Source organism: Pan troglodytes, chromosome 21 (genome assembly GCF_028858775.2).
Source record: "Pan troglodytes isolate AG18354 chromosome 21, NHGRI_mPanTro3-v2.0_pri, whole genome shotgun sequence".
NCBI lineage: Eukaryota > Metazoa > Chordata > Mammalia > Primates > Hominidae > Pan > Pan troglodytes.
Window position 1 is genome coordinate 29,022,782 of NC_072419.2, and position 144,179 is coordinate 29,166,960.

At 43.9% G+C, this 144,179-nt stretch overlaps 1 protein-coding gene and 2 long non-coding RNA genes across 5 annotated transcripts; all 3 read right to left on the reverse strand.

Annotated features, from left to right (window-relative positions):
- Positions 1-50,869: 50,869 nt before the first annotated feature.
- LOC100611392 (uncharacterized) lies at positions 50,870-82,191 on the reverse strand. 2 transcript variants are annotated; one of them, XR_129313.7, is made up of 6 exons: positions 81,888-82,191; positions 71,152-71,243; positions 70,043-70,170; positions 64,012-68,463; positions 51,734-52,156; positions 50,870-51,317 (listed from the first exon to the last, which is right to left on the reverse strand). It is a non-coding gene; the product is annotated as an uncharacterized LOC100611392 (long non-coding RNA). The 2 variants fall into 2 exon arrangements; XR_008541196.2 differs by having other exon boundaries at positions 50,870-52,156; positions 81,888-82,083.
- A 2,366-nt stretch (positions 82,192-84,557) lies between these two features.
- Positions 84,558-88,881, reverse strand: FOXA2 (forkhead box A2). Of its 2 annotated transcripts, XM_016937548.3 has the most exons (3): positions 88,665-88,881; positions 87,587-87,656; positions 84,558-86,548 (listed from the first exon to the last, which is right to left on the reverse strand). In XM_016937548.3, exons 2-3 carry the CDS (start codon positions 87,653-87,655, stop codon positions 85,241-85,243), a joined length of 1,377 nt encoding a protein of 458 aa, XP_016793037.1. In that variant the 5' UTR covers position 87,656; positions 88,665-88,881; the 3' UTR covers positions 84,558-85,240. The 2 variants fall into 2 exon arrangements, with proteins under 2 accessions (XP_016793037.1, XP_016793036.1); XM_016937547.4 differs by lacking the exon at positions 88,665-88,881 and having other exon boundaries at positions 87,587-88,002.
- Positions 88,882-90,912: 2,031 nt separating this feature from the next.
- LOC104003540 (uncharacterized) lies at positions 90,913-110,765 on the reverse strand. Its single transcript, XR_676172.2, has 3 exons — positions 110,594-110,765; positions 92,581-92,800; positions 90,913-91,180 (listed from the first exon to the last, which is right to left on the reverse strand). It is a non-coding gene; the product is annotated as an uncharacterized LOC104003540 (long non-coding RNA).
- Between the last annotated feature and the right edge of the window lie 33,414 nt (positions 110,766-144,179).

Sequence of the window (144,179 nt, forward strand, 5' to 3'; positions counted from 1 at the left end):
GAAAGGGGAGTGCACAAGAAGACCGACTGTGAAGAGGCAGGACCAAACTTTCTGGGGTGATAGAAATGCTCTATTGTGACAAGAATTTGGGTTAAACAGGTGTCTACATTTGTCAAAACTCAGCAAATAGTTAATGTAAGGTTAGTGCATTTTGCTGTATGTAAGTTTTAACTTAAAAATGGAAACAAATTTTAACTCTAGTTAATAATAAAGTACATGCTGAATTGTTTAGGGATGACATGCACAGATGTGTACAACTTACTCTGAAATGCATCAGAAAGGAAGATGGATGGGTAGAGGGATGTGTCAGAAAGGAAGTGTGGGGGGATGTTAACGATTATCAGGCTTATGAGTGATCACTGAAGAATTCATTCAACTTTCTTGTGTTTGAAATGTTTCATAATATAGTGCTAGGGAAACATCATTCAAGATAAATTTACCCCTCTTCCAATCCTGAGCTACCCTCTCCCACTTGGTGATCACAGCCCCTGAGTGTTGACGGCCAAAAGACTTCTCTTCCACACAAAGCTCTTTGAAGGCTATTACATAAGTGAAGGGAGAATTTCATGAATATTTTGGTGAAAGGAGAATTTCATGAATATTTTGGAAGTATATAATAAAATGACACTGTTTGGTTTGCACCACAGTCAAGTTTTCCATCTGTTTTGAATGTGCTGTGTTACTCCCTCAACCTCGATTGTTGGGAGACCCAATACAGACAGTGAGGTTCTTCCCTAACATCTGGACACGTAGTGTGTTCACCCCTCTGCTTGCAGTGATGAGAATGCTTAGTGGACTATGTTCTATGTCTGTGTTCCATGATCTGAATAAAACATGGACTATGTTCCATGTTCTGAATTGAAACAATCCTTGTTGTTCTAAATGAGTGGCCAAGAAACTGGCTCATTCTACAGAACAGGCTCTATGGAATGACCTCAAAGTTGCTCACTGTTTAGCCCCAGTGGTAACTTATCGGACATCTCCATTCTTCAGTTCTATGAGATGGTGGTTTGAACACATACTTGACAACAGCTTCCACTGTGGACCAGGGAGTGGAGCCCAGGAGCCAAGGGCCTGGAGAAACAAAGGAACCTGCACGCAGTATCGCAGAACTGGCGCTAGTTCTTTGGTTGCCAGAGATGCTGTAGGAGTAAATTCTGGGGGATACTCATCGGGGCAAGTGATTTTAGAGTAAGATCAGGGCTAGGAATGCCTTAAATACAGATTTATAAAAGCAAAAAGGAAAGAGAAGAGAAAACAGAGATCTCAGCACCTTTGGAAAGCTCAACAGGGAAGAATGGAGAAGAGAGTAATAGCCAGCTATCCCAGCACAATTTATTGAATAGTGAGAGCTTTCCCCATTGCTTGATTTCATTGACTTAGTCAAAGATCAGATGGTTGTAGGTGGAAGTTTTATTTCTGAGTTTTCTGTTCTATTCCATGTGTCTGTCTTTGTACTGGTACCATGCTGTTTTGGTTACCTAGCCTTATAGCACAGTTTGAAGTCCAGTAATGTGATGCCTTCAGTTTTGTTCTTCCGGTTTAGGGTTGCTTTGGTTATCTGGACTATTTTTTTTTTTTGTTTCATATGAATTTTAGAATAGTTTTTTTTTTCCTAATTCTGTGACAAAGAACATCTGTAGTTTGATAGGAATAGTGTTGAATCTGTAAATTGCTTTGGGCAGTATGGCCATTTTAATTATATTGATTCCTCCAACCCATGAGGATGGAATGTTTTTCTATATTTGTGTCATCTAGGATTTCTTTCATCAATGTTTTGTAGTTCTCCTTGTAGAACTAAAACAGAGCTGCCATTCAACCCAGCAATCCCATTACTAGGTATATACCCAAAGGAAAGTAAATTATTCTACCAAAGAGATACATGCATGTGCATATTCATTGCCATACTATTTACAATGGCAAAGACATGGAATTAACCCAGATGCCCACCAATGCTGTACTAGATAAAGAAAACGTAGTAATATACACCATGGAATACTACAAAGCCATAAAAAAGAATGAAATCATGCCCTTTGCAGCAACACGGATGTATATGGAGGCCATAATCCTAAAACATTAATGCAGGAACTGAAAACCAAATACCAAATACCACACGTTCTCACTTATCAGCAGGAGCTAAACATTGGGCACACATAGACATAAATATGGGAGGAAGAGACACTGTGGACTATGAAGTGGGGAAGGTGGGAAGGGAGCAGATTTGAGAAACAACCTATTGGGGGCTATGCTCACTATGTGAGCGATGGGATCTATACCCCAAACCTCAGCAACATCCAATATACCTATGTAACAGACATGCACATGTATCTCCAGGTATCTAAAGTAAAAGTTGAATTAAAAAAAAAATAAGTATATGAAAGTTTCTTGTAAATTATAAAGAAACTTTTAATCTATTCTACGATTTTTAGTTTTTTAATGAACACAGAGTGATGATTCTGTTTAAAATGATAAGGAATGAATATTCTAACCATTGTAATAAAATGAATTCCAAAGAGTGAGGAAAAGAAAGCAAAACTGCAGATAAAAGGAGACTATTGTATTTATTAAGCTCTTATTGGTGCCAAGCACTACTTTACAAACTGTATATTGAATTCTTAATGTTCACAAAAACTCTATAAAATAAGTGTTATGATTGCCTTCATTTGACAGAAACTGAGGCTCACAGAGACTAGAACGGCATCACAGAGCCACCATTGGAGTTGAGAGGAGGGTAAGTCCTCCAGGCCACCCCACACATCAGCTCTGCAGACCTCTCTGAGCCTCAGCCCCTCATCCGGACAGCGGTGCTCATGACAGCAGCTGAACAGGGGTGCTGTGAGGATTCAGTGAGATTAGGTGATGGATGAGAATGTGTTTTGGAAAGTCTCTATTGTCGTTATTTTACCCATCTGTTCTAGAGAAGAGAGATTGCTCTTTCACCAGCTGATAGAGTGTCACCCACACGAGCTGGCAGAAGTGCTCTCTGCCAAAGGGCATGCTGGATGGAGTGGCAGTGCAGCCTCAGAATCTCTCGCTGGCGTGAGCGATGGTTCTACAGGCAGATGGTGCTGGGAATGAATTGCTGAGAGGGTCTGCCAGAAACAGCTGCCTGCAAACACAGTCCCCCTCCCAGCTGGTCTTCTAGACACACATGTTCCCTTAGCTGCAGGAAGTACCAATGATGATGCTTCACAACCTTGCTCATGTTCAGAGTGAGGTCGCTCTGGGTAATGTGATGGGCCACCACCCTCTTGATTACAGCAGCTGCCTCTCCCACTTGCCTCTTTGTCCTCACTTAGAAAGTGGGTGGTGTGCATAGGGACAAGGGACAACACGGGTTGCTTGGGGCACACCTGCTTCAGAGCTTGTTTGCAGACCTCCTCATCCCCACCTCCACCAGGGATCAGGAGTGCTGTGTGCTCAGCAGATGTTTTGCCAATGCCATTTTCACAGGCAATGCTTTTTTCTTTCCTTTTAAAATGTAATATATTGAGGACCCCCAAACAGCTGTCTGATGGGTTCCTTGTCTATTAGAGCACATTTCCTCTGCAAACAACAGCTTGCATCTGGAGCTGCCCTCAGACCTGATACCCTCCCACCATGCCCCATACCTTGATTCCTCCCTTGCCAAAAGTTTTCCCAGAAGAGCAACACAGGAAATAAAGTTGAAGACGCATTGCTGATGGTGACCAAGTTCTGCAGCCTCTTGTAGCACTGGGGCAAACTTCATGAAGCCCTGGCTGACCCAGTGGGGAACCTCTGCTTTTCCCACCACAAAGTGATCCTGGTGCCTGAGCATCATCCTTATGCCACTGAAGGAAAGTGAGAGAAATTCTAGGAAACTGGAGCCACCCTCTGCAGCTCGGATGGCCTTGCTTTAACATCTTTGTCCGGTGCCTATAGTTGTCTTTAATACCCACCACACTCTGCTTGTCTCTCAAGGTTTGGCATGAAAATGTTTCCTCTGCAAGGGGTCAGAGGGGTTAGTAGGGTGAGACAGCACAGGATACCCAGACAGGGAAGAAGAGGAGGACTGTAGAGAAGCTGAGAAGGTATGGAGACAGGATGGCCAGGGGCTCCAAACCATTCACTTCACAATTGGACCAACTCTTTTTATATCATCCATGAAATGGCTTCCATTTGCCTCCTGTGCCATGGAACCTTCTCTCCATTCCCTTTTCAGAGTCTTCTCTCCATCACTAACCATCACACTTGGAGCCTGGACCTCGATGCTCCCTACTTAGGGTCCATCATCCCAAGAGGCTAGGACTCAGGCCCCACCAGCCTTGGCTATTGGCTTGAGCTTGAGGGCTTGGGCTCAAGACAATCAACTCAGTTCAAGGTCAGCTTTCTTTCACTTGCATGAATGCTATCATTTTCTATTTTGCAATGGGAATTGTGAGAAAAATGTGAGCAAGACTGTAATAATGCATGCTCAACAGAGGAAAGCCAATTCCAAGCCCATGCTCTATAAATGGGGAGACTATATTGTTGTTTTAGTATACACCAGACAGAACACAGCAATTGATGTCATGTTTTACCTGGTGGAGCACTGGGCTTTGAGTCAGGACACATTGGTTTGAGTTCCAGCTTTGCTGGCGGCCAACTGTGTATCTTGGGAAAGTCCCTGACCTTTTCTCTTTAACTAAAACATAACAGGCATGATCATCAAGGCCACCTACTTACACATCAAAGTCAATCTTCACAGCAAGCTGGGAAGTAGGTGTCTATGGTTCAGATGTGGAAACCAAGGGCACAAATTCGGGGAGTAGAGGAGTGGGATGTTGAGGGACCTGCCATTCTGAAGGGAAACTTCTGTAGCCACAGCCCCAGAAGAGCTCTGATTTGTCTCCCAATAGAAACCACTTGCTCAGCCACAGGTCATTGACTTCAAGCTGTCTCCTTCCCCAGCAGCCCTCAAGGTGCTCTGCCCATCCAAGGTGCCCCGAGATACATGGCAGTGGCTTGGCATTACTCCCCAGATGCACCCTTGCTCTGTGTGCCATCCTGCTTTACTGGACCCTGCCTCGTGTTCTCACCTCTCCTCCCAGCTCCTCTCAGCAGTGGCCCTGGCCTCCATACCAGCTCTCCTATCTGGGCTCAGCAGTTCTCCTGGTTCAACAAATCTGTGTTGCTTGTGCTGTGTCAGCTTGGTTTACCCAAGAGTTTTATTTCCCAGAATCCCTACCCCTGCAAGAACCTGGGTTAGAGTTGACCAAAAGAAGAATTACTTGAGGTTTGGGCTACAGAGGCAAAGCAGTGTCCATCACCCTCTGAAGGCTGTTGAGTAGTCCTGGCACAAGGATGGATGGACGCAGAAGTGCCTGGTGGGGCTCAACGGGTCCTCGCTGTACTCTGTTCAGTGTCCAGCTCAGTCTCTGCAGGCTCAGCCCAGCTGTCCGGGAACCAGACACCCAGAGCTGCACAGAGGAAATGGCTTCCCGAAGACTTTTGCCAAACTCCCTCACGGCCCCTCTGCCAGGGCAGGTCCTCTCAGATTCACTGGTAGATGACACTTCTCTGATCTTCCAACTCCCCTTTCCAAATCTCCACTCTCCCAGCTATTCCCACAGAGTGGAAGGTCCGATTCCAGTCACACATCCCCGCTCCTGGAGCATTCCCTGGCTCCCTGCTTCCTGCATAGTGGAACATCCCTGGGGGGCCCTCACTGCTGCTTCCCAGAACCAGGAAATGGGAAGCGAGTGAACATCATGGCAGAACGTGGCTACAAAAGATAATGCTGTACTGCCGCAGCATTTTTATCATAGAAATCTTCCTTTGAGTTACCTGTCAATTTTCTTAAATGCAGGAAGAAGCCTTTCCGGAGGCTGGCAGAGACATTTCTTAGCATTTTATTTTCTGAAACCTTCATGGAGATCGACCATGACAAAACAGGGCTGATGGCCGGAGCCTGAGTCAGCAACTCCCAGAGTGGGGTTATGATTTCTCACACCTCTGGGGGGTCCATCTAAAACAGTAATTCTTGTAAAATCACTCTAACCATAAGGAGTTGGGAAGAGAGACGGCCAATGGGAAATGAAGAAAGAGTGGCGGCAAAATCAAATAATGAAACAGCCATCACCCCAGGGAGGTAGGAGTGGAGCTGATGAGAAGAACGGTGGGCCCCTCTCTATAGGTGGAGCTAGTGCAGCGCTCAGGGGCTGGGTGGCCAGCGAGCCCAACCTGCTGCAGCTGTAACAATAGTGTGTCCGGTGACAGATGGCCTCCAGCGCTCCTCGGTGACAGTGACGTTACCTGGAGCACTGGGAAGGACCGGCACTGAGGGGCCTTGAGGAGCGGCAATCAGTGAACAGGAAGGAATTAAAGTGTCTCCTACCAGCAGAGAAGATAAGCATTTTATAGGGGACAGGCTGAACAAGAGGTTTTTTTTATCACTTGTCCCTGAAGAACAAAGAAGTCATTCTTTTCCTTTGTGGTGGGGTGGGTGCGGGTGTGGGGAGAGTGAGGAAATGTCTACTCTATTCAGGACACCTAGGCAGCTTTTGAAATCCCCACTGAAATTAACAACCAACGTTCATCCTGTACCTGCTTTGGGTAATGGCTGGGGAGAGAGACTTACCCGAAAATTCGCCCTGTGTGGCTCATGGGATGGAACCAGAAGTTCCCCATCACAGGTGAGGTGTGAGTGATGCTGAGACCAGACAGGCATCAGCTTTGGAGCTTGCAGGGCCTGCTAAGGAGGTCAGACTTGGTTCCCAGGGGACCGGGCTCCGTTCAGAGCCTGTCCCCGCCATTTACGTGGTCAGGTTTGTGTTAGATGCCGGTTGGCTCTGAAGCAGTGCCACAATTATTTCACCCCAAGTTTAAAGGCACTAAATTGTACCTGAAGAACTCTAGGCCCATTGGAAGTGGCCTGGGAAGCGAAGGTCCAGTCACACACTCTTATGGAATGTCTCTCTCTACAGGGTCTGGCAGATTAGAGGTGATGGAGAGCAGGGGCCAATGCTGGGGAGGGGAAGGTTGCAGACTCAAAGCAACATAGAAATGTCGGCATGCATCAGAGTTCTAGAGTGAGCCAGAGATTGTCTGGGAATTCAGCTTGGGTGAAAAGGTAGGAAATTTACATGTTGGTGACTGTAAAGGTCCAGTGCAGAATCTACTGGGCTGAGGCCTTGGGCCTGCCCTGTAAAGAGAGCCATGTGTCTAGTGCTCCAAGGCCACATGTGGCTAGTGGCTATCATACTGGACAGGCAGGCACAAAATGTTCCATCACACAGAAAGTTCTGCTCAATGGCCTTGCTGCAGACACTGACATTTCCATCATGACAAGCCATATTAAACAAACAAGTGTTTGAAACCACCTCCCCATGCCCCCATTTTCTGTTGTTTTTCAATACGCAGAGATGCAGAAACAGGGAATCCTGGATGCGTTCTGGTATCTAGAAAGCCTCATTAATCAACCAGTTTTATCCCCAGGCCCCCTTACTCTCCCCATCTCTCTTCCTTACCTGGCCCATGTATGTGTGTTCATGGTTTACATGTGCACGTGTGGGTGTGCACACCTGATACAGCAGTGTTGTCTTTCCTGCTGCCTCCTAAGCAGAATGAAACTGTCTCCATTAAACAAGCTAAACATTCTCATAATCTCCAGCGAGGACACCTCACCTAAGCCCTCTGGTGAGAGAGCCGTCCTGGACATGCCACACCGCCACGGTGCACCTAACATTGAATAGCTGATGGTTCTTCCAGGGCTCTCCAGGTATTGTCTTTCCTGAATACAGTCAAGTTGCAGCTTGTGAATTCTAAAGCCGGTACACAGGATACAAGCATGGTTCAGAGTAACCCCTGAAAATCTCTAAAATTTCCCTACAAGGCAATGCTGTATTGTGTCTCAGGACACAACCCTTCCCATTTCTCGGTGGTAGCTGGAAAATGGTTGTTCTTCCCATGAGCAGTGGCATGGTACTTGGCTGAAGTTCCACGATTCATTTGGCCAAAGAAACCCAGTGTAATGACAGTTGATGCAACAAAATGTTCATGCCAGGAGAAACAGGTAGGGATCTGAACAAAACACAGGGCAGAGCTCACAGGTGGTACCTTCCCTAGCGGAGCAACGACCTGGCGCACGCAGGATGGGACCTCTCTCTCTCAGCATGGGTGCTGGAAGTGAAGTGCATGTGAAATGGGCACCACAGGGCTGCAGTGCCAGCCACCTATGCAGAAACACAATCAATCCCACCACCACGTATGCCTGCACTGCGCTCACACATCTGCTTTCCAATGCCAAACCCCAAACAGGCCATAGCTGCCCAACCACTGGGCAGAATTTCCAGAGTCCAGACTGCTGGGCTGTCCAAGTGGGCAACATTTGAACTGCAGAGGCAGAGCCTGACCCGTAACTCCTTCCTGCCCCTTGCCAGGTAGAGAGTATCTCTCTCTGACAAAACGGGCAATGCCACCCACAGTCTAAAAATGACAAGGTGCCCTTCGTCCCAGGTAACTGAAAATAAAAGTGTTATCAGGTAGGCACAGACAGGAAGCAAGGCAGGTATCAACAGTGCCAGGCTGAGTGTTCTGGGGCCAGGCACATGGTTGTGGGCATCCCTGGGTAAGAACGTCCAGCAATGCTATTTGATTTAAAGTTTCATTTTCCTGGTAACATGAGGAAAAGTGAGAGCCCTGGGAAAGATGATGGAGAATGGAGTTACTTCCACACTGATTTGTTGCAGCCTGGGGGCTCATTAGAAATGGATTCACACAGCTACGTTACATGACCCTGAAAAACACGGGAGTTTTTAAAAAGCAGGTCATTTTTCTTTCTTTTTTTTTTTTTTTTTTTTTTTTTTTTTGAGATGGAGTCTCGCTCTGTTGCCCAAGCTGGAGTGCAGTGGCGCAGTCTCGGCTTACTGCAAGCTCCGCCTCCCGGGTTCACGCCATTCTCCTGCCTCAGCCTCCAGAGTAGCTGGGACTACAGGCACCCGCCACCACGCCCGGCTAATTTTTTTGTGTTTTTAGTAGAGACAGGGTTTCACCCCATGTTAGCCAGGATGGTCTCGATCTCCTGACCTCGTGATCCGCCTGCCTCGGCCTCCCAAAGTGCTGGGATTACAAGCGTGAGCCACCGCGCCCGGCCAAAAGCAGGTCATTTTTCTTAATGCTTCCTACTTAACGTGAAGATAAAGTATCAATGTCAAATAAAATATTTTTATATTTTCATCAAGATATTTACTGTCTAGACCAGCTAGTGAGGACAGCTCAGGGGTTTGATAATTTTCTGTTGATCTTGCTTTTCTAACGTGTGTTTTCTGGGCCAGAAAACATTTGCTTAAAATATTGTCTATTATTTTTATATTCTAAAAATAATTTTGAAACTGGTAATACAATCAGCATGCACAGTCCACTAAGCTAGGGCACTCTGCTGACTCCGCCAGGTGGACATCTTGGTGTCAGCCTCCAAATACAACTTCACTCCCTTTTCCCGGACACTGAGGAAGACATCGAGATTCCAGACAGATTGTTCTTAAAAAGGTATCATTTGCAACTGCTCAGCTCTGTGGATCAAAATTTTATCCAGATTGTGCAACCAAAAAACTTTTTTACAAAAAAAATGTGTTGAAGTCGATATGATTTCCAAATTTCTAAGAGCCTCAACTTTTCTCTTTATATAATAAAAGCTATGTTTAGACATTCACCATCGAACCGCCATATTATTCTCTTTGTAGGATAATTAAATGTTATAAATTTAAACTAAGGACAAGTATACTAGCTAGTTATTAAACTAATAAAACATCCCCTTTTGGGTTTTATAGATTCAGGTCTGTGCATAAAAATTTATTTGAAAATAAAATCACTTAAAAATAAAAAAGCTTGAGAGCTTCAGGACCATAAGAACCGTCTACCTCTCCATTTTATAAAAGAAAAATGAGGCCCAAAGAGAGGAATCAGTAAGTCATAGATGAAGATATTAGCAGAGCCACAAGTGTTGAAAGTTCTCTAATACTATTTCTATTTTAGTCTCTGCTCTTCTGCCCTCAGGAAGCTGAGAGACAAGTTGGGATTTTAAAATCAGTTCTCTTGGCCAGGTGTGGTGGCTCACACTTGTAATTCCAGCACTGTGAGAGCCCAAGGCGGTGGAACCTCTTGAGACCAGGAGTTCAAGACCAGCCTGGTTAGTGAGACTTCATCTCCCCAAAAAATAAAATTAGCTGGGCATGACAGTGCATGCCTGTGGTCCCAGCTACTCGGGAGGCTGAGGCAGGAGGATCGCTTGAGGCCAGGAGGTCAAGGCTGCAGTGAGCTGTGCTCATGTCACTGCACTCCAGCCTGGGCAACAGAGCGAGTCCCTGTCTCTAAAATATAAAAATAATAAAAAGTTTAATAATACTAGATAAAATTACTTCTCAAGTAAAAAAATACAGAGAAGCTCTGTGGTATTGCTAACCACAAAATAAATAAATAAATAAAAATATAAACAATTTTAAAGGTCAAGTGAGCTCTTCCGTAGCAGCTCTTCAAATGGCATGTAGATTTCACTGGCCACGGCCCAGCTCCCCCAGCTTAAACCAGGCCCACAGCATACTTGAGCCACCCTGGGGATAGCTGCCCTGAGGGCTCAGAGTAAACAGGTAAACAGCTGTGCCATGCTTTTCAGTGCAAGGGACCTAGGTGAGCAGGCAGAGGTCAATGTCCACACCCCAGTTTCATCAACAACTCACTGGCCACCTAAGGTCACCCAAATGCCTTTTTATCTGAATCTACAAAAAAAAAAAAAAACAAAAGAGGCAGAATAGGCCATGATGGAAAAGGCCATACTCTTTCTGAATAGGAGAGAGAAGTGCCTGGGAATGATACAGGGAGAAGAGAGAGGGAATTGAAATAGCAGTCATGGCTAGTAAAGCTGCATGTACAAATGGTTCTTTGGTATCCTTTTAGAAATCTAGTATCTACTGGCAGCCATCTGCTTCCCCAGCATGTGAGCAGCTGCATGAGGCTCCAGCTCAGGCTAGTGGAGTCAGTAACCCCAGCCTGTGGGCAGCTCTGTGTCTGCAGGGACCTGTGCACCCTCAGCCCTGTGAGAGGCAGGAAGCAAAAACCACCTAAGCAGTAGAAGATACCTTTTAGACCTGTCTTGCTGAATTCCTACAACCACCAGGAGAGGAAAGCAGAACAGAAACTGCTGCGTGCTTTGCAGTTCGGAGAAGTAATGCACCTTACCTAAGGTTGTATAAATAGTAGATGATCAGACAGGGGACCAGCCCCAGCTCTTCCTTGTCCTGGCGTGTTCTTTCCCCTACACCTACCATTTCAAAGAGGAAGCTCTAATTGACAAGGAGCTCTCAGCTTATCAACTTACTTCATTTATCTGTAGGCTAGAGAACTTGGGGACATCTTATCAAACAAGCAAAGAAGCAAAAAAGTCAACAGAATAACTCCACATCCAAGAGGTCAGGTTTTCTCCGCTTTCCTCAACTTCTGTCTCTGTGGCCACCCGAGAGGGCTCCGGGCCCCTCTGGCACCTGCCTCCTTGGGTTTCCTCTGCTCCTGTTTATGGGTTTTATCGAGAAGAGGACAGTGTGACAGTGCTTTGTGGTGCATTAATAAAGATAAGAGAGGCCACAGCTACTAAACAGAGTTTTCAGAACCCCTCCCCTGGTTTCCCTGGCTGCAGGGCTGCATGCACAGACACACAGAACCACTGATGTGGGAACTATTACTGCCCTCCGATTATTGTTATTGTAATGCCTATTCAGCTGCCCCTTTGTAAGTTCCTAGAGGGCAGGGACCATGTCTCGGGCTGCTTTTCATGAATTCATGCCTTCATGCTTCCATTCACTCACCCTACAAACATTTATTGAGTGCTACTGTCACTACGCCCGCCTCAGTGCTGGGGACTCAGAAGATACATCACATCCTATCCCCAGCAGCACAGCCCAACCCTGGCTGCCAGTCTCAATTTGTTCTTTTAGGAATGGAACCCCCCAAATAGGGCACAGGCTGCAACATCTGCATCAGCCAGAAGGTCAGGAGGCAACAAGTGGTATCTTCTTCCTTCTTCATCTTTTTTTCCTCCAAACTCCTACAGCATGATCATATTTATTTCATAACAAAAACATCTAATAAATTCCACATTTTAAATCTATTATTTTAAACCTAAAATTCTTCTTTTCTCAAACTTGGCTTCCCATTTGAATTAGTAGGGGAATGTCAAAATACTGATGCCTGGGTCCCCACACACAGTGGATCTGATTTAGTTGGCTTGGGCGTGGGGATTTTAATAAGCTCAGCAAGTGGCTCGAACTGTGGCCCAGGTTGAGAACCACCATTTCAACCTGAAACAGAGGAGAGGCTCTGGGCTCAGGAGCAGGAATTGCTCCTCCATTTGTTTGCAGATGTGCCAGTATATTCTGGACCCCAAGACTCTGAAGCTCCCTGGTCTAAGTCTATGTTGTCCACCTGCCTTCTGTACCGGAGATCTCACTTCACTCCTTGCCTTCCTGCCCACTCTTGGCCTTGGGTTGTGTCTCTTTGCCTGTGCACACAGAACACACCTCTGTGCTATGGTCCTGTTTAGGCTTCAGGACTCTGGCCCATCACAGGGCCTTTTGCCTAGAAAAGTGCTCTTTCTTCTAACTTCCCAGAGCCTGGTTGTCTCCACACCCTGGGCTCCAATGATCCTGCTCCTTCTCTGCCTGCAGTTGAGTCTTCTTTTCTTTTCCCTTCACTATGGGGTACACACCACCCCTCCTTCCTGGCCTGTTTGGCCTGGTGACAGCGATGCTTCTTAGGAAGGGGGACCTACTGAGGCACCCGCACCTGTGGCCATGAGGTAGCTTCTAGGAGATGCCAGAGGGGACTGTGGAAGGACCCACAAATCATTCTCAACCAACACCAGAGGGTGCATATCCTTGTCCTTGAAGTTCAATTCAAAGGACATGTGGACAAAGATGACTCTTGGAAAATGCAAATAAACACCACAATGACACAACATTTCACATCCACTAGGATGACCGTGAGTTCATTGCTGTTGTTGTTTTAAGGGATATAAGTGTTGACAAGGATGCGGAGAAGCTGAAACCCTTTTACACTGGCTGGTAGGAAAGTAAAATGGTGCAGCTGTTGTGGGGAACGGCTTGGCAATACCTCAAAAAAATTGACATAGGATTACCATATGACCTAGAGATTTCACTCCTAGGTATACGCCCTAAAGAACTGAAAACAGAGACTCCAACAAATACATGCACATGCTGTTCATAGCAGCATTATTCACAAGTCAAAAGGCCAAAACAACTCAAATATAAAACTGAAGGAAATATTCATGAACATACACTGTATTCATATAACATGTATTTAATGTTAGAATACCTTACAAAACATATAACATACACCAAAATTGGAATTAAAGGATGAGATTAGAAACATGAAGAAACGTGTCTTTCCTAGAATCCCCAGTAGTGACCACCAATCTGCTCGAATGCTCCCACAGTGACTTCCCTTTGCCTGGAAATTTCAAGAGTTACAATCTGAAGAGATTCTTCCACTCCCACCTTTGCTTTAATTCCTGGCTTGAAAGAAAATTTAAATTTAAGGACACACTTTCTTGTGCTGCTGTTTTTAAGGTGACCGTTTTGTTTCCCAAATTTCCTCTGGAAAAAGAACATTCCTTCAACAAGGTCTCTCTTTTCTAAAGAGAAAAGGATCAAATACAGACCCTCAAACCGAGGCTCTGGTGCTAGTTCGGGGAAACAGACACATGCACGGTAACCATTTCTAAACACAGAGCTGTTTTCAGCTTCATATTCCACAGATCTTGAAGTATTCACACATCTTATGCAGTATTTCCTTTTGGTTAAGCTTAGCCCCTTGGAAAGATTAAGAAAGTCGTGTCCTAAGAGTCCCGGGGAGGCCGAGATAACATAGTGAGTGGCGTCCAGCCTGAGGTCTCCTGTCTGCTAGGCAGGGATTTCAGGGTGAGTTTCAAGGACAGCTTCCAAGGCTGAGTGGATTCTTGTGGTCACCATTGCGAAGGTGTATCTGAGGTAATTGAAATTACGTTAGCATGGTGACATATAGAAAAAGAATATGGGGACATTTTACTCCTGAGCATGAGGGAGAATCGCTCAGAGCCAGGCAAGGTGAAGAAGAAAAAGAGAAATAATAAATTCTCGGCTGGGCGCAGTGGCTCACGCCTGTAATCCCAGCACTTTGGGAGGCCAAGGCGGGCAGATCACGAGGTCAGGAAATCGAGACCATCCTGGCTAACACGGTGAAACCCTGTCTCTACTAAAAATACAAAAAATTAGCCGGGCATGGTGGCGGGCGCCTGTAGTCCCAGCTACTCGGGAGGCCGAGGTAGGAGAATGGCGTGAACCTGGGAGGTGGAGCTTGCAGTGAGCCGAGATCGCGCCACTGCACTCCAGCCTGGGCGACAGAGGGAGACTCCATCTCAAAATAAATAAATAAATAAATAAATAAATAAATTCTCAAAGGAGACTTTCTTTTTTTAATAAAAACCATGTATTGGATCAGTTATCTTCTCAAACCTCTAGTCTAAAATAATGTGGGCAGTTTTACAAGGAAATATATATATTGGACCATATGAAATGAACTGTCAATATTTGTTATAAATCAATGAAAACATTAAGTTCAAATGGTTTCGTCTAACACCTATGTAATATAATCAGTAAATTCCAGGTACTGTGCGATTTAGGCAGAATATATGTGTGTATATGTGTGTGTGTGTGTATGTACGTACATGCACGTGTGTATATATTTTGTAGAGTCCAGGGTCTCCTGTCAAACTCCTGGGCTCAAGCGATCCTTCTGCCTCAGCCTCCCAAAGTGCTAAGATTACAGTTGTGAGCCACTGCACCCGACATACGCAGAAAATATCTTACTGCAGTATAAAACATATATCTGAGAGGAAAAGAACAAGAGAGAGAGGTTTCTAACTTAAACACAGCTAACCAAGGAAAAAATAAAGTCAACATTTGAATGAATATTGAAATTCTCTTAAAAAAAGACAAATGAGGGGGAAATCAAATAAGCAAGTAAGGTTTCACACACATGGTGCTCTAGAAACTAATCAGTGGACAGATTCAGAATCCATATCTCCCTTTCCAAAATGTTCTCTGGCAGAAGTCATTCTGTAGGACAAACTGGAATCAAAAGAGTTATGAAAATTGTACAATGGGATGAAGGGGCTTCCCTTGTTGGGGAGTAGATAGCTGACATGCTGGATGGGGCCAGGGTTCAAACAAAGGCCCCTGTTGAGTGGGAGCAGGTACAAGACAGATGGTTTGTTAAACATTGCCAGCATGCTTGCGCAGTGCCGTGCGGCGGTCAGAGCCTGGATAATGGTCACCAGGGCATTGTGTAGCAGCGCATTGGCTAATTTCAGCCCAGCTAAAGCTATTGCTTATCTTTGTTGGTTTTGCAAAGATTAAGGCAGTTTCTCTGCTTTGAATGCACCACAGCTGCCCAGCAAAGCATTCCTGAAGTTTTGTCTGAATTCCCACTGCTAAGAGGGGCCAAGCAAAAGGTGGCTCGTGCAAGGACTTGTTTTAAGCTCATATGTGAAGTTGCTTCTCCTCAACTAATCTGGACCACTCTTGACTCTTACTTCTGGGCAAAACCCTCTAGAGTTACAGGGGCCTTCTTTCTCAGTGAGTCCTTTCCTGTGTGGTTCGAAATGCATCTGCTGGGGATTTATATTTCCTAGATTTATATTTCCTATTGGGATTGATTCATTTGCTACTTTTGTGGAAAAAGGTAAACACCATTATAAATTCCATCCGGTGAATCATGGGGAGGCGGTGGTTCCAATTAAACGTGTTTGCTTTCGGAAGGGGGCCCTTGGCTTCTTATCTTTATGTACAGAAGAAAATAGAGCTCAACCGGGCCTCTGCAGCCAATGGAAACGCACCTGGCCCAGTCAGCTGCTAGGCTGAGTCTCTGCTGCTCTGGGCTCCAACTCGCTCCTCTTGGTTGTTTGCAGACAAAGGGAGAGTAGCTGCGGGTCATGCAGAGGGGACAGTCCCCTTGGCTCTGCCTATAGGCCCAAAGCAAAGCAGGGGGTGCAGCTACTATCTGGGTATGTTAGGAAAGGGTGATGCCTGATCGGTTTAGTATTTCCAGCAGTTCAAATGTCTTTATCTTCTTTTAAAGGTAGTGCATATCTATCCCCACCTAATTGAACCAGTGCTGTATTTACTTCAGGCAGCCCCCTCTGCCTAAATTAGATCATTTCTAGCTATAAAATCAAGAAAGTGTGCCCAGCAGATTAAGCCCTGAAAGTGGACTTGTTAACTACATCTACAGAAGCAAAGAGACCAAGAGAATTTTTATATACTCTCCCTCTCTCCCACTCTCTCTCCCTCTCTCTCTCCCTCTCTCTCTTTTCTCTCTCTCTCTCCCTCTCTCCCTTTCTCCCTCTCTCCCTCTCTCTCTGCCTCTCTCCCTCTCTCCCTCTCTCTCTCCCTCCCTCTCTCCCTCTCTCTCCTTCTCTCCCTCGTTTCTCTCTCTCTCCCTCTCTCCCTCTTGTTTCTCTCTCTCTCTCTCTCTCATGCATGCACCACACACCCCTACCTTTAGAACTAGGAAACTAATTCGCCTTCCTGGCTCCAGGCCTCAGCATCTCTGCTTAGCATCAGGCATTTGTCATATAGATCTCAAATCAGGAGGCTTTAGTGAGCAGCTAAGGGCTGACAATGTGTCCCAGGGAAAAGAAACCCATAAAGGAGAAAAGCAAAGGTCTGAGAGGTTCACCTGCAAATTCTGGGCATTGAAAGCAACTGTACGTCTCCTCAGGTGCAAATAATTGAAATAATACTACTACTCAGGCCATGGTGCAGTGTGCTCACCCAAGACCCTTCTTGTTTTATTTTATTTTACTACTTTCCCCTGGATTCCCTGTGTATTCTGGCTCCCAAATCACTCACTCACTTAGGAACCTCCTGGAACGGGTTTCCTAGTTTGGGTTTGGAACCTGTCTAGAAGCTTCTATTGGGAGAGAGAGTGCTGTTTGTGACTCCATGTCGGCAGCTTTCCTTTGATTCCTCTAGTCCAAGGCTGCTATTTTTCCTAAGCCGTTGTCCATCTGGGTCTAAATGTATTGGCGTGTAGAGTTTCACAGACACTTTTGCCATCTCATTTTTCAAAGAATCACATTTTAATGGGGATTTCTGGCAATTTCATTGATTTTTTTAAACTCACTTTATATCTTTTTCTTTGCTTTGGTTTTATTCTGTCATTTTTCTTTTTCTTTTTCTAATATGTTTAGTTATGTCCTTAGGTATTTGGTCTTTCGGTGTCTTGTTTGCTATTTGTGTATTCAAAATTATGTAAAACTTTAAGTGCAACTTGAGAGTTATGGGTCATAAAGTTTGACATTTGACACTTTTGTTCTTATCCAGTTCCAAGTATTTTGTAATATCTTTTAAATTTCCTCTAAACCCCAATGGTTATATACCATACATTATAATGTTTTATGTGTCCAAGAGATGGTCGAAGTGGTTTTATTGCCATTACTGATTTTTTAACTTTATTTCATTATAATCAACACATTGTGTATGTATTGATTACTTGGCATTTACAAAAGTTTTCTTTGTTCCATGGGAATTAAAATGAATATTATCTGTGGGTGTAAGTTATGTACATCTATTAGATCAGTGTTGTCCAAAAGAAATATAATGCCAGCCACATATATAATTTTATATTTTCTAGGAGCCATGTTAAAAAGTGAAAATGCACAGGTGAAATTAATTTTAATAATATTATTTAAGACAATATATACAAAACAACAATTTGAACATATAATCAATATAAAAATATTAACAAGATGCTTTACATTATTTTTCTGTATTGAGTGTTAGAAACCTGGGGTGAATTTAGCTCTTTCAGTGCATTTCAATACAAATACTAAAATTGGATACACTTGATCTGTATTTAGATTTCAATTTACAATTGAAAGAGCAGATTGTTCTAAACATACTTAAAAGTTTTTCAATACCTGAATTAAGTATTAGGCTTTAAAATTTAAATTAATTAAAATTAAATAAAATCTTAAAATTTTCTTGCATTAGCTACACTTCAAGTGCTCAAGCGTTATGTAGCTATCGGCTACTGTATTGGACAATATAACATTAAGTAACTGTTACAATGCTTCTCAAATATTCCAAATTATTGGTAATTTTTGTCTCCTTTGTCAGTGTTTTTTTAAAAGATTTATTGACATCTCTCCTACTATTATTATATCTATAAGACCTTACATTCTGAAATTGTGTGTGTGTTTCACCCCGTTTATTTTTTTCCTCTTTCTGGGACTCCTGTTATAGGGAGCCATGTTCTTAACTATTACTTTCCATCTCGATCTCTTCATCTTCCTGAGTTCTTCCTGATTTGTTCTTCCACTGAATCCACCCTACTATTCAGTCCCTCAATTATGCTCTTTATTCCAACAATTAAAGTCTGTTTGTGGCTGTGTGTACCTGTTTTGTTTTTCCTGATCTGTTTGAGAATATTTATTAAGCTTCCTTTAATTCATGCCCTGCCTGAACTCCCCTACCATCTTATCTAGTGTGTGTGGCTCAGTTATTGGGCTGGCCCTGACCCTTTCATATCCTCCTGAGCCCACATGCATGTGGAAACACCAGCTGCCTTGGCTGGTCTGACATCCCTGGGAGAAGGAGCAAAGGCCCAGGTGCAGGCCTTGCCTGCCTCGTGGTGAGGATGAGCCTGGGGGATGACATCGGGGTGCATGGCTTCCATGTTTATTGTGGGCTGGACCTCCCCTGAGTGACCCACCCTCTGTGCCAGGTGACAGAGGAGCTCTGGAGAGCTCCCAGAGCCCTACTCTTTTTCTACAGCTGCCTGCCTTAAAATCATCCCCACCTTGCTTAGGTGGGAGCTCGGGAGGAGAGTGCTTTAGGGCTGCCAGAGTACCAGCTGGTTCAACACCGGGGGACTGATGCTTTGCTGAGGTGATGGGGAAGCTCTTATTTTCTTGAGGGAAGTGCAGGGAAGGAAAAGCACATAACTCCACAACCCCAGCCAGCCTCCCTTTTGGTACCTGGCCCTCCTGACCCTAGGCTATCATTTCCCAGATTCTTTTTCAAGAATCAGCAACCTTCTACCTTCCATCTGTGGCTCACCACATTTGGGTTTAATAAAAGAATCCAACATCTCCATTTTGTTAGTTCATCTTGCCAGGAAAAGCAAACCTCATAAAGTGCCATTTTAAGAATGAAATCATGTCTTTTGCAGCAGCATGAATGGAGCTGGAGACCATTATTCTGAGTTAAATAACTCAGAAACAGGAAATCAAATACTGCATGTCCTCACTTGTAAGTGAGAGCTAAACAATGGGCCCACATGGACATAGAGATGGGAAAAAATAGACACTGGGAACCCAAAAGCCAGGAGAGCAGAAGGAAGGTGAAAACTGAAAAATTATCTGTCAGATACAACGGTCACTGTTTGAGTGAAGGGTTCACTAGAAGCCCAAAACTTACCATTATGCAATATATCCACGTAACAAACCTGCACACGTGCCTCTTAAATCTAAAATAATAATAAAAGTTTTTTTTGTAAAAAAAAAAAAAAAAAGAAAGAAAGAAAAAGAAAATACCATTTTATTTTCATTTACTTTTTTTTTTTTTTTTTTTTTTTTGATACAGAGTCTCACTCTGTCTCCCAGGCTGGAGTGCAGTGGCACGATCTTGGCTCACTGCAAACTCTGCCTCCCGGTTTCAAGCGATTCTCATGCCTCGGCCTTCCGAGTACCTGGTATTAAAGTGTGCACGGCCACACCAAGCTATTTTTTTATATTTTTAGTAGAAACATGGTTTCACCATGTTGGCCAGGCTGGTCACAAACTCCTGGCCTCAAGTGATCCACCAGCCTCAGCTTCCCAAAGTGCTGGGGTTACAGGCATGAGCCACCACCCCTGGCCAGAAAATGACATTTTAAAACACGTAAAAATGTTGGTGAAAATGCTCAATTCCATATTACTGTATCATTCCAGTCTATTTCCTTTCATCATGTTTTAACCTTCCCAAACTGTGTCAGTGAAATTGGGACAATCAAGGTCTCTCCCTCTTAGAGCTTGGGACAAGTCAATAAAATAAAACACAATGGGCCCCAGCACACAGTAAATCTTCACTTAAAAAGTCACAAGGTCTCTGATCCTCAGACTCCTTGGCCCACACTGACTTACTGAAGGGATTAAAGAGATGCCTCACTCCACGAGCTCCATAAATGCTTCTCTGAAAAAAAAAAAAAAGTCTTAAGTAATCAATGCATCAAGTTCTTAAAGCTACTGATAACACATAACCTCTCACAGTTCACAGTTCAGCTATGTTGCTCACAATGTGTCAATGAGATGTAAATGTGGAAAAACAGTATAATTGCTTGACCCAAGGCTATCGGGCAATTTTCTCTAGGTTCACACCAGCAGCCCTTAATCGATGCACATCCACAAATGGGTGGGAGGGAAGAGTCATCAGGGAATGGCTTCTCCTCATATCACTTCTCAACTTTAGAAATCATGGTGCCTGGGGAACAGGGTGTCTGACCTAGGTAGATGCTTTTTTGTGCAAAAAATAATGAAGTAGCCTCAGCTCTGCTAACTCAGCCCTACAGCAGGCTGGACTCTGGTGATATATCCAATAGATATCAAGCTTACAACAATGCTTAGATGTGACTGAGATTTAACAGTCAGAGTTAGGAGTCATTAATGGAATTTATATTGGCTAACCTAAAAAGTAACTCATTTAAAGCAGTAGAATTTAGGATATATTTCCAATAACTCATTTACTACAAAGACAAGCAAACAAAGCCAATCTTCCACCCAAGAACTTTTCCTAAAATGGGAATTGCTTTGATCTGCGCTGTCTAATATGGTAGCACAAATGGCTAATGAGCAGGTGGAAGGTGTTTGGTCCAAATTGAGATGTGCCTTTTAGTGTAAAATACACACTACATTGTGATGACTTAATATATAACATAATGTAAAATAGGTCATTGATAGTTTTATATTGATTACACACTGACATAATTTTTGGAATTATTAGGTTAAATAAAATATTATTAAAATAAATTTTGCCTTTTGTCATTTTTTAATATTAATTATATTTCTAGACTTTGGCTATATAAATCACTCTATACTTTTCAAATATTATTTGTTCAATGGAAAGGTGATCTTAACCAGGAGTTTAACAAAAGGCCACATTTCTGAGGCATGTTTCTGAGGCATATCTTTCGTAAACCATTGTTGTTGTTTTTTTTAAGACTGAATCTCGCTGTGTTGCCCAGGCTGGAGTGCAGTGGCACGATCTTGGCTCACTGCAACCTCCACCTCCTGGGTTCAAGTAATTATCCTGCCTCAGCCTCCCCAGTAGCTGGGACTACAGGCACCTGCCACCACACCTGGCTCATTTTTGTATTTTTAGTAGAGACAGGGTTTTGCCATGTTGGCCAGGCTGATCTTGAACTCCTGATCTCAAGTGATCTGCTGGCCTCGGCCTCCCAAAGTACTGGGATTATAGCTGTGAGCCACCGTGCCCAGCCGCAAACCATTCTCAGACACATAAGGTGACTCCACAGTCAAAGAAGTTGTACCCATTTTTCCATTTATCCCTTAGTAAAGCTACTGAGCACCTTTTGTGTGTCAGACTGTTCCCAGCACTTGCCAGTTTCCAGCAAATGGGAGGCTTGTCTTTGCATGCACAGAGGCAGCCAATAAGAAATAAAAGTAGGAAATAAGTGAATTTTAGAGTATGCTCAAAGCCAATGAGTGCTATGGAAAAATAAAAAGTGGGGAATGACGGAGGTGTGGGCAGGTGATTCCAACTGTAGCTCTGGTTTTCATTAAGAAAGTGGCATTGAAGCACAGACATGGAGCAGGTGAGGTGTTAAGCATGCTGAGGCTGAGGGGAGAGTATTCTGGGTGGGCTGGAGGCTGGGGATGAAGTTGAGGAGCAGGGAGAGGGTGGTAGATGATCTCAGCGGGGGAGTAGGATGAAGACACAGGAAGTATTACTGGATCTCAGTGAAATGGGGATGACATTGGGTGCTGAGGTGGGGCGTGGCTCAAACCTCCTTACATTTTTAAAAGATGACTACCTCCTTTGTTGAAAATAGAGTATAGGGGCCGGTGTGGTGGCTCAACGCCTGTAATCCCAGCACTTTGGGAGGCCGAGGCAGGCAGATCACGAGGTCAGAAGATCGAGACCATCCTGGCCAACAAGGTGAAACCCCGTCTCTACTAAAATACAAAAAATTAGTTGGGCCTGGTGGTGTGTTCCTCTAGTCCCAGATACTCGGGAGGCTGAGGCAGAGGAATTGCTTGAACCGGGGAGGCAGAGGTTGCAGTGAGCCAAGATCGTACCACTGCACTGCAGCCTGGCAACAGAGCAAGACTCCGTCTCAAAGAAAAAAAAAAAAAAGAAAGAAAATAGAGTATAGGTTGGTGAGGGTGAAAACGAAGTAAGCAGCAGGAGGCTCCTGTAATAATCTAGGCATGAGATGGGCGTGGATCCCATTGGTAACATGGGGTTGTGGAAAGTGGCAGGATTCTAGATGGACTTTAAAGACAGAACTAGCAGATGTCTTGATGGACTGAATGTGTGAGGTGTAAAGGAAAGCAAGTGTCTGGATGACTCCAGTTTTGGCCTAAGGACCTGGAAGGATGTTACTATTGGGTACCCACTTTTTGTGCCAGTCAACATTTATGCAGGAACTACAGAAATCCACACAGTAAGAAATGCTCCCTGCACCGAAGGAGTTCACAGCAAAGTGGCAAAGACACATGAGTGAGAATATGCTGCACCAGATATGACAGTACCTGTGCACAGAGACAGGGGAAAGATCCGTCTAACTTGTCTGTGGGGGGCAGGCAAGGGACGTTTCAATTAGGTTGTTTGGGGATGTTACAAATTCATCAGACCAAAAAAAAGAAGTGAAAAACATTCTAAGGTCAAGGAATAGCATGTTCATGTGCAAAGCCCAGTGTTGACAAAGGTAGACTATTGTTTGGGGACTTGCAAGTAGAGGGTGGGTGGTGGGTTGCCAGTGGGTGAAGGTCCGGCCTGGAAAGACTTAAAGCAGGACCTGCTCATGAGGATCTGTGCAGAGCTAGGGAGGTTGGGCCTTCTCCTGGAGGCAGGGGAGAGCTATCAGAAGGTTTCGGGCAAGGCAATATGTGATCAAAGTTGTGTTTTCCAAAGATAAGTCATGTGGCTCTATGAGGAATAGACTGGAGAGAGGATACATTAAAGATATATAAAGGAGTTAGGGAACGATTACAATTGTCCAAGGTTTTGTTGAGCTTTAGCTAGAGAGAAATGAGAGTGAGAGAAGTACTAATCAAAGAGACTTTTTTAGGTGTAATTCTTACAAATTGATGTCCACTTGAAAGATGGGCTTTCAAATACGGAAGAAAGAGTACGAAACATAATCTCTCTCATTTCTGGTCTAGAAGCTGTCAGGGGTGCTATCATTAACTGAGATGGGAAAACAGGAGGGAGAGGCACATGCTTCAAGAATGCTGAGTTTGAGGTATCTTAGTTTGAAGCCCCCCAGATGACGACCCTGAAAGAAAGATTCCCTTATAAGGAGTTTGTTTGAAACACTGTGAGGAAGAAGGGAAGCAGGGCAAAGAAGGGCAGGTGCCCCACGAGATTGTGGAGCTTACCGCAGTGGCCCCTGGAGCTCAGTTCTGCTGTGGCTTCTGAGAGATGGATGCAGGGAACAGGCATCAGCACCACTTGCCCAGGGGAGATGGAGCTCTCACCGGCTCTCAGGGAGGCACTGACTTCTGACTTTCTTGGAGGCAGGATGCCTGGGAAATCCTCAGGCAGAAAGGAAGGTGCTGCCAGGAGGAAACTGGTGCAGCAGCATGTGTGTGGAAGGCAAGTGCCAAGGGGCTGTGTCAAGGGCACTGAGGACATCGGCTGAAGGGGCCTTTGAGATGTATCTGCAGGTTGAGATGCTGAAACAAGCAGAAGAGAATTCACATACGACGTTCCAGTGAGAAGTCAAGCAGGAGGCCATAATTCTGGGACACTAGCATGTTTGGCTAAGGTTAGCATAAGCTTTTCAAAATAATTTCCTTTCTAAATATCCCTTGCTGTGAAGATATCCCCTCTGCAACAGTAACTGGTGTGCGCTCCTCTGCCTCTCCCCAGCAGCAGTGACCTCGTTGAGGCTGAATTGAATTTCTGGACCAACACTTCTCCCTCAACAAAATTTCACTGTGATGGGCAAGAAACCATGGAGTATTACTTCTACCTTTTCTGAGAGCATTATTTCTAAGATTTTCTTTCTTTCTTTCTTTTTTTTTTTTTTTTTTTTTTTTTTTGAGACCAAGTCTCACTCTTGTCGCCCAGGCTGGAGTGCAATGGTGTGATCTCAGCTCACCACAACCTCTGCCTCCTGGGTTCAAGCGATTCTCCTGCCTCAGCCTCCCAAGTAGCTGGGATTACAGGCGCCTGCCACCACACCCGGCTAATTTTTGTATTTTTAGTAGAGACGGGGTTTCACCATGTTGGCCAGGCTGGTCTCGAATTCCTAACCAAGGGTGATCTGCCCACCTTGGCCTCCCAAAGTGCTGGGATTAAAGGCATGAGCCATTGTGCCCAGCTGGGGTTGCTTTTAAGAAATAAAATTGGCCGGACTTGGTGGCTCACGCCTGTAATCCAACCACTTTGGGAGGCCGAGGCAGGCAGATCGCCTGAGATCAGAAGTTTGAGACCAGCCTGTCCAATGTGATGAAACCCCATCTCTACTAAAAATACAAAAATTAGCCAATTGTGGTGGCAGGCGCCTGTAATCCTAGCTACTCAGGATGCTGAGGCAGGAGAATCGCTTGAACACGGGAGGCAGATGGAGGTTGCAGTAAGCCAAGATTGCGCCATTGCACTCCAGCCTGAGCAAGAAAAGCAAAATTATGTCTCGGGAAAAAAAAAAAAAAAAAAAAAAGCAACCCCGCTCTATTAAACAGGTAGAGTCCAGCTTTCTCACAAGTGAAGAATAAATTTTGTCATAGGCTGGGTGGGGTGACTCACATCTGTAATCCCAGTACTTTGAGAGGACAAGGCAGGAGGATTACTTAAGCCCATGAGTTCGAGGCCAGCCTGGCAACATAGGGAGACCCCATCTCTACAAAAAAATAAATTTTAGAAATTAGCCAGATGTGGTGGCATGTGCCTGTGGTCCCAGCTACTTGTGAGGCTGAGGTGGGAGGATCGCTTGCACCCTGGAGCACTCTAGCCTTGGCAACAGTGAGACTCTGTCTCAAAAAAAAAAAAAAATCTGTCATGGACTAGCCTTAGAAACATTCTTACATTCATCCCCCCCCTCCCCACCCCCGGGCTCTGTTGCCAAGGCTACAGTGCCGTGGCACCATCTCCACTCACTGCAACCTCTGTCTCCTGGGTTCAAGTGATTCTCCTGCCTCAGCCTCCCGAGTAGCTGGGGTTACAGGTATGTGCCACCACACGCAGCTAATTTTTGTATTTTTAGTAGAGACGAGCTTTTGCCATGTTGGCCAGGCTGGTCTCGAACTCCTGACCTCAGGCGATCCGCGTGCCTCGGCCTCCCAAAGTGCTGGGATTACAGGCATGAGCCACTGTGCCTGGCCTAGAAACATTCTTGAACTGGAGTTGGAATTTTTGCTTTAGAAGGAAAGCTCCAGAGACTTTATTAAAACAAAAACCAAAAGATAAAGAAAGTTGAGAAGATCCTATGTCCTTCATGGCAGGGGCCAGTGCTATCAGGGATTTGGAAATGGAGTATACAGTGGAAGTAAGCACTCCTGTGTTTTCCTTTGGGCAAAGGCATAAATTCTCAGTCTGTCTTCTATATTTATGAGCCCATCAGCCTAAGAACAATATCAAGACTATGTATGCATAGAGCTTTGGAAGTATCTGAGGCTCTGGGTAAGTTCTAATATCCTCTCCATGCAGTTGACAGTGTGCCCTGGGATGGGTCATTTGATCTTTCAGGATCTCAACTTCCATATCTGTGCAGTGGTGAACAAGACCCATCTCACAAATATGTCAAGGTAGGATGGGATAGGAAATGGGAAACTGTCACAGATGCGATAAGGCTCTTGACAGTGGAGAAGATGTGGTTTAGAATGCCTTTCACTGTTTTCTCAACCCTAGGTCATTCTTAACCTTCCTAAGGCTCTGGTTGCAAAGTGCAGGCAATGACCCTAACCCTATGAAATGCAGGCCGTTCACTCCTGGGGTCCCATGGCATGTGGCTCAGAGTGACTCAGAAATGCTAGAGGGCTCAGTGGAGTCTTTCTTTCTAGAAAAGCCTTGGATCTTGGAGAGGCCCTGATCTCTGGTTCCACTTGGACCTTCCACAAGTGTGTAGTCCTAGGTGGGTTATATCACCCCTCTGTGCTTCACTTACTGCATCTGCTTCACTTACTTCTCTGATTCTATGCTTAAGAATCCGGACTTGGCTACTTCATCCTCTTCGTTACTCTGGTTGACTCAGGAACAGGTGCTAGAAGCTTTATGAGCCATGTGCTCCTAATGAGCGCTCACTGCCCGCCCTCAGAGTTTGCCAGCAATCCCAGCCCCAAGCAGCTGACCCTACACCCTAATCTCACCTTCAGCTTTCAGTTCTCCTGTTGGCGAGCCCTGGAGCAGGTGGAAGAAACAGCCACCTTATTGGGTGCTACTTCCCAATGTCAATCGGATCTCCTTTAAACTCAGCTATGGTCTGCTTCATTTTGAACTTAGGGTAAAATTCAAGACAGTTCAGCAAAGAAAATGGATGAAGGACGCAACCCCTCAATTCAGTTCACAACCCCTGAGGGTGGACAGTGGCCAGCCACATGCTGGCCCCTGGAAGGAGTGAAGGAAGTCGAACACTGTCTAGCAAAACAAAGCACATTTGGAAAATAAATGTCATTTAGGATCTACCTACCAGGTGCACACTTCTCTTTATGTTTCAGTTCACTCTGCCTTGTACTTTAAGACACGTTTCCTCCGCTACATTGACCCACCTCCCACCTCGGCCGAGGAAAGCAGATGCCACGTAGAATGACGGTGATTCCTGCAAGCTCTATGAGTCAGGGACATATGGTGTCCCCACGTTCCATGTTTACTCTTGTACCTGGAGAGATTAGTCAGCCAGAAGCACAGAATCAGCCTGAATGCCATCTGGCCCTTCCCTGGAGCAGGCTGAAGGTGAAAAGTCAGCCCTGCATACCTTGATAGCTAGGTGAGGGCTGTCACCAATGGGGGTGGAAGTATCATCTCATGTTGTACCCACTGGCAGACTCATTTCTTCTGAGCAAGGGAGAACTGCATTCTGGAGAAAGGACACTAGCCATTCAGGCTGCAATTTGGGTTCCCCAGCCCTCCTGTGCCATCCTCTTCCCAGCCCTGAGACACCCGCTCCTGAAGATCCCCTTTCCCGTGGTCAGCCGGAGGCCCGGGAATGAGTCTAAGAGTCATTGGTATTCTGTGTTTTAGCTGGTGCTTTGTCAATGAAAACATTCTGGACTTTGGCCCCACATCTGCCTGCTTTTCAGCTCTGGTCCTGAGGTCTTGGGTAACCTTCCCAACCTCCCTAAATCTCCCTTTCTTTGTCTGTTAAATGACAATCCTCATAGGGTTGTTGCCTAGGATTAACTTATCTGAGATAATCTATGTAAAGCACCTGGATTTAGGAGAAATGCAATAAAAGTTAGTTCCCTTCCCCCTTGCCTTGGATTACATGGTTTTATTCTCTTCTGCCAGAGATTCCTTGGGGAAAGGAAAGCGATTGTGTAATTTGCTGTAATCCTAAGTGATGAAGTAAAGTTCTTATCAAAATAATTTTGATGTCCCATTGGCATGTCTGGGCCACGGACATAATGACATGATGAAAATTAAGTTGACGCTATTGGCTGACAGAAAGAGCTTAGCTAGTCAGTACAAAGATAGCTAGACTGGCACCCAAGGAGCCCGGGATCTTCCCAACAAGGAGAAAAATTACACCCAGCTCTCTGGGGAGGCACTGGACTTTTGTAGGCCTACAAGTTCTCTTGAGTCACCAGCATTCCAGGTTCACTCCCTGGGGGCTCTCTAATCTGTGAGACCTGGCTATGGTTCTTAGCCCACCAGCCCCAGGAGAAAGACAGTTTGGCAGTGGATTTTATAACCAATCCCATATATGGAGCTTTTCCATAATTTATCTTGGGGCAATATATTAAGCCACAAGTTACGAAGTTCCAAATTATGAAACTGTCTCTACTGAATTTCCACCAGCCCAATGGGTGTCATTGTAGGATTTATATTTATTTCTGGGAAGAATCATGTTGTCTTTAAAAAAAAAAAAAAAAAGAAAGCCTCTGCTTCGAATAGCTATCTCTCTTGCAGCCGTGCACTGCTGGCTGCACAAGGTCCTGGGTGCTGTTCTCTGGGTCAACTTCCCTGAGTCTGTTTGGAGAAATTGTGACATCTAACCAACTTCAGAGAAATCAATGAGGGCTGGAAGGGTGGACTTTGTTCCCCTGTGGTGTTCTAATGAATATTTTCAGGCTTAAGTAACTGTCCAAAAATCAAAATCATTGATTTTTCCAAAGGGCAGATACAAGCAGATGGCACCATCATAAAGGTACTTCCAATGGTTTTCCAGCACTCACTCTTTATTCTTCATGTTGAACAACTGCAATTCTGGAGACTGAAGAATGGAAAGGAAGAGGCTGGGTACAGTGGCTCCCTGCTCTAATCCCAGCTATTTGGGAGGCTGAGGCAGGAGGATCACTTGAACCCAGAAGTTTGAGACCAGCCTAGGCAACATAGAGAGATCTCATCTCTACAATAAATTTAAAAACTAACCAGGTGTGGTGGCACACGCCTGTGGTCCCATCTACTCAGGAGGCTAGGGTGGGAGGATCACTTGAGCCTGAGAGGCAGAGGTTGCAGTGGGCTATGATTGCATCACTGTACTCCAGCCTGGGTGACAGAGCAAGAACCTGTCTCACTACAAAAAATAAAATAAAAATAAAAATAAATAAAAGAAAGAAAGAGGAAGGAAGGAAAAGTCCTGAGGTTGCCTACTGTGGCACATGCAAAGGGCAGAGGGCATCTTTCTGCAGCAAAAGCTGTCCAGTTATAGAAGGCATCTTGGAAGCCTTATTCCCTTGAGTGCAGCCTCCTTGGTGAGTCCCTGAGTCAGGTGGATCCCCATGATCGGACTCTAGGGTTTGGCTTGTGTTTCCACACCAGCAAAGAGTTGCTGTGACCAGGACCGTTATGTGCATGCAGAACAAGAGTGGCGCCAGAGTCCAAAATAAAACCGTGCTGGAGCAGTGCCAGATTGCATAAGCACAGTCTCTCCTTGTAGCCAAAGTGGGAACCACAGCTGGGTAAAGAAAGGGTTTCAGAGTGGAGAAGAGTGGGCTCCAGCCCTGACCAGATCTCTCCTGGATGAGTTCCCATTGTCTTTCTTACTTCAAGGTTCGATTTTTTCATCCATAAAATGGACTGACAATGTCTCTGGGGGCTGTGGAATTTCAGCATATGTTCAACGTGTTATGAGAACAAGGATAGAGGCAGTTTACTTGTTCCTATGGAGAAACAAGGAAAAGGAATTTGGGGCCGGGCATAGTGGCTCACACCTGTAATCCCAGCACTTTGAGAAGCCAAGGCAGGAGAATTGCTCGAGCCCAGGAGTTTGAGACCAGCCTGGGTAACATAGTGAGACCCCATTTGCTACAAAATATAAACATGGGAGAGGTGGGACACTCCTGTAGTCACAACTACTCAGGAGACTGAGGGGAGGATCATTTGTTTGCAGGAGATTGAGGCTGCAGTCAACTATGGCTGTGCCACTGCACTCCAGCCAGGGCAAAGGAGCCAGGCTGTGTTTCTAAAAAAGAGGGAGAAAGAGAGCAGTGGGTGAGGGGGAGAGAGATAGAAAGAGAGAAAGAGAGAGAGAGAGAGAATGAAAAAGGAAGGAAGGGAGTGAGGGAGGGAGGGAGGAAAGGAAGGAAGGAAAGAAGGAAGGAAGGAAGGAAAGAAGGAAGGAAGGAAGGAAGGAGGAAGTTGGGGAAGCACAGCCTGTGAAATTTGGGAAAGATTTTTTGCCTCAAATCCCGGGGCACTTTTCCATGTCGGATGTGAACACCCAGCCCTACTTCTGTTGTGATCCTTAGCATTGAATCCTGCCTCCCCAAGAAGAGAAATTTTTATTTTGAGCCTTGAGCTATTCTAGAGAAACCACTATTAATGACGAAAAATCACATTTGAGCCATGAGCAACATCTTGGGCCTTTGGTAGTCCCAGACATGAGACTTGGGGAAGGTGGTGTTGGGGGTTACTTTTCCAGGGTAAATCCCTTGTCCTCCAGAATTGCCATTCAGACATAATTTATATTCTCCCTGCTTCTTCTTTCCAGAAAAAAAACCCCAACACATGCTTACACTTACTTGTTGGGCCTAATTGTTGTCCAAATTAGTCCTACTTTTTCAGATAAATTGTGTCTTTAGAAAAGTGTTGAAATTGGGTGGAGCTCTTGAGCACCCTTTGTGGCCGGTCTTTCACCCTGACATTGGCATGTGTGGTACCGGCCACCCATGACACATCTCCTGCCCTCCTGCCCTGAAAAGGTTCAAAGTCACAGACACACTGAATCAGAGCGCTAAAAGGGCTATAGAAAACCTGCAATAGGCTGGGCACAGTGGCTTATGACTGTAATCCCAACACTTTGGGAGGCCGAGGCGGGTGGATCACTTGAGGTCAGGAGTTTGACACCAGCCTGGCCAACGTGGTAAAACCCTGTCTCTACTAAAAATACAAAAATTAGCCGGGTGTGGTGGCGTGTATAATCCCAGCTACTCGGGAGGCTGGGGCAGGAGAATTGCTTGAACCCTGGAGGTGAAGTTTGCAGTGAGCTGAGATCACGCCATTGCACTCCAGCCTGGACAACAGAGCAAGACTCTGTCAAAAAAAAAAAAAAAAAAGAAATGAAAACCCACAATAAGTGGGGATGTGATGATGTAGGTTCAGGTTTTCTCACAGGACAGTCGACTTTGTTAAGGGGAGAGGAAAAGGGGAGATATTTCTGTAAAAGTGTGGTTCAGCTGAGAGCTTCCCACAGTTAATGCAGCGCCACCTCTTTTGCTGTGTAAACTTACACAGGCCCCCTAACCTCTCTGGTCACTGTTTCATCACCTATAAATATACAAATAATATCTGATAACGCCTGCCTTGTCTATAACTTGAAGATGAGGATCAAGCAAGAAAACAGATCTGAAGACATTTTGAAAAATATGAAAACTATAACATATTATAATAATAAATTACCATGTTTATTATGTCTACTATGCCCAAGCTGAAAAATGATACACTTAAAAAAAAATTTTCTTTGAAACTGTCCACAGAGCCAGGGATGACACACATTTCTCTACTAGTTTTCTGGTCCTCATTTCACACATACATTTGAGCTCCAAAGTCATCCTGAATTATTATATGAGTGTGCATTATAAAATCCTGTCAACTGCTCTGTGTGTTTGAAATTTTTCTTTTCTTTTTTTTTTTTTTTTTGAAATAGAGTCTTGCTCTGTCACCCAGGCTGGAGTGCAGTGGCGTGATCTCGGCTCACTGCAAGCTCTGCCTCCCAGGTTCAAGCGCGTCTCCTGCCTCAGCCTCCTGAGTAGCTGGGACTACAGGCGCCCGCCACCAACCCGGGCTAATTTTTTTGTATTTTTTTTTTTTTAGTAGAGACAGGGTTTCACCGTGTTAGCCAAGATGGTCTCGATCTCCTGACCTCATGATCCGCCCGCCTTGGCCTCCCAAAGTGCTGGGATTACAGGCATGAGCCGCTGCGCCTGGCCCAAAAATTTTCATAATAAAATATTGGAAGGAAAAATCACCTTAACTGAAAAGTGCAGTCTTGCACATGTCTGGTGGCAATACATCTAGTTGGGGTCTCCGTTTTGGAAAATAAATAAGTAAATAAAGGTAGCATCACTAAAATGCAAAACCAAACCAAAAAAAAAAAGATAAAAAAATCTGACCCAGTAAAACATGTTATAGTCCAGTGATGTTTGTTACAGTGTAATTTTAATAGGGCACCACTCTCCAAAAACAGAAGAATGTTAATTTGTTAAGGCACATTGCCTTGAGGAGATACTCTCCAGTCATTAAAAAATAGGTGGAAAGATGATGTAGCAATCTTATGCCTATTAAAATGCTCCGTAAAAAAAAGCAACGAAGAGACAAGTTCTTATGTACTGGTTACAGAAGTGTTAAATCCTAAGGAAAACAGAAAGAGTAGAAGTACCCAAAAGAGCTGATTGGATCAGGGACTGGGATTACAGGAAGATTTTTTACTTTCTCTTATGTAAATTTTTCCTTTGATGTGGATATACACTATATTTACTTTTTAAATTTAACAAAAGCAAAAACAAAGGATTTTACTCTTTTTACTTAGTGTCATGGAAGGCTTTATACCCAGGGCCCTCAGCTCTGCAATGCTGGCAAGAACAGCTCAGCTGAGAACACTGACCTGACTGGGTTGCCAAATGCATTGTTCCATTGCGCCTGCAGCAATGACTTTGAACACAATAGTTGCCAGGTTAAAGAGTGCCCGCTGGGCAGTCCCTACCCAGCCCTGCCTAAAGCCTATTGTTGCCTCCAGCACTTCTGCAAGGTGCTCACATGGCCAAGCTTTGAAGTTGGGTTCACAGAGCCTGTTTCCTCAGAGCATGAAGTTTATGTTGGAGACCACAGACTTGTGGGGGTGGGAGAGGGGAAGAGAATCGGATGTTTCAGAATGAACCCGAATCAAAATGATCCGCCAGAAATGTGTCAGGAAGAGCTAAAGACCACTTGCTGAGGGCTGGATGTTAGAGATAAGGAAACCGAGGCAGAGTCGGGGCATTTATTTTAGAAATCGAGCCAGTGGCCAGGTCCCCCAGCCTTTGATGAACTAACCCCTTTCTTCCACCTAAACTGCTTCACACAACAGAGCCGTAAATTGCCCTGTGTTCCCAGAGTCAGGGTCACATCCAGATGATCACAGCGAAAACTCCTGGCTTCTCAACTGGAGCTGGGCAAGACGGCAGAGCCATAATTCAAGGGCAGTCGTGTGCTGTGAACTTTGTCAAGGTTGCCACCCTGAAATTTTGCCTCTGCCTGCTCCAGGGTTGCCAATGACCTCAAATTCCCATTTCTGGCTCAGGCCACAGACTTCTTGGGGAGAAGTCTCGGTACTCATTTGAATTTTGGAAAACCTTAGATTCTTCCAGGGTACTTAACTCAAAGATTTAGCAACAATATTTCTTGAAGTCCTTTTATGGACGAGGAGCTGAGGTGGTAAACATAAATAAGACACATTCTGACCCAACAGGAATTCATGGAGACAGAAGCCCTGTAGATATGCAATACTACTGCTAATCAGCATTTGTTAGGCACTTCCTACTTGCCAAGCTCTATTCTATGAGCTTTTTCTAAAGTAACTCATTTAATCCCCCACAAAAGCTCTATGACACAGGCACTATTATTATGATGTGTATTTCTCAGATAAGGAAATGGAGTCACACAGAAGCCAGCACAGGCAGCTGGCTCTAGACCCTGGGATCCTAACCACTACTCCTCACTACAGACTTTTTCTTAATGGAAGAGAAAACCTCTTCCTGTAATCCCAGTGCCTTAAGCCAATCACAGTGATGTTTTGGGTGCTTTTTCCTGTATCTTTTTTGCACATCTTTAACAGTTGTAATATTAAAACATAATAATTTTCCTTCTTTTTGTTTGTGTCACTGAGATTTATAGCAAGAACAACTTTTCTATATCACCTTTATAATCTTCACTTTCTAGTGAGCATTAAATAAGGAACTTAATCATTATCCTAATTTTGAGAAAATGTTTCTTTATAAAAAACATTGTAATGAACATCTCTGGCTCTAAAGAATGTTTCTTATATTCGATTTTTCTCAAGCCTGAATTCTCAGAGGTAAATTTACAGAGACAAAATGTAGGAACTTTTTTTTTTCTTGTTAATTGTTGGTATATACTGCAAATTTTTCCCCAAACGGTACTACAAGGCTGAATGTTTTGTCACCATTTAATCACTTATCAAGCAGAGTTTTGAAGAATGAATAAAGTATGTGAGTGAACAAAAATATAAGAAGAGTCCATGCTGATGGAAGGGAGATTATAAACAGAATGGCAAGTTCATGGAACCCCTGGAAAATGAGCAGGGAGGTCTGGGATGTGAAGCTGGAAGAAGCAGAGATGAGATCTTGCAGGGGCTTCCTCGCACTCCATGTTGAAGAACAGGGACTAGATTCTGGAGATAAGGGGGAACCCTCCCAAAGGTGCCAAAGAGAGCCTGTAAGGTCAGGTTTGCCAGTGAGGACAGATCTCTGTGGAAGGATGAGTTGGGAGACTGGGCTGGTGGGTGGTGGTGAGAAGGCAGTGCCCCACAGGAAACAGACCAGCAGCCACTGAGGAGTCTATAAGGAATGAGGGCAGCGGAGATGGGAATGGAGAAGCTGCGTCCGGGCCAGCATGGTGGGGGATGGTTTAAACGAGGATGGAACTGACTAGGAGGGAAGAATTCAGCATGTCTCCCACATTCCTGCACTGGATGTCACCCAGCTCAGAAACGGCACCCACATGAAAGGGAAGGCTTACAGATGGGTGTGGGAGGGTGGTTAGCTGAGCTTGAACTCGGGGCACTGGGAGAGTCCCTCAGTAGGAATACCTGATGAGAAGTAGGGCTAACTGAGGACCTGGAGCCAAGAGAGGGCCTAGGAAAAGGGCTTGACTAGAAAGCTACCACTGTTCCGGGGTGAGCTGAAGCTCTGAGAGGAACATGGTGACCCAGGGAGAATGCGCCAGAGTGGGCAGAAGGTGGACAGAAATGCACCCATTTGCCAACAGGATAGGCGAGGATATGTGAGGGGAATTCGGCAAAAAAGGATGAGCAGGAGAAGTGGCCTCCAGATGACACCGTGGAACCAGGTTGCAGAAAAAAATATTTTTTTAATTACTGAAAAATGTATTCTGTGATCACAGGAGCGAGAAAGAGAGGAAGAGAGGTGAATGAAGAAGGGAGGGAGGGAGGAGAGAGAAAAGGAGGAAGGGAGGGAGAAGGGAGGGAGGAAAGAAGACAAAAAGAAGTGGCCAATCACATCAAATAAGGCGGAGATTGGCCACCATCCCAAGATGAACAATATTTGACAATGATTTCACAACTCCCTGACTCTTAGTTTTCTTATCTATATAGTAGAAACTGTTACTCTGTCTTGACCAAATTTTTGTGGGGTTTGATTGAAAAGAAAACTACAAGAGGGAAAATTTCCTGTAAGCCAGTATTTTCAAAAGTGTATTTTATGAAATATTCCTTAGGGTGTTGTTGTTACATGAATGAGAGTTTCTGTGGCCTCATAAAATTAGGATGTGTGTTAGGTAGATTTCTTTGCTGCATTTCCTCTGGGCCTTTAAGGGACTCATATGCAAAGTCAGTTTCCAAGAGGGGCATCCAGTGTTTCCCAAACACATTGAGCTGTGGAACCTTTTTTTCATGGAGCACCTTGAGGAATCAGTGTCTGGAAAACCCACTCTGGGAAAGACAGTACAATGGGTTTAATGATGCCCACCTTATCATGGGAGGATTGGAGGACATAAGCAAAGTCCCTGGTAAAGGATTGGCAGTCAGTGAATATTCATTTCTTCCTTATATCAAACAATGAAAGCAGGGGAATCATTCTAGAAAACCAAAGCTAAAATGCACAAAAATCTTAGGAGATAATCTTTGACCCTACATTCTGTAGCCTCTTCTGAGAAGCAGCTGTAATATGGGTTCAGATATTTAGTCTGCAACTTACTAGCTGTGTGAACTGGCAGGAGTTAGTTGATCTCTCTGAAAAATGATGCGGGAATAAAATCCAATAACCTAGTGTGTGCCATCAGTTACTTCTTGCTGTGTAACACATCACTCCACCTCTCAGTGGCTTGATTAACATACATTTACGTCACAGTTTCTGTTGCAAAGCAGGCCTGGCTTAGCCAGATCCTCTGCTCCATGGTGTCTCATATCAAGATGATGGCCAAAGGTCTCCTCTGAAAGCTCAACTGGGAAACAATCTGTACCCAAGCTCACTGACGTGGTTGTTGGTAAGAGTCAGTTTCTCAAGGCCTCAGTCCCTTACAGGCTATGAACTGGAAATTGCCCCAGTCTCTCCCTGCCCTCTCTTCTCTAACATGGCAGCTTGCTTCATTAAACAGTGAGAGAGAGAGATAGAGAGAGAGAGAATGCACTAGCAAGACTGAAGTCTTGTGTAACCTAATCATAGACACCCCCTCAATGTTCCCATATTCTCTTTTTCAGAAGTAAGTTACTCAAAAGGAGGATACTACCCACGGCTGTCAATACCAGGAAGTAGAGATCATTGGTGGCCATTTTGCAGACTGCATGTCACATAGTGAGAAACATTTTTGCATGGTAAGTCCCTATAGAGTGGCTGGCTATTCTTATTCTTTTGAAAATCCTATCAAAATTGGTTAGTCAGTAGTATTTGCTAATTTATCACCCTAGAGAGACAAAACATCCAGGAAAATGCCAGTGGGGGAAGAAAAAACAGAAAACAGAGTAGGGGATTTGTCATTGGTGGCCTGTGGTGTACAACTTCTTGAGACAATCTTAGACTGTGACTGCAGGATCCCAGAAGGCCCTTGCTCCACAGCTTTTACCCTCAAGGAGCCATTCTTAGAATTACACCACTAGATATCCTACTTTTGAAAGGCAAAGATAATAACAGCTCATTGTTTTAAGCATTTGACACATATTAACCCATTTAATCCTCAGAGCTGCCTTGGGAGTTAAGCTCTATTATTCCTATTTACAGATGAGGAAACTGAGGCATAAAAAGATCACATGACTAGTGAGCAGTAAAATACACATTCCAATCCAGGCTATGTGATCCCCCAACTTCATCTTAACCTTTAGAGTTTATGGTCTTTCAAGATTTGGAATGCATCGTCTCTGGTCCCTCAATGTGAATTGATTAAGGAAACCAGACTCCAGACACGCCCTAGAGATTTGGGGTGGGAGAAGAATGAGAAGTAAGAGCAGCAGAGCAAAACCCTGATGGCTTTGCCTAGAGGCACTTGCATCCATTCTGCATGTCTGTGGATGGCAGCTGGCCAAGGCTAGCTGGGTTCCTGATAAAAATTATAGGGCGTCAGGGTCCCGGTTACCCCTTTGTGCGCTCAGAGGAATTTCTTGGCCTCTCTGAACCTCACAGTAGAAAAGGAAGTACTTAAAGCTACAAAATCCCTAGGAGCCTTTCTTATGATCCAGAGTCCACAAATAACTGGGGCTGGGTGACCTTCAGAGGTTGAGCTGGGGAGTGAGCTGTGGCCCAGTCTGTAGAGATGACAATGGACCTTTTCACAGACTGAGGGCGTGTGTACGTGCAGCTCACAGCCGGCACACCTGGCAGCATGCGTGCCTGCTCCTGAGCTTAGACAAGCCTGGGCCCTGCCACGTGAGCTTTTAAGGACATGATGAGATAAAATGTCTTCACATGGCATTTGAGGAACCTTGGTTGTCTCCTTACTTTCTCCACCCTTACAGAGAGAGGCAATTTACAGTGCAGAAAACAGAAAAAACTTAAGCTTTTTTTCCAAATGAGTCCTGGTGGTCACAACTCATAGACTATGAAAGCTGTCCCAGCTCTCTCCAGCCCAGTTCTGAAGACAGTGATGTTGATCTTCGTTAACGGGTGAGTTTAGCAAGAGACAGAATTCTGTACATGTGGCTGAAGAAATAATTTGGATGAAGAGCTGAGAATCCAAGACCCCAGCCCAAATTACCCACTTCGTGGCAGAGGAGAGGCCGGCAGAGGAAGCCACCAGGGCTTCTGCCATTGTTGCCTTCACTTTGGGGCTAATTAACCACTGAGCCTAATTAGCTTTGCCAAGAACAAAGGCCAGGGACAGGGAAAGAACAAAGCCTTCTCCAGGGACTTGAAGTTATTCTCCAGGCCTAATGTTTGGAAAGCCAGCCAGAAAGGCCTTGTGTCCTGCAGAACTGGAATCCAGCTCCCATGGGGAGCCATCACATGAGTTGTCCATGGCACTCTTTGAGATGAAGAACATCGTAGCCACACTCTCACTGGTGGCACACACATCACCATAATCATCCTGCTGCCTTGAGACACAGTCCCTCGGTTACCCAACGTTTCTGTGACTTCTGAGAGTGATTCCAGTCACACCCAGGGAGCAGCAGGGTGTCAGTCTGGCATCTGGAATCAAGGAAATTAATAGACTAAATCTTCCTGCTCCAAATAACTTCCCCAGCCCCGAATAGGCAGCCTGAATTTTAAGTCAGTGTCTTCTCTGGTGTTTATATCTCTGAAGGGAAAAGAACAATTTTAAGAAGTTTTCTGACATCAGAAGCTCCTCTCTCTTTTCCTAAACTTGGGAGTCTCAGTTTAATTCCAATTTCCCCATTTCCTATCTCTGTGATCCTAGACTAGATGCTCAACCTCTCTGGGCATCAGTATTATTCTATATAAAGTCAGGATCATCACACAAATTTTACTGGTTTGTTTTGGGCACCAAATCGTATAAAGTATACAGTGTGCCTTGGTTTTGACTGTTTCTGAACCATTTCTGCAATGATTCTCAAAGGCATTGTGGCCTTGCCTTGTCCAGTAAGTTGAGTAAGCGTCCAGGTTTCCCAAGTCTCCCCTTTTCACTATCTGTCTAGTATCCCCCAATGACCCTCACTTTGACTCACTCATGATCACTGGGGATAATTGCCAGCATGGCCCAGCCCCTTACAGTTTTCGCCACTGGCTGGCTTACTCCACGGAGCAAAGCGTGATAACTTGGCTGATTCAGAATAACACTGCTCTACTTGCTCTGTTCAATTTTGAGACCTGTTTTGGAATTTAGACACTTCTGGTAAACCATGTGTGGGGTCTCTGCTCCCCCCATCCATGCCTCCCACACTTGTGCCTGAATGGACCTGTGGCCTCGATTCATGACCCTGCATCTTCCCTCCTGCTCATCTTGCTAGTGTCTGCTTGGCTTCCCCCTCCAGCCTCCCATGCTCAGAGCTGATTCCTGTTGGAGATTTTATAATTGTGACTCAGAGAATTCAGAGGCTTATAGAGGCTTGGACCAGAGAAGGGTCTTGGATTTAGAATTTAAGCCTAAGTCAGTCTAAGATAATTCCGTTTTTACCAGCTATGTGAATTTGAGCAAGTCTTGCGCCCTCTCTGAGCCTCAGTTTACTCAACTGCAAAATATTTTATATTATATGAGATAACATGCTTTGGATGTGTTGTATTAAATGAGATAACATGTTTTGCTCTACACAGCAGCCTTAAATATTGCTCAATACACATATATATGTTTGTATTTCTTTTCTAAGCTAAGCATTTATTTGACTCTATTCCCTCTGTTCTCATTCTCCCCTCCAGCCTCTGCCACCAGCCACCTAACCCCACCAAAGGTGCCAATGGCTCACAATAGTCTGATTCAGTGGCCCTTTCTCAGTTTCTCTCTGGATCTTCTGAAACTGTCCAGCACCCTCCGTTTCTCCTAAAGGTCTCCTCTCTTGGCTTCTGCCTAAAACGTTCTTGAGGTTTCTCCATTCCCTCCTTTCTGGAAGACCCTTCTCTGTATCTGTCTCAGCCACTTTCCCTCAGCCTTTTCTCCATCACCCGTGGTTCCTTCTAGGCCCCTTGTGTCCACTGTCTACCCTTGTTCTTATCACAGTGATGACTGTCAAGGTCATTGAGGACTTACTCTGTGTCAGGCACTGCTCTGAGCACTTTGCATATAGATATCCATTTCACTCACAAATAAGGTCACAGGTCCTTTCACTTTCCTTTTGCAGATAAGGAAACTGAGGCTGAGAAGGGTTAAGTGGTGTGCTTGAAGTCAGTCACTCAGGGAGGCATATATAAACAGGCTGTCTGGCTGCCTCTTAACCAATTGTCTCTGAGTGATCTCATCCCCACTGAAGGCTTTTTCTACCGTGCTTCCAACATCTGCCATGTTGGCCTTGCCAGTTCGACCTTTCAATTAGATTCTAGACCTGAATAGTAGTTTCCTTCAGGACATGTCTACTTGGATGGCTTACAGGTACCTTGAGATGAATCTGAACTCATTTTCTTTCTCTACAAACCAACTCCACCCTGTCTTCTCCCACCTCACCCAAGTCAGACACCTGGAAGTGGCCTGTGCCTCCACCTCTCATCACCTCTGACAGCCAACCAAGCCACTAGTGCTGCCTCTTCAATGTTACTCGCTTCTGCCCTCTATGCTTGGTCCCTCTGTCATTGTCTCACTTCCCACAGGTTCCATTTCTTGCCTTGGTTCCTGCAACTCCCCTAATTGCTCTCCCTGCCTCCTGTAGGACCTCCTGCAATTTATTGTCCTCTTCAGTGCCCAGGTGCTTTTTCTAAAATTCTGTGCTCTTTGCTTAAGACTCTTCTCTGGTTAATCATTACCTTAGAGATAACATCCACATTCCATATGGTGCGATTCAAGCCCATTGATCATCTGGCCCTGCTGTCTCTCAAATCTGATTCTCCACCACCCCTGACCCCACCCTCTGCTCCAGACTAACTGGATTGCTTGAGTTCTGTGGATAAATATAAAATCAACCAGCACTGGGTGCTCACTGGAAGCTACACAAATGGTTCTTTTCATCATTACAACTATCTTTGATGGAGAAATTATTAATGCCTTGCAAGTGAGGCAACTGGAGTCCAAAGAGGTCAACACATTTCTCAGAATCCTTCAAAACCATTCTGTCTAGATTCAAAAACTCACGTTCTTCACCACCACACTCTAGGAAACTGGCTAACTGCTCAATGTGGACCACCTTCTTCATCTTCTTTCGTCCCACTTGGTTCACTGATTTCTTTAAAGCTTAGTTCAAGGCTCAGCCCTCTGGAGAGAAGTGCTTGGCTTTTGGCCTCTGAGTTGACTCATGCCCTTATTAGTCTTGTATTTATCCTACTTCTTTCAGTTGAAAATTCCATCGTTTATAGGATGCATCTTTGACTTAACATCATCTTTGCTGTAAAACAAACAAAAGGCCCACTCTGGTAAATGTATACAGTCTCAATCCATATCTCACCCTATATATATTAATACCATATACATATGTACCCAGGATGACTCCTATGAAAATAACTAAACCCTACATTCAGTCTCTACTCACTTGACTATATTGGTCCAATTTCCAGTTCTATTAGGCTAAGCCTCTAGAGGAATTATTATCTCATGTTGATATCCCCAGTGCTTGATACATAGTAGAAGCCCAGTGATCATTCCCTTGAAACTTGAATGGGTAAATAATAAGTAGCAAGAAAAGCAGCTAGCAGTTTTTGAAGCACATGCAAAGCACCAAGCATTGAGCTAGGTGTTTGCCATAGATCACCTTATTTTAATTGCCGACAATAACAACTTATGAGACAGGGAGTTTTCTTATCTATGTCTTACAGATATGGAAACAAAAATCAGAGAGGTTAAGCAAGTCACTTAACATCCCACAACCAGAGTGATACAGGACTAAAATTTTACACCAGTTTGGCCGACATCAAAGTTTGAGGGGTTTTTTTTTAATTTCTTTCTTTCTTTTTTTTTTTTTTTTTTTTTGAGATGGGCTGTCACTCTGTTACCCAAGCTAGAGTGCAGTGGCAGGATTTTGGCTTGGAATCTGGGCTCAAGTGATTCTCCCACCTCAGCCTGTGGAGCAGCTGGGACTGAAGGTGCCAGCTAATATTTTTATTGCTATTTGTAGACATGGGGTCTCGATACATTGCCCAGGCTGGTCTTGGACTCCTGGGTTCAAGCAATCCTGAAGCCTCAGCCTCCCAAAATGCTGGGATTACAGGCATGAGCCGCTGTGCCTAACCAACACTAAGCTGCCTTTCCAAATAATAAAGCCTCTTTCTTGCTCATCAGAAATGATGGTCAGGTTCTTACTTCCCTAACCTTCCTGCCCTCCACCCTTAGGCCAAACCTACACAGATCATTCTAGTTCTTCTTCTTTTTCTTCTTCTTTTTCTTCTTCTTCTTCCTCTTCTTCTTCTTCTTCTGCTTCTGCTTCTTCTGCTTCTGCTTCTTCTTCTTCTGCTTCTTCTTCTGCTTTTTCTTCTTCTTCTTCTTCTTCTTCTTCTCCTTCTTCTTCTCCCTCTTCTTCTTCCTTTCTTCTTCTTCTTTCTTCTTCTCCTTCTTCTTCTCCTTCTTCTTCTTCTCCCTCTTATTCTTCTTCTTCCTTTCTTCTTCTTTCTTCTTCTTCTTCTTTCTTCTTCTTCTTTTTTTTGTCAGTGTCCCTCTTTTTAAAAAATCACACAAAAACTTGACAGAAATTCAAGCATAGCTTGACCAGTATGAAAAACTGTAGGATTAGTATCTCCTTTGACCGATATGCCACAATCTCAATCTATTCTAACATCTTAGATACGCTGATGGTGTTTAGTGAATGTGGGGGCCACCTTATCCTCTAGGTCTTTCTGATTAAAACTCAGCCAGGGTTCATTAGTCTTCTATTTTTGTACTCCTTTCATTTGAAGTCTCTAGGAAAAAAATAACAGCAAAGAAATTGCCATATATAAACATATGCAACTTCAATCTATACTTCAAACCATACACAAAAAATAAACTCAAAAGAGATAACAAACTGAAATGTAAAATTATAAAACTTCCAGAAGAAAACATAAGAGAAAATCCTTGTGACTTAGACAAATATTTATTAAATATGGCATCAAAAACACATGTAAAAAAAATTGATAAATTGAACTTCACCAAAAGTAAACACTTCTGCTCTTAAAAAAACACTGCCAAGAAAATTTAAAAAAAGAAAAAAAAAAGTGCCATAGACTGGGGATAAGGGCAATATTTGCTAAACACAGATAATGAGCTTACCTAGAATATGTGTTTAAAAACATACAAACAAACCAATTAAAAATTTGAACACTTTACCGAAAAAAATATATGGACAAATAAGTATATAGAAAAAGATGCTTAACATCATTTGTCACTAGGGAAATGTAAATTTTAACCACCATGAAATACCAATATGCCCATAATGGACTGGTTAAAAAAATGTTGACAATACCAAGATATGAAACTATCATGCGTTGCTGGTGGGAGTGCAAACTAGTACAGCCACTTTGGAGAATAGTTTCGCAGTTTCCTAAAACATTAATCATACACCTACCCTATTGCCCAGAAATGTTACTCCTTTTTGCCCAGGAGAAATGAAAACATATCACGTGCAAACTTATATATTCATGTTTATAAAGGTTTTATTCAGAATCACCTCAAACTGAAAACAACACAAATTTCCTTTACATGATGAATGGATGAACGTTCTATAGTACATTCCTACAGCAGAATACTACTCAGGAATAAAAAGGAGCAAGCTAATAATACATGCAATAACATAGATTAACGTCAAATTCACTAAGCAAAAGAAGCCAGGCACAGAAAGGCTACATAAATATAATTTTATTCATATGATACTCTGGAAAAGGCAAAACTAGAAAGATAGAAAATGGCTCAGTGACTACAGGGGCTGGCAGGGGTGGTGGGTGTGCAGGCAGGAGTTTGACCACTAAGGGAAGCCGGGGAAGTTTTGTGGCCAGTGAAATTGTTCTGCAACTTGATTTGGGTGTTGATTACAAGACAATATGCATTGTCAAAACTCATGAAACTGCAATAAAAAAGGAAAACTTTAGTGTGACGTAAATTCCTTCTCAACAAAAATTGCATTCTTCAATAGTTGAACCAGTAGTGGCGGAAAAAACAAGGTAACAATTAGTTGAACGTTTATCTAGAAACAGATAGATTTACCAGTATCTACAACTATTCTATGGATTAACTAGCTGGTTACATTTGACATAGATTTGAAGAGACATCTAAAGTTCAGAAACAATAAAACATGGAGGAATGCCTCTTAGAATCAAGCCTCTTAAATACACAAGTTAATTTTGTGATGCTCAATGCATACTTAAATGTAGCCTTATATAGGTCTGGTTTATGAAGATTTTTTTTGATTCTGAGACCATGTTTGCCAGCTCTTTCCAATCAGCATCCCTGAAAGTCTGGAGAGCATCCCTTCTATTTCTTCCCCTAAGCAGAACGGGAAATTATTAGGGCAGCTCTTGTGGCGGACAGCAGGGTGTCCATCCGAGTGGATGCCTTCCAGCCTTTGTTCTCCTTTGGGAATTTTGCAATGGGTGGAGAACAAATGCAGTGTCAGGGCTTTCGTTTCCCAGGCTGAGGTGAGATGTGGGCCTCCCTTAAGTGTCTCAGGTCCTGGCTTGGCAATGCACTTGGGCACGTTGTGTCCCTGCTGGTCTTCTCACTCTACCAGAAGTGGAGGGTCAGCCCTGTCCAGACAATCTGGGTTAAAAGCACAATCGCTGAGCTCAGGACATACATGTCTTGCTTCATTCCATCGTGAAAAATATCCACTCCCAATATTTCATTCTTAGTGTAGGAAACTCCATAGACATGAACTTGGAAAATAGTTTTCAGAGAATTACACCTTCGAGGGACTTCTTCCTCTTAAGGGTTTTATTGAAGGCAGTGCCTTTTGTGATGAAAACCAACAGCACCAAGGAGGGGAGATGAATATTGTGTTCCCTGAAGTGACACCTTGGGAAGAACATGGTATTGTCTGTGGGTACCTGGCTAGGGAGGCACAACCTGAATCTAACCATGAAGAAACAGAGAACATGAAATACAGAACATGCTGTTTTTAAAAGGACTATATTCTTCAAAACTGTCAATATTATAAAATACAAAGAAAGGGTGTGGAAATGTTTTAGACTAAAATAGACCACAGAGACATGACAATGTGTGCTGAGGGGGCAAAAGGCTGAATTAACACCTAATTGAGCCAAGTTATTGATAAAATCAGAATGCTGATGGTAGGTTAGAAAAAAATATTGTCATTGTTCAGTTTACTGGGATTGACAATTGTGCTATGGTCATGTCAAAATATTGTGATTTTTAGGAAATGTACACTGAAATATTTAGGGATAAAGAACCATGATGTGTGCAACTTACTCTCAAATGGCCCAGGAAAGAAATATTATTTGTTGAGGTTATTATCATTATTATGATTAAGCTGTTATTATTGATTAAATTGTTAAATTATTTCCAAATAAAAAGCTTTTTAAAATGTAATCCTTAAAGAGTGTCCCTGTAAAGATACTTTTAACACTGTGAGCATTGTTTAATTACAGACGATGGGAAGAAGGAAGAAAGAAAAATACGGTTTTCCAAGCCCTGAGAAAAACCTCTATAGACTGGATCCTTATGAAAATGTCAGTTCTAAATATCACTTGACAGATGTTTTTCCCAGGCTTTTATTGGGACGGACATCAGGCCGACTTTCTCCCACAGACAAGGTCTTCTGCGGTGGGGTAAGTCCCCTGCAGACACATGCCTGCCAATCATTTTTAACACAACAATCTCCATTTTCCCCAAGTTCCTTCAAATAAGGACTGAATATTTACTGCATTTGTGTTAACGTTTTCCCTTTTTCACTGATTGGGTTGGCCAAGCCCTTTTTTTCGCTTTTATTTTAGTTTCGGGGTACATGTGCAGGTTTGATATACAGGTAAATTGCCTGTCATGGGGGTTTGGTGTACAGATTATTTCATCACCCAAGTAATCAGCATAGTACCTGATAGGGAGTTTTTTTTTTTCACCCTCCTCCCACCCTCCACCCTCAAGTAGGACCCAGGTTATGTTGTTCCCTTCTTTGTGTCCATATGTACTCAGTGTTTAGTTCCTTCTTATGCTTGAGAACGTGCAGTATTTGGTTTTCTGTTCCTCTGTTAGTTTGCTTAGGATAATAGCTTCCAGCTCCATCCATGTTGCTGCAAAGGTTATGATCTTGTTCTTTTTATGGCTATGTAGTATTTCATGGTGTATATTTACCACATTTTCTTTATCCAGTCTACCGTTTATGGGCATTTAGGTTGATTCCATGTCTTTGCTATTGTGAATAGTGCTACAATGAACATATGCATACATGTGTCGTTATGGTAGAATGATTTATATTCCTTTAGGTGTATACCCAATAAGGGGATTTCTGAGTTGAATGGTAATTCTGTTTTAAGTTATTTGAGAAATCACCAAACTACTTTCCACAATGACTGAACTAATTTACATTCCAACCAACAGTGTATAAGAGTTCCCTTTCTCCAGAACTTTACTGGCATCTGTTATTTTTTCACTTTTTAATGGCGGACATTTTGATTGGTGTGAGATGGTATCTCATTGTGGTTTTGATTTGCATTTCTCTAATGATTAGTGATATTGAGCATTTTTTCATATGCTTGTTGTCGACGTGTATGTCTTCTTTTGAAAAGTTTCTGTTCATGTTCTTTGCCCACTTTATAATGAGGTTGCTTGTTTTTTGCTTGTACATTTGTTAAGGTTCCTAATAGATTCTGGATATTAGACCTTTGTCGGATACATAGCTTGCAAATATTTTCTCTCATTCTATAAATAGTCTCCTTTCCCAGTTGATAGTTTCTTCTGGGCAATCCCTTTTTGAATATAGTCAGACAGCTCATCAATTCATGACCTTGGGAGTCCTAAGATTTTCTTCTCTTTCCCACAGTGACTTGACTGCTCACTAATATGTGGAGTGGAAGGAAGAAGAAATTACCCTAGTCCCTTATTTTTGTAGTCCTAATAGATGTGTTCACACAGGAAGAGAGATATGCTGGTTCAGATGAAGTTTGGGAATATGGATACAATTCCATTCTTGGAGCAATTACCAAACCTCAGGAGATTAACACACTAAAAGTTTAATTATCACACTCACAAAGGTCAGTAATGATTGGGTGGCTCTTCTCTAAGTGATCACTCAGAAATTTAGGTTCCTTGACTTTTGTTTGGGTAATTTTCACTTTCAGTACGTATCCTGCAGTTGCCACTGCATGAGAAGACAGAGTGGGTGATATACGGAGATCCACACATAGGTTCAGAAGTGGCATACATCAGTTTAGCCCACATCATACAATGCAACATCAACACTCCTCCATCAAGATGGGAGCCAGCCAGGCACAGTGGCTCATGACTGTAATCTCAGCACTTTGGGAGGCCAAGGCAGGCAGAGTGATTGGATCCAGGATTTCAAGACCAGTCTGGGGGACATGGTGAAACTCCGTCTCTACAAAAAATACAAAAATTAGACAGGCATGTTGGTGCATGCCTATAGTCCCCAGCTACTTGGGAAGCAGAGATGGGAGGATTGCTTGAGCCCAGGAGGCAGAGGTTACAATGAGCCGAGGTCACACCATAGCACTCCAGCCTGGGTGACAGAGTAAGACCCTGTCTCAAAAAACAAACAAGCAAACAAAAAAAAAAAACAGTCTTCCTTCCCCTAGAACCTGGGTGGGCCTTTACAACTGCCTCAACCAGTAGAACACGGTGGAAGGGACACTGCATTACTTTTGAGGCTAGGTTATAACAGGCAATATGGCTTCACCTTGCCTCACTCTCTGTCTCTGAATGCTCACCCTTGGACCCAAGCCAGCAGCCTGGATCAACTGGTAGACACATAAGTGAATGAGCCTCTGGCCTTTAAACCTTCCAGAGGAAGTCCTAGACGTGATGGAGCAGAAACAAGCCATCCTGCTGTGCCCTGTTAAATTTCTGACCTACACAAGGATAAGAAATAATAAATCATTAACATTGATTTAGGCTAACAAGTTTTGGAACAACTTATTACACAGTAATAGACAAGTAAGACAATGGGCACCTTGCTAATCTCTGCCTCAATTCTGTAGCCTCTCTCCAGAGAGTTGCTCATTAGGATTCCCAGACTCCCGTCTGAGAGAAAAATCATCACCACTGCTACCACCACCACAGTTATCATCAGTCACTGCATCTGTCAGCACCTCAGCAAGAAATGCAGATGATACTCTGAAAAGGGGAAATTGCATAGTGCTTTTGAAAGGATTTAGGGAACTTATTAGTGACACACACTAGGACTGGCAACAAAGGGGAGCTGTTACCACCCTGGGCCAAATGGGCAAGAAGTGGTCACTAGTTTTTTTGCAGGAGCTATAACTATAGGAGAGGGACTAGCTGAAAAGAGCCAAGATTTTTCAAGTGCAAACTGAGTCACAGCAAAGAGAGACCTAGGGAAATAAAAACCCAGACTCTCTTTTCTTTCAATCTCTGACTTTTCGTTGATAGTTTCTATTGGCTATACCCAATAGTAAACCAAAGGGCGCAGGAGGCTGGTTGATACAGTCCATAAGGTTCAGCCTCCCAGCAGACAAACCAGGATGGCAAAGGTGGAGAGTAGACCTGGAGGAGTAATTATGAACATTTTCCACATTCATCATCATCACCATCACCATCAGCATTGTCATTATTATCATTATCATCATCATCACCATCACCATCATTGTCACCATTATCAATATTATCACCATTATCACCATCACCAACATCATCATTGTCACCATTATCACTATCATAATCACCATCACCATCATCATCATCACAATCATCACCATCACCAGCATTATCATCACCACTATCATCATCATCTTATACTACCTCATTATACTACCTCATGTGCTTACTACTTCTGAATTTGCAAAACAATTTCTCATGATTTTTCTGATATCATCCTCAGAAGGTCTTCCTTGCTGTATTCCCTGAGTCTAGATGAGAGTTTGTCACATAAATGGTGCTTAGTTCAATCCCACAAATATCTTTGATTGCCTACTCTATGCAAGGCTTCAGGCTAGAAACATGGGACAGAGAATAAAATTCCAAGATGAATATGTTATGTCTCATAAGATACCAAGTGTTAGGAAGGCTTAATCAGAAAACCCCTCAGAGGTTGTGGTGTTCAAGCTCCCTTTAGATGAGAGGTAGATCTCAACAGGTGTACTTGGGAGAAAATGTTCTTCCATGCCCTAGAAACCATATAAAATAGGTTTAAAAGATGAGGAAAGGCTGGGTGCGTTGACTCACACCTGTAATCCCAGCACTTTGAGAGGCTGAGGCAGGTGGACCACCTGAGGTCAGGAGTTCAAGACCAGCCTGGCCAAAATGGCAAAACCCCATCTCTACTAAAAATACAAAAATTAGCTGAATGTGTTGGTGGGCACCTGTAATCCCAGGTACTTGGGAGGCTGAGGCAGGAGAATCACTTGAACTCAGGAGGTGGAGGTTACAGTGAACTGAGATCGCACCATTGCACTCCAGCCTGGATGACAAGAGTGAAACTCCATCTCAATTAAAAAGAAAAGATGAGGAAATAGGAATTATGTTCTGGGAGCAGAAAATATTTCAGTTTTACTGGAACACAAAACTTACAGAGATAAAATGTAAGTTATGAAATTGAAGAAGCAGTGGGTCATATAAGTCTTGGAAGCCAAGATGAGGCATTTATACTCATCAAATTAGGTACAAGGAAGTCATTGATAGTTTTTGAGCACAGGAAGGAAGTATTCTAACTGTTCTTTCACAATATCAGGTTTACAGTAATAGATAGGATAAATGTGGTGAGCACAGACATGGTGTGGGGGAAATTATTTATAGGACTACTGTTCTAGTTTCAGTAAAAAGAACCTCTAAAGGGTTGTGGGGGGCAGAAATGGAATAAAAGGATGTAGCAACAGGCTGACAGTGTGAGATCGAAGAAAGAACCAAGAAAGATGGTTCTTTCTACAGCCAGTCACTTCTGGGCATGGAGGATGCCACTTGTTCAACATCACAAGGATTTATCATGCAATTGTTTTGTGCCAGGCACTGCTCTTGACTATGTAAACACAGCAGGAAGCAAGACAGCAAAAACACAATCTCTCTTTCCACCCAGGTTCCATAAGAGATGCACAAGCAGGAAATTCAGGACTAAGAGATTGCACACTGGTTTTCCTCTGCCTGAAATATCCTTCCTCTTATCTCCTTTACCTAGAAAATACCTCTTCATCCCTTAAAACCACCCAACTCCCCAACTTAAACATTTGTCCCTGATTCTTTCATTGAACTTTGCTCATTCTTCCGGCACTTCCCTTGAGAGACAACTAGGTTTTTTTGGGTAAGAAAAACTTTTATAATCGTAGTAGCTTGTGAAAGGTCTCTTGGAGGTTGTGTTGAAACTATGAGTTCAAACCATTAGTAAGTCAAAAATCTGTAAAATTTCATCAGTTTATCAGGGTTGAAGCTCATTATTTGTCCTAACAGTTTGGAAACATAGAGGACCCTGCCCACCATCCACCTCCTCATGCTCACCCCAGATAGAATCCCACAGGTATGTTATGCAGCATGATGCCTGTGCATGCAAATCTCTGGGCCTGCTGGGTGATATTTTTCCCTGTCCTTCTGTTCTCACTCACTGGACTAAGGCAGCAGGTGCATGTGGGTCTGGGGCACATGGACAATCAGCACAGCCCTTGGGGTCAAGCTGACTTGAGTTGAAATTGAGGCTTTTCTACCTGAGCCTCAAGGCCTTGGACAAGGATGTCAATGTTGTGGAGCCTCAGCTTTTTTTTTTTTAACCTGTTAAGGAGGAAGAAGAAAGCCTGACTCTCGAGTTCCTAGGAGAATTAAATAGTGTGATGAATACAAAGCTCCTGGCCCATTGCAGGCATTTAACAAGTGGTGTGCTTTTATGTGGGTCAAATAGGATTTTCACGAATAGCAAGGGCATTCTGGAAGTTGAAGAACACTCTGATGACAACAATAACCTGCAGGCTATCAGGTGTATGTGAAAAGGGAAGAAAGTGGTTCCAGTGGGGAAGAGGGCAGTGAAAGGTGGAGAGCCTATGACAGTGCTGGCACCAGCCACCATGGCACTATATCCTGAAAATTTAGTTATGGCCTAGGTAGACTTTTCATTACTTAATGGGCAAAAAATGACAAAATGCGTGTTGAAGTTTCATTCATGCATTGATTCAACAAATATTTATTCAGTGCCTACTATGTGCCAGGCACTATTTACAACAGTGAATAAGACAGAGAAAACCATTGCTCTCTGGAAGATTTCATCCTAGTGATGGGAGACAAATAAGAAGCAAATATAGAAGCAAAATATCAGAGTCGTGAGTGCTTTGAGGAGCAATGAAGCATGGATGCGGTAAGTTGAGTGGAGCCAGGACTGGGCCTCATCTTTCAGCAGGCTCGGGGACCCCCACGACCCTTCTGAACCTGAATGTTCTGGTGGACAGCAGCCACTGCAAAGTCTGGGCCCATCCTGCTTCTTTCCCAGTCGTGGTTTGCAGCTAGCCTTCGGGAATCAGTTCCCAGTCATCACACATACTTTCCCCAAAACTTGCAGCTTTATTAAAGAAAATCTTCATGACAGGAAAATACGTGTGGCTGTGGAGGAGCACAAATAAAAATTTAAAATAAATTAAAAACTGAACAAGTGTATTTGTCCGTGGATTCCAGGGAAAATTCCAGACATGCCCACAGCTGGTGGCAGCATTGATCCTCAGCCCAGGTGGTCAACAAAAGAAGAACTCAGGCACACTTCCCTGGGGCAGGAGTAAAGGAACAGTGTGCACACCTAACAAGAAATGACAGGCAGGTGTGATACAGAAGGTTCCAGAAGTAGAGCAGAGGCAGGACACAAGATGGTCCAAGGCTCAGCCAGAGGGAAGGTTACCTGCTGCATTTGGGTCTACAGTCCTTGGTCCTATAGCTGTCAGCAGAGGTGCTATATTAGTCCATTTTCATGCTGCTGATAAAGACATACCTGAGACTGGGAAGAAATAAAGGTTTAATGGACTTACAGTTCCATGTGTCTGGGGACGCCTCACAATCATGGCAGAAGGTGAACAGCACATCTCACATGGCAGCAGACAAGAAAAGAAAGAGAGTTAGTGCAGGGGAATTCCTCTTATTAAAACCATCAGTTGTCATGAGACTTACTCACTATCACGAGAACAGCACAGGAAAGACTTGCCCCATGATTCAATTGCCTCCCATCGAGTCCCTTCCACAACACGTGGGAATTCAAGATTAAATTTGGGTGGGGACACAGCCAAACCATATCATTCCACCCCGGCCCCTCCCAAATCTTACATCCTTACATTTCAAAACTAATCATACCTTCCCAGCAGTCCCCAAAAGTCTTAACTCATTTCAGCATTAACTTAGAAATCCACAGTCCAAAGTCTCATCTGAGACAAGGCAAGTTCCTTCCACCTATGAACCTGTAAAATCAAAAGCAGATTAGTTACTTCCTAGATACAGTGGGGGTACAGGCATTGGGTAAATACACTGAGGATGCCATGAGGCATCCCCAGCCACATGGAACTATAAGTCCATTAAACCTTTATTTCTTCTTGCAGACTCTCATTACAAATGAGATAAATTGGCCAAAACAAAGGGGCTACAGGCCCCATGCAAGTCTGAAATTCAGCAGGGAGTCAAATCTTAAAGTTCCAAAATGATCTCCTTTGATTTCGTGTCTCACATTCAGGTCACACTGATGCAAGAGGTGGCTTCTCATGGTCTTGGGCAGCTCCACCCCTGTGGTTTTTCAGGTTACAGCCTTGCTCCTGGCTGCTTTCATAGGCTGGCATTGAGTGTCTACAGCTTTTCTGGGTGCACATTGCAAGCTGTGGGTGGATCTACCATTCTGGGGTCTGAAGAACAGTCGTCCTCTTCTCACAGCTCCACTAGGCAGTGCCCCAGTAGAGACTCTGTGTGAGGGCTCCAACCCCACATTTCCCTTCTGCCCTAGCAGAGGTTCTCCATGAGGGCCCCACCCCTGCAGCAAACTTATCCCTGGACATCCAGGCATTTCTATACATCTTCTGAAACCTGGGTGAAGGTTCCCAAACTTCAATTCTTGATTTCTGTGCACCCACAGGCTCAACACCAGGTGGAAGCTGCCAAGGCTTGAGGCTTGCACCCTCTGAAGGCACAGCCTGAGCTCTATGTTGGCCCCTTTCAGCCATGGCTGGGGCAGCTGGGATGCAGGGCACCATGTTCCTAGGCTGCACACAGCACGGGGACCCTGGGCCTGGCCCGCAAAACTACTTTTTCCTCCTAGGCCCCTGGGCTTGTGATGGGAGGGGCTGCTGTGAAGACCTCTGACATGTCCTGGAGACATTTTCCCCATTGTCTTGGGGATTAACATTCGGTTTCTCATTACTTATGCAAATTTCTGCAGGTGACTTGAATTTCTTCTCAGAAAACAGGATTTTCTTCTCTATCACATTGTCAGGTTGCAAATTTTCTGAACTTTAATGCTCTGCTTCTCTTATAAAACTGAATGCTTTTAACAGCACCCAAGTCACATCCTGAATGCTTTGCTGCTTAGAAATTTCTTCTACCAATATCTTAAATTAACTCTTTCAAGTTCAAAGTTCCACAAATCTCTAGGGCAGGGGCAAAATGCCACCAGTCTCTTTGCTAAAACATAACAAGAGTCACCTTTGCTCCAGTTCCTAACAAGCTCCTTATCTCCTTATGAGACCACCTCAGCCTGGACTTTATTGTTCATATCACTCTCAACAGTTTTGTCAAAGCCATTCAACAAGTCTCTTGGAAGTTCCAAACTTTCCCACATTTTTCTATCTTCTTCTGAGCCCTCCAAACTGTTTCAATCTCTGCCTGTTACCTAGTTCTAAAGTTGCTTCCATATTTTTGGGTAACTTTTCAGCAACACCCCACTCTATTGGTACCAATTTGCTGTATTAGTCAGTTTTCATGCTGCTGATAAGACATACCTGAAATTGGGAAGAAAAAAGGTTTAATGGACTTACATTTCCATGGGGCTGGGGACACCTCACAATCATGGCAGAAGGTGAAAGGCATGTCTTACATGGCAGCAGACAGGAGAAGAGAGAGAGCTCGTGTGGGAGATTTCCTCTTTTTAAAACCATCAGATCTCATGAGACTTATTCATTGTCATGAGAACAGCATGGGAAAGACTTGCCCCCACGATTCAATGACCTCCCACTGGGTCTTTCCCACAACATGTGGGAATTCAAGATAAGATTTGGGTGGGGACACAGCCAAACCATATCAGGCACCTCTGAAGGCTTCTTGCAGACCCTCTCTGGAGGAGCACTCAAGACCAAGAAGGGCAGGAGACTATCAGGACCACTTGAGAAGGCTACTGCTTGATTTCCCCGCTCCATGCTAGCGCCCTTCATCCATGCTCCACACAGAAACATTTGCACTCAATACTCCCAGCCTCACACCCTTCACCTTCCCTCCCCCACTGTGCCTACCCTTACCCCTCACCCACTCTGAAGTCAAATTCCTGAGGACAGCCTGTCTCCCTGGCTTTTCCTTCAGCCTGACACTCAGTCCAGGGGATGCTTAAAAGCTGGGCTCTGTCATGTTGCCTTAGGCAAACCATGCAGGCAACTCACACTTCAGCTCCCTCTTCTGTAAAGTGGAAATGCTAATTCCTCTGAGGCATTTGTGAAGAATAAGTAGAAAACTAACATGTAAAGGATTCAGCATAGTGACTGGCACACAGCGAGTGGTGAGCACATGTTTGCTATTAGGGCTGATACTGGAGCTATTGAATTGCTTGGGATCCCTGCATGGTGCTGTCACTCACATACCTGGGCCATGCTCAGTGCCACCCATCACCTGGCAGGGGCTTCATCTTCAGAACTCAAAGGCAAGCTTCCTGGACCCTCCAGCTTCACCTAAATGCTTCCCTTTAGTTATCTCAGGTACCAGATCACCCTTCTAGCACAGCACCGTCCTTTTCAAAATTGACAGTATCTGTTTATATATCTAAACCTTCCCTCCATAATATAAACTCCAGAAGGTGAGGAAATGTGTCTGATCCATCTTGGCATCTCCATTATGGAACAAATTGACTTGTATTGAGGGACACAGAGAGATGGACAGTCAGAGGGAGAGGCAAAGCTAATAAAATTCCCAATTTATTTTCCACCAATACCCCCCTATGCATTGTTAATAAACACACACACACACACACACACACACACGCAGAAACACACACACACAGAATAAATAAAATGTATATATTTCCATCTTGTTCCAAGTAAATCATTCCATATCCTCAGCCATAACATTTTAATAAAGATAAAATTAATTTAAAATATATAATTGAGTTGACTCATGTGCCCAAATACATAGATTTTGCAAGTAGCTATTGTGACAATAGCAGCTAATATTTATTGAAAACGTACTGTGTGCCAGGAAAGATGCTAAGGGCACCATCTTTTTAACTAAATTGGTCATCCCAACAAGCTGCAAGAGGATGTTGATGTCCTGATTTTATACTTTGTGAAATAGATCCAGAGATGTTAAGGAGGTGCTCAAGGTCACACAGCATAGTACAGCACTTGAAATTAGTTTTTTTTCCCTCTCTTTTGTGTTATGAGTTGAAGTGGATCCCTAAAAATGACATAAGCCCCAGTGGTCCAGGCACAGTGCCAGCTTTATCCAGCATAGTGGGCATTGAGTTGGGTTTATTTTCATTTAAAAAATGGACAAGAAGCCTGGGCAACATGGTGAAACCCTGTCTCCACAAAAAATACAAAAATTAGCCCAGCAAGGTGGCCTAGGGCTCTTGTCCTGGCTACGCAGGAGGCTAAGGTGGGAGAATCACTTGAGCCCCGGAGACAGAGGTTACAGTGAGCTGAGGTTGCACCACTGCACTCCAGCCTGGGCAATAAAAAGAGACCCTATCTCAAAAAATGAATAAATAAATAGTTAAAATAAAATAAAATAAGATAAGAGAGGTTGAATGCTGGTTTGAGGCCACATACCTTAGAGGACTGGCTGGTTCACAGACATCTTTTCACTGCATGCCAAGCTAAGTCAAATAAACTAGAGTGACAGTAGAATCCCAATCTATGACTTCCGGTGATCTAGGTCTTGTAACCTAAGCAGGGCTCTGCTAGCCAGCCAGGAGGATGGAAGTGGGAAGGTGCTGAACCTTCAGGGAAGGTGTTGTCAGCGAGGAGGTCGGCATGGGATTTGTGTGATGAGGAATGAGACTAAAACAGTAGTTTGAGATCAAATGGAGGATGGTGGAGAAGTAAGTTTAGAATTTCTTTTTCTTTCTTTCCTTTTCTTCTTTTTTGACAGGATCCTGATGTGCCACCTAGGCTGGAGTGCAGGGACACGATCACAGCTTACTGTAGCCTCAGCCTCCTGAGGAGCTGGGACTACAGACACTTGCCACCATGCTTGGCTATTTTTTTTTTTTTTAAGACAGTGTCTCTCCATGTTTCCCAGGCTGAAGTTTAGAACTTCTTGCTGGGGAAACCTCTTATGCAGGTCAATCAAAGTGCTGAACATGAACGTTTTAGGTAAAGATGGTTAAGGAGACTGACGTGACAGAGCAAATATTACAAAAGGAGAGCTGACAGTACATACGGAACCTTAGTAGATAGAAAGGGGTGGGTGAGGGAAGGATTCATTCTTTAGAGATACTGTGTCTGAGGGGATGATGGGGCCTCCAGGTAGGGAGGTCTGGCGAGCAGCTGAAGAGGGGAGGAAGGCAGGAAATGTGGAGTGCCTCCTACACAGAGCTGAGGACTGCAGAGAGAGCAGAGGAAGTTTGTCTGCTCAAGATGGAGAAGTCAAGAGAAAGAAGAGCATGGGGCTTAATCTGGGCCCAGAGCTGCTCCCCATGCATGGATGGAAGGAGGCTGGGCAGTTCATTAAGGATGTGACTGCAGCTTCTGAAGAAAACCAGCAACCGCAGCATCATGGAAGTGTGGGGGCAAGAGAGCTTCAAGGAGAGGCTGATCAACCATATCCACTACTGCCACAGTCACAGATAATGTCACTAGAGAGATGGCCACTGGGTTTGTCATTCAGAGGTCAACCTTTTTCAGTGCCTTTTGGCAAACAAAATGGTAGAGATTTGAGAAAGGACTCTGGATAGTATCAAGGCAGTAGAAGCATCCTGTACAGAGGACTTCTTCAACCAGGTCAGCAGTCACCAAGAGGAGGGAGATTGAGGAGAGTCTAGAAGAAGAGCATGTGGCCCCAATGGATCAGAAGATGGCCACTCCAGACTCCAGTCTATCTCTAACATTAAACTCCTGAGAGATTTGGGGCAAATATCTTCATGAAGGTGAGCCTCTATTTTCTCATTTGTTTATTTTGGAAAAATTAAAGAGAATAGTATATCACATCACACAGTTCCCACAATACCAGCCCACGCCAATCCTGATTCATCACTACTCAACACGCTTTGTCCTCCCACTGGTTTATTTGCAAGTTCATTCCAGATATGAAATCATTTCTTCCTTAAATAATCTTTTGAATTTTTCTCCAACAGATACAATCATTTAAAAGTATAATTTGGGAGGCTGAGGTGGGTGGATCACGAGGTCAGGAGATTGAGACCACCCTGGCCAAAATGGTGAAACCCCATCTCTGTTAAAAATACAAAAATTAGCTGGGTGTGGTGGTGTGTGCCTGTAATCCCAGCCACTTGGGAGGCTGAGGCAGGAGAATAGCTTGAACCCGGGAGGCAGAGATTGCAGTGAGCAGAGATCATGCCACTGCACTCCAGCCTGGTGACAGAATGAGACTCCATCTCAAAAAAAAAAAAAAAAGTATAGCCACATAGCATTACTACATCTAAAAAGTTAACAGGAATTTCTGAATAGCACATAAGTGTTCAAAGTTCCCCCTTTCTCTCACACTATTTGAGGGTAAGGCAGAGTTGCTTTATTAAAATCAAGATCCAAAGGTCTACACATGATCCACACATGATCTTTGGCTAACATGTGTTTCTCTCTTTTACATCTGTAAGTTTTCTCTCTCTGTGTCTTTCTTCTTGATGCTTATTTGTTGAAGAAACAAGGTAGTATGTCCTGTAGAGTTTCCCACCATGTGGATCTCACTGGTGCCATCCACATGGTGCCATTTAATAGGTTCCTCTGTTCCCTGTATGTTCTGTCAGCTGGAAGTTAGACCTGAGGATTGCTGCAGTCCATATTTGATTTTTGTCGAAAAATGTTGTGTATTTTCTAATGCATCATGTAAGTATGTACAAGTTTCTCATGGTCTCTTTTTTTTGCAATGTTCAGATGGATGTGTGGGTTCAGAGACCATCTACTCAATCAATCCACTGTAAACTCCCAATACTTTTACTATGTTGTCAAGAAATTTTAAGTTCTTACTATCTTACAAACCATCTAATCCATTTTGACCAGCAGAAAATTCAAGACTCTACATTAAGTAGATCAAGACATACAAAATACCAATGTCTTAAATATAAAAAGCATATAATTTCCATGATGAACTATGGTCAATTTTTCAAAAATGAAAGCAATGTTCAGAATGTGGTCTGTCAATGAAATGGAAATAATAAGTATGGAATATCTCAAACAAACAAACAAACAAAAAAACAGATATTCAGCCAGGCATGGCGGCAAGTGCCTATAGTCCCAGCTATTCAGGGGGCCCAAGCTGGAGGATGGCTTGAGTCTCAGAATTGGAGGCTGCAGTGAGCTATGATCACACGACTGTACTTCAGCCTGGGTGACAGAGAGAAATGCTATCTCTGGAAAAAAAAAAAAAGTATGAATGATTGTTGTGGGGGGAGCAGCTTGTACAAACTATCCGTCTAGGAGGATATTAGCAGATCCCTGTAGACACGAACTATTTCTAACAACACAGGAGGTGCTAGAAGCTGATGCTGGAGGTTGCTGACAGTAACTAATGTGGAGATTTTCCTTATCATAAAGGGCCTGCACTAGATGCTGGCAGAGAGAATGGAAAACTAGGTGTATTTTTTTTAGATATTCCATACCTATTATTTCCATTTCATTGACAGACCACATTCTGAACATTGTTTTCATTTTTGAAAAATTGAAGGAAGAACTGAAAGGATTTGGTAAATAATTTTAAAAAGAGAGAGTGGAGATATCACCAATACCTTGACCAACTAACTCTTAAGTAACAAAAGAATGTGAATTGGGGGTTTCATAAAAATATGAAAAATATCCTGCAGATTTAGGCCAATGGACACCCCACCTTGTATTCCTCTACCTTGTGGATAACTAGCATGGTCTGTTATATAACCCCAGAAATTTCCCTAAGCCATCAGAATCCACCCCTCATCTCTAAATATTTTTTATAACACTGCTCATAAATAACAAGTAGAGCCATTGCTTGGAGGTAGTCTATAAAGCAGAGGCATGGGGCAAATGGCATTTTGAAGCAAAACAAAAAGTTTTCAATTTATCCGGAAAGAAAAAAAAAAAAAAAACAAATCAGACCCTGCATAACAAATTGGTTATATAAATACTCTGCGGTTGGGAGAGCTGCCAATACCCCTGCACATACAGAGAATTTTGTAGGAGAAAGTAAAAATTTTGATCAACACCAGCAGAGCCTAATAGGCTGGGAGCCTGAGGCCTGACAAAGAGGCAGGAGGCACACCAGAAAACCCCTCTAACCTTGGAGGTGAGAAAGAAGGCAAAGGGAGGGAGGAGGCGAAACCTAGAAATAAAGATCTCGGAGAAACAACCCAATCTTGGAGCGAGCCCCAAAAATGCTTGTTAGAAGACCCACATTGAACAAAAGATCTAAATCTCATCATTTTGGTCTAAGATTTCAATGGAGAATTCCCCCACCCTCACCCAGTCCCTGCCAACTTGTTGTTACCCATCCAGCAGGACAAGGGGCTTACCGCTGCCAGCTGCCTCTCTAAGAGGAATTTCAACCACAAATGCTGGCATTTGACCAGAGACAGCCCACATGGGCATGCGGAATTAGGTCTTCATTGGAATAACTGAGCAGAAGAGCTGGGGCCTGGAAAGAGACTTCCTGGACATCCCAGGGCCCTTGTAGTGGCCAGGCCACTGTCTTGAGACCTCAGGTTCTGTCCAGGAGGGTATTGTGGTCTGGTGTGGAAGGGGTCAGTATTTCCTATAAAGAAGGAGTGTTTTAAGGGTGATAAGAACTTAGCCATCTCTTCCCTATTTAAGAGGAAGTCGGTGTAAGTCCTTGGGCCCAGAGTTACATGGAAAAAGATATCAGGTCTTGTAAGAAAGTAGGCTTTGCACCACAGAAGGAGGCATTTGCAATGCAGAGACCGGAAAGGAGAAAAGAGGGTGACGTGTGCTCCATAGAGAGCAGCAGGGGAGCAGATCAGGATCCCCACCCCTTCTCCTGAAAGTATTCGAGCCTCACTTGAGACAAATTCTTAAGATAATCATAAAAATCCATAGCAACTTTGTTGATGTTGGGGTTTGCACTGAGATTCCAAATCAAGAGGCTGGGCAAGCGAAACAGGTTCGGATTTCTTTCACACAGCAGGTGAAAGAATGTAAGGACTCCTGGTCAAAGTCAAGAGCCCGGCACTGCCTGCTCTGGTCACATCTATTCTGCCCCACATTTCTATAGCAGGAAATTAGGCCAAAATGCATCTCCAGCATCATTCACTTCCGAAATGCTCTCCATAACAAACTTTTTCACAATGGTCTGTGAAATTGTTTGTTTTGTTTATCCTCCGATGGAGGAGAGAAACTGAGTCCAATAGACGAGTTGGCATTTCCAAGCCTTTCACCCATGTCTGGGGCCATGGGGATGAAAATGCACCCACACCTCAAGTAAATGCTGTATCAGTGTTTCAGCACAAAAAAGAATAAGATGCTTTTGAGAGTGTGTGGCAAGTGATCTGAGTCATGAGGTCTCCAGAACCCTGATTCGAACAGTAAAATGAAGGAAATAGCCAAAGGCCTCTCCTATGCTGCTCCTCCGGTATTGACTGCCTGGACAGCACTACAGCCTTGGGTAGACAGATGCTCACAAGACAATTCTCTCTGCTGGAAACCGGAAGGCTGTGTGTGTGTGTGTGTGCAGCCTCAGACAGGTGACCTCGGAAAGCAGGAGTGAGGCCTTGGGGAAGTCGAGGCTGGCAAGAAGGAAAAGTCAACTCTGGGAAGCATCATTAGGCTGGTCACGGCCACAAGCAGCAGGGGCTCCAGCCAGCCAGCACCCTGTGAGGAGCCAAGTGGAATGCCGGCCAGAAGCATCCCCAGGGGAGCACAGGTGAGGGAAGCACGTACCCCACCCCCAGGGCTTGGGGCTTGCCCTGAGCGTTGACTTTGTGTCACTCTGGCCTGCACACACACACAGGCCAGGCACATGGTGCCTCCCAAGAGCAGAAATCAAAATTCTATGTCAATGCCAAGTGCTTCTTGGCCGAGGGTACCGTTCCCCATGGCCACAGCAGGGATGCCAGGTGAAACTAGAGGAACCTAAGCCTGGGGGGTCCCCAAAGTCGGGTCCCCAAAGTCATCACCCAACAAATCTTTTCTTTCTTCTTAAAAACACATATACTCATCATTCTGGAAGCTGCCCTGACATTCCAAGTTTGGCCTGCACACTCTGTTCTCACACCGGCCCTGCCATCCCTACTACCCTCCATCCTCTTTGCTCCTTCTTGTCTAGCAGAAGGGAGCAGGAGCCTGCCTGCCAGCTGTGTCTCCTAAGGCAGCCCTGGCTGGGCTTCTCTCCCCTCTGCCTGTACGGCCCGATGTCCAGATGTCAAGGGTCTGTCTTTTTATAGAAACAAAGAGCCATGCAGAATCACTGTTTTTGGGATTGCTGTCCTTGCAGCTGTGATGAAAGTCGATGACTTTCCAATCATTTCCTCTAACTTCCAAAGGGCTGGAGTAGCAAATGCCCCTTCCCCTCTTTCGCATGTTTGCAGGATGGGAGTTTCAGATGTTGTTTACCTGCCAGACGTGGAGTGGAGGCTTCCCAAAGCAGCATGATGTACCCACTTCAGGGCCACATGGTAACGGGGACTGAGAGAACAGGGCGTCTTTTCTAAGACGGACCGAGCCAATCTGAGCAGTCTGGCCCTGCCCGCAAAGTCTGTGTGGCCTTAGGAACGTAATTTAACCTCCATGGGCTCCATTTGCTTCTGTTTGAGACCCTCTTCCTAATTGTGCCCGTGGTGCCTAGTTCATAATCAGTTCTCAGTTCATGGTGGCCCCCCTTCATCCCCCAAATGTCAAAGTCTCCAGCTTCCCATTTCCCTTCCATTCCTGACTCTTAAGTCCTTAAATTGGGTGACCATTAATATTACTGCTAGGAGCATTTTCAGAGCACTTTACATTTACAGCGTTTTTTCCTTCCCAAATTGTTCTCGGTCCTTTCTTCGGAATAGGTATTAAAAACACCTCATTGGACAAATTCCTTTCCCTAGAAGATACATCAGGAATATGGTTGGAGAAGGCAGGGTCATAATTCGGAGAATTCAGGGTTGATTTCCCTTACCTTCCTGCTCTTTTGCTGTAAAGCTCGGAGCCCCAGGAAGTGCCGCCAAACTACCCCTTATTTTCCCTCCAAGAGCAGGGCAGAATAAATTGCTATTTTGTTTGGTTTTGTTTCCCATATACAAGGCCTCCCAGGCCCTGGAACCTAGGCTACTGGCATTTTAATTAATGTTAATGACTGGGATGACCCCCTCCCCATTGAATCTGAGTAAGGGAAATAAACAGGCAAACCCAAACAAAGCCATGTGCGGATGTGGTACCCTCTAGAAAAGCTGACCTCTCCGATGGCTGGCTAGGGTCTCTAACCAGGCCCACACTCCTTCCTCATATTCCCCCAATTTTGAATTTTTTTAGTTCAAATAGAAATTGGTTGCAGGGGGAAGCAGGTAGATTTCTTCCTTTAATACATAAATGATTCTGGGTCCTCGGAATCAGAATCCCCACTTTCTTATTACTAGGAGCATTTTTACTCTGAGATCAATACAACCAGAATGTGTCCAACCATAACTTTACAACAACAGAAAAGATACATAGCAAATGCCTTCAAATACCTGGAATCTGGCCTTGAAATCGACCTGGCATTTAAATCGACATGTATAACCCAGTTGGGTCAAAACATAGTCAAGGTTTCCCCCAGAGATACTCTGTTTCATTTTCCTTTTCAAGTAAATTTCTATTTTTCCCCCCAACCTTTACGGCTTAAGCGTTTTATCCAGTTTAAACGATAGGGATTTAAATTGCTATTTTAGTGGAAGAGGCTTGATTAAAACCTGTGTCCTCATCAAATTATTGGACAGTGGTTCTTGGGCTCTGTTTACATTAGTGTCAACCTTAATTTAAATTCCTCATAACTATATTTGCTTCGCTAAATGCATTCACCAGGAACACACCACAAATTACTTTGCATTATGAGCCGAGTCTCTTTGTCTATTGCAAAGTGTTTTGAAATTAGCACCATAAGTAACTAGCTGTAAGTGTCACTCCATCTCCTTAATGCCTCATTAATCAAACTCCGTGGCAGCTGGTGTGATGTCCCAGCCCCTAACATATAAGATCAGTATCATTTGCTCCTTGCATTTGACCACAGTCTTTAAACTTGATTTGTTATTTGTGCATTTGCCCTCACTGGAGCTCTGCTCCTCCCTCAGTGGCCTCCCAACACGTGGGGCTTTGTATGGATACCAGTTGCATGTGTACTCTTTGCAGAAATTGGAAATAAAAACCCATTTCCCATGTTGTGGAAATGCATAGCCTCAAAGTCAGGAAATTCTTTTAATGGAAGAAGAGTTCCACTTATTTCCCTGAGTTATCCACAGTGATTCCCCATGATTTTCAGATTAATGCTAAAATGCCATAATGGAAAAATTTCCCTGGGCAAGTTTTTCTCTATGTCAAGAATTAGAGAAAGGAATTACATTCACCCAGGCAGACTACAATTTCCATCTTGGCCTCAGTTCCCCAAAAAACCAGATACATTTAGTCTAAGCACCTAATCAGGAAAAAAAAATGTATTTTTCCCTTATTATGTGATACGAATTATTCTGTACTAAATACAAAATTTTAGAATTTATGCTTGCAAAGAAATACAGAACAATTTATACTTAATAATTTTATTACATGTACACACAAAATCATAGCAAAATATGATATATTTTATAGGATTTTTTTGTCTTTTCATTATGCCATCGAATATTTGCAAATGCCTAAATGGAACCCTTTCTTCATTCTCCACACAAGTCCAAAAACACAAACACACACGCACACACATATACCTATACACATGCATCCTTTTAACCAAAGGTAATACTCACTGGTGTTAAAACTAACAGCTCTACTGGACAATGGCTTCATGGACATTTTAGAGGCAGTCTTAAGTCTGGTGTGGGCACAGGCATGTCGGATATGATTTCCCTGCAGGGATGCCCTCTCGGTGGCTGTGGGGGATGCTTGCGGCCCCTCGCCTGCCAGCGCTGAGCTCAGCCTCACAGTGAGCCTTGATAAACAGGTGCTCTCTTCTCTGGCGGCGGCACGTGAGGTCGGCTCTTTGCAGAACAGCGTCTCAATGGGAGACATTTAGCTTCACGGCCTTTCCTTCTGACCACCCAGCAGGAAAAATATGCGAAAGCATTTTTTTCTGCCAGTTTTGTCGATGAGACAAAATACAAAAACAAAAAAACACACAGCATTAAAACTTTGTATTTCCCACAGGTGGGCTTCGGAAATGTTTACCACAGTCATAGTAAAACACTAGTTTTCTTCGGAATTAAATTTTTTGCCTTTTCACCTTATAAAACCATTCAGGCTAAATAACCACATTACAATAGAATTAAACATTGAAGCCTGGCTCCCGAAATCAACATCAGTGGGAAAACCCACTGATTCGGAACACACACCCAACAGTGCAAATCTACGTTAGATTTTGACTTTAATATCAACTTAATGTAATTGTAGTTTATATTATTATCACATCTACTTTCTTTTATATTTAAAATAGGCTCTGATTTTAGAAGAGCAAATGTAAAAAATGTTTTGATTATTTGTTGATGACATTTACTCTGATTATAGGTGTAATCTATGGCAATTACAAAAGTACCTTGTATGTCCCATCTCCAGTTCATCCTGCTTTTACCCTGAGTCCAGCAACCTCTATTCATTAGGATTCTGAACAAAATAAGCATGAAAGGGGAAATCCAAAATAATATTCAGAAGTGGCAAATCATAACTGAACATAGTTTTAAACTTGACAATTTAAAACTTTTGCCTCTTTTCATCAGCCAGAAGAAGTCTGGTTATTTTAAATCAAAATCTCTGCCCCAAAACCTCCTTTCCCTGCACTCCATGAACACCTCTCTCCCTTTTCCCCAAAGGCAACATTTTGGCTTGGCAAGCAATACACATCAATGAACCCTTCCATTTAAATGCCCCACAAAGATTGCATCCGATCACAGCTTGCAAGAAAGAAAGAAAGAAAGAAAGAAAGAAAGAAAGAAAGAAAGAAAGAAAGAAAGAAAGAAAGAAAGAAAGAAAGGAAGGAAGGAAGGAAGGAAGGAAGGAAAGAAGAAAGAAAGAAGAAAGAAAGAAAGAAAGAAAGAAAGAAAGAAAGAAAGAAAGAAAGAAAGAAAGAGAAATCAGACATAGGCAGTGTCAAATGTCTTATACGTCCGCCCCCTCTGTTCTTCCATTCTCTCCCTCACCATCCTCTTGTAAAATAAAAGAGAGCCGAGCATAACTTGTTACAGTAAAGGCACCCCGAGATTTAGGGGGATAAGTACGGCCTACTTGTTAGCTGCAATGCTGCAGCTGTGCTCTTATCTGGCCAAAGGAGACAGGGGACAACAAAAGATCCCAAAGAAGGGACAGTGGACGCATGGGAAAACCACTACCCCAGCATTGTGGTGCCCTTCTGCTGAGCAAATAGTTCAAACTGTTCATTCCCATCTTCTATTCTCTCCCTGGTACATTGTTTGTGCCCTTGCATTTCATTCTGCAAGGAAGGTTGCTCTCTGGGCCTATAAGCAAACAGTCCAGAAAAGGGCTAGCCATCCTCTTCTCTTCCCCGGAGAACTAGCATTTTTATTTCGGCTCCAAGCTGTCAAAGATCTGGAGAGTTTATGTCAGTGTCCTGAATTAATTGCTTTAAGCTGGAGCAAGCTCCACGGGCTACCAAATGTCCAAAAGATGTTTATTAATAACATTTCCTCCAGGATCATGGCTCCAAGCTGTCTCTGGGTGGTGGCTTTTCTATGCTGCCACCCTCTCACCCCTGGCCTCTTAATGCTCAGGAGGGGATTGCCTCTTTCAGTCATCATGACAAAATTTAGAATTGCCCGGGATGAAATAAATATCCACCTATGTCACAGGGTGTGCACGGCGGATATCTTTGTCCTGACTCAGAAAGAGTTATAGAAGCCCTGTGTGCAACCTACAAGTGGTCTGGGGGAGAGCAAAAAGCAGCCAGGACCCCCCTCTGTGAAAACTCATTTAGCCAATACAATTAGCAAAAGGAGCAGGAGAAATCGGGGCTTTGGCTTCCCCTCCCTACCTCCTCCTCCAAAAGAAAATTCAGTGAGGCTGACAACACAATGCATTTTGAAGTTTTCCTGGTACCAAAAAAAAGCCTCTTTAAAAGAATGAAATAATAAACCAATTTATATACCGATATAAGACTAGGATCGTGAATGCCATTGTGTAATTTTCCACTTGACTTTTCATTATCTACCTGAACAAAATCAATCTATATGTATGGGATCAACATACAATTCCAGAGATAAAAGCTGAAAATAAATGCGCTTTGCATATCCTGGAGATAAAAGACACAATCCTTGGTACTGCCTTTTCTTCTCCAGCAGATGCATTTATAAAATAAATTGTTGTGTCAAGGAAAAAGTGAGACGTAGCAGTGTATCTTGAGTGTTGACTCCTTTGCTGGAAATATTGATCCTGCAAATGAACAGTGGTTAATAAGTACCCTGCAGACGATATCAGGTCTTTTGCCCTAGTTTACCCAGAGTGCAGTCTGGGTCAATGTTTCTCCCAACCAAAGCTCCTCACCTCCAAAAAAAAAAAAAAGACTTCCCCTATTAGCATGGATTTAAAGCTGAGGACTTCAAGGGCTTTTTAAAGCCACTCTACAGAGACAAAGCACATTGAAAATTCACATTACATTAGAAAACCCCATGCAGCAAACGCCCAGCTTGTGAAGCACACAGTCCTCAAAAGGGAAGGAGAGATGGTTCCATGCACTTTAGGGTTGACATTTATTACTTTAAACAGGTTGGGTTCCATTCCTTGTATGCCTTTCTTTGCTCCAATAATTAGCAATAGCGCTAAAAGTAGTAAAGCTCTCTCCCCATTAGCCATGCCATGGGTCCTCCCTAATTCCCTTTTTTTGGAATGTGTCACTGAATCTGCGTGAATCTGTGTGCCCTGGTGGGCAGATGGTGGGGCATTGTTGAGGGTGCTGTGGCTGTTTGTGTGCCCTGTTGTTTTCAGGGCTCTTAGAGGAAAGTACACCCACTCTGCCCTCCCAGGGTGGGCTCACCTTGGTTGCTATTCACTTTCCTGTAAGGGAGGGGTTCATTTCCAACGTTGTATAGATAGCAAAGAGAGGCCCACAAAGCATGGGACCATCTTTCACCCCAAACAATCACTCTGAGTTTGTGAATATTTTCCGGTCATAGAAAGAGATTTCCAAAAATTAGCTACTCTTCATTGTTTATTCATTGTTAGATTCAGTAACCTCAGGGGAGCTTAAATATCTACCATGGCAGCGTGATTGTCACAGCTTCAGCTCTTAGGGCAGGACAACTCCACACTTGTATATTTTAGAATCTTTGCATTGATAAATGTTAATGGCTGTTGGTCTATTGGTTCAGCAAGATTTTGCAATTCCTGATGTTCACACACCTCCTTCCCTTCTCCTGAGCTCTGTATTCACACACAGCACCCATTTGGACTGGGACCATTGCCTCTTGATTAGCAAATCTGGTGCTGTGCTCCATTCCTCAGTTTATATTTGTTGAAAACTCTGAGGAAAGTGTCCAGGAGCAATCTGATGCAGTGTCATGGCCTTTGGGGAAATGCTTGGGAGGGTCAAAGCTCAGCCTGGGGAGAAGCTCATGTGCTTTTAGTCACAGAAGACTCTTAGGACAATCAGTGTGCTTTATTCATTTCATCTTTTTGTTCCAGTAGCTGTAAATAAGCAAGTCTAGAGAAAGTGTAAGATGTGGTCAAGAAGAGTTATGCAGTCATTAGACTTTTGTTTGAAAAGGGAACACCTTCCTGAAGGCATGTTTTGAAAAGGTCCTATATTTTCATGACAGAAATGATGCCTTGAATGGCTACAGCTTTCAGCCTTGGTGAACCCCAGCCTTATTTGATCCATATTTTAATTACTCTGTGATTCAAATCTGCATCGTAGGGAATCAGTACAGTGACATAAGAGCTTCAACCAGCATAAAGAACATTTTCAGGAGCTTAGTACCCCTTAAGTTCCCTGAGGAAAGACAACACACCAGAACAGGTGTCACTATTTCCACAGAGAAACCTGCTCATGCTGGAAAATGTCTTGCTAAGTGGCCTCAGAACCATCTTCTCAGGCCGGAACAGTGCTCCACCCACATGCAGAATCCTGACACAGTGGAATGCAGCCCATGTTGATGAAATAAATATTTAGTAAACAGGAGAAACTGAGTTTTTCAAAAAGGTATTATTATAATGTTTTTAGTGATCATGTCTTAGTTGAACCATCTTGATGCCATTTCCTAGAGGAAGAAAAATGTACAGTAAGAAGTCCAGTAAATATATGTAGATGCACATGTTTCAATAAATACAATCAGATGGAAAGTTGTCAACTTTTGCTAGCTCTAACATTTTCAAAACTGTACATCAACAGTTCAGATCTTTAAAAAAAATAGATGAAGGGTATAAAACAATTTAAAGTCCAATGCGTCCCTTCACACCAGGCTTGATCGAGAAATGAGAAACCCATTTTACAGGTGAACTAAAATGAGATAGGTATTTCATTTACCCTTTTACAAAGGCCAAATGGGAATGCTTTCCAAAGTTGTTTTTATATTGGAGGTAAAGAGGGGGAACAGGAATTGGGTGAAACATAGTACTGAATCAGAATCTCCTGCAAGTCTTCTAGAAGCATTCACTGGAACTCAGTGACGATAAAATCCCTCCCCATGGTGTTCCGGATTACCAACACAGATATCCATTCAGAAGAGGATGAGATCTCGGAATGGGGCCAGAAGAGGACTTTGCTCTACCCTAAAGACACCGAGATCTCCACAGTACTTAACGTGTCCTTCAAGTGCTCCCTGATCAAGATAGTTGTTTTTTAAAATGAAAAGAAACATGACTGTCATTTATCCATGATGACAACTTGAACAGTGAATTAAAATTTCATTTTGAAAGTATACTGTCACTGTGAAAAAATTCCTGGATTATAACACTACAGAATGCTATGAGAGACGTTTATCATTTATTCTGTCTTACAGTCTATCTCAAATTGTTATAAAATGTTTTAAATGCAGAAAACTAAGTGAAAAATCTCTAAACCTAAATTAACATTTGACTCATAAAGCATTGCTTTTATCACAGGGGACATGCAAGAAGGTGGGTGGCCACTCCTCTCATACATATCCCTGTTTTTCTTGACTTGAAAATGTCTCAAGTATATTTATTAAATATGTCTTCATTATTTAACAATAAGAACTATGTATCTTTTCTGCGTTTCTCCTACCATGTCACAGAACTCAAAAAGCACATGATACCAGGGAGGGAAACAGGTTCGTTTTAGAGAAATATGAAAACAGTTGCTCTGTTACATAACTGGGGTAATAACAGTATTATGGCAATTTCCTTTAAAATAGCATTTGATACACTTCAACAGAGGGAGTGTCAGGCATTCTGTTTTGTACAACTTCCGGCTGCACCAGCACCAGTTGTGTCAAACATGTTGATATAACATGGTGTTTATAAAAGTCGAGTTAGCTGTTCAAATGTACTTTATTTTTCTTTTCCAGAAATTCTACAAGACAGAGATGTGGATTCACAGTCAAACACAGAAAGGATACTTAGTTCTCAATGAAGCCAGCGGGGAGGGGGTAGTTTATGAGAGCTTCCTTCTAAAAGGAGCTGTCTGTTCCCTGAAGAAATGACCATTCCTTGTCCCAAGCATCACTCAAAGTTCAAAAGAAGCATCTGCAGCCCAGCACAAGAAAGTGCTTTGCTACCAACATCCTGATGCCACTTGCACCTTAAAAGTGGTTAATACCTGCTGTGGACTGACTCAGATAAACCAGGAACAGCATCCCAGAATCTCTGCACACTGACCTGTGAATTGATGAAGCCAAAGACCACTGGTGAAGTCCATTTCTCTCCCTTTGCTTTCCTCCAAGAAAAAGAAGAGTAGGAAACACACTGGGAGTTTTTTGTTGTTGTTTTATTTTGTTTTGTCTTTTCTTTGAAAAAAAAAAAAGATAAGCATCCATTTCCAAGTAATTTGAAGCGAGATAATTCTAGTTAGTGAAGAATTTCAATAACGGCTTTCCTAGAAACTCAAGACTGATTCAAACAGCAAATACTGAGATGCGGTTCCATCCCAATTTATGGGGTTTTCTTTTCCTTTTTGAGGAAATAAATAATTTTAAAGAGCCACAAAAGAAGGGAGGCAAATTATTAGATATTTTGCTTGACATCAAAGTGATTTTACATTTATAAAGGCATACTGGCTTTCAAAATTTTTAATGTTCCAGTCCTAGCTAAAATGTCATGTCATGTCCCCCAAAACGAGCCTGAATTGATGCGAGGTTTTATGCAGACTTTAGGTCTGGTGAAGGGAATTTTGTGGAGCTATGCGTCACGGTTTGGGGTGAAATTAAACCCTACGCTTGATTCCAGTGTCCATTTTGAGCTCGTTAGGATTGCATGTGTTTTTCCTGTTTGCACCCGCCTTCTTCAGCCTTCTATGCACATACAGATGGTTACATTCTCATACTGGGTACCCGCAGAAGGTCACATGCTTTGCATCAATGGCAATTAGTTCCCTTTTTAAAATGGAAAATGTCATTAAGTTCTTGAATAATTCAAGAGTAGAGGTCACAATACAGTGTCCCTTTTGGGGGTCTTTATGGTGCAAATGGCAAAACAAGGCGATCCTATCAGTAAGAGTAGATCTAAGGTTTACAATGTAGCTCTATTTAGTGTGACAGGAAAATTAAATTACAGGAGGCACTCACTCATTGTCACCCGTTAACAGGCTTGGGAAAATTGTGAATCCCTGGGGGCAAATCACTGACGACGTGCGAGGGGAATAAAAATATTTCATTTTAATTGGCTGTTGTTTCCTTTGCTTGATTTTGAAAACAACAAACATAAACATGTCCCCCACAGTTCTCCTTGGAAATAGGGTCCCGAGTCTCCCAAACACGACCCCAACTTACAGTCTCTGCCCAGAGGCCGGCGGGTTAACCGCCCTGGGAAGCCTAGGTCTGTTTTCTCAGCGATGGTTGAGCTGGTCTTTATCCAGGGGTTCCTGGGAAGGAAAATATAGGGATAGGTTTCAAATAAAAATGGGCTTCCACTACTCCGCCCCCTGCCCCCATCGGAATCAGCTGGAATGCAGTTATTATGTTTCTGGAAAAAGGGCAGCCCTTCGATTCTATCAGGACTGAGGAGGAGGAAGGGAAACAGAGTGACGCGGAGGCCACCCATTCTTTCTCCTCCCCAGAGGAAAAGGAGTTCGAGCTCCTTTTGAGATACCGGGTCGGAGAAGGTGCAGCTCTGGCTGGAGCAGGGTGGACGAGTGTTCGAAGAGGAGAAAGTGCAGGCTGGGGGAGCGAAACGAAAATCCTGAGGTCACTAAATGAGATAAAAGTGTCTCCAGGGCCGTGCCAGCACATCCTAGCCACCGCTGGTGTCACCAGCATCCCGCCCCCCATTCTAGCCCCCTCTGGTGTCCCCCATTAAGACTGGTGGGCGTGGCTGCCTGGGTCCGGCTCCCACCGCAGCGGGGTCGCGCTCCCAGTCTTGACCCAAGGCCGTCTGCCTGTTCGCCCGGCCCTCCTCTGCGCGGTGCCCAGCGGGCTCATCCGGACGGGGCCGACCTTGGCACCTGCAGGAGAAACCCTGGACTCGCCAGTGTTACCGGAGACGGGAGAGCGATGGGGAGGGCGGGAGAGGAATACAGCTGACAGAGCCCGCGGCGACTGGGGTGGGATAGGCCGGGTCCGGTGTGAACTGGCTGCCTAGGGTCGGTTCCCTGCGCTTTCTAGAATTTGTGGGGGAAAAGCAAGAATGACCGTCCCTCTGCCTCGTGCTCTTTTCGATCTCTCCCCCGACCCCCAGTGACATTTAGCAGGCATTTTCCTTTCGTGGCCTCCTCCACTAAGACCCTTGGAAGTGCTATGTCAGCGAAGTGAGCGTTGGGAGGGGGCGAGAAGAACCCCCCAGAGGGCCAACCCGGGTTCCGCGTTTGGCGCATCTCGGCAGCCGGAGCTCGCCAAACCGGGACAGCTCCACGGACCCGCGGGGACTGGGGGCTCGGCCGGCTGCTCTGACGACCTCGGCGCGCCCGATCGGCCCCGGCTGCCTGGCCCCGGGTACCCGGGCACACGCCGCCTTCCCGGAGCCCGAGCACCCGCTCCGGCTCTCGCAGCCTGAGCCCAAGGAAGGCTGCTCTGCAGGTCCCCGGGCCACTCGCGGGGAGGCCGAGCCAGCCCGCCAGCCAGCGGCTAGGGCCTCACCCAGGAATGAGGAAAGGGAGTGCTGCTTTATTTCGGAAGCAGGTCCGACTCTGTGAACACCTAGATAGAGGGAGGCATTTAATTTTTATATGCACATATATATATTGCAACGTGATTTGTCCTAGGTAGAGTTATTTGTGCCTCAACTTTGATACATTTCATGGTAGAATTAAAGGACAAGGTTCGTGCCTGGGGTGGGGGCGGAAGAGAATAGTGAAGGGGCAGTTTAGATGTTTTTTCTTTTCTAAATGATTCAATTTAAGCAAACACTTGGGGGCTCCAGGCCGCTGTAATTCCAAAGACAATTTTCTCTGGTTTTAATTTGATTTGCATTTTTTCAACGTTGATAATACTCAATTTCATGGCTGAATACACATGTAAACACCGTTAGGTCGTGTTTTTCCCCCCTTGCACCAAACAGAATGTCGCTTGTCTCGGTGCCATGGGAGGTTACACGCCGCGTCCTCAAAATATCTGCAAGTTTCTCCTAAATTATTTTTCAAAACTTGGCCCGGAAATTTGTCTGAGCTTCAGAGGTGACGAACTAAAATATATCTAAACTGAATATATCTACTGAACTAGCCAAGGTGTGGGAAGACCTGCACAGACATTGCAAAAAGGAAGGCAGTAAAGGAAACAAATTGCTATTTGATATAGAATCAATTCTATTTTTACCCGGCATTATTTTTCCATATTGTATTAATAGTTTTAAACAATCCAAAAATAACAAAGAAATTATCTTCTCCCAGAAATGTTTTTAATGTGGATTTCATTGCTAGAAAGACAAGCATTGAGAAATGTATAGATATACCTTTATAAGGAGAGGTTTAATTACCAGTATTGAGCTATTTTATCAAACATAAAGTTTAGAAGAAAATGCAAGGTGAAATTGAGAAATAAGCGTTAGTCATATCAAAACTGATATTCAACAAAATAGCACTGCCAATGCCAATGAAAGTAGGATGGTGTGACCTGCCTGTGAGCAGCTACCACAAAACTGTAAGGCAAGAATATCACACATTGTTTTGCCCTCAGGACACAAACTAGACAGACATTGTGCAAAGAAATGTTTGGCACCTAATAAATTTATCAAAACTCCAAATACATTTTATACTCCATTTACGAAACTGTGCTGGAAAAAGTGAGGACACACTTTTTTGGTTTGTCCAAGAATACCTTATGTAATAAAATGGCTGTCTAATTTCCAGAGCTACCCTTCATTTAGAAATATATATTTATCTGCTTGCTATTGACTAATGTGGAATATTCAATACTGTGAGCAATATTTCTATCTCAAATCTTAAGAATTTACAATGTTTGTTTTATTTTAAAAATCCTTAAAAATGAAAAGGATCCGTGAAAATTCTAAATCCTAAAAAATAAAATAGATCTGTGAGACTTCTTAAAATGCTTTATGCTCCAGGCTGGCTGATAATAGGTAAGTGTATTTTAAATTGAGGTGATCTAATTTGAAAAATATCTTTTATCACATGAAAGGCATTTAGGCAAACAAGAAAAAATTCCATTTGAAAGACAACAGACTTTGAAAGAGAAAGTCGCTTAATTTTTTTAAAAAACACACTCGTGGCAGGCTGACTGTCCAATGTCTGCAAGAAAACTATTCTTCACCATTTGGCTTTTAAAAAAAGAATTATTAAATTTTAAATTATAATTGTTAGGATTTGTACTAAGGTTTTCTATTGTTTTGGAAGACTGGCAATTATGCCTACTTTATTTTACACAAATAGATGGCAGAGTACGCGCGCTCCTCACAATTGCTTCACAGCAAACCCATTCTTAGAGATGGAGCTAATGAAGGGGGCTAATTGTAACACACAGTCTATTCAGAGAATGCAAATGGTGGACAATAGAGTACATCTTTCCCTTTTTCTATTAGTAATTGAGGAGTAAATGGAGATCTTGTTAAGGATCTTAGAAGTTTGATCGTCACTGAGTGAGTTTGCCATTTTAATTTGCTTTCATCCCCAAAACAGATCTGTATTGAGACATGGCTACCTCAGCCAGAAGCAGAGCTGCTGCCCCTCAGACAGAATCTGTTCTCCACCCTCAACTGCATTGAACTGGGTCTGAGCTGCAGCAGGAAACAGGGAGAAGGGCTGGAGTGGGGGAAGGGAGGCAAGGGAGGAATGGTCGGGAAAGTCTCTGGAAAGCATTCTAGACAGGTGGAGACTTCCAGATGTGGCATGGTTGGGGGCTTGGGAACTTGGGAGGGTGTGCACCTTGGGAGAGTCATGAGTCCTAGGAAGAAGTCACAGAACCCACCCCAACCCCTGCAAAACGTCCAGCAGCTGGGAGTGGGGAGGCGCTTAGCAAAGGGTGTTATACAGGGATAGTGATCTGCCTGTTCTTTCATGATGACCAAGAGCCCAGAGGCCTGAGCCTGAGGTAGGGAAGGGGTGTGTGTGTGTGTGTGTGTGTGTGTGTGTGTGTGTGTGTCATGTGGTGTGTGAGACAGAGGAGGCAGGGAAGGAGGAGAGAGATTGTGGAATGCAAGGGAGAAATCATGCAGTTACTTTTAGTTGTTTACGGAGCAAAGGCAAAATCTAAACCACGCTTGCCACAATCAATGAAAGGATCGCCTCAGCTTCCAGAGTTGAGCTCCCTAAATGAGTCTGGCATTCTGATAACTGCAGGTGAGCACCTGAGATCAACTCCTTCCCACTGCTCGATGCTGGGAAGAGATAGGGATGCATTTGTTCCTGAGCTCTGGGAAGGGAGAGGCAAGAGGGGGATTTAATTGTCTGCCTGGGTGAATCGAAATGTCCTTTAAAGCAAAGAAATCAAGAGAGATTGGCCTTTAATTGGTAAACTTTGCTGATTGGGGGAGGTGGTAATTAAAATGGAAGGAGGACAAAATACAGATTGGCTACTGCTTCCCCCGCTGTCTCACCCCCATAAACAGCCCCCAAAATTAGTATTCTCCTCCCCTCTGGCCATCTTTACAAGGCTCAGCACACAATCTGATTGTGGGTAATTGTGTCATTCTTGTGTCCCAACCTTAGTCTAACACTCAGTTGTCCAGTTTGGAGTGAGAATACAATTTTATCTAGAACTCTGTTCACTTCCAAGAGTTGGCCATACACATGCCAACACGTGAGGAGCTGGCCTTAGAATCCAATTGTCTGCCTGTCTCTGAAATGCCGAAATGGAAGATGCTAAGTCTGCAGGGAATCTCACACCACTAAAAATGGACAGGCCAGGGAACTTAGCTTCCCGGATATCGAAAAGTAAAGGAGACCTCCAAGCCAAGCCTGAGCCCTGATTTGAGGAGGGCTAGTGCTCATTTCCACCCTGTGTCCCCGGAGCCTGGCACAAGCTTGGCAACTGTTCACATGCACACTCAGATGCACTCTGCTGGAGTGGTGCTCTTGTACGCGACGGGCCTACTGGGTCCTGGGCAGCATCCTCCCTCCCTGAGGGCTGCAGGTTGATGTGCCTAGGCCAGCATCCTATTCAGGGGCAAACCCCAGAGGTAGGTGTTTATGGAGATCTGCATTGGCATATATGTGAGGGGTCGGAGGGGGAGGCTTGCCGTGGGGGCTGGGGCCAGGGCGTGCTGGGGACCAGCTGTGGGCGGTGTATGCATTCCAGCTATGCTGTCACCTGGGTTGTCAGGCCACCAGGTGCAGGTCAGGGGGAGGTCAGAGGCAAGAGCCTCTTAGGACATTCCTAGCCCTTGCTCCCAGAATCCCTCGGTAGGGAATAAGGCAGACAGGCTGTAGCTCAGAAATGATTTGGCTATGTGGATTGTTTTAAACTTATATGTCAGCCCTTAGTCTCTGCCCCTGACATTTTCTCTCTTCTCTGGCATTTTCTCCTTCTAATCACAATGTAAGAGCCTGCTTGCTGCCTCCTACTTTCCAGCACTGGCTATCTGGCCCTGGAAGCATCAGTGGGGAGAAAAGCGTGGTCCAGGACTGAATGAACTTCTGCCCAACTTCGAGGGACCATGGCCACATAAGAATTCTGACTGTTACCCCAGAAGACAGTATGAGAATCCAGCCTGATCCCAGACATCACCCATCCTCGTCTCTTCTAGGACAGTCCACGGGGTTTGTGCCATCCTTCCAGGGGGTACCAAAGCCTGGCTCTTCTGAGATCTTCCAGTTTCTTTCCAGCCTCCCCCTAACACTTCAGATGTCCCTACTCATTTTCCAGATTCTGGAGTTCTGGTGAAGGCCGGCCTCCTAATTCATTGAAATAGGAATTGTCTGTGCCCCAGAGTCCTGGGAAGCCAGAATAAGTTGAGGGAATATGAGTTGAAAGACTCCAGCTCAAAGCTGCGCTGTGAAATTGGAGCAAGTTACCTAACTTCTCTCAGGCCCAAGACCATTACCTGTAAATTATGATTTCCACCAGCAGGACATGGGGAAGCTTAAAAGAGATCCTGTTCAGGAAGATACCTTGCATGGTTCCTGGCACCTAGGAGAACCCCACTCAATTGTGATTGGATTGATTAGAGTTTCCATTCAAAATAAGAGAGGGCAGGGCGTGGATGGGAGCATGAAGGCCACTGAAAACACTAAAATGGTAAAACAAAGTTTCTGCCTATAAATTGACTAACTTTTCTGAAGGAAAAGTCTCTCTTTTCTGGAGAGGATTTTCTCAACTAGCAGGGGATAGATTTGTTGAAGTTACAACTTCTTTCTGTGTGTGAACTGCCCCGATCAATGTAGCTCAGAATCACAGAACAAATGAAAAATATATAGTGAAATTGATCTCCTTTATTTGAAACTTAAAATGGGTTTGTGGAGGTAAAGCAGGCAAAAAGCTTGATCAGAGCTTTATATTTTATACTGAAGGGTGCACATGTTGACATCTTGACTTTTTTGCTAAAGATGCTTCTGATTTCCATATGAAGCTCTCTATAACCCAGCTCCTGCCCTGGAACCTCACCCTATTCCTTCACAGAAAACGTCATCTAATCGTCATCTGTCCTTTTCGATTATCCAGCTATCTACCTCAGGCCTTAGTGCCTTCCAAGCCCTCTCCTCCAAATACTTCCAAAGATTGTTTTATATTTTCAAATAAAGCACTTTTAACATTCATGAATTCAAGTTAGGAATTATATATATGCTTTCCTTTCAGTAAGCAACAATTTCCCAACAAAATTCAATATATAATTACTTCTGCTTTATAAAAATAGAAGGAATAATAAATTGAGATTATATTTTTCATTAAATACCAAGTCAAAATTCACATGCATGCAATCCTATTTTTATTTGCTCAGATCATTACCAACCCTAGTTCAAAAACATCCCTGCTTATTTTTGGACCTGTGTCTTATTATTTTCAAATCATTGAAACAATGGGAAAGCTGATTTACTCATTAAAAAATAAACTAGGACCCAACCATTTAAAGAAGCAGAGATTGAACCACATAAGCAAGTAGAACTAAAAAACAGTAAACAATTCTCGTCACAAAGTTATAATGCTGCATTACACGCCAGTATTTTTCCCTTACACATACGTTTGTGAGGCTGAAATATTCTCTCTCAATAAATTTAATGATGTTTAAGTCAAGAAAGTATAGTATTGCCAGCATCATCTCCTGACACTGCTGGGAATATTGCTGCCTCTGATTAACAAGAGCGGTTTAAACCCCAGGCACTTGCCCTGGTGGGAAGTGAGACCTCTAGCTTTGCATGAATGAATGTAACTTAATTTGTTGCTTCTTTTAGCACTCCCAGCTATCAGTTGTGTTATCTAACAGTGAAATATCACCCCTTCTTTAGAGAGAGATTGAGGACAAGTAAGTCAATGCTTTTTAATGTGAACCTGCGGGGGGCGGGGGGAGTGGTGACAATGACATCTGACCAGTCCATGTGAATGTTGGCAGTGAGCTCAGAGCTCTGACAAACAGCAACTAACGTAAAAAATAAGCACACTGGTGTGAAGGTATGCTTGTAAAAACTCCCTGTCCTCTCTACCTTTTCATGAGTGGTACTTTAGCACGAGGTGGCAGCTTCTTCTGCAGAGGATACAAATGATCTGTACTAGGCCCCAAGGGTGCAGGGACTGAGGGGGAGGGGAGAATAGGCATCACCTCCAGTCTAGCAAGAGGGACTGCGACGGAATTACAGCTTGTAAAATAAGCCTCCATCAGTCTCCCAGGAGACAGCCGGCCTCAACTTGGGTGTTCCCTGCTTGTTAGCCTCAGTCATAATTGGTCTCTCCTCCCATCCCACGTTGTTGGTTTTCTGTGTGTGGCTTTTGGTGTGAGCGTGTTAGGTCATCAACAAATACAATAGCGGGAGGGGGCAACTGGGGACACACATGATTGTTTTAGAGAAGAAAGGAGAAAAGGGATAAGAGAGTGGGCAGGAAGGCTGTGAACAGAATGGGGAAGATGGCCCAGGATTTAGGCTTCCGAGGCACCCCCTGGAGTGCTCCAGGGTAGGGAACTCCCTGGGAGTTTTGTTAAAGGGAGAAGAGGCCTGCCGGGAGCTGGGGACCCTGCTGAGCTCCGCTGAGGACATTCATCCATTCAACGCTATTTTTGTTTGCTTGTCTCTGGGGGTGCCTGTAACATCCTGCCCACATCCGGTGCCTCCCATCAAAAAAGAATTTTTCAAAAAATCCCAATCAGGGTGATTTGCTCTAGAAAGGCCACGTGTGTGGAGCTGAAGACCTAAAGAACAGCCCAGGACCCTGGTGGGGGTAGGGTGTGGGTCACAGGCCTTCATCCTTTTTCCATCCATTGTTAAAATAGATTCTCACTATCTTGTCTCTCCATCCCCCATCTCCTTTTACCTCTTCCCAGAGGAAAGCTGGGGATAGTGGCTACAGTAAATTTCTGATCTAAAGTTAACCATAAAGCCTAGAGTGGAGATGTCTTCGCATTTAAGGAAGGTTGAAGATACAGTGCATTGTTTTTGCTCAGAAGGGGAAAGATAAAGATAAGATCCCTAGACCCTTGAGTCTTTATTTACTGTAAAAAGAATATTTGACTGCGAAGGAAAGAGCAAGAAGTGTAATTAAGTCAAGTTGCAAATTTTGGGGATTGATTATTTTTTTCTGTTTGTATGTTTCAAAGTTTTACATTTTACTCGACAACCCCTGGCTGGCCTGGTTGCCATGGTGCTGCCTCCAGGGCTGGTGTCCATGCTGTCCCCTACCCAGTAGGATTTCAGGTCTGAAATCTTGTTCTTTTGCTACAGCAGGGACAGCAAACTGGAGCTAATGGCACTAGGGTGTGCGTGGGGGTGGAGGTGGTCTATTCTGTATGGCAGGACTTGATGCCTACGACTTTGCGGACATAAGCCAGAACGGGCTGCTTGCAACTCCAGGTTCATGGTGTTTGGGAGGAAAATGTTTCCTTTCCTGCCCTCTCTTGCAGGGTGAAGGTGCATAGTCAGAAAAGGCCTTGCTGCTCTTTTGAAACATAACTGGTGTCTGCACATTCCAGATCTCATCTCTGCCACCCCTCCCTCCAAGCCAGGGCCACCTCCAGACCCCCGGATGTGTAGAAGCATGCACTGCCCCGAAGAAAACGCGTTGCCCCCAGGTAACTTCAGGTACCTCCTAGGGCTAACGCCTCCTTCTATGCCATATTGAGCCTTATCTCTTGCTTCTTCCCGCCCCCCTCCCACATTAAAAGGCCCCCAAAGCATTGAGGAGCGGCTTCTCTTTATGAAGCTGGGGAGAAGGCGGGCGATAAAGATTGGGCGTTTAAATTGGCCATTTGGAAGATTACATCTCTTCAGCGAGGGTCTTTCTTTCAAAACTCGCACTGAATTAAGGGTCATGGCTACTCCGTACCCGGCTCTCAAAGGCACGGCACCTTTGAATTAGGTCGCGGAGTGGCCTGGGCGAGGGGACCTGGGGCCATCAAAGGCCCGAGGGAAGGCCGTGGGGCGACACCCGTCTAATGACAAGTAATTGAAGGATTCGACGCCGCGCATTACCAGCGGAACGGGAGGCATTAATTATTTAAAAACGATTAGCCTTGCCGTGTGTCCTGCAGGCGTCCCATCATGTTCAGCGAAGATAACCAGCCACCCGAGGCGAGCCGGGGCTCGGAGGGCGGCGGGCGCGCTCCCCAGCAGGCTTCGGGTGCGGTGGACACGGGCGCACAGCCCAAGGCACCAGGGAAGGAGAGGAGGGGCCACCAAGGGTCCCCACACAGGAAGGTGACTACATAACACTGACCCTGCTGAACAACGAAGCAGATTTCTGCCCACTTGGGTTCGAAGTCTGGTGACTGCGGCGCAGATGGGAAAAGCTTTCCGGTCGGGGGTGGTGGGCAATTTCCATGTGCCAGTTCCCTGTCGCATCAGACCAAAGACCCAAAGTAACCCAGCCAGGCACGGGCCTCTCACAGTGCCTGCTACCCAGGCGTTTAAAGTAAAGACCCCAGAGAGAATGTGGATCTGGCGTGGGGGCAGGGAAGGGGGGGGGCGCTGGTAGACACCTGGGGAAATACAACTTTATTATACCCTGCTCTCGAAAACCGAGAGTCCTGAGGTTTCAAGGGGCAGCAGCAGAACTACTATTTTTCCGAGGTCCACGCCTTTCCGCAGGCGGCGGAAAGACGCGGCTGGTTCTGTTGGGTCCTACAAACTCTCTTCCTCCGGAATTCCCGAGGGCAAGCCCGGCACGCGCGAGCGTGCTCCTGCCCGTGGAAGGGGGGAAATCGGCGACTGGGTTGCAGGGAGAATGCGATGATAAATGGCCCTGCGTCTGCTTTCTGACTTTCTCTCCTGGACCCAGCTCGTAACCCCAGAGGCTCCCCAACCTGCCTGCCGCCAAGCACGGCTGTGCGCAAAGGCCACCAGCCGCTTCCTGCAGCCAGAGCTAAGGTTCACTCGCCTCTTAGAAAGGCGCGGCCCCTCCCCTGCTGCTGCTTGATGCCGATCCCCATCGTCTCCTCGGCCTGCCTGTGTCCGAGAAAGAGTTGAGACTGGACTCGAACCCCTGCGCGCCAAGGGAGGGCGTCACCATGCTCGGGCCTCAGCCTCTTCAAACTCCCATGCACCAAGCACATCATTTTCTGCTGACCCCCACACTAGATTCTGGGGCCAAGGGGGTTCCCCACACCCCACCCTCCACTGTTCTCTGGAAACATGCTGCTCTCAGATCGAATCCCCAGACCCGAGCCGCTCGAGGGGCCTGTGTGGCTTCCTCGGGGCCCTACCAAACTCCTCTAACTGAGCTCAGAGCCTAAGCGGTCTGAGTTTGCAACTCTACGACCCCTCATCCTTCCAAGTCATGCACTTTCCGAACCCCCTGCAAAAAAACCCAACGCCTTGAGTCTCAGTTGGCTGAGCTTACCACCAGCCAAGCCCGCCCGGGCGTCCGAGCCCTGGAAGGGAGAAGGACTGGCTGGGGGAGGGGCGGTGAGCGGACAGGAGTGGGGTGCGGACGCTGAGGAGGGGAGCCGGGCGCGGCCCCCGGGTGGGCGCGCTCCCTACCTGCGGCGGCCGGCGGGCCGGCGGGCGGGCGGGCTGCGGAGCGTCCAGCTCGCGGAGGGAGGAGGCCGACTGCTCCGAGCCGAGGCATCCCCGCATTTATTTGAGCTCAAACCAAGCGACTGTTGACTTTAGCACACAAAGCAAAGATTTCACTGCCCGCTAGTTTAAAAATGAATATTTTACCAAGATATCGATCAGCGTTATAAAATTCAGTTAAGTACAATGGGATCCTGGCAAAAAAAAAAAAAGAAAAAAAGAATAATAAAGGAGGGGGGAGGCAATATAATATCTGTGCAAATTTGCTGAAGTGTGACGTGGCATGGAAAGTTTACCCTCCTGGAATTCGGATCTAGAATGTTTTTTTCGGTTGTTTACAGACTTTGTTTATTCACAGATCATGGTTGCTTAAACCGGCGCGCGGAAGGCGTGGGGAAAAAAGGAAAAAAAGGAGGGGGGAGAGTCTCTGCACCCCACAATGAGTAGAGTTGGGGAAAGCGCGCAGTGGCGATTTGTGAGCTCATAAGCTCGGAACCCGGGCTAGGGGAGGGATTTAAGCGGGAGGGGGGCGTGAAAGACACAAGAAGCACAGAAAAGCCTCCGAAAGCGCCTGCTCCCCGACATCCTTTTTATGTATTCGGACAGAACTATATCTTATCGGCCGGGATCAGTGAAGGGGGGCGCGCTAAGTAGTTTAAAACGACCCTCGCACAATGGGCGTGCCATACGAAACATAGCAGGTTAGGGCAGCGCTTTCAGCCTCCATTGTCCCCCACTCGGCCCCCGGCCCTGCCTCTCGGCTCCTTCGCCACGGGAGCCTTTTATGTGATAATGAAACACATTTCAGGCCGGGCTCACGACGTGTGTGTCCTTGCTAGGAGGAGAGACGGCCTGATTGCTGGCTGTGGCCTCCGGATCCCCCCCTCCCCAATTTCTCTTCCTTGTGTTCTTCGGGACAATGTGGCATGTTAAGAAAGGGATTTGGTGGCGGGAGGGGGGCAGTGGCGGGTGGGAGGCGGAGGCGATGCCAAACCCCCCTCAAGCGCGTGGGAAGGCCAGGCTTGTTGGGGAAGGCCGCGGGGTGGGGGATGGTGTGGCAGAGACCCCAGCAAGGTAGCACTCAAAGACAGTCTCCAGGTCTGGGGCATAGCTGGAACACTCCAGGTTAGGATGGTCAAGAAGCCCAAAGATCTAATCTTGAAAAAAGGAGCCTGAGCTTAGAAACCTGAGGCAAAAAGTCCTAGCCTCCAGGCTTTCGGAGCGTTTTTACCTACCGCAAGCCACTGCGCGCGGGAGTGGCTCCCAAGTCTGCCTGACCCGCGACGACACTGATCCTGCCCTCGCCCAGCCAGCAGATGTCCTGGGCAAAACCAACACCAGACTCCCCTTTGCGCTCTCGGCCTTGGTTTTCACTGCCGTTGGCCGTCCTTTTAGGCCAGCGAGGTCGTCTGGGGGGAGAGGCAGCATGGTGTATAAGAATTCACTCTGGGATTTTTCGTTACACTTTTAGAGTCCTTGAAGGCTCACAAAATACCTGCATAACCCCTGGGCCCTGCAAACCTGGATTGCCAACCTCACCTAACTTACAAGAAGATTTGCAAGAGCCTTGAGTTTTGGAGGGAGATGGGGAGCAAATTTGCCGACAGTGGCATCTTCACTACTGTCATTGTCCATTGGCCAGACACCCCTTACCTCCTCCTCACTCCCAAATATACCCTATTTTTAAAAAACAGACTTGGATTGTTACCCTGACTTACCCTTTCAAACCAATTCCAGGAGAAGATCTTCTAAATGTTTCCCTACACCAAGTGTCTCGCCATTTCTGGGTTAGCAAGGTCTTTCTGGGTTAGCAAGGTCTGCCATGGTTGTGCACAATACCTGCTCCAGGGAGAAGGGTGGGAAAGGGTGGCACCCTGTGTACAGAGGAGGCTGGAAGATCCAGGCAGAGTCCCAATTCCACCACTGTTCACAGTGGTGAACAGGCAAAGTGCTGCACCACAAATTTGCAAGTTTGATCCAGGCTCATTGACCTGAAGGGAGGCCCAAGATCAGAAGTACAGCAAAAACATGTGAAATCGAGGCTTCCCCCAAGAGAAGCAAGCTGTGGGGCCCAAGAGACCACAACAACAGGGCACATTCAAACAGCCAAGGTGGAAAATTGTGATATGTGGAGAGTGATCTTCTACTGGCTTTAAAAATAAACCTGCTGGAATGGTCTTCCTGGGATCTGTGTATTTCATTGTGTGTAAAGTTAACCCCCAAATTCAAAAAGTAACCATAAACCGTATGAGTTCCATTTAATAATGTGCTTGCTTTAGTGTTTAGGGGGATGTGTACTGGTATCTGCAAATTTGAAGTGGATTTAGAGAAATAAGATGGATTGACCAGTGGAGATGAAGATAGATGGACAAGTATGTGATAAAGCAAATATAATGAAATGTTAATTGCAGAATCTTGGGAGCAGGTCCCTGTGTGCCTACTGTAAAATTCATTCAATTTTGGTATGTCTGAAAATTTTATTAATAAAATGTTGGGAAAACAGCAACACTCCCTGGGCCAAAATAAAATACAACCTGCAACCAGACAGGGTATCCCTCCCTCCTTCTTGAAATAATTTCCAAGCCTGTATATTTTGTAAGCCAAGTAAAGAAAAGAAAAATCTGGAAGAAAAGATTCAAGGGATAAAACCGGGTATAACACTTTAATATAGATTTGTGGAACTCTGGCCCTTGCAGCCAGAATACACATTTATAAGCCATAAATAAAGCACGCAGAAACCATAAATTAATCAGACCCGAGACCTGGATTTCACCGTGTCAAGATTGGGAATGCTTTTTTTTTTCTTTTTCTTGGTCATTTACAACAGACCCTTACATTATTTTTTTTCCTGTTTTTAAACAATAGTACAACCCTCTGGTTCTGTTAAAACTACATGGTTTTACACCGAGTCACTCACAAAAGTTTTTTTTTTTTTTAAGTAAGACTTCCCTGCAACAACAGCAATGGAGGAGAACAACAACAACAAAAAAATCAGAATCTGCAGGTGCTTGAAGAAGCAGGAGTCTACACAGTAGTGGAAACCGGAGGCTTTTTTTTTTTTTTAACTTTATATTCTTTCCCGTTTTCCTCCTTATATAGAACGTGGGGTATCTGTGTGGTCCTCTGTTTGGGACGGAAGGGCTGCAGCGGGTGAAGGGAGACTGCTGTCTTGGGGGTGTTGGGGTGGGGGTGTTATGGATTTCTTCTCCCTTGCGTCTCTGCAACACCGTCTCCCCAAAGTCTCGACCCCCACTTGCTCTCTCACTTATTCTCGATCCGGGGTGCCAGAGTTAGCCGGGCCTGAAGCCGTCGTCTTCTTAAGAGGAGTTCATAATGGGCCGGGAGTACACCCCCTGGTAGTAGGAGGTATCTGCGGCCAGGGGCGAGGCGTCCAGGCCCGTTTTGTTCGTGACCGGGCCCATGGCCAAGCTGCCAGGCATGGGGGAACCGTAGCCGGGGTAGTGCATCACCTGTTCGTAGGCCTTGAGGTCCATTTTGTGGGGCTGGTGGTGGTGGTGGCTGTGGTGGTGCTGCTGCTCCGAGGACATGAGGTTGTTGATGGAGAACGGGTGGTTGAAGGCGTAGTGGTGTTCCGGCTTCAGGTGGGCCTCAGGCGGCAGGCCCGGGTGGTGGGGCGGGCCCAGCAGGTGGGCCGCGGCCTGCTGCTGCTGCTGCCCGGGAGAGGGCGCCGGCTCTGGGGGGCTCAGCGCCGCAGCCGGCGTCCCCTTCAGCTCTCCCAGGCCCACTCGCTTGTGCTCCTGGCACGGGGAGGCGCTTGAGTGAGGCGACTCGGTGCCCACCGGAGTCTCGGAGGCCGGCCCGGCGGCCTCCCCGAGTTGAGCCTGTGAGGCCTGGGCCCCGGCGGCCGCCTTCTTGCCGCTGCCGGCGGCGCCTGCGGCCTCCTTCAGCGCCAGCTGCTTCTCGCACTTGAAGCGCTTCTGGCGGCGCAGGTAGCAGCCGTTCTCGAACATGTTGCCCGAGTCAGGGTGCAGGGTCCAGAAGGAGCCCTTGCCGGGCTTGTCGGGCGAGCGGGGCACCTTCAGGAAACAGTCGTTGAAGGAGAGCGAGTGGCGGATGGAGTTCTGCCAGCGCTGCTGGTTCTGCCGGTAGAAGGGGAAGAGGTCCATGATCCACTGGTAGATCTCGCTCAGCGTCAGCATCTTGTTGGGGCTCTGCTGGATGGCCATGGTGATGAGCGAGATGTACGAGTAGGGCGGCTTTGCGTGCGTGTAGCTGCGCCTGTAGGTCTTGGGGTCGCGGGCGCGGCTCAGGCCCGCCTGCCCGTACATGGGGCTCATGGAGTTCATGTTGGCGTAGGGGGCCAGGCCGCCCATGGCCCCGGCCGCCTGCCCCCCGAGCGGGCTCAGGCTGGGACTCAAGTGCGGCCCCATGCCCGCCACGCCGGCCGCCCCGGCCGAGCCGCCCATGCCCGCCATGGCGCCCGCGCCGGGGGACATCCCCGCCAGGGACGGGCTCATGCCAGCGCCCACGTACGACGACATGTTCATGGAGCCCGCGCTCATGTTGCCCGAGCCGCTGCCCATGGCGGCCGCCGACATGCTCATGTACGTGTTCATGCCGTTCATCCCCAGGCCGGCGTTCATGTTGCTCACGGAGGAGTAGCCCTGCGGACAGAGCCCCGGGAGGGAGGCGACAGCGTTAGCACCGCGGCTGGAGGGTGCCCAGACCTCCCACCCACCGCCCAGGCCTCCGCGTCCGGGGAGGCCTCCGGGGAGCCCTTTCGTCCCCGATGGCCCAGTCTCCGGACTCCGAGTCTGTTTCATTCAGGGAGAGTCATGATCGATCGCCCTTGGGAAGGTGGCGAGCGGATTGCTGCTTGGGCATGTGGCCCGTTCCTAGCCCTTCTCCACCTCGCCCAGATTCTAGAACAGGGGTCCCATGGAGTACTCCCAAGCCAGCACCCAAAATACATTCCCCTACCCCGGAGTCTCCCCAAACTCTCCCACCAGCATACTGAGCTGGCGCCCGAGGCCCGAAGTCCCCGGACGCCACCTCCGGTCGCAGCAAGCAACCTGCGGGACAACGCGCGGGGCGCCTCGGGCTGCCTCCAGCGAAGACTGTCCCGGGCCCCCTCTGTCCCGTCTCCCTCCAGGGACCCCCTCCCTTGTCCCAGGGAAACTGCAAGGCAGTGCCTGTGCGGAGTGCGGGGGCGGCTGGAGGCACTGAACGGGGCAATAGGGAAAGAACCGAGACCTGAACCACACGCGGCTGAGCTTTGCAGGCACAAACTTTCTTTCTCTTTGTCCACTAGTCTTTGACTCTGCCTCCACTTCAGCCCCCAACTCCTACCCATCTTCTCCTCCTCAGCTCCCCACCCCCTCGCCGGCCGACCTCCCACCCCTCCCCAGCCGCGCGCTGCCAAACATAACTCTGTTAGGATAGTGCGTGGCTCGGCCACGAAGAGGATTTGGAGGCGCCGCAAGTCAATATTTGATCACAAAGTTAATATTATCTCAAGGCTAACAGTGTGTCGTATAAAAAAGAGACCCATTTGATTCCAAGGAGGGCGGAAAAGGCGGCTGCCCAGAAAGGCTGGGGTTGTGGGGCGGGGTGGGGGGGTGCCAGCGAGGGAAGCGGTCCTGAGGTTGGGGAAGGAGCGAGCGCCGCCGCTCCACTTCCCCCTGGAAAAGACGAGCGCTTACCTCGGGCTCTGCATAGTAGCTGCTCCAGTCGGACGGCTCGTGCCCTTCCATCTTCACCGCTCCCAGCATACTGGAAGCCGAGTGCATGGCAGTTTAAAATTTAACAGCCACAACAAACGACCAGCAATCACCCCCCACCCCCACCCTCTTTTAAAAAAAGTCAGCCAAAGCACCGTCCCCTCCTCCCTCCCTCTCTCGCGCTCCCTCTCCCTGGGCTCCACTCCCTCTCTCTCCCTGGGCAGGCCGGAGGCGGTAGTTGGAAGTGGGCGGGAGGTGGGGGGGGGGGGGCGAGGAGCGGAGGAGGCCCAGGCCAGCGCCCCGCGGTAGGGAGCGTCCGCCGCCGCCGCGCTCACGGGCTGCCGGGTGGCGGCTGAGGTTGGCAGTGCCGAGCTGCCCCGAGGCGGCGGGAAGCGCGCGGCGCGGGGGCTGGTGGGGGGGGTGGGGAGGAGGAGGAGGAGGAAGGAGGAGGAGGAGGCGGTGGAGGAGGAGGAGGAGGAGGAGGAGGAGGAGGAGGAGGAGGTGTGGACCGCGGAGCGGACAAGTGCCGCAGTGACGTGGGAGGCTGGTGATATAGCGCGGCGCGCTGGCGCGGGCCTCCAATCCCCAGACCCGGGGCAGCCCATTTGAATAATCAGCTCACACCTAGGTGAGAGGTAGCCGCAGCCGGCGCTCCGCACCTGCCCCTTAGCGCCTGCCGTCCGCCCCACCGCCGCGGCGCCCCGCACTCCTGGGCGGGCCAGTGGAGCGGGCTGGGCGGGCGATCGGGCACGCGGGATCCCTGGTCGAGCCCCCTTTCCTCCCGGGTCCACGGCGAGTCCCCTGAGGAAGGAGGGACCTGGGAGGAAACCACCCTCTGGGGAGGCTCCGGCCTCCAGCCCCCGCCCCGTCCCATCGCGCCGGGCGCCCGGTGCGCCTGTCGGAGGGCGCGTCCGGCCTCAGTGCCCGGCAGATCCCTATGAAAGCCGGATTTATTTATGCCGGGTTTCTTCGCTCTCAGTGCTCATTCTCTGTCAAAACAGCAAGTCCATGACAGCCAATTTGCAAAGCGCTGTCCTATTTAGAAAAACTACGTACACACCTTTAACTCGCCCGCTGCTGCTCCTGCGAGGCCCCTCCCTGTTACAGTTCAGACCCGGAACGGCCTCGGGAGAAGCGCGGGGCACACGGTCTGGCCGCCTCGGCTCTCCGACTCCTCAGACACCGGCCGCCAGGGACCCGCAGTGGGGCGGCCGGCGCCTGGCGCAAGCAGCCCCTCTAGCAGCGGCCGACGTTTGGGAGGCTGAGATTTGTCTCTGATATTCAGGCCGGCGTGTTTCAAGGTTACTTTTCAGTCACAACCGAGGTGCCCACAGCATTTCGTAACTAAAACAAACAGGGCAGGAGGTGGGGAGGGAGGGGTGAGGAGAGAAGAATCCAGGAATCAATGATGGGGCATATGGAGTTGACTTCAAGAGCGTCTCTGTCCTCTCTGTCTTCCAGAGGGACTGCTTAATAGAAATTAGAAACTCCAGCAATCGTATACTTTTATTTCCCCAGCAGCTCTTGGGTTCAAAAATTGTCTTCTGTTCTGGGTTAGCCTGTGAGCCCAGATTTGGAGTGGGGGGATATTGCAGGTGTTTGGATGTGGAGGCTCTTTCTTAGTTCTGAAAACCTGGCTGGACCTTGGGGATCCAGCCCTGTACCCACCCCCTCAGACACAGAGAATGCATAGGAACTAGTGGGCATCCAGCCCACCTGTCCAAAATTGGGGGCGATGGTGGCAGAAGACAGGCGAGATGGCAGACACGGAGCTTCGCATTGAAGCTTGAGTAAGGGTGAGGCTGGAAGGCAAGCGAGGAGGGAGCAGTAGGCACAGGGGAACCACTTCCCTAACCCCAGGACTCTCAGGTCTGCACGGTTTGGGACACAGAAGGAAGCCGCCGGCAGCATCTTTTGCTGCTGAAATGCAGATGGTTTGGACACTTCATAAAGAGGGCATTAATAAGCCCGCCGAGTGAGCGCCAGAGCGGGATTCTCCCACAAATTCAAGGTCTGTATCTCCGCGGAAGCCGTGCCCATCGGTCCCCAGAGTGCTGAAGGCTCCCACGAGGGGCAGGCCAGCCCGGTGCGCCAGGGAAGGGGCTTGATGGTGTGTACGGCTACGTAGTGAACGTGGAGGTGTGCGCAGCGGAGTCAGAGGGGTTAGATCCCCAGCATTTCCCACGGGGTCCCACCTAGCGCGTGGATGGGAGCAACTTCATCACTCCACCGAGGGCAGGGAAAGAGGAGTACGCATTGGAACTCAAAGAATGAGCAATTTTTCAAAGCTTTCTCCGCAGGCCAGGGCAGACACACACGCACACACACACCCACCCCACCCCCAAAACTCAAAAGAATGTTATGGTTGACCTAGTCTGTGCGTGTGCTGTATGAGAGTGTTTGTGAGCTTATGTGGGTGCCCACTTCCCTTTCTATTTTGCTCCTGGTTGGAAATTTGGTCCCAGAAATTATTCCAGGAACAGAAGGAGCGAGCTGGAGGGCCGCAGGAGTAGGGGGCGCTACACTTCCAAGGAGCGGACTTTGCAAGCCCCAACCTCCACCCCAGCACTATTGGTGGCCGGGGTCAGGGACACCAGAGAGCGCTCGGCGGGGGCTTCCACAGTGACAGGGCGCCCCCTGTCGGCCGCCAGGCCCGCGGGACCGACCCGAGTCCTCATTTACCCCCGCGATCCCAACCCCGCAGCTCCGGCACCCGAGCACCTTCTCCCCCGCTCTCCCAGTCTCTCCGAAAACGCCTTCGGGGGGACTCGGCCTTTTTGGAGCCCCAACCCCTAAGTTCTGCGCGAACCCAAAACGGCCTCCTGCACCCTGGCGAGGTTCTGGGAGCTCCGGTAGGGTAGGGCTGGATGACGCCGCCTAGAGTCTCGGAGCAGCCGCTCCGGCACCCTCCCGGCACGCCTGCCCCATGGGAATGCGAGCGGGGTCTACGGTTAGCTTTAGGTAGCTGGGAGCGGGACACCAACGGGCTGCGAAGGAAGCAGGGACGTTCAGACAGCCTGGGGTTCGCGTTCCCTTCCAGCTCAGCGGTCTTTGGAGCTCCTCCTTCCCGGAGCTCTGATTTCTAAAGGGTTATCCAGAGTTCTGGCTCAGGCTTGAATGCTGAAGATTGCTCCCGGAGTTTCTCTCCAGGAAAAAGTTCGCGGGGACCTCGGGCTGCAGATGTTTCTCCCAATCCCTCTTTAGTCTACCCTCATGTAGGGCCGAGACCTACAGAGCCCTTCCCTTTCCATTTTGTTAGGTCACCGCCGGCTTCTATAATAAAGCTGCTTTATAACTGAGGACTGTGCTTGGGGTTAGCATGCTATTTTTATTTTGGATGTTGCCTCAATGGCAAAGTCATAAGACTCGAGTTCAAATCCAGGCCTCCTCTGCTCTCCCTGGGAAGAAAACACCCAGGCCATCCAGGTCTCCTAGGCCTTCATCTTGCTGGAACAATCCTGCGTTCCCCTAGCAAAAGTCCTCCCTAGAGCTCTCTTTGTCACATGAAACCAACCAGTGCAGAAGGGGCATCATTGAACAGAACTCAATTTTCCTAAGTGAGAACCCATGAAATACCTAAGGAGAAAAACAATAAAAGTCCCATTAATACTCCAATTCCTAAAACCTTTCAGAGAATAAATACCCAGGCAAGGCCTTGCTCAAAGTTCCCCAACGTGTTTAGGGCAACATAAGGCAGATATGTAGGCAAGATGAAGGCAGAGGGGATGGAAAAGTGACAGCACAGTCTTGGGAAAGTATGCATTTTTACTTTCTTATAAACTTTTTAATTGGTAAAAAAGCAGATGTCCAAACACCCCTTATTCATTCTCTGGATGAATCTCAAGTCTCAATGAAGAAAAGGCATATCGTGTGTCAAAGATTATAATCAACATTTCACTTTCTTTGGGTGGGTTATTATTTCTGAAATGTACTGAAAAATCAGCCAGGCGCAATGGCTCATGCCTGTAATCCCAGCACTTTGGGAGGCTGGGGCGGGCGGATCACCTTAGATCAGGAGTTCAAGACCAGCCTGACGAACATGGTGAAAACCCATCTTTATTAAAAATACGAAATTAACAGGATGTGGTGGCCCATGCCTATAATCCCAGCTACTTCGGGGGCTGAGGCAGGAGAATCGCTTGAACCCGGGAGGCAGAGGTTGCAGTAAGCTGAGATCGCACCATTGCACTCCAGCCTGGGCAACAAGAGCAAAACTCCATCTCAAAAAAAAAAAAAAAAAAAATTAGACCATCAAAATTTGTCTACTTGGCACTGAGCACACCTTCAAACACTTATGTTGGCTTTCAAAGTTCTTGGATGGTCAAAAGACCAGTTGTTTACGGAGAGGGCAATTGAAAAGGTCATTAGCTAAGAACACCTTATCAGAGGGTATTTATGTAAAAGAATAAAAAATTCAGCATGTTGCAGCCTTCAGCAAAGGCTCAGGAAAATGCTGATAAAGGGGGAGGCAAGATGCAACATTTTAAGTTTAATACTGTGTGCACCTGCGTGCAATTTATCTCTCCACCGCAAGATCCACAGGAAAAGATGAAACATACATTTTTAAAATGAGAAAATAAAATGAATTAAATAAATACGATGTTAGTAACCTTGATTATGTTTGGGTGGTAGAATTATATCTTCAATCTATGTTTTTAGAAATATGGGTGGTATCATTTTATATCACTACTTTATTATTACATTCTCTTTTACTATTTTATGGTGAAATATGTAATAAGGATATTGGATCTGATGTTAAGGAAACTTTGGCAAAATAACTTGTGCAAATATTCACTCAGTTCTCATCCTTGAAAGGAGATCAGAGAAGCCACCATACAAACTGACGACAGGTTTGAGTTCTGAAAAACAAGCCCTTATTATTTTGTCTTACTGGTATCAGGGGATGAACTGTGATTTTCCCTGAGTTGAGAGAGGAAGAGAATAAATATTCATGTCAACCACAGGTATTGACTTACCAGGGTGGTTTCTGCATATTGTTTAGGGGAAGGAGACAGACTCTGTCCTCCGGGTGGGGTGCCTTTAAGATGGTTCTGGCACACAGATCTCTTGCTTTATGCATGTAGAATTTGATCGTTGTGCCGAAGGTTGGGTTTCAGTTATGGATTGTCCATCTTTTATGGGATTTCTCAGTGGATGGATTGAGCAGTTGAGGATTCCACTCCCATCTGTGTAGGTCTGTGAAGAAAGCCAGTGCTCTGCCCATTCTGGGCCAGGGACAAATATTTCTGGTATATATTTGACATCCTGTTCACCATTCTTGTGTTTTTAGCACATTTCTGGTATGTGGGACTATTATAGCAGGTAATTAAAATAAGTGGAAGAGATAAAAATAAAAAATGACAAGTTTTAGTAGCAATAACAACATGCCAACGTGAGTGAGAATAAACTTCTCTTTGAGGGATGCTTAAATTAGATGCATCTACATTTGTGGCCCTGGGAGCTATTTCATACATTTGGATGTTATTCTTGGGAGAAATCTCAGTTATTCCTGCCAAACAGGCAAGCAGTAAGCTTCATGAAGGACAAGAGTCATGGGGCGTCAGTCATAGACTACCTGGAGAATCCAAACCCAGGCATTCTTTCTTAGGATACCATTAGGCCTATGAGCTGCTGATTACTTAGTTGGATAAACAAATGCACTTTCAACAAGTATGAAACAATGCAGCATACGAGAGACATGGAGATCAGAAAGAAACCACTAAGTCCTGGGTTTCCTGGCTGATGCTTAGGAAGCAGTTGTTTGCTTCTCGTTTCCATCTCAAATGGTACACAGGCTCTGAATCAACAAAAAGAGCTATATATAACTTGCTCTAATATTAAGCAATGACAAGGATGGGGAGTTTATATGTTTTGGATTCATTCAGCAAATATTTAATGAGCACTTACTATATTCCAGATGGTGGACAAATAGGCAAAGCCATGGGCTTCTAGAAACTAAGTCTGTTTTCCTCTTTTACTTCCACCTTTTCTCCCTTTTTCTGCCACAGGTCCCAGCCTCTTTACTTTTAAGCCTTCTTCCAATCATGACCTTAGAATTTCCAAGTGCTGAAATCCTATTCCAAAGGGAAAATTATACATTTCACCATTCTAAAATAGTCTAGCTGCGGGCAGAGATGGGCTAAAACCCAAGGCGGAGAGCCTGGTTTGACCCAGAATCAATAGAAAAAACAAGGGCTCAGCTGTCATGTAGACAAGCAGCCCTGCGGTAGCCCAATTCTCTCCTGTCGCCATTGGCAATTCCTCTACAATATCAGTTTCCTATCAAAGGGATAACTAGGGGTTTCTAGCTTCCAGGAGAAAGAAGGATGAAGGTGGCCAGAGGTACTGCTGCACGCGGTGGGTGCTGCTTGGGAGCCTCGTCCTGTGTCAAACATAGCTCCTAATGCTTTGTAATGCATGCATTTGCATTATTTAGCTCTTTGTTAATTTTACTCCCAAGAGTAATTCCAGAGGAAGGATTGTGGAGTTCTCTGCAAAAAGGAGAGCTTCAGGGAGGGGTACCATATGACAGCAACAGTGACCCACTAGGACTGGGCGAATGAACTAGGACTGGGATGGCCCCTCACACCCTTATGTGCATAGGAATCCCTTGGTGATCTTGTTAAAATGCAGATTCTGATTCCGCAGGGAGGGGCTTGAGTTTTGCATTCCTAACAAGCTTCCAAGGGATGCTGATGCTGTCAGTCTGGTCCACTGACCACAGGTGGAATAGCACAGCTTTAAAGACCTGTTTCTCTCATGGATCCTGTAGTCTGTCCCTAGCTGGGTGGTGATATATGACTTGATAAAATGAGAAGTACAGCTTCCTTTTCAGCTTCTGCAGGTTCCCTAGCGCATCTACGTCCTTCCCCTCTCAGCTGCTCTGAGCCACACCAACTCTTCTCACAGCCACAGTTCATGGTCCCCAGCCCACAGAAGTCAGAACTTGTCTGTGCAGCCCAAGCAATGTAGTGGTCCTCCCGCAAAGCAGAGCTGCCCACCCCCCATGTCCCCTGTGGTGCATTGTTAGCTCACCCCACACTCCCCCTCCTATGCTGTGTTTTCCGGAGACAGGGACCTCCCTGGTTGACAGGGTAGGAAAGGGGACCTGTGGCAATTATCAGCTCACAATGTGGAAACATCATTTTAAAAGTATATATATATATAAAAGCCAGACTGAGTAGTGTCAGCTGCAACCTCACTGCATCAGCAAACACTCACCAAGACTCTTTTAAATTTTCTCCTTAAGGAAGAGGCCCCAGAGAACACAGACTGATCGTGTCCAGTTGCCCACCTCTGGGGCTGGGCTGGCCCTGAAGGCTATGCAGGGCTTCCCACTCAAAAGAAAAAAGGGATAGGACCGACCTCTCCCAAGCATCCCCTGAACCTCTTCCTTGATCCCAATATGCATTTAAGAAACAAAATAGAAAGATCAAAAAGAAGGGAAAGTGAGGAAGAAATTCCTGCTTATTGAGTTTCAAATGAGATTTTCATGGTCCTCCTGGAAAAGACCTGAGTCTCTTGTGATGGCAACTGGAAATGGGAAATTTCCTCCACAAAATTTGGACTGACATTGAGTTGGCATTGCCTACCCATGCATGAGAAAATAACATTATTAGGAAAAATTAAAACTGAACCCATAGACTTCACAATTACCCCCTTTGTTAAGAAATACAACTGTTCTCCTTAGTGCACCACTCAATTTTTTCCCGACATATATAACAGAAAATGCTCAGAAATTAAAATTTGTGTCTCAAAGATGAGAAGAATTTTTCAAATTAGGCCATTCCCTTAATGCTTATTTAATTTGCAATTTACATTCATAATTAGTGATAAGATAATTTTTCCCTTTGGGGGAATTTAAATGAAGCATTCATTCTGGAAAGGTTCCTTTCCTTCACATATGAACTGCTAAAAGAGACGGAAAATATTTCTTTCTGTGGGCAAATTTAAAAAATTCCTACCATATTTGTAAAGGCACATAAATAATTAATGTAGAAACACTAAAAAATTTAGACCAAGAATTAATCAATGTGTCCTTTTAAGGCAATGTGGATTGGGGATAATAAAACTGGTGAAAAATTATACTAAGCTGCTTTGAGATTTCTGGATGGAACCGGATATAACACGCAAACTTATTTTTCAGTTGTCCCTTTCACACCTGGCTACTAAATCACCCCATAGGTTGCCTCTGTTAGTCTAGAAGGTTGGAATATGTGATGCTGCCTGGGAATGAATTATACTATGTTATATGAAAAATTATGATGTAAGTGACACATAATATTCTCCGGAGGAGTCTACATGAATAAGTCTATACCTTTCAAAAGTTTAGGAGTTTAGATATGCCGTTTAAGTGTGAAATCTGGCAAATTCATTCTCCTAATTCTTCAAAATAAACTGCTAAGTAGATGCTAATGTTGAGAAACATGGGTCAGAGTCTCTTGGGGTGGGAGCTCTGATCTGACACTCACTACCCCCATTCTCATAGTTAAGTAGAAAGTGAAAAGAGACTGTTTTATCTCTACTCACCTGTTTTCTTTCATTCTTTTCTCCCTCTTAACATATTAAATTTAGAAATACAGAATTCTTTCTTCATGTACATTACCCAAGAGTTTCCTTTACCTACCCTCCTCCAAATGACTGAGCGCTCAAAGACTAGAGAGAAGTCAGGGTAGAGGCTAATATTTTCTTCAGACTTGATGATTCATGCAAGCCTTTTACGTAAGGGAGCTCACTTTGTTTTTGGGAAAACTGGGGTGAGGGACATTGATGGCTCACCCAACCCTTCTGATCACAATCTAGGCCCTCTGACCCAAATCTTGACCTGTTTTCATTTTATAATTTTCTTTTTTTTCCCAAAAGGCATTCCTTTAGTTAGATGGAGAAGTTATCAGAAACCTGGGAGAAAAGAAAATACTCAGAGGTAAAGTTTCCAGGTTATTGGAATAGTGTGCATTTGTACGTGTGTGTATGCATATATGTGTATGTATTTAATGTGTGTGTGTGCGCAGTTTATCTACAATATACCCAAGATCTTATTGCTAGTGAAATATAGTTAAATAAACAATAACCCAACTTTAATACATAGTATCGTCTAGCTATTATAAGCAGTGATATCTCTATGAAATAATATAAAAAGTATGATGATTTTATAATGAAGAGCTAAATAGTTGCAGGATATGAGTAATTTGATTTAATTTTTATAAAAATAAACCCTGATTCTGTCACTGCATGGAAAAGGATTGAAGTTTACACATCAAACTATTAATAATGATACACCTAGAGCGTGGGACTTAGGAGGATTGTGAGAGGATTTCCACATTTTACTTTATATCTTCCTTACATTGGACAATAATCTCTTTTGCTTTTGTCATAAAATAATTCTAAACAAACACTGATAAGTGTGGTCTTGGCCACCAGCTAGCTGACATGCTGCACATAATATTTCTGGTTCTTATTAATCAAAACAGACGCTTTTCTGCATCGTCTTTTAGAGAAAATGACCAGGCCCCCTCCCCTGCAGGAAAATAGTTCCTATTTATAAGAGGAAAAATTAAATTCGGAACACCCACAGGCCAGGAGAAGTTAGGTAGGAAAAAGAAACCACTAAGACTTAATAAATCTGACTTAATTTTAAAAAAAAGTGGTTGTCACGGGGCAGACCTAAAGAACCAGCTAGTACTTAAATTGCTGTGGCTCTTAATTGCTTATGGTCCTCAGGAAGTGAAAGGATTGAAATGCAGGCTCTATGTGGCTTCACTTAATTAATATTTATGACTTCAGAAGAAAATTAAATAAGGCAAATGGTGTACTTTTAAACAGCCTGTGGTCATGGTTAGCAGGACTCACAACAAATTCAGAAGCAAGAAATGCAAGCACACTTTGGGCATGCGTGGTTTCAGTTTTCATTTTTTATGCCTGGTGATGCCTCTAATACCAACATCTTGGAACATTATGGTGATTGTTTTCACTTATCATGCTTTGCATGTTTCTTTGTCTTTGTGATTGGTTGTCTGAAGGAAGAGTTTCTTTTTCTGGGGGTGGAGAGATAGGGAGATGCACAAAGATGTTAGCTCTGGAAGCATCTATAATTTCTCAGTGGATGTTTTTAGGATGTATATCTGCCATTTACTGACTTTTTTGCCTTGTTTGATGATTTGAGTTTTTCCATTTTGAGAGCAGAGAGTTGATGAGATAGCATCAGTTCCTGTAATGAGGAATCTGGGCTATAAGTCTGTGTGATAATCAATGTTTATTGAATGGATGGATGGGTAGATGTGTGAGTGGATGGATGGGTGGATGGGAGAATAGAGCACAGATTCTACGTTACTTGCACTTAATAACCCAGTTTACCTGTGAGCACTGGTTTTGAAGAGATAGAATTAGATAATAACAAATCCTAGACGGAAGCTTTTCAAACTTCCATTCGTGACCCATTAATGTGTGTGACAGCAATTTACTTCATTACAAGTACTGGAAAATAAAATAATGGAATAGAAGTTCTCAGTGCATCTCACATAGTAAACAGAGTCTTGGAAAACCTCTGTTTCTGTTATAAATGTGTGTGTCTGCATCAGGATGGAAAATGCATTCCTTACTATGGGTTCTCATCTAGAAAGCCTAAGTGACCGTATACACTGGGAGCTGAGGGTCCATTAGCTCTCCTTGCAAGGAAGCTTCAGTTTTCTCATCTGGAAAAGGGGGATAATAGCAGAAGCCACCTCTTCAGACTAGGTAAGGATGACATGAGTGGAGGCTCATGGTGATGGCTTAGCCCAGGGTCTGGCATATTGAGAACATTTAATCAATGTTTTTTTTTTTTTTTCTCTCCTGTATCCTCTGCAGCTTCTCAGCATTAGAGCTGAGAAAGTTCTCAACATTTTACACAGAGAGATGCATTATACTATGTTTTATAATTTGTCCTCTCAACTCTTACTTAAAACAACCCTCTTAAAAAAATAAACACATTTGCTCAAAATGACACCACACATTTGAAAAGATTATTTCTCATCTCTATACATGATATAGTAGCTGTGCTGAGCTCTGGGCCAAAGACTGCTCCAGAATTAGAAAACATGTTCTACCCACTTGTGACTCTCCCTAGCCAAGAGCCAGACCTTGTCTTCAATTCCATGGCTTTCCCTTCGTTTGAAGGTGAAAGTCAGCATTTCACTTTTACTGCTGTTAATAACTCCCAACTTTTCCATATTTCCATTTTTTTTTCTAAACTCTTTACTACATGCTAACACTGCCTTCATTTTTTCTCTGCCCTCTTCCTGAGGTCGTTTGGTCCTAGAAGCCGCAGCTTCCAAATGTTTTTGCAACCTCCCCATTACCCTCCCCGGTAACATGCTGTTCACCATTCCACTTTCTGATTTCCTTTTCTGTTCCTTTAGTAGTCTCTGCACTTCCCCTCCTCTCCCATCTGTAAAGCCATCTTTCTTCCAAGTGATGTTCTCCAGGTGACCTGAATCTGGCAGAAGCCTCCTCCATCCATCTTTTTAGAAGGACCCTCAGTTACCAGAGCCAGTCTGACACCCTCTTCCATACCAGCTGCTTCAGACCAGCCTGGGGGCCTGCTCTGGGGATGGAACCATTGTCAAGTTTCACCCATCAGCTAAACACATGCCACTTGGATTCATTGCAGGTAACCAAGAAAGTCATACTCTTTAAGCTCACCAACATAGTTACATAGTTCATAAAAAATATTGCTCCATTTTCCAAGGGACTTTCTTAGTTGACGAGTGGGAGCAGAGGTCCCCATGATCAGCAGCTGGTTTGCTCATTGCTGGGAAACACAGAAGACAGGTTGGTCACTGGACAGGGGGTGCAGAACCCAGCGCTGGAGTGCACAGAGGTAGGTTTTGAGAAGGAGAATGCACTTCTTAACTTTCCAATAGCATTACTCAGTATTTTCTTTTCCTTAAATAGTACTTTAGCTCACTTATCAGATTTCAACTTACTTTTACACACAAAAGTATGACTTAAGGTCTTCCCAGGTTCACACGTATAGAATGATCTTTTCTTTTCAGCTGCAGTGCAGTGTGTATATTCCATAGTTCTTTAGTCAGTCTATTACTATTGGTGTCTCAGGTGAGTTCCCCAGAAGCAGAGCCTGAGGAGAGGACTCCTGTGCATGAGAATTACCAAGTCAGTGTGCTTCCCAGAGAGTTCTGTAAGGGAGTGGGGAAGGCAGGGAAGCCCAGTGTGGGCCATTTCAGGCTATGCCCGGCAGAGAGGAGCTTCAGACTGGTCCTGAAGGGGAATCAGGTGTGTGAGTCAGGCTCAGGGCTGCACCCATCATTGGTTTAAGGGCCCTCCTGGGGGCAGGGGTCTCACACATCCCAGGCACGTGAAGCTGTCTATGAGAGTATACCAGGTGGCTCTGAGCACCCAAGAGCAGTCTATGATGAAGAGCTTGCAGGTGCAGAAGCTTGCTGAAAGCCCCACAGCAGATGGCCCTCTCCTTTTTAATTGCAGCCACAGTTGTGACAGGGGTGTGACCTAATGTTGGCCTTAGCTCTTATTTAAAGGCACGTTTGTTTATTTCCCAGAGAAGCTCAGCCAATATTCATTTGACAAACACCAAATCCCTAGTATGCTTCATAAGCTCACATCGCAGCTCATGGGGCAGCATGAATGTCCTCCAGGAGTTCACACAGCTGGGAGTAAACCAGAAATAGGTATGAACACAACAAAATTCATTATTGCAGCAGCAAGACTGTGCACCACTGAGATAATAGCAATTCACTCTTCCTTGGCTGGAAGGGAGGGTTGCTTCTTGCCTGAGGGGCTGATATTTAAGCCAAACACTGGAGGAAAAGAAAGTTTGCCAGGCCGAAAGTGACACAGGGCTCCTGGAGTTGGGGTTGGGGGGCAATGCCAGCACAAAGACAGGGGAGCAACTGGGCAGCGGGTGTTAGGGCAGGAGCTTCCTGGGAAGGGCAGCGAGAACAGCTCGGAGACAAGAAAGAATTGGTCTGAGGAGCTTTCAGGCTAGGGGGTTTGGACTTTTCTCTTGGGAATGGAGAGTCACAGAGTGTTCTGAGCAGGAGAGAAAAGCCCAGGATGGGTTTGCAACAGCTCCTCTCTCAGTAAGGTGGAGGGAAGTGAGATTGAAACCAGGATCACTACTCAGTAGACACTGAGGTGTCACTGGGCTTGTTGGTCTGCTGCTGGGAGTACAGACCACAAGCTGCCTTCAGCTGTCAGCCCTTTCAGGGGTCAACTCAACTGCAGAGAGCACTTCCCTTGAGGTCATGGTCTTTTCTAGGGTGGCCCAAATCCAGTCCTGTTGGATGAGAGTCTACAAGGGTCTGGCCATCTCGGCCAAACTCAGATAACTCTGAGAACTATACCAGCTCTGGGGCTCACCATACGGTTGGCCAAGGCTGCTTTGGGGACCAGATTCTCCCTCTGCTCACTCCTGCCTTCTTTCCATCTCCCCAACCCCTGCCAATTGGCCCCACTGACTGTAAATACACCACATGCTAAACTCCAATTGAGAGGCTGCCTTTTTGGAGCCCAGCTGAGACAACCACTCAGGAGGCTGTAGCACTACCCCAATAGAGAGGATGGGTGTGGGAACATCCCCTCCAGTTTCCACACTCAGTGGAGACAGCTCAGTTCTGGCAGGAGAGATCTACCTCTCTGGTAGATCAGGCCTCTGATGGTTTCTCCAGAAAACTCCAAACCCACACAGACAGGAAAGTGTCAGGTAAAATGAAAACAAAACCTGGGCTCAAAAGTTCTGTGTCTTAGTTTTGGCTCTCCCAGAAATCCACTCTGATGCAAAGATTTGAGTGCAAGCAGGTTATTTGGCCAGGAAATGCTGGTAGGGGAGTGAGGAGGTGAGAGAGGAAAGGGAAGGCAGCCAGGCAGGGGCCTGCCATCAGGCAGGTTACTACTGTGGGCACTGGTGCTTAACTCTGCTGGGACCTCTGGGAGCCAGAGTAGAACATGTGCCTCAGAGTTGTCCCTCGCAAGGGTAGGGGAGCTGAGGTATTTATGCACCAACTCCTGTCAGTCACTGACTGACAATGGCTGCTCAGGTGTCTTAATTCTCCAGGTACTTCCAGTCCTTTGTGGGTAGGATAGAGTTCTGCTGCTAGAAATTATCCTGAAGCACAAAGGTGCACATGGTGGCAGGTGGAAGGTAGGCATGTGGGATATACTTGGGGCTTGGATATTGTCTAAGTTTTAGTGTCTCCATTTCCTAATGGCAAGAGCTTAGAGGCCTCATCCATGCAGAGCTTCAGCTCTTTAGTCATCAAACAAGGATAATGATACATGTGTTTTAATTGTTGTGAGGTTTAAATGTGAATAATATCTTTAAGAATGGCTGAAGGGAGAGACCAGTAGACATATAATATTAATCACATTTCCTGAACTCCCAAACTGCATTCTCAAGTATGGCGAGGCCATGAGTCCCCTTCAACTCATTTAAGATAGAATCAACTTGGCCAGGTGTGGTGGCTCACACCTGTAACCCCAGCAGTTTGGGAGGCCGAGGTGGGTGGATCACGAGGTCAGGAGATCGAGACCATCCTGGCTAACACTGAGAAACCCCGTCTCTACTAAAAATACAAAAAATTAGCTGGTCGTGGGGGCGGGCGCCTGTAGTCCCAGCTACTTGGGAGGCTGAGGCAGGAGAATTGCATGAACCCAGGAGGTGGAGCTTGCAGTGAGCCGAGATCACACCACTGCACTCCAGTCGTGGGTGGTGAGTCACCTGCATTCACCAAAAGTGATATTCTGCCAACGACCTCTGGGCCTATTCAATGAGGTATTGGAAAGATATCTCAGCATTCAGAAATGTTTCTGCCCCATTTTTTAGGGATAACATTTAGGAACAGTGAGGTCAGTGTCACCTGGAGGGTCAGCAGCTGAATGCAGAATGGAGAACGCTTCTTCCTCCCTCAGGATGCTCACTGAGCCCAATACTTCTTTTTTTTTTGAGGAGGAGTTTTTCTCTGTCACCTAGGCTTGAGTGCAGTGGCACAATCTTGGCTCACTGCAATCTCCACCTCTCAGGTTCAAATGATTCTCCTGCCTCAGCCTCTTGTGTAGCTGGGATTATAGGTGTGCCGCAATGCCTGGTTATTTATTTATTTATTTATTTATTATTTTTTGAGACAGAGTTTCGCTCTTGTTGCCCAGGCTGGAGTACAATAGCGTGAGCTTGGCTCACCACAACCTCCAACTCCTGGGTTCAAGGGATTCTTCTGCCTCAGCCTCCTGAGTAGCTGGGATTACAGACATGTGCCACCATGCCCGGTTAATTTTTTTTTTTGTATTTTTAGTAGAGACAGGGTTTCTCCAAGTTGGTCAGGCTGATCTCGAACTCCCAACCTCAGGTGATCTGCCCACCTTGGCCTCCCAAAGTGATGGGATTACAGGCATGAGCCATCGCACCTGGCCCCCAATTTTTGTATTTTTAGTAGAGATGGAGTTTCACTCACCACGTTGGCCAGGATAGTCTCGAACTTTTGACCTCAGGTGATCTGCCCGCTTTGTCATCCCAAAGTGCTGGGATTATAGGCATGAGCCATCGTGCCTGGCCAAGGCTTTTTAAAATTTAATTTAATTTTATTATTATTATCATTACTAGAAGGAGGCATATGGAAATGCCCAATTTGAACAGAAATTTTCTAGAACTATGCATTTCCATTGCTCAGTGGTGAAAGAGTCAGCTAGAGTATTGAGTAATGGTGAACTGTGTTCCCTATTAAATAGAAGGTAAGTGATTTCCCTGCTTTGAGTTTCCTGGTGTGGTGATTCACTTGCAGTGAATAGGGACTCCTGATAAGATACTACCATCACGGAAAATCTTCAAGGAAAGGCTAGATATCTAGCTCTTCCCTGAACACCAGAAGCAAGAAAAGGGACTATACCTGGGGGGCTCAAATAGACTACAGAGGAAAGCACTTATAATTTGACCAGAAGCACTTTTGTGCAAAATACCAGGACTGTGATAATTCCCACCATGTGTGAGAAGAGTCCTCCAGTTTTCAGGGCCATTGCTACAAAGTACTGGTGGAATTTCTCCTGTCCTTGTAAGAACTCTCACGCCTGAGTCTCAGATTTACTTTTAACCAAAAGCCTTTGATTTGATCCCCATGAGGCTAATGGGACCTTAAATCCATCACAAGACTCTTTGGAATTTATCTGGAGATTCCACCTTCTCTGTATTTCTAATCAGTCTCAATGGCTTTTTCTATAATAGAGTTTTATGTTCTAGTCATTAATCATTTTAATTTTTAAAATAGATAACATTTGAAATACTACTTCCCCTTTCCTAAGCTTCTTTCGGACAGCACTGAGTAAGTAAAGCCTTAACTATGCCCTCTGGTTGAAAAAAAAAAAAAAACCCACACATAAACCTGTTATGTTTCAGACTTTATGATCTGAGCATAAAAAGAGCTGAGCCTTTGATTCATATTCTATTCCATCACGAGTACAGCGGTACTGAAGGGATTTGCATGTTTAAAGGAGTGTTCAGAACAACCCATATAATGAATTCTCAAGGGTCTTCGCAGAGGAATTGCTATTCATCTCCACCATTGATGTCTGTGGCGGGGTCTGTGTTCTCTGGGGACATTGAGTGGATGCCAGTGCTCAGCAGCAGCCAGTCATAAGGCATCTGGGTAGAGGCCTCCATCTTGCTTGGACTTGGGAGGGTAGAGAGGGTAGGTTGAATGGCTTGCAGGCTGCACCAGCTGGTGGACAGGTGGTGTGTGCAGGTGTTGAGAGATAGGTGGTGAGGTTGGTTCCTTCCCTTAAACAATTTATTACGGAGCACCCCCTTTCCTAGGAGTCCAAAACCCAGAGGGATCCAATTTCCTGCTTTTAAGCTGGAAATTGCATGGATCACCACATTTTCTTGTGAGAAAAAATGTGAAGGCAACTGGCCTGGGAAGGAAACCTTTGGCCACCAGATTGGTAGGAAATTCTACATTACAATGTTCTAAGGTCTGTCTTTATTAAAACTGCAGCATATCCCAAGTACCTGGAAGGGTTATGGTTGAGTTTACTTAAAATTTGACAAGAAAAGGTGAAGGCACACCAGTCCTGCACGTTGAAAGCTCTGTTTCTCAAAGGGTTGTGTGAGAAGGAGCTGGGACTGGGCTGGGAAAAATACTCAGCTTTGCTTTAGCTTGGTCTTACTCATCAACACCACCTTTTCCTTGCAACTGTGTCAACACAGTGGGCAGGACCTTCTCTGTTAGTCACTACCTTTGATGTCTGGGGAGCTCTGCTTCCCTATCCCCAAGGGTCTCTTATCAGCCCCCTACCAGGCATTCTTTTTCCTCAGGATTCTGTTAGTAATTGCTCCTCCCTGAGACTTCTCATCCAGCCTAACAGGTGGTCTAAACCAATGGTATTCACTGGTTGAAGAGAGAAATTGATGGATAGTAGTGGGAAAGAACATGACCTTTAGACTCAAGACCTTGATTTGAGTCTGATTCTGTCACTTATGAGCTGAGTAGCATTGGGCAGGTACTTAACCTCCCTAGGCCTCAGTTTCCTCATCTTCCTCAAACAAGATCATGCTTTCTCCTTCCTCCAGGCATCATGGAGATTAGATCTGCAATGCACATGATGGTGACTCAGAGTGGGCCTGCTGTAGATATTAATTAGTACCCAGAACACTCAATATGGTTTCTCTGTATGTTGGCTATTGCAGGGTGTAGAGTAGCTGGATGGATCTTCACTTGATTTGGAAGTGGTCTGACTTACATCACATGCTGTGTGGTGCCTGAGAAGCTCCCTTAGGGAGGATCATGAAACAGATGTCATCCATGGCAGCTGCAGGCCTTGCCTTTAAACTCCCAAGCACTCACCTGTGCAGCCAGGTGCCTACTCCAGGAGGAGAAAAGGGTGCCAAGGGTGTATTTCTTTTGAGGGTGGTTAATGTTTCCTCCAGTAAAACTGGATCCTTAACTAGTTGTTATGTCATCAACATCATCATTATATGAAGGAAAATCCTAATATTTTAAGTTGATATCTTAGAGGGCAATCATATTCTCCCACAGAAAATTCCGAGTTACAGAGAAGACCAATTTTTCTAACTCAAGGCAAGCACTTTTTTTTTTTTTTTTTTAGTGGTTATTTCTAAAGAAAGAGAAACAAGCTTACTCTAGGCATTCTCCTTCTCAACAGCTTGGGAAAGACATTGGACATAGACTCAAATGACCCAGCTTTGCCCCAGCTCTGTCTCTTGGGAGCTGGGTGACTCTGAGTCAATTGGTTAATTTTACTGAGCCTCAGAAGCTTAACCTTTTAAGATAGAGTGAACACATCCGGTTGTCCAGAGACTGTGAAGGTGGCATGAGATCAGTGGAGGGTAGGAGCTTTGCCAGGCTTTGGTTGTCCCACAGCTTGGGGGACATGGACATAGGGAAGTACATGCTGAACAGGTCTCAGAATTCATCTCAAAAACCATAAACCTTACTGGGCATGGAAAGGGTTTGGTTCTTCCCAGGGGTTTGGTTCTTGCAGAGATACACATTTGTTGATGATGAATAGGAGAGCAAATTTTTATTATTGAAAATATTGAACCGGTGCCTTTGTCGCCTCATCAATCATATTCTCTTTCAACCCATCCACTGTGAAAGTGAAAGGGAATCCGTGAGGGACAGGTTGAGGAGTTTTTCCTAGATCCGTGCATTAGTGCCCAGGAGCCACCCGAAGGTCTTATTACACATTCTGAATCAGAAGGTCTGGAGTGAGGAGGGGAGAGCTGAGAGTCAGCATTTTTTACAAGCCCCCAGGTGATGCTAATCTCCTATTCCAAGGGCCACTCTTTGAGAGTCTAAGGCTAAGAACAAAATGCCTTTGACCTACTTTGAGCTTTAGTTTTCTCCTTCTTGAGCCCACAGCAGAGAAATAATCCTAAAACCAGGTTTTGGGGAAAGAGAAAAAAAAATTTAAACTCCCAAATCCTCCCTTACATATCCAGAATGAGGATTGACAGACTCAGACCCTAGAGGTTTTCCATGAGCCATGACAAGGGGAGGTTACAGGAGGCCATGTGAAAGCACTGCAGGCAACAAGAAGCAGATAGGAATATCTTCCTGATTTTTGAGAGGAGGGCCAGAGGAAGAAGGAGAGGAGTAGTTGGGGCCCAGGCTAGCTGTCCTTAGGGCCGATCTCAGGAAGAGGGAGGGTGGGGAAACACCTAGGAGGTATTTTGTGAGACTCAAGAGACACTTGAACACATGCTCCTGTTTCCCTCCCCAGCACGACACCCCAACACGGCAGCTCTACAACGGCAAGGATGGGCATGGGTTTGGGATGCGGGGTTTTGACACTGTGTGTTGTCTTCTTCACCTCCTCCATGGTGAGGAAGAGAGCCGGGCATTGCTATGGGCGTTGTGGGGGTGAGTGCAGTCCCTGAGGGATGAGGCCATCGTGCCTGCTGTGGGTTGGATCCTCAGTCCCCCTAAGGTGAAAGGGAGCCATGTGTGTGGACTCTCCCCCCAACAGTCCTGATCCAGGCCCATGCTCAACAGACACTTCAGCAAAAGGAACTCACATAGTTGTCCCCAAAGAACCAGGCAGAACCGGCACTCTGCAATGGCACCAGAGGATATTGTCTCGACCAGGGGAGGGGAGATGCTCTTTACCTGGGAGCCACAAATACAGGAGCTCTGCATAGGGACCAGGCCTCCCCTAACACCTGAAGGGACATAAGCATTTCCTGGAGGCACCTTGAAGAGGCACAAGAAGGATAAACAGCTATAGTGGAAGGTGGCTTTAGAATAGATAGCCTAAGAGGCTGACTGATGCGGCTTACACAGAGGAGGCTGTTTCTCTCCACAAGCCAGCTTGCGCAGCTTCCCCCAGTCATTACAGGGAAAAAAATGGGAGGAACTTCAAAGCTGAGTCCAATTATAGGAAATAAAGAAGTCATTTTTTTCTTGGCACACGGGAACAGTGGTGTGGAATGTCAGTCCTGCTATAGTACCATTTAATCAATACACAAAACTAAATCTTACCACACTAAAATAAAACTGTTTAATTCGTATGCTTTATACTATGCATTTTACCTAATAACCATGACAGTAAATGAGATATTTTATCATCTTTTAAGATTGAACATTGTGTTACACATATTTCCATATATTGTCTAGATTTCTTATTCTTTATTTTGTTATATTCAACCTTGTTAACATTTAGTGTGAAAAATGGCAAACGTGTTTATGTGTGAATGTGTATATACATTTTGTATGTAATATATATGCTGTTATGTGCTTAGTTGTGTCCACCTAAAATTTATATGTTAAAGTCCTAACCCCCAGTACCCAAGAAGGTGACTGTATTTGGAGATAGATAGGACCTTCAAAGAGGTAACTAAGTTTAAATGAGGTCATTTAATGGATGGGGCCTATTTAATATTAGGATGCAGACACACACAGAGAGAAGAACATGTAAGATGTCCATCTGCAAGCCAAGGAGAGAGGCTTCAGGAGAAAGCAACCCTGCTCACACTTTGATCACAGACTTGTGGCCTCCAGAATGGTAAGAAAATACATTTCTGTTGTTTAAGCCTCCCAGGCTATGGTACTTTGTTATGGCAGCCCTAGCAATTGAATACAGAGAGTAATATACCTATTAGACATACATGTCAATGTTCCTTTTACAGGAAATGATGAACTCAGCAGTAATTTAATAAGAGATGACTTAGAATTGTAAATTCTTGCCCACTCATATGATGAATATTTATTGGGGACCTTCTGTGGATGAGCTGTGGCACACATGATCTGCTCCCTCACATGTACACCTATAAATTCACCCAACACATGGTGATTTGGGTTGCTAGATGAGAGGCAAGCAAATTGCTTTTGAGAGAGGAGGCTCAGTGAAGTGGCATTTAAGCTAGGTTTGGATGGGAGAGACAGAAAACATCCCATTTGGGAGGAATGCATGAGAAATAATATGGAGCAAAGACGTAGACATGTTCTGGAAATAGTGACTGGATAGTAGGGTGGGAATATGGACAGATCATAAGGGGAGGGTGAGAGATGGCCAGGGAGGTCAGGGACTGGCCATATTGTGCTGGACCTTGAAAGCCAGGCCCAAAATCCTTGTTTCTTTTTTAACAGGGAATGACGAGTAACAGAATTTTTCAAAGCTGGGAAGTCACATGATTAAAGTGGTAGATTAACCTGCTAGAAACATCTAGAATGTAGAGCGAGGGTGCACTAGAAATAGGAAAAGAGATGGACTTTGCAGTAATCCAGATGCAAGGCAACTGAGAAGAGGGCAGGAACAGGAGGCGTCCAGGAGCCGGAGAAAAGAGGATGCTCGGGACCTGGCAGCTTCCTTTTCATCTCTAGGTAAATTAAATACTTTCCCACAGTTTGGTGCCCTTCATGGTGCTGCTACCTGCCAGGCTTGAGAGAGTGAGAAGCTGGAGGTCTCTGCCTTTTCTGTGGCTGCCCAGGACAAACCTCATTGGTTCTGCTGAATGAGCATCATTAGCGTATTTATACTAGAACTCAGTTCCAGATAGCAGCATTTGAGAATCAAGATAAGAGAGTGTTATTATTAGTGGGAAATCAGTGGGCCAGTGGAAGAGCTAGAATAGTGAATGACAATTGTCTTGCTGGTTACTCTCAGCATTGGCACAAAGGGATGTGGTGTTGGGCTAACTTAATTTACACTCAAATATTTTGTCCTCCCACTGGCTGAAGTTCCACTGCACAGAGATTATGCTTTGGGTCATGTGGCTCTCGTGAGGTGAATGTCCTTTATGAAGAACGAGAACTAAGACTCTCTAGGACCGGCTGGGATAAGGCCTTGGACGTGGTGTCTATCTGGTTCTAGCCCCTTGAGATGGAGCCATCTATTCCACATTAGCCTGTTCAAACAGGGCCTCCAGCATGCTGTCTTGGATTTACGCTAAAATTCTAATCTCTTGATGAAGATTTTGGTGGCTACAAATTGCTGCTCTTCCTCTGGGCACTGGAATGGATGGGTGTCCTGGTTTGGATTTTCTAGCTCAGCCCTAAAGAGGAAGAAGATGTCTGCTAAAGAAGAAGGCTTTGCCTGGAGTTTCTGGTGCTGGCAATTGTCTTGGGCCCAGTCTTGAACTAATAGGTTCAACTTCATCCCCTGGCCACAGGTATAAACTCAAGAGTGAACTCTTTATGCCATGTAAGCCACACAGGCTGCAGGTATTAGAAAAAGAGCTGCAGTACTCTTCTGAAAAGTCATCTCTGCTCTCCTTTCCTGAAGGTGGTGGAAGAAACTTGTAATCATGAGAGCTGCTGGGATCCATTTGCAACCCTGCATGATGCTGACCACACAGAAAGAAGACGAGAAAAACAGAATCCAGAGGCCTTGACGTTCTTACTGGGCCCCAGTATCAAAAACTCAAAATCTTCCCTACCTCTGGACTTCCAGTTATGTGATCCCTGAAAGGCATCCACGTGTGGCCTTTCCCAGTAAGGCTTTAGTTAGGTTAGCTAAAATGTTAGCAAAGTCTAATCTTATTGGCAGAAAAAAAATTGCCTTTTACTATGTTTGTACCTTTCAAAGACCTCATAGCCCAGCAGACTTCATAAATGCTGGTGAATTTCTTTCAAACCATTGTCAAATAAAACCTCCCATCTCCAATTAGCATAATGTCTCCATTCTGAAAGTCCAGGAGGCTTCTTTATTTTTTTATTCTAAAAATATCTATACCAGGATTGCAACAATTATGAGGACTACTAACAAGAAAAACTCCTGAAACTTTTGAGAATGGGATTTGCATTTGCAAAATGATTTGCAACCAAACCTGCCAGGTAGCACTTCACGGAAATCAAAAAATGGGTTTTGAATATCGAGATTATATTTTTTGGCATCCAAATTCGTAGTAAAATCACCTTTCTAGCTGTCTGCAGTAGATGTGACTAAACTCTCAGAATAGCTTCCACAAGTGCTGAATACTTTTGATAAAAGTCGATGTAGCTGGAACACAGTCACATTTGATTGACTTACCTTAATTCTCTAAATCAGCTTATTGCCCAAACAGCTCCTCAATTCGGGTGTCCCCATGCTGCGGCCACCTTCTCTAGTTGCCAGAGCCCGCTTCTCCACCCTAAATAACTGCGACTGCGGCAGAGGCATTTGGGTTGGTTTAAGACGGCAGTATATCCCCCTGTTTCTTCATTCAGGATTTCTTTCCTTCAAAGGAGACTTTGTGTTTCCCAAGTTTCCTTCTTCTGCTTGTATGAATCTAAAATGAATCTGAACTAAAAGTACTTGTTGAGTGGTTATGCTCCCAACTGTAATTTGGAGTCAAGGTATGAATATTTTATATTCAAAGAGTCACTGAAGATTTATAGGAGGCTTTTAAAAATAAAATGAATACACTCATTTTGTTGGCTCAGGTAGACTATAGCTGGGGGAAAACAAAAATACAGGATGAGCCCTCAATCATGAGTCTTTAAAAAATGAATCAGGATTTGTGTTTTGGGATAATCAGGAGTCCCTGTGGTGAGTACACAGTGTCCTTTGGAGGAAAGAAATACCAGCCTGAAGGAGAACCGGGAAACAAAAACAAAAGCCACCCAAATGCTCCAATCTCGTTTTAAACCAACCCAAATTCCAGAGGTGCAGTTTCAGAAGGGAGCTCTTCATACCCTGGCAGAAATTAGGTGTCAAGCTAGAGAGCCAGTATTCAGATGCCTGTGGCTTCCTTTCACTGCAAAAATAGATTTAAAAAATAATCCAGTCTTTGGCATATTTTCTCCGAGACGGAGAGACCTGAGTAGCCCCTTTGCTTTCGCTGTATGTTTGTGTTGCACTGAGCTGAGGGCTTTGTGAGCTCATAGGCTACTTCAAAAGCTGTTGAAAACAGTCAAAACAGAAACTGAATACATGTGAATTAAGCATTTCCTTTTTTATATAAATCTGTGAGTCTTTTTTTTTTTAAATAACATCTATTGGTTTATATGGAGGGACCCCGTTAAGCAATTTTCACTGGATGCAGTTTCAGCTTGAAAGAACAAAAAGTAGAAGAAAAGTGTCTAGGCTCTTTTAACCTTCAAGCATGGCCACACTTAGGAGGATGATCACCTGAGAATCATAAGTTCTTTCCTGAAGACTCTGTAGAAGGACATTTGGATTACAAATCATTTTTGACATTCATCAAGTACTCAAATATATGTTTTAATTGTGCCTGATGCACATTGCTTCTTTTATAATGCACTAATCTTACTCTAAGCAAAGTATGTAGCAATTTTGAGATAAGGAAGAAAGTTTCTGAGCTTTCATGAGGTGGCTGCCAAGATCATGACCACCTGTGGGGTGCTGGGTACATTACCCTTGAGAAGATGCTCTGAAATGACATTGTTTCTTCTTTTCATTTATCGCAAAGGGTTTCATTCTTTATTTATTTATTTTTTTTAGTTAGAGTATCACTCTGTTGCCCAGGCTGAAGTGCAGTGGTATGATCATAGCTCACTGCAGCCTCAAACTCCTGGCCTCAATTGATCCTCCCACCTCAGCCTCCTGAGTTGCTGGGAATACAAGCACATGCCACCATGCCGGGGTAATTTTTTTTTTCTGATGGCGGAGAGACAGGGTCTTGCTATGTTGCCCAGGCTGGTCTCAAACTGCTGGTCTTTAGTTACCCTTCACCCTTACCATCACAAAGTATTGAGATTGCAGATGTGGGCCACCGCACCTGACCAAGGGCTTCATTCTTAATGTCTACCTTCTGTCCTGGATTCTGGATCCTTTGAATAGATTCCACCTGTGAGAAGCTTGAAAACATCAGATGTATGCAAATTAAAACCCTAGGTACTAGTTTTACCTGTTAAATTGGCAAAAATTCTAAAATTTGTTAACATGCAGTATTAGCCAAAGTTTCACTAAAAATTATGCCCTTGTAGCGGTATGGGAATAAAATCAGTACAGCTTTTATGGACAGATTGGTAGCCCATGCTTTGTCCCCACAATTCTGCTTCTAGTGTCTTCATCCTACAACTGTAGAAGTGAACAAAGATTTACATGTCACATTTATTGTCATAGCGAAAACATGGAAACATCATGCTAATCAGCAGGAGACTAGTTACATAAAGCATACTCATACAAAGGAATTTTAGCAGCCATGAAAAAGGATGACTAATTACAATGCGCAGGCACTGAGGGGTCTCCAAGACACAGTGTCACGAGAAAAGCAAAGGGCAGATATAGTTTATTCCTCTTTGTAGACAAAGGCACACATATGCTTAGATACATGCAGAAAATTTCCTGGAGGATAGAGAATAAATTATAACAACCGGTAATCTTTCAGGTGTGGAACTGACAACCTGAGGGGAGAGGAGGAAGAATTTGCTTTTTATTTTATAAACTTTTGTATGACTTTGTTTAAAAAAAATCATATTTGTATATTATCTTATTATAATCAGGGTTGTTTATTTATTTATTCATTTAAAATGGAGTCTTGTTCTATCACCCAGGCTAGAGCGTGGTGGCACAATCTCAGCTCACTGCAAACTCCCCCTCCCGGGTTTAAGTGATTCTCTTGCCTCAGCCTCCCAAGTAGCTGGGATTATGGGCGTGCTCCACCATGCCTGTCTAATTTTTGTATTTTTAGTAGACATGGGGTTTCACCATGTTGGCCGGGCTGGTCTGGAACTCCTGACCTCAAGTAGGCCACCCCCCTCAGCCTCCCAAAGTGCTGGGATTACAGGTGTGAGCCACTGCACCCAGCCTAATTTTTCTTTGTAATAAGCAAAAAAATCCATCTGTGGCCGTGACTCTACATTTCCTGATTTAATCCACACTACTGGATTAGTGTGGTAAACAAGAGTTTACCACCTGGCCACTTCAGTCTCTCTGACAATCTCTTAAGCACGAGTGAGAAGTCTTAATTCTTAGCATTCCTGTGCTCAGGTCTTTCCTGTCATATCAAAAACATTACGTTATGTTCTATGAAACCCCCTGGGCTCCAGACCTCTTCCCTCCCAGTGATGCTTTCCTGGTTCTCTGGACGCTTTAGCAGTTGTATTAACCTTCGTGAATGCCATCGTATTCGTTTTCTATTGCTATATAACAAATTGCCATAAGCTCAGAGGCTTGAAACACACACATTTTTTTTTTTATATCATGGTTTCTGTGGTCAGGAATCCTGGCACAGCTTAGTAGGCCCTCTACCTCAGGACCCACAACAGGCCGGGTTCCAGGTGTTGTCTGGGGCTGGGATCTCATTGTAAGGCTCAGCCAGGGGAGGATCCACTTCCAAGCTCATGAGGCTGTTAGCAGAATTCAGTTCCTTGCCTTCTGTTGAATTGAGGGCCTCAGTCTCTAGCTGGGTTCTAGCTGGGCAAGGCCATCTCAGTTCCCTTCCACATGGGCCTACCAACATGGCCCCCAACATATCCCTTGCTAATTTACCAACACCAGCAAAGCAGAGAGTTGACCAGCAAGACCGATGTTCCAATTGTATATAATCTTGTGTGATTCATCTACCAGTTAGAAGCAAGTCACGAGTCTCACCCACACTCAAGGGGAGAGGATTATGTAAGGGCATAAATACCAGGAGGTGGGATAATTGGGGGGTCACCTTAGAATTAGCCATAGTCATGAAAGTTGTATGACAGTCGGGTAGCCTAAAAGGAATGACATCAGGAAAGTCTAATAATCGTGAATGATTTTCCCTAAGTGTCTCCTCATCTCGTCACTTATTTAGAACTTCCCTGGGGTCTTTCCAGACCACTCTTCACCCACCCTGTGCTCATTCCTCTATCTCCTTTTCTTCTGGGCTTCATCTGATAATGCCAACCTGTGTTGAAAGATTAATTCCAGCCTTTCCTCCTTGTGTCCTTTGCCTGTATCCTGAGGGTTATGGGAAGTGGCTTGGGAGCAAGGAGAGGTGGGATTACATGGCAACCAGTGGGCTCCTTCTGGATCTGGTTCCTGGCCCGAGTGTTACCTTCCTGCCACCCAGGCTCAGCTTGCCTACTGCACCCCTGCACTGCTACTCACTCTATGTTATGTTTCTTCTTTTCTTTTCTTATAAGAGTAATCACCCTCTTAAGTTCCCTGGTGAACTTCTCTGGGTAGGTGGGTCTGGAACCCAATGGATGTTCCACAGAACATTACTGAATGCTTTTACTATGACAGGGAAGACCATCTCCCTCTGAAGTTTATTTTCTTGTTTTTATCTGCTTTCCCTCTAGAGGGTTAAGATGAAGGGGTCTTTTTTTTTCCTTGTCCACTGCAATATTTCCAGGACCTGGAATGGCTCCTAGCACATGGTAAACATCTAATAAGTATGTGTGAAGTAAATAATTGGATTAGTCATTGAGTACTCAATGTGTCCTGTGAATCCAGTAGGTGGAGGAAGCACCATTGCTGCCATGGTCCTAAGGGTCATTTCTCACAACTATTTCTTAGGTAGCTGTATAGCTATGAACCTAAACCCCTTGCAATCCTAGTGTTACTGACTTTTGTCTTGCTAATATCTAAGCATTCCTTATCCTCCCTCTCTTCTCACTAACCATTGAGGATTACAATGGCTAGACTAAGACATACTCCAGGAAATCAGCCCACAGGGTGTGATGGGACCCTGGAAGTGGCTTCCCATCTTCTGTCTCTGCATTGGTCAGTGGCTAGAAATGTCTGGCTGTAACTAAGAAATAGCTACAAAATTTGGAGCCTGACAACTGCCCCTGTTTACTTGCATATTTGTTGCCACAGAGGGCATAATTATAGACAGAGATTGAGAATGGCAGTAATGATGCGTCAGCCTCACAAGGTGCTCAGGGTGTGTCAGGCTGTGAACACTGTGCTTCGTCTGTGGCAGTGTCTCCCTTAATCCTCACACCAGCCCTTCCTGGATGGGAGGTGGGGGTGGTTCCCACTGAGGCATCACTAATTCTAAAAACAACTACCTGGTCAAATGTAAATGCAAATTCTAAGCTAGCTTATTAGGCGAATGTCAGTGAAAATAATTTTAATAGCATTCTTGCATTAGGAAGAAGCCTTAATGAAAACACAATTTTAACATAATTAGATTGAAATAGTTCAGCACTGCATACATAATCTGAAATGATCTTACTTAAGCTCACCTAGCACATTGACAAGTCACCGTTGTAAGCTTTTAAGAAATGGATTTCTAATATTTGATTTTTCTTAGTGTTTATTCAAAATTTAATTTTACCATTAAAATTTGCATTATATGGCTCATTAAGGCAACACCTTTCTCATTACTGTAACAAGAAGACACGTTCAAACAAAGGCACTTCAGAGTGCTTGGGCCTTTCTGAAGGTCCACACCTCACAGGCCTTCTTTGAGCTGGCCAGTGTTTCTTGCTCTTAGTCACAGATATCTTCTCTCACATTGATAAGAATGGACATTTTCTGTCAAATTTTAAGTCGTTAAAAAATAGCGTACATTTTCATTGACCTCCTTCTTTTTAGAGTCTATTTCTGAAAACCAATGCTTTCTTTCAGTAGCGTGTCCCTGCTATCTCCTCTTCACTGTTTGTGGGTAGGGAGTGAGGGTAGGAGTGGGGATGACAGTCTGCTAGAAGCCCTTCAAAAGAAGGGGAGGACAACACTGCCCAGCGCCATCACCACACAGATTGTCCCATAGTGCTGGGAGACAGGGATGGCAAGTTCACAGCAGGAATATTTTTTCCACTGTACTGGTATGTGCCAAATGTTTATGTAGAGGGGGTAATTAGGTGCTGTTTTTGGTGAACGAAGCACTCCCATGGGCTTGGTGGGGTCTTGGAGACAGCACGTGCTGTGTGCTAGAACAACCTGCAGTGAGAGATGACACAGGCTTGCATCTGGTTGTCCCACTTCTGGATTGTGTCACTTTGGGCTACTTTCTTCACTTTGTTGAACTCCAATTTCCTTATATATGAATTGAGGGTAAGGGGAAGTGATAAGTTCCCAAGGTCTTTGGAGGCTTACTATTTAATGAACAAATTCTTACATAGTACCCTCTTTGACAGGAGGTAAGACGTCAAGTTGTAGTATTTCCAGCCTCACCCTCAGGATATCCCACCAATTTCTAAGGTAGACCAGTGTCTCCCTAGGACTCGTACAAAGCTGGGAATCTGACAGCAAGGAAGAGGCATGGGGACATTGCCCAATGTGTAGAAAACCACCATGTCTGCCACAACATGCAACACCAGAAGAGAGAAGAAGAACCCATGTGGAGAGAAACCTCATCCAAGGAACTGAAGAAAATCCCCATAGTGAGCCCTCCTGGCTGCTTCTTCCTCGCTTGTGCTTAAGAGAACTCCTGTTTTTCGTTCCACCCACCCACTGCCCAATCTTCCTTTTTTCCCAATGTTCATTTTTACTAAATGTCATCTCCACTCATGCAGGGGCTTAGACCCCAAACCCAAGTTTTATTCTTACTTTCTTACTTTCCCACATAGTCAGTGTCCAATCCACGAGCAAGAGTTGTTGACACAAACCTCAAACACCTCTCATCCCCTCCACTGATGCCCTAATGGTCCAAACCATCTATTATCTCTTTGTAGTTCTTGGGACCACTGGAGCTGCTAAGTAAACATTCTTCTTCTTCTATGCTTTGCCCCTAACCCACGGCAGACAGGAATCTTTAAAAATGTAAATCTGATCATATCACTTCCATCCTTAAAGCTCTCCAATAGTGTCCCATTGAACAAAATGAAATCTCTGCAGAAATAAACCTCTGGAGAAATATAGATTGACTACAATCCTCAGCCCCTAAATTATACTGCAGAGTGGAGGATGCTTAGGATTCAGATAAAATGGGAAGGAAGTCAGTGACAGTGTAGTCACCGTAGGCCAGAGGTAGAAAGTCCAGTCAGAACCACTCACTCATAAGCATGCTGAAAAGTGGAAAAGCAACTATGCAAATAAACTTCAGCAAAAAAGAAGAGACATAGTGTGCTCTGTCCATTAGGATGATTCCAGCTGCAACTATCAGAACATCTTGCAAGAAACGTCTGAGACAAACAGGGATTTTTTCCCTCATATAACAAGTCTAGAAGTGGGGAGCTGATTGATCTCAGTGCTCTGGGTCAGCAGCTGTGCGATTCTCTCAGAACTGGCCTCCTGATCACTAAATGACTTCAGTAGCTCAGTGCATCGCATCCCCACCGCACAGTCACTGGAAGGGGTAGGGGCAATGCCGGGCTGTTCTCCTCTGCTCACTTCCTATTCTCTCACTGCAGAGAATCAATCCTTCCCAGAATCTTCCCAGCAGAGCTCAGAATTTGCCTTAAGTCACTTTGGCCAGGATTGTGTCACAAATCACTACAGCCCACTGGTCTGGCACATCTTATCTGAGATCAAGGATCTCCCCTCAAGGCCTGAATAAGGTTGGGGTTCTGTAAGTAAAAAAGGGGGAAATATTGCCCAAATAAGTGGGCAACCACAATGACTGCACCATGTGCAGAAAAGGGAGAGGAAGAAGCCAGACTGGAAAAGGCATAATGCAGGAAGCAGAAGAAAGTTCCCCACCAGCGAAGGCTTCATTTCGTGTTATTGAGGCGCTAATGAAGGACATGAACTAAGGAAGAAGAAGGAGTCACTCAATAACTTAATGCAATGTGTGATTCTAGACTGGCTCCTGGACGGAAAAAGGACGTTGGTGAGGCAAGTGGTAAGATTGGAGTAGATCCAAAGGCTGGTTCACAGGGCTGCGTTACTATTAATTTTCTGGTTTTGATACTTGCACTGTGATTATATAAGATATTAACTTTTGAGGAAGCTGGGTGCAAGACATATGAAAGAAAGTTCTTCGTACTATTTTTGTAACTTTTTCATAAGTCTGAAATTATTTCAAAGTGAAAATTAAAAAATAAAAAAATCTCAAGAACAAGAAATTGAAAAAATTGTATGAAATAAGTTTTTTTTAAGCTAAGAGCATAAATTGAGAAACTACTTCTATCCATAACTTGTACATATAGCAGGAATTACCAAGAATATACCTAACAGGGCTAAAAGCTGTGTAAGTGACCCAGAAAAAGCCTGAGATAATGATAATTAACTATAATTAGACAATTAATGGAAACATCATAGATATAGAAGACAAATAACTTATGTTTAAACACTTTGTTTGCTTATGTCCTCATTTTTCACAGCCAGAGTCAGATATTGTCAAAAGTTGAAATGTATCCTCAGTAATAATGACTACAATCTTATAAAGGTTTTTTTTCTTTCCTTTTCTTTCTTTCTTTGTTTCCTTCTCTTTCTTTTTTCAGATGGGGTCTTGCTATGTTGCCCAGGCTAGAGTGCAGAGCTATTCTCCAACATGATCATAGCACACTGCAGTCTCAAACTCCTGGCCTCAAACGGTCCTTCTGCCTCAACCTCCTGAGCAGTTGAAACTACAGGTGCACTGCACCACGCGAAACTTTCATAAAGGTTTTTTTCTTTTTCTTTTTGAGACAGAATCTCGCTCTGTCACACAGGCTAGGGTACAGTGGCGTGATCTCCACTCAGTGCGACCTTTGCCTCCTGGGATCAAGTGATCATCACCTCAGGCTCCCAGGTAGCTGGGACTACAAGCCAGCACCACCATGCCTGGCTAATTTTTTGTATTTTTTGTAGAGACAAGGTTTGCCATGTTGCCCAGGCTTGTCTCAAACTCCTGAGCTCGAGCAATCCATCCACCTTGGCTTCCCAAAGTGCTGGGATTAGAAGTGTGAAGTCACTGCACCTAGCCTCATAAAGGTTTTTATACTCATTTTATTTTAACTTTAAAGAATTGTTTAGAAATGATTACTTCCTGCAGCGGGAAAATATTATATGATTTCTAGCGATTTATCATGTTTTACTTCAACATCTTTTTCTTTTGTTAAAGTAAAAATACTTTAGTTAATTCAATTGAAACGGTATAAATACGGTGATGCTATTTTCTGAGGTCATCTGTGTATCTCCATCTAGTTGTCTTTCTGTTTGTCTGCCTATTTATCTATCTTTCTGTCTGTCTATATGCAAAGATGGATGTTTTAGATAGTATTTACCAACCTCTAACACTGGTTGTTTCAGTTTACATAATTTTGGGCGATTTCTGTTGCTTTCTTTATACTGCTTTGAATTTTAAAAATTCAGAAATTTTCAAGGGAGCATGTGTTTTATTATTTTAAAAACGTAAAAGAACAGATGGATTTAAAAAACAACATAACTTACATAGATTGAGATGGGATCAATAACATTGCTGTGTGTTGCATGTTTCAGTGTGAATAAAACCTGCGTTCAAAATAGTGATTGTTCCTCCTGTTCCTGCCTGGAATGCCTTCTTATTGCTTCTCTTCTCATCCTGTCTCACTCTCCTCTTTGTTTAGCCTCCCTTCTTTCAAGACCTAGTTTAGGCAAAGATCACTCTCTCTCTCTTCTGTGACATTTCATCCTATTAACTGTCTGTGTCGTTGAGGCAGAATCTGTCTATGACTCATCCAGGGCAGGGGCCAGCTTGTCTCTTTGCAATCTTCATACCCATCACAATGCTTCATGTATGTTATAAGATTCAAAAATGATAAACCCTGGGTTATCAAAAGGCAGGGGAACATCACTGAGTGGGAAAGGTGATGCAGAGACGAGTTGGAATAGAAACACCAATAAATATAAACACTTGGAGTTTACGGAATGCTTGTGGCAGAAGGTGCCTTACATGCCAAGAGACAATTACTCCAAGTCTGCAATACATAACCACTAGCTTTTATTAATATCTTAAGGGAAATTTTCAGCCCGAAAATTAATATCACTGACTGGTTCTTAGTTGTTGTATGGTTTCTTTTCCTTCAGGTTAGAGTTCTTAATTCTTCTGTTCCCTTGTTTCTCCAGTTGTAAACTTAAGATGATGACGTCTTCTGTAGATATCACTTGTCAAGTGTGCACAAATAACCTGTACCAGGAAGCTAAAGTCTGCTCCCAGGCCACTTGGCTGATACCTGACCAGGATGCTGACCTCCTCTATGGAGTTCTGTTTCCTTATCTCTGCACTGGGCAGCCCTGAGTTGGCCTTCCTCTGCAGGGCTGCTTCTTGGCACAGCTCCTAGCCAGTGATAAAGGACTTGACAAACATGGTGTGCTGAATCATATCTTCTGTGGGAGGGTGAGCCAGAGGTGAGGCATTGATATGGAGAAGGATGGCGACATATTTCTGATACCTACTGTGGGCGCCTATGAGCAAAAGTCTTTCCTGGATGTAGTTATGCAGCACCACACACTAACAATATTCATCATCATCATCATAGCTACCACTGAATTGGGGGTTTTCTCTGTCCCAGGTAGGGGAATGCTTGGCAGATTTGACACCTCAAGTTGGTCGTTTTTTAACCACGCACCTTATGATACAATTATTTTCAGTACCAATCATGAAATAAATCAAGTAATAATAGTGGTTAGAAAAGAAACATGAACATGGAACACTTTTAATGAACTTTGCATATTTAATCATGCCAACAAATAATAATAACAAAGAGCAAAAAAACAAACAAGAAATAGATTAATTCTTTTAAATAGAATTAATGTATATTTTGGAAAAAATACAGAAGAATGGATTCTGCAAGTTTCAGAGAATGATTTATGCATAAATGACAAGATTGAAGTAATTTAAATTCTGGTTTTTCAGCTTTGTAATCAGTTTGTAATCATTTCTCCTGGCTCCAAACCACTGTTCAAATGCAAAAGTCAGAGACTCCAATTGCACACAAAGTAGCTCAAAAATTCTGAACCCTAATGATCTTACTCTAGACATCAGTGCACATAGCTAAGTCCATGTATGCTATGTCCATGGCTGACTGTATAATTGACCGACTCATGTAAATAAAATCTTTACTAAAGGATGGGTAATAAAAATGTGCTAATTTGACATTTACCTAAGTATTATGCTATTAAAACTCAACAGTAATCACAGTAATTGTTTAGAATTTGTTTTAGATCAGCAATTCTTTCCCCCAGGTAGGCGTATTTTACCACAAATAACGTCTGGAATTTTCAATGCAGGATGATACTTCAAGTTATTGTTGCTTTTAACTTTTGTAGAGACCATGAATCCCTTGACTGCTGACTCCCTGGTCCCAGCACTGTGCTGATGAATTCCTGATGTCCACGGAGCTACTACAAGATCTGAGATTTATAGCTCTGAAACCTCAGAAGATAATCGAGATGATACCTTTGGATAAATAACCTGAATGTATCAACTAGACTGTTTGAAAAGACACATTTTAATAAATAACCTGAATATATAAGCCAGATTGTTTCAAGGGCTGTAGAAGAAACATTTTAAATCTTTTCTCTGAAAAGACTATTAAAAACACAGAAAACGGGATACTAATAGAAACAATTCAGAAAGGCTTAGCAGGACAACTCAGCAAAACAACACATCAACGACCACTTTTAACAGTCTGTGGAAGTCTTTTGCCAGTAAAGGAAGCCATGGAGTTGTCCTTGATGCTTTTGTTTTTAGTCCTGTAACCTAGTCATTAAAACCTCCCATGGAACTTTTGCTCGGTGGCATCTTGGATTGGGAGAAGACAACGGTCTTCTTGTCTGTCACCGACACATGTCAATGGTTGAGAGCTATAAATCAGTACATCCAAAAAAATTGCTCTTTCCTTGATGTAATCCCAAATGTATCCAACATACAAATGAAATTAGCTTCCTATAATTTAGTTGTCTTGTTCGCATACCTCAAGATAAGCTTCTTCCAAGACGCCATTCCCAAAGAATAAAAATTAGAAGATCAAGAAGGAGCAGATTCAGTTTTGCCTAAGTCTCATTACATCATCACAATCGTCTGTTGATCAAGTGTTCCACTATTCTTTCCAGTTTTCATTTTTAAGGCACTTCAAGAGATAATGCCAGCTGGTTAATTCTGGTGCTCATATAATACATCACAAATGCATGAGACAGATTGGATAAGTATAGCTACATATCAATTAGTGGAAAATCATTGATGTTTGGGTGCATTTTTATTCAATTCAACTATTCTGATACAAAACAATTTTTTAAAAATTCAGCCAAAAATGATAAGTTCCTCAGTCATATAAAATAATTGACTAACTTCAGTTCACTGTTTAATGGTTTTCCTGGATTCTGTAGAGAGCTACAGTCAGCAAAGGTGACACATGCCTGAGACCTGGAGCCATTACTCACTCAGCAAATAATCCTATCACTGGACTCATGGGAGAATTATCTTTCATGTCTGCACCTTCAACAGGCTTGTCCCACCTCCCAAGCAAAAAAGGAAAAAGAAACCCGAGTGAAGCATCTAAGGCATTAGTTCTTTGACGTATGTAATTTTTTACCTGTTAGTTTTTTGCAACAAGTGCCAAGTTCTGGCTTCAGTTAAACATAGCATCTAGGTAGTAGGAGCACAAGAGAGATAAGAAAAAGGTAAGGGCACAGTGAAGAGCTAGAGTTTATCTTGAATTAAGGACAAAATCAATTTTTAAAGCACCAAGTTGGTAAATTAACGTGTGTGTGTATGTGTGTGTGTCTGTCGGTCTATCTGAATTTCAATACAAGCACAAAGTATTAGGTTTTTCTTTATTTCCACTAAAGACAAAACAATAAGGAATTGACAAATCATTTCTCAAAGGATTAAGGTTAAACACAAAGAGGTCATCCTGACAGTGTTGATGGGGCAGACACTGGGGATCGTTACCTAGGAGAGTTGGGGAATTTCTCTTCCTGGGGTGGGTTGGGGGAGGGGAATGGGGAAGGAGGGACTCACCTCTAGATGATTTCGGGGCAGTCTTGGCCTTGGGGATGTGACAATGTGTTCAGTCTTCCAAGATCCATTCCATCTTAGGATTCCAGGATAATAAAGGCCGAACAAACCGCTGGTGTCAAGATAGGTCACATTTTGTCTGAACTTTCTCAACAAGAGTGTTTGCATTTCCAGAAGACCTCTAGCTGATGTTGTGATCAGCGCAGGGTTGAAGCAATATAAAGTTCTATTCAAATGATGTTACATTTAGTATTCATCTAGTGTCATTCTTCAGAGAAGCACATTTTGCCCTTCAAAAAGAACTCATTCATCTTGACAATGTTCTTGGTCAGCAGGTATTATTATGATAATACCTTCAGTTTATTTAGCAACCCTCACCCCTTTTCAGGCGAGGTCAAAGCCAGTCAGGCAGTCAGTCAACAACATTGATTGAAGTCTCTTAGTGTGTAGAGCTGTGTATTAAATCACCGTCAAACACCAGCCAGCCCAGACCTCACCGCATACGGAGCACACCTTTGAGGCTGGCAGGCCACGGGCTGAATCTCGCCCCGAGAGGCCCTGCACCCCAGCCTCCTAGAGCCTCAGTCATCAGCTCGTATTTACTCACATTTAGCTCGGGTTGCAGCAAACCTCTCTACATACAAACTTTTGGAGATTTCTCCTCTGCAGACTCTGTCTGTGCCTGACAAGCCACAAGCATCCTCGCCAGGGTTCAGGCAGCTTAAGCTGCCCACGTAGTTAAAAGCAGGAAGCAAACCATTGCCCAGAAATGGAAAGAGCAGACTGACAAACAAAATTAGCTGAACTTTTTTAACTGAAGAAAAAGGGAAGGTGGTTTTCTGAGAGGTGGTGAGCACAGGTTCTTTCCCCAAATCTGTTTGCCATCCGGGTTGGAGTATACCTTGGACTCTGGCCCAGCTGCTCAATTCCCTGCGTCTTACACAGGACGACAGGCAAGGGCCCAGTTGGGGAGGGGACATATGCTCAAATGACACAGGAAATACAAGCCGATTGCCCAAAAACTAGAAGATAGAGCTAGGCAAAAAGGAAAAATAATTAAATGTCACTGGTAATGACACACCCCCAGGTGCCATCACTTCTCGTTGAGATGAATGTCCACTCAAGCCATTGTCCTGTGTGTTTCTTTGTGTAACTGAAACTACATTATTCAAAATAGGACTATTTTACATACATGTCATCACATGAAGCAAATTGTCCCCTTTTAGAGTGCCCTTTGAACTTCTGTATTTTCCCACATACACCATGCATAGCACGCCTGTTAGATTTCCAAAACTGCTCCCTGAGAAACACTGGTGTTTACTTAAGAGACCCTCAAGTAACAAGCTGAAAAAAAAATCCAGTTTTACAAAAAATTATGAAATGCCAAAATGTAAATTTATTGTATTTTAAAAGTAACAAATTATGTGTTACTTTTATAAACAATTTTCTATCCAGTTTTTTACATAAAGAATATTGTACTTTTGTGTTCTAAGTTTAATCTGTTAGTAATTTCCATGATCTGTAAGTACAAAGACTCCTCAAAAGTAGCCTAAATGTCAATGTTTTAGGTGGTATGGGAATGTCAAAAATCTTCCTGGAGCCAAGTGTGGTGGTGTGCACCTGTAGTCCCAGCTACTTAGGAGGCTGAAGTGGGAAGATCACTTGAGACTAGGAGTTTGAGGCTGCAGTAAGCTATGATTGAGCCTGTGAGTAGCCACCATACTCCAGCCTGGGTAACAGTGAGACTGACTTTAAAACAAAACGAAACAAAACAAAGCTCTTTCAGGACGCAGGTTCTTCTAGCTCTCCACGCCACCATCCCCAGTGGGTCGTCTTGCCTTCATCATCCAAGATGATGCTCTTTGTTCATTCTAGGCAGCAAGAAAGGGAAGGAGGGCTCACTGCTCATGTGGCATTTCCATTCACACTTTACTAACTTAAACTAGTCCATGGCCACTGCTGGCTCTTAAGGACTACAGAGCATGTCACTTTTGATTAAGTGACAATGTGTACAGATAAAAATTAGATTCTGTTACTAAGGAAGGCCAGTAAATGAATATTAGAGATGAATATTAGAGGAATAACCTACAGTCTCTGCCTCATTGGGTGTCTGAAAGTTTAAGAAATTTTAAGTTAGAATATCACTTAATATTGGTCCCTAGGGAATTTGATTTAAAGATCACTATTAACTGAAATCCATAGAAAATACCGAGACCTCATTTTAATGAATCTGCATTTATTTTCCTGTCCTTCACTAACAGGCTAATCCAAGATGGTGGTGCTCCAGCTCTGTGCCTCTGGATTTGAAAGCTTGGAGTGTAGAAGACTCCATGGAGGGTGGAGAGGGAGCTGTGAGCTCCAGGCTGGGGCCGTCCGGTATAAGAGCCTCAGCTGATCTCATGAGAGCTTGGCTACCTATGAATTCCCCTCTATGTCTGGCACCAGAACATGGCAAGAAAAAAAGTAGTTCCTGGAAATAGTTTTCTCCAAATAAAGCCAACATGCAAATAGTTTTCAATGTTCATTAACATTAACCTAGCTTCTCCAGTTTGGGATATTTGGGACTTAATGTGGAGTATTAATAACTTCAACTTTTATTCATCTTACATAAGCTTCTAAAAAGATCTAAAACACTAAAGATTTGAGAGTATTTCCTACTGTTTGAAATAAGTACTCAGCAACCCCAAGTTGTGATTTTACTCTTTTATATTCAGCTCTCTCTTTGGCATGATGAAAATCCTGGGCTCACTTCATTTATTTATTTCTTTGTTTATTCATTTGACAGGCATTTGTATTGAGCACTTTCTATGGTTGCAGATTGGCTTCTTCAGGAAAGAGACATGAGGTAGAGTTTTTGAAGAATGGTGTTTATTAAGGAGTACCTTCAGGGCCAATGCCATGTGGAGAGGGGGGAGGAAGGAAGCAGGAGTAGGCAGAGGAAGCAGCTGCCAGCTCACCAGTATGGGAACTGCTGGGACCAGAAAAACCTTTTAAATTGCTCAGATCAAGGTGGCCAGGCCAGGCCATTGTTCAGATCAAGGATGCCTACCACCATCAGTCCTGGGATGTGAGTCTCCCTGGGAATGGCCCTGACCTTGGATGAGGGAGCTTTCTGGAGGCAAGCCACCTCTGAAGGGCTCAGCAGCTGTAGACTGCCTGCGCCAGCACATCCAGTAGCTAGGCAACAAAACCTTTACTGAAGAGGGATTGGGGCAGAGCATCCCCCTCAAAGGTCCACCTTAGGGTTTCATGGCAGTGTTTGTTATAGTGGCTTAGCTAACCATAAGCACTAACCTGCAGTGCATTTCTCTTTCACATCACAGTTCCTGTGTGACTCGCCTAGGTGGCAGGAGTCCAGGGTTCTTTCCATGTTGTTCCTCTGCTATCCACAAGGACGTCATCAACAGCCCTATGGCCAAGGTGCGATGGCTGCTGTGGTCAGGTTTCAGACAGTGAGAGGGAGACTGTGGAGAGGTGCATGTCATTGCCCTAAGGCCTGCTCCTGAAGGCGCGCACTTCACCTCCACTCACATTCCACTCAGAACATGTGGTCACGTGGCTGCATCTAACTGCAAGGGAGTCTGGGAGATGTTACCCAGTTGGGCACCCATGTGACCAGTTCCAGATCCCTTACTGTGGAGGAAGGGACAAATAGATTACACCGGGCAACAGCCATCTTTGTTACAATGGACCGGTAATTCCACTTCATGATAGCCTCTGCACACATTTTGCATGTACACCATAGGGATTTCTGTCTTGCAGACTGTATGCTCCTTGCACGCCACACGTCTTACGTATCTCTGCCTCCATCAGGCAAGTGGCACAGTTATATGGCACTGTTCTGCACCTGGAATCTTGCCTACATCTAGTATTACATTGTATTGCATCTTGGTAAGAACTGTAGAGGTTTAATCATGCCCTTGTCTGGTCCCGCCCTCAGAGCTTCTGATATCATTGGTCTGGGTTATAGCCTAGGTAATTGGGTTTTTAAAGTCTTCCCAAGTGATTCTTTTATGCCACCAAAGTTATTAATGGCTGGTTAAGAGGAAAAATGGGCCAGGTGCAGTGGCTCACACCTGTAATCCCAGCAACTTTGGAGGTGGAGGCAGGAGGATCATTTGAGACCAGGAGGTCAAGACCAGCCCAGTCAACATAATGAAACCCCCATCTCTACAAACAATTTTTAAATTAGCTGGGCATGGTGTCGCAGACCTGTAGTCTTAGCTACTCTGGAGGCTGAGGCAGGAGGATTGCTTGAGCCCAGATGTTCAGGGCTACAGTGAGCTATGATGGGGCCACTGCACTCCAGCCTGGGTAACAGAGAGAGACCCAATCCCTTAAAAAAAAAAAAAAAAAAAAGAAAAAGAAAAAAAGAGAAAGAAATGAGAAAGAAATGAGCTTCTAGATCAATTAGCAGTGTGTGTGTGTGTTTGTGTGTGTATTTGTGTGTGTGTGTAAGTGACTAAAATTCTCATATTTTAGTTCAAGCAGATGAGGGAAGTTAATGGCTCATGAGACTGAAACTTCCAGGAAGGTAGATCTGGCTTTAGGCATGGCTTGATTAAGCAACTGAAATGAAGTCTCTAGAACAAGGTCTATCTTCCTCGGTCTTTGTCTCTCTCCCGTCCCCTGCCCTCCCTCCCTACTTCCCTGTCTCTGCTGCACCTCCTCATGTCTTTCCCTACTGAATTTGACTAGGATGCTAAGATGCTATCCAGATGCTTTTCAGATTAAGTCCAGCAGAAAAAAAGGCTTCCATTTGCCTCTTTGGTTTACTGTTTTTAATCAGATATGTCATACGTACAAAAGGATGTGTGTCATGTCAATATATGCTTAAAAGAATGATAATGAAGTCCTGTATATTTACCATGCAGATTAAGACACAAAACATCATCCTACTTTAGAGATCTCCACTGCACCCTCCCAACGCAAGGTGCCACAGAAATGTCACTCATGTATCACTTAGTTTTGTGCAGTTTTTGACTTCATCTAAATGAAATCACACCATATATATTCTTTTGTAAGTGGCAAACACATTGTGGTATTTCTCAAATTCATCTACATTGATGTGTCTATCTGTGTTTTATTTTCATAGCTGTTTAGTATTACATATCTTAATTTATTTGTTTCTCTATTTCATGGACATTTGGGTTTCTGTTTTTTGTTGTTATGATGATGATTGCTACTGAAAACATTATTACATGAGTTTCTCCAGGGTACTTAAGTAGGAGAGAATTTGCTGGGATGAAGAGTATGAACATCTTCAACAGTTTTAGGATCTGAGAACTAGCCAACCAATATCCAGATATAGTAATACTATCAGTTTACTGATTCCCACCAGCAGAACGTGAGAGATCCCCTGCTCCTCCTCACTGCCAAGACTTGGAAATCTCAGATCTTTAAATATTTCCCTATCGGTTGGGTATAAATCTCATTTTATTGTGGTTTTAACTTTATCTCCCTCCTCTTCCTTATTATTATTATTATCAGAGACAGGTTCTTGCTCTTTTGCCTGGGCTAGGATGAAATGGCATGATCACAGCTCAGCTCACTGCAGCCTCCATCTCTGGGCTCAAGTGATCCTCCTGCTTCAGGCTCCTCAGTAACAAGGACTATAGGTGTGAGCCACCACACCTGGCTAATTTTTAAATTTTTTGTAGAGATGAGGTCTCCTATGTTGACCAGACTGGTCTCGAACTCCTGTCCTCAAGCAATCCTCCTGCCTTGGACTCCTAAAATGCTGGAATTGCAGGTATGAGCCACAGTGCCTGACCGTATTATTAATTAAAGCATTTTTTCTTTTGTTTGCTTATTTTTTTTCTATTTCTTTTGAGAAAAGTCTGTTCATGTCTTTGGCCTCCTTTTTTATTGAGTTGTGCTTTATCTTATTAATTTATATATTCAGAGTGCTCTCCTTTTGTCTGTTAAATATGCTGCAAGTATCTTCTCTCAGTTGGAAGGTTTACTTTTGTTGTCTTTTGAAACACAGAGATGTACTGAACTTTAATGTACTCGAATTCATCAAACTTTATTTTAATAATTTATACTTTTTTATCAGTTTCAGTAATCCCATAGTCTGTGCTTATATCTCTTTCTATAGCTTCTTACCAATAATTTTAAAGTTGTATTATTTTCATTTAGGTATTTAATTCGACTGTAATTTACAAGTGGTATGTAATAGGGAACAATTTATTTGGCCTAAATGCATACACAATTTTCCCAACCCATTTATTGAGTGGTCCTGTGGTGAGTGACCTTAACCTTCATTGTCTGTAAAATGGGGGTGATAACAGGAATTATCTGTGCTTGTTTTCCAGTGCCATGTAACAAATACCTCCATACCTTGCAGCTTAAAACAATATGTATTATCTCACAGATTTTGTGGGTCAGGGATTTGGCTGTCTCTGGCTGAAGGTGTCTCACAAGGCTGCAAAGCAAGGTCCTGATGGGGCTGTAGTGTCCTCTGAATAGTCACCTGGGGAGGATCCTCTTCTTAGCTTACTCATGTAGTTGTTGGCAGGTTTTAGTTCTTATGGGCAATCAGGCTAAAAGCCTCAGTTTCTTACTAGCTGTTGGCCAGAAGTCTCCCTTTGTTCTTTGCTATCCAGGCCTCTCTGCAGGGCAGCTCACAACATAGCAGCTGGCTTCCCTCAAAGTGAGTGAATAAGAGAGTGAAAGAGGCATCTCAGGTGTCATCCACAGCCCTTTTATATCCTCATCTTGAAAGTGATATCCCAGGGCCGGATCTGTAATCCCAGCATTTTGGGAGGCCAAGGCAGGTGGATTACTTGAGTCCAGAGGTTTGACACTGGCCTTGAAAACATAGTCAGACCCCTTCTTTACAAAAAATTAAAAAAAAATTAACTGGGCATGGTGGGACACTCCTGTGGTCTCAACTACTCAGGAGGCTGAGGCAAGAGGATCACTTGCACCTGGGTGGTTGAGACTGCAGTGAGCCATGATTGTGCCACTGCACTCCAGCCTGACAGCAAGACTTGGTCTCAAAAAACAAACAACAAAACAACAACAAAACATTCTATCATGGACCAGTGTTAGAAACATCCTTGAACTGGAGTTGGAATTTTCTGCTTCAGAAAAAAAAACTCCAGAACCCATCTCAACAAACAAACAAACAAACAAAAATTTAAAAAATTTTTAAAAAGGAGGCAAGAAGGAGACACATTCCACATTCCATTTCTTCTGCTATTCTCTATTTCTTAGAGGCTGTATTCTCTTCCTAATAAGTCCAGCTCCCATTCAAGGAGTGAGGGATATACAGGGTGTGAATGCCAGGAGATGGTAACCAATGGGAGACTCCGTAGACGCTGCCTTCCACACTAGTTCATAGGCTTTCTGTGAGGATTCAATGACTTACTATGAGAAAGGTCCTGAGACTTCCACGGACTATAGAGGCACTTAGGTTAGCATTTGCTGCTAGCATTTTGTCTATCATCTCGCTGGCTTTTGTTTCACACACCAGGTTTCCATATATGCGTGGCCAATGTCTTGGCTCCATTAGACCTAGTCGTTTATTTTTCTATTCCTGTAGTGTGGTGGTTAATTTTACATGCCAACTTAGTTGGGATAAAGGATGCCTGGATAGCTGGTAAAATATTTCTGGGAGTATTGGAGGCTGTTTGCAGAAGAGACGCTCATTTCAGTTGGTAAACTGAGTCAAGAAGATGGCCCTCCCCAGTGTTGGCAGGCATTGTCCAATTCCTCCAGGGCTAGAACAGAACAAACTGGTGGTGGAAGGGAGAATTCACTCACTTGTTGATCTGGGATATCCATTTCTCCTGTTCTCGGCCATTGGAGCTCCTGGTTCTACTACATGTGGCAATATTTGGAATTTTGATTTATTAGTCTGTATAACATTAAAGTCTCAATAGCTGGTAAGGGAAGCCCTCCAGCATCCATTTTGGCCTTGCTATTTCTTTTCATGAGATTTTGGCTAATCTTGGCCCCTTGGTCCTCCATCTAAATGTTGGAGTCTGACTGCCTGCAGCGCACATTGGGGTCACATTCCTATGCCTTAGAGAGAGGAGAAGCTGGGCGCGAAGATGATGCCAGTTGCTTTGCTGGAAACATGGGGTGGCTCTGCTGACAGAGGGCAGAGTGAAAGGGGGTGAAGCATCTTTTCCAGTCCCCGCTACTAATAGACCACTGGGAGCTACGGCAGCTAAAGGTTCAGGCATCTCAGCCTTGTTTCCCAGCAAAGCAGTGACAGAGAATGTGTAGGGGCCAGTGTCTGGCGGTGGTGGAGGTTGGTGCAAAGTATTAGCACTGTGCTGCTCCTCATTAGCACTGTGGGACTCCTCTGTTTTGTCTCCTGCTTGCTCCTTGTCCCACTGCCCAGTATTGCGGGGGCAGATGATTGGGTGAGTGGAAAGAACAACCCCTGGGGAATAAACTGACTCTAAAATTTCAGCGAATTTTAAAATTCAAAAATCTGAAGTTGTTATAGAATCAGTTGAACAAGCAGAGTGTAGAATTTCCTTTCAAATTTTCCTTTTCATATTAAGAAGTGACGTTGAGGAGAACTGCAGTTTTACTGTGCCCACAAAGTCACAATGCAGTTGGGGAGCTGAAGGGTTGTTGCATCCCTTTTCAGATGTTTCTGATAAAACACAAATAGGAAAGCCATTGACACAAGGCCTCAAATCTCTTTTGGAGGAATATAAAACTTCAAATAAATGCAGAGTAACTTCTGAGAATCTGAGATATTTCAACAAGTGCATGTACCTTTAATGAGGAACTGAGTGGAGATTTGTGATGGAGGAGGCGGGGTTCCCCCAGTGGCCTGGCATCAGAAAATGGTATGGAAAGAAGAGATGCTCTTCATTTTGCACAGCATCTTCCTGGTCTGTGAAGCTAGCTCCATAGTACTAACGATGTATGAGCAGGCATGATAGGGAATTACCACAATTACACGTGGTAATATTTACTCAGCTATTTGAAGAACTCCAGAGCTGAGTCTTTGCTAATTAGATTCGCCACCTAATGGCTATTCTTAATTCATGAAAAACATTTTCAGAGGATTTAACGATCTGGATCAAGCAGAAGTATGGTGTGTTGCACACACATTTAAATGACTCCTCAAAAATTGCAGGGGCTGGGCCTGGGAGATTTTTATTACCCAAAACCCATTTGGCCTATTGAAATCAGAATTATTCCCTCAACTTCTGTAATGCTGCCCTACCAAGTAATAGGGACTCTTCTTGATAAAAATGATTTGGGAAACAAAAAAAGGGACAGAAAACTCTATTTATTATTTTATAGTTACACAGCATTATACTAGACCAAATAATTCTCCCTTAATTAGCTTTGCTGGAGAAAAACAAAGAAAGGAGAGTGATTAGAGAAGACAGAAATTTTTATACATAATTTTAAACTTTTTATTAAGGCAGATTTCCCTTTGAGCTGTTAGAAACCTCACTGTCTTTGTTCTTACAGGGAATAATAAAGAAACCAGGGAATTTCAGACAAGGACAAAAATGTTCCAGCCTCCCTTTGGAGGGAGGTCAGCAGTTGTGTCCTGTGGTAGCTGAGTCTGCAAGGGCTGGGCAGAGACAGATGTGGAGGCTCTGCTCAGTCAGGTCAATGACCAAAGGCTGCATTTGACGTCATCTTCTTGCTCTGCAGAGGAGACAGAGTTCTTATGTGCATTCAATTAAAAGGAGCCCGGAGAAATGGGCTTTAATTTGAGCAGAAGAACTTTCATAGGGATAAACCTTTGCATTGGTTCAGGGATGGGACAACAAGATAGGTAGGTGGTGTAACTATAATGATTAATAATGTGGTGTGGGGCTCTCTGTCCATTTGTCTGGAGATCCTCAGGAAGGGAACAGTGTGTATCCAGGTGCCCCTTGGGTTGTCTTGGATGAGGTAGAGGGGCTGCCTCTGCTGGTTTCTCCTGGTTTTTCCAGATTGTTTCATTGCATGAAGCATCTAAGAATGCACTGTGTGGATGGCATGAGCTCCTTATTGATTTCACTTTCAGAACTGATCAAATTTTCCTGTCTCTTAACCTTCTAAACACCATCAGTCTCCCACTTCTTGCATTTATAAAATGTGTCACCCAATGCATTTCTATGCTAATGCAGTTGTTAATGGCGCTAGACAGGAAGTAGTTCCTTCTCCTTCACAGACAATTTAGAGCTCCCCCCAAGATAAACACACACACACAGACAGATAGATAGCTATGTTTATTTTATATATATGCAGGTGCCTATGTGGGTGTATATGGCTTTTGATTTCTAGGACTTATGAGCTTATAGTTAGTAGACAGTAATTTAAGAGCCAACTGGGCTAAATATTATGATGGTCAATTCAAGTTTTTGTCCCTGGCCATGAGAAAATTATTCCTTTTATCCTTTTCACAATAGTTTGTTGCACCACACACAATTAAACACATCATATAAATGACTAAAATAATAAGTTAGCATTTGTCCCAATCTTGTCATCATCATGTCAAAGAAAATAACAAAACAGCATTATTCAGCAATCTGAATTGGCTGCTTTAACAAGCTGAGTTGCTTACGGAGACTGAAGCTGAAAGGTAGCCTGTTCTGGGATTTTCTTTCTCACGAAAGTAAAAGACACACTCTAGTCCTGTGCATCTGTGCATTTAAGTGTGTGTGTATGTGTGTTTGTAAAGACATCAAAGAAAAGCTGAAGTCAACGTTTGGAGTCAGGTTTTGCATGTGAATCCGGGGCCTCCTTTAGGATAAAATCCTTAGGAAGACAGCCCCATATCTTTCTGCCTTTTCCCCCCAACAAATCCTCATCGTAATTATTTGTTGTCCTGCACTTCTGCATGCTGGAATCAGTGTTGGCATGACGTGATCAAACACAGAGCAGGCACATTTGGCAGGGGCTGGGTGTGGATACACACACTGCAGAAAGGCCAGCTGGGCCCTGCCACCTGCCGCTCCTGGTGATGGTGTTTGCTTGGTTCCCCCTCCCAGCTTTGGGGGTGACTGGCTGTTGCTGGAGATAAAACAAAGCCAGGCAAAACGCTTTGACATCTTGAAAGGTTTGGCAATTCACCTGGCTATTTTACTTCTCGTGTGACTTTACATATTCTTGAATATTTACTTATTCTTGAACATTTATTTTCAACCTACCATAAACCTTGTAATTTTATGCACATTATTAATCTTACTGTAAACCATTCAACCAAGATTCATAGTAGGTTTTGCCAAATAGTACAAAGGAAACATCGGTTTAATAAATGAAAAAGGCAGAAAATAATGAGTTTGCAATTCTTCAAATATTGCTCCCTTTTTTGTAAAGCTTGCTTGATTTTTAGTCATAGTAAAATTTATGCTATGTACCTCTTCAATTTCTTTATTTTGTCTGGAAGTGTCTTATCAGAGGGGATTAAAACTAAAAGCTAAAAAATGAGGTTTAAATACTGGTGCCATGGAAGTTTGAGGCTTGCTTGATGTGGCGCGTGTTCTCAGCTCCCTGGATAACTCAAATACTAGAGAGCCAAAGGGAGCATCAACTATAAGAACTTACTGTGAGGCCCACAACTCTACTGAACATTTTTCATTTTTGATTTAGGTAATACATGCAATTGAAAAACTACTTCTTTGTGAGGTCTATATACCAAATATCACTTCAGATCATTTCTTTTTTTATATATAGTATATTTTTATTGACATAATTGTATGCTTTTTTTGACATAGGTTTAGAAAAACATTAAGCAGAGAAAAAAAATCAAATATGCTTGGCACCTAAATATTCACATTTATGATTTTGATTTATTTCCCATTGTTTTATTTTCCTCTAGTCACTGAACAATTCTTGAATAAAATTTTTTTCTTTTTCTAGTTTTATTTAATGTGAAAAAGGCCAAATAATATATTTAAGCCACTTGCACTGCAAGTGTGTGAAATAATTCCAGCTTTGATCAGAGTTTTAGAGTTTCAATTTAAAATTATTCACAGAGGGTTAAGTGATAATGTTTAACATTCATCTTTTGTAAAGCTTGACTGTTTATTCCTCCAAAGGACACAAAAGTGGAAAAGCGTCCTGTTTTAAAAATGGAGGCAACATTGCAGTCTGCACATTGATGGTGTGGAACTCATCCAATTTCTGTTTAAATGTACTAAGGGAGAATCTTAAAAAGTTATATGATCATGAATACAAAAGTATAATTTAAAACACTTATCCCATGAGATATTTTAATACTTGGCCAGGTGCGGTGGCTCACGCCTGTAATCCTAGCACTTTGAGAGGCCGAGGTGGGTGGATCACAAGGTCAGGAGTTCAAGACCAACCTGGCCAGCATAGTGAAACCTCATCTCTACTAAAAATACAAAAATTAGCTGGGCATGTTGGTGAGTGCCTGTCATTCCAGCTACTTGGGAGGCTGAGGCAGGAGAAACGCTTGAACCAGGGAGGTGGCAGTTGCAGTGAGCTGAGATCATGCCACTGCACTCCAGCTTGGGCAACAAAGTGAGACTTTGTCTCAATAAATAAATAAATCGATATTTAAATACTCACTACATAAAAAAAGGGTTCCATGGTTGAGAAAGCTTGGGAATCTTGGTGTCAAATAAGAGTAAAAGGGCCTCCTTCCTATACCATGACTGCTCAGAATCGGGAATGTGCTTATGTGTTTTGAAGGAGATTATGGGCCTCAATAGTCTCCAAACACAAGGATCCAGATAATTGTTTTCCCCTTGGAGTACATTGAGGGACAACGATTTTAGAGAACATGCCTTGGGTGGAAAAATATGCATGTATTTCCAAACCATTGTGCAAATGTATTTTTAAGGATGGGAGTTCCGTTTTACTTTGATTTTCACATGTTTACTTTGTCATGGTCATTGTTACATTTAAAGCTGAGTTCCCACAAAAATATTGGTGGGCTCTGGCAGTTGCATTGGCTCCGTGGGTCACAGAGTGTACCCATGATGGTTAGGTTGGCAGGTCTTTGGAAGTTTGAATGATGGATCCAGGCATGGATCTGAAATTCTGAATATGAAGAAACCCTTAGTTGAAAAAATCAACTCTTTCACTTAAGAACATTCCCTTTGGAAGTTTTCATTAAATTACTTGTTTCAAATTTTGAGTGTATATACCTTGTTATTTTTCAGATATTATTTTTAGGCTTTTGAACAGAGATAAAAATAAAACAGAGACTATTTTACCTATAACCATGTTTGACTTTTAAAGCAACAGTTATATCTCCAGAGAGATTTCAGAAGGTGGCAATAACGTTTGCCATGCTATAGTGTAGTGTACTAAGCAAGTCATAGTTGATGTTGGTGTGCACTGCTATCAAAGGATATGACATAGTTTAGATACTTGCCTGTAATAAGTGTACCTTGCCTTGCAGACAATATTGTCATCAATTTAGGAAACATGCTTCAGTGAAGATTAATTTGGAATAACCTATAAGCAAAATGACTGTGTGGTTTATGAAAAAATATGAAAAGACTAAAAAACAAAATAAATAGCATGCATCTGTTGACTGTTTGCTCTAGCTCACGTGATCTCCTCGGCTTTGATACCATCGCCTCACACATTTAGTTAGGTAAACACGATTCGCAGAGGGCTGAACGCATCTCCGGAACCAGACATTTGGCATTAAAAACCAAAGATCATGTAATTACTAAAGTGATCGGATCAGGCTCTGATTTCATTTTTAAGTGCTTGCTTATTGTTTCTTAATAGTTTCATTGGATATTTCACAAACATTTACTCTTAATAGGTTGGTCTATATCCGGGGAGCACTTGTGGGCAGTACTGTTCAGTGAACCTCTGCCTCTCTCCTGCACAGTGTCTTAAGTTGGCCCCAGGAGCAGTGTCTGAAATAGAGATAGACAGTCTGATGCCTGGGATTGCCTGGGGAAGGGCTCTCAGGAGAGCAGCGTTTGGGAGGAGGTGAAGCTGGCTGAGAAAAGGGAAGGAGCCAAGCAAGGGTGTGGTCTCAGGTGCCCTCCAAGAGAAAGAATGAGGCAGGCTAAAGGGATGAAGGGAAAAAATCTAGGGGGAGGAATTTTAGATTCAGGTCTTTCTGAGGGGTGAGATCCAGGCAGATGATGTGAATATATGTGGGCAGAAAGTACCCCAGGCAGAGGGAACAGCATGTGCAAAGACCCTGAGGTGAGCACCTGTTTGGCGTGTTCAAGGACCAGCAAGGAGACCACTAGAGATGAAATAGAAAGAACCAGAGAAGAGTGGAGGAAAATGCAGCAGGACTTGGTGAGTTGCGGCAGAAAGGAGAATTTTACCCTGATTCATTGAGGGGCACACAATTTCCAGTGTGACCTTCAACTTCTCCACATGCCCATCTTGTCGTCTATAAAATAAGATAAAGAGCTGGATGTTCTCCCAAGTCACACTAGCCCTAAACTTCTGTGATTCTAAAATGAATAAGACTTACTTCCTCACCTGTCAAATGAAGACGAGTTGCTCTTAAACCTGAAGACAATTAATAGACAATGTGAAATTTCCCAGAACAAGAGCCCATGACATTGTTGTAGAAGGGGGAATTGTTGTTTAAAAGTTTAGTGCCATTTAGGAAGCAAACTGAGGAGCTCAGTGTCCCAGAAACCAACCTAATGGTGCAAGGCAAATCATGGGCATCATTTTCTTCCTGCCTTTGAATTTGAGCTTTGAGTGGTAGCATAAATGGAGGTTCACACCAAATTGTTTGGTTTTAAGATGATATGGTAGCAGAATGATATGAAAAGGCAGATATATCAAGAACATTCAGGACCTTCTTTGTTGAGGTGTAATTCACACACCATAAAGTTTACCCTTTTAAAGTGTAAAATTCAGTGGTTTTTAGTATATTCACAAATTGTGGGATTGTCACAATGATCTAATTCTGAAACACTGTCATCATCCCCAGAAGAAACCCCTTACCCATTAGCAATCATTCCTTATTGTGCTCCCCGGCTAGGCCCCAGAAACCAGTAATCTGCATTGCCTATTGTGAACATTTCATATAAATGGAACCATAAAATCTATGGCTTTTGTGTCTAGCTTCTTAGTTGCTTAGCATAACTTTTAAAAGGCATATCCATCTATTAACATGTGTCAGTACTTGATTCCATTTTTACTGTTGAATAGTAATTTCATTGTATGGATTTACCACATTTTGTTTACCTATTTCTCAGCTGATGGCATTTGGGTTTTTTCTGTGTTTCTGTGCTATGGATAATGTTGCTATAGACATTCATGTGCAGGCATTTGTGTGGACATTGTTTTCAATTTTTCCATGTGCTTACAGGACATTTGTATATCTTTGAAAAAAATTTCAAATATCTTGCCAATTTTTAAATTGCATTTTTAAATTATTGAGTTGGAAGTGTTCTGTAGATGCCAGTCCTTTATCAAATATATAATTTGCAAATATTTTCTCCCATCTGTGGTTATCTTTTCAGATCCATCTATTTATCTATTTTGTTTTATTTTGTTGCTTCTGCTTTAGTTGTTGCATTTAAGAAACTATTACCCAATCCAAGGTCATGAAGATTGACACCTATGTATTCTTCTAACAATTTTATACATTTAGGTCTTCTAATTAGGCGTTTTATTCAATTTTAATTAATTTTTATATGTCGTGTGAGGTAAGAATCCAACTTCATTCTTTTGCATGTGACTATCTAGTTGTCCCAGCCCAATTTTTATTTATATCAACTAATATATTTTATTTAAAAATTTATTTTTGGAGCCTGTAAATGGATAAATTCTAAAATTACAGCAATACAGAGTATTTAACAATATTTAAATATTTCTTCTTACTCAGCCTTTGCTTGCGTTTTGCGTTTTGCTTTCCATAAACAAATATGCTGGATGAAAGCAGCAATACGCCTATCTTTAAGTTCAATGCATGAGTTCCTTGAAAGCCATTTCAATTTGGAGTTTAATAATTACTGAACTTCACGTTATTCTGTCACAGATGATAATCAAGTGGCCTACCTAAGTAGTATAAATCATAAAACTATAATATTATAAGCTAAGTCAATGGAATTTATAAAGTCAATGTAAAACAAAAACTATACTGATACACATGTGTATTGGGCCCTATTAGAAAAACGGCAAAATCACAAGTTTTCTTTAAAAAATGAGGTCCTTGGGCAAAGAGGAATGAGGAGTCATTATCATCAAAAATTAAGAAGATTGTAGGTAAAAAGAAGTCAGCCTACAATTTTAATTAAGTAAAGGAGGAAGGGATAGTACATTATGACAGTTGATAACAGTTAACGAAAATTCCATTACCATTCTATCACAAACTGGTTGACTACCTCAAAAGCTCAGAATTAGGCATTTCAGGCATTCTGTTACTCTCCCACTAAGTCTCTTTACGTGGGACATAAACCTGCACATATGACAACAACAGAATATTATAATGCTCTGTAATCTGACAGCAAATAATAGAAAAAAAATTAATGAAACCACATTATCTCACTACCCCTGAAAATAGGGGCTAAAATGAGTCATTAAGAAACAGTATTCAAAGAGCACTGCATTACCTAATGTGATTAATACAACAAACAAAATTCAGCATTTTTCAATGGAAAAGGCCATATACAGTATTTGAAAATTAGGAATGCTTTTGATGCTGATTTTTATCAAAGTGGTACTCTAAGCCATTGAGTTGGAACAAACTCTAAACTCAAAATTAGTTGTATCCTTCTATTTAATAAACCGATAGATGACAAAAAAGGCAAATGAAGAAAACAGCATCATATATCACAGCAGCTTTGTTTGTGCTATAGTTCTTGCTGTTTTGTAATGTTTAGTGTAAAATTCTTGTACTTCTTTGTTAAATTTATATCCATGTGTTTATTTTTGATGCTATTATAAATAAAATTTTTAAAAATTTTCATTTTCATATTGTTTATTGCAGTGAATGGAAATACAATTTATTTTTCTATGTCAATTTTGTATCTTGCAACCTTGCTGACTCATTTATTAGCTCATAATATTTTTGTAGTGTATTCTGCTATTGTTGAGTAGAGTGTTCTATATATATAGGTACATCTATTAAATCTATATGGTTTATAGTGTTCAAATTTTCTATTTCTCTATGAATCTTTTGCCTAGTTTTATATCACTATTGAAATGGGATGTTGAAGTCTTAAGTTTTTATTTTTGAATTGTCCATTTTTCTTCAATTCTTTCAGTTTGGGGTTTTATTGTTAGGTTGATCTATCTTTATAATTGACAGATCTTCTTGAATGAGCCTTTATGATTATAAAATCTGTTTATGTATTTTTACTAACAATTTTTGTCTAAAGGTCTATTTCACTTGATATTAATATTGCCATTCTTACTCTCTTATGGTTATATCTTTTTCCAGTCTTTTACTTTCAACTTGTGTGTCTTTCAACCTACAGTTTCAATCTACAATTTCTGTTAGACAGCATTTTGTTGGATCATTTCTTAATCCATTTTTTCAACCTCTGCCTTTTGATTGGTTGTTAATTCAGTCACATTTAATGCTATAATTGCTATAGTTGGATTTATGTCTGCCATTTTACTTTTTGTTTTCTATATGTCTCATGTCTTTTTTTCTATTTTTAAAATAAGTATATATTTTTGTGTGTTAAATATTTTCAGTGTGCCATTTGTATTTCTTTTACTATATTATTTTGAGTTATTTTCTTAGTGGTTTCCCTGGGGATTGAAATTATTATCTTAATTTAAAACAATCTTGTCCAAATTAATATCAATTTAACTTCAATAGTATACAAACATTTTGCTCTTATATAACCCATTCCCTCTCCTTTATGCTATTACTGTCATACAAATTACATCTTTATACATTGTATATATCCCTCAACATAGATTTAAAATTATTGTTTAATGTAGTTGCCTTTTAAATAAGATAGGAATTGAAGGTGTTACAGAAAAAACATACATCTCAACTACTTTTTATATTTGCCTATGTAGTTACTTTGTATTTTGTTTATTCATGTGGATTTGAGTTACTGCCTAGTGTCTTTTTATTATAGCCTTAAGAATTCTCTTTAGTATTTCTTGTAGGACTAGAAGCAAATTGTTTATCTAAAAATGTCTTAACCTTAACTTTTGAAAGGTAGTTTTCCTAGAAATAGAACTCTCAGTTGACAGTTTCTTTCTTTCTTTCAGCACTTTGGTTTTTTTGTCTTTTTTTTTTTTTTTTTTTTTTTTCCTGATACAGAGTCTAACTTTGTTGCCCAGGCTGGAGTGCAGTGGTGCAATCTCGGCTCACGGCAACCTCTGCCTCCCAGGTTCAAGCAATTCTCCCACTCAGCCTCCCGAGTAGCTGGTATTACTGGTGTGTGCCACCACGCCCAGCTAATTTTTGTATTTTCAGTAGAGACAGGGTTTCACCATGTTGGCCAGGCTGGTCTCGAATGCCTGACCTCAGTTGATCCACCCACCTCAGCCTCTCAAAGTGCTGGGATTAGAGATATGAACCACTGCACCGGGCCTTCTTTCAGCACTTTGAATGTGTCATTACATTCTCTTCCAGCCTCCATAGTTTAGGAGAGGAAATCTGTGGATAATCTCATGAAAATCCCTTGTATATGATGAGTAGCTTCTCTTGTTGTGCTTCCAAAAGTCTCTTTGTCTTCTAATTTTGAGAGTTTGATTATGATGTGTCTAGGGATGGATCTCTCTGAGATTATTATATTTGGTGTTCACTGAGTTTCTTGGTAATGTAGATTAATATTTTTCTTTAAATTTTGAAAAATTTTGGCCATTTTAAAAAAATGTCTTTTTAAAAATCTTTCTTTCCTTCTTCATCTTCTGGGACTTTCATGATGAGTATTTGGTATACCTCATGGTGTCCCACAGATTTTTGAGGCTGTGTTCATTTTTCTTAATTCTTTTTTCTTCTCTTCCTCTAACTGGCTAATCTCAATTGACCTATCTTCAAATTTGTTGATTTCTTTTCTTCTGCCAGGTTAAAATTGCTGTTGAGCCCCTCTAGTAAATTTTTAAAGTTTAGCTACTTTTTTACTCCAGAGTTTTTATTTTGCACTTAAAAAATATTTCCATCTCTTTATTAATATTTTCTTTTTCATGAGACATCATTGCTATACTTTAGTTCATTACACAATGTTTTCTTTAGTTCTTTGAATGTCTTTCAAATATCTGAATTTAAGTGTTTGTCTAATGAGCCCAGTATTAAATACCTGGAACCAGGAAGTTTCCCAGCCGTTCGTGAAGAATCTATGTGTGTATTGGTACATGCTGGTGCCTTAGCCTTCATTTCCTACTTGTGCAGAGCCTCGAGGTCATCCAAACATGATATCTCAGGGTCTTCTCAGGTTTTCCCAATGTGGGTGTTCAGCCCTAAGCTGTACATGGCCTTCTAGATTCACAGGTATATGTAAGAGCTTTTCAAAGTCCCCTAGAAGCAACTCATGACTTGGCTTTTTTGTTACCCTGTTGTTTGCCCCAGCTCTTCTCTTCTCATTCCCTCATGCAGTTGCAGTATTTTCAACACTTGCCACTGATTGTTTTTGACAAATGCCCCCAAAGAAAAGGCTTTTTGCACTGGTGGATGTATGGGAAAGGTAGAACAATGATGAATCTGTGATTGTGCTTTACCAGGAAGCTGCCAGACAGATCAAATAAAGACAATTTTCTCAGAATGAAGCATTACAGTAGGCTTTCACCCATTCTACTTCCTCCAGTGCCTGGGAGGATGCTGGTTTTCACTATCAGTGGGAAATTATTGATTTTCAAGGCTACTGCAGAGTTGGAAAGAAGGGAATGGGAATAAGACAAGGTAAAATGCCTTATAACTTACTGTTTTTATTAAGATTCAGCTACTTTTCTTGAATATATTTTCCTCAAATTGAAGCAAGCATTTGGTTAATTTTCACAGTCCTGAAAATGTTGATTTTGACCATTTTTGCCAGTGTTGTTCTTACTTTAATTGAGGAAAGAATTTTCTATGCTTCTTAATTTGCCATTCCTGCTGATATCTCTCTATAACATATTTTTTAAGAAGCATGTTGCCACGCAATTATCTTTTATCCAAAGATTTTTCATTAGTGGGGAGGCTAATTGTAGCAATGGGTGAAGCAGAGCCAAGCAGCTCATTGGTGGAGGTCACTCAGGATCAATGAGAGAAGAAAGCATATAGTTAGTGTGCACACTCACCACGCAGAAAACCCAAATCATTCGGGGAAACAAATAAGTGAAATTTTTTTAAGTAATTGGAAGTTTCTCATCTTGAAAGGAAAGGGGATAATAATGCCCATCATATGAATGGCTGGCAATTTATAGGAATAATATGGAAAATGGATAGCACTTTGGGCCATGAATTGTCAGTAAGTCTGGTATTTATCTTATAAATGGAAAGAATAAATAAGCAAGTCAATAGAAAGAAATGACAACAAAACATTTTCTGATATTTGTGGTTATATAGCTATGAATGTATACTTTAGGCTCTGGGAAGAAAGTCACCTAATATTGTGGAGCCTATTGCCTCTTGAGATGGGTTGGCAGTCAGTGTTCTGAATAAGTTATTCCACCCAGCACGAGATTCTGGTAGCACTGAGCTTGCCAAGTTCTTTGCATAAACATTAGTTAAAGACTGCCAATGTGCTGCCAATAGACAAATCAGAGTGAACATCTTTTTGTGGCTGGCAGGAGTATGAGTGGTGGGAAAAAGAATATATTGGGAGTTCCTGGTGAGTGAGGAGGATGAAGTGAGAGGCAATACACAGTTAGCAGGGAAGAAACGTTCAGAGAGTGGGAGGATGGGTGTTGACTGCCATCTTGGTTCAATGGGAAGCTGAGCTTTTAGAGTGGATCAAGCTGAAAGTACTGGTTCTGCCACATGGTCTGTGCTGATTACTTGATCTTCAATTGCTCAGATCTTCTAAATTATATCAAAGATTTTAAAAAATATAA

What these genes read in the sequence shown, in the direction of transcription:
- FOXA2 (XM_016937547.4), bottom strand. Translation starts at nt 87,673, where the DNA reads ATGCACTCGGCTTCCAGTATGCTGGGAGCGGTGAAGATGGAAGGGCAC. An exon ending in GCTACTATGCAGAGCCCGAG is followed by an intron (nt 86,549 to 87,586) that starts GTAAGCGCTCGT and finishes CTCTGTCCGCAG; the next exon opens with GGCTACTCCTCCGTGAGCAA.